We start from the raw sequence: 144,179 nt of genomic DNA on the forward strand, positions 1-144,179 counted from the left end.
TCAGTTTTAATATTAAAGAACTTTTCATTGACACTTCCAGCACAATGTATACCCACTAGAAATTTATTATGTGCCTGGACAGAAAGCCCAATGCAAATTCTAAAGGCTTATAAATATATTTGGTTGTGGCTATATGAAATTATTACAGGTGAACTACGCTGCAGCTCATCCCTCCCCTCCAGAATTGCAATCACTGCAAGTGAAGTTTACAATGCTGCATGACAACATGTTCTAGGAAAAGATCCTTTCATGTGAATGTGACATACAGATATTAAGACAGGACAGCAGACTTTTTTTTTCCCCTTCCCACTGGGTGTTTTATTTTATAGCATTTGCATTAGGTAATCAACTGAAACACTTCAACAACAGAAAGCTGGCAGCATAATAACGAAAAATGGAGATTATTTCTCAAACAGCTGTGACAAAATGGTTTCAAGTTGGAATAGTATTGCACAAACGAATCAATTTACTGAGGGTGAGAGGGAGCAAACATCTTCAACATGGATTGTGAGGAAAAAAGGCACTAGTTAGCTGTGTGTATTTAAAAAGAAAAAAGTCATGAAGCACAATCCATGTTTTTCAAAATTACATTCAGTACTACTTTAGAAATGCTCACAAACCTGTCTTTTTTACAGAAGCTACAGAAACCTGCTGATGTAAATATAAGACAGTACAAGTGTATAAACATTTATAATTATACTCCAGAAAAGTCTTCTTGAAAAGGGCTCTTTCTATAAATACTGCTGTAAAGGTTATGTAGTTGCATAGGCTTACTGTAAAGGATGCTTCCATGCAACTCCGTAGCCCTACAGTTTCCTTACATCTAATCTCTAGTAGTCATAAAATATGCTCTAATTTTGAAGAGCTACATTGGCAGTGCACTTGAATCAGGTTTTTCCACTGACTGCTTAAGCAGCACAGTTCAGACAGCGTCATCACATAGCTTTCGTCATATACATACTTAGCAACACCAGGTAAGCTTAATGGAAAATGTTAACAGAATTATAACAGAATTATAACAGAATTCTTCCTGATATCAAAATAGGACTGAGATCATAAACAAGGAAATGCGTATTCCTGGAAAGCAAGAACAGCTAAGTATCTCCAGAAAAGCAAAGTACCCAGAAAAGGCATTTCAAATGACCAGGATGGACTGCTGCTTCCTTTGCCACATTGTAGAGCTACCGATTTTCATGCCTGTTTGAAAATGATGCTATGATCAGCATACCATTAATAGAGACCGTACGAAAATAAACCCAAAGCAAACAGAAATGTACACGTAGGACACTCCACACCCTAGCATTGTGTCTGCCCACAGATGCACTAAGAAAACAGGAGTGAAATTCTTGTTGCATGGATACAGGATCATTATGGGAAGAAGCCGAAAACACTGTTGCTCTCCCATCAACACTGCCCAGTAGATCCCAAGTGCTCCAGACATGCTGGGGTTATGGCTATGTAGTTGCCAGCACAGCTGGTCCTACTGCCATTACTCTGACAATCAGGAGTTTCAACAGGGCTAGAATTTTGCGCAAAATCTGAGCATTAATTTTGTACAAAAAGTACAGAACCACATAACACACCTACACTCAACTACATATATGAGCATTTCAGCACCTTTCAAATGAACTCAGCCCAGCAAAAAGTAAGTCTTACTCCTTTGCAGACTACAGTGACTTCAGTTCAGAGTTCAGTTAAGTGTTCAGGAGGCTGCATAGTAAGTTTTCTGATCATACAACCTGCAACAACAAGAGTCCATGTATTGTCGCTTTTCATTCAAACTCTTTACGGGAAAACGCAAAAGATAAATTCTGTTTATGTACTGTAAAATGTTTTTAATATCAACAGATTGGATTGCTTCCTTTCTGAATAGAAGATGAACACAGCAGGTTATTAAAAAATTTGTAAGTTTCCTTTCCTAAACTCTTTGCTTTTAGGAAATCAAAGATCAATAGTTCTTAAGTCAATGGATTCTAAAAAGTTCACAGCTGGCCAGACAGATGGTAGCACTACATACAAAAGTACACAGTCTCAATTCCTTTCATGTTTCACAGACAGTAACATTTTCAGAGTACATCTACAATGAATTCACCTCTCCGACTGTAGCTAACATTAAAAAAAAAGTCAAACTTTTGTCTCAATCTGGTCAGTTCATAGCAAAGAACAGGAAGTAGATAATGTGTTTACTTATACGAACTATGAAAAAGTATATTGCTCTTAAAAGTAAACAAAAATACAATTTTTTCTACCATTACTGAAGGCTCATATTTCAGAAATCCTTAATTCTGGGGGGGAGGGTGGGGAAGGCATACAACTTTAAGAATTGTTTATGAAATAGAATAGGTTTCTATAGGCTGTACTGAAATCAGTAGCAGCTCTGCTTTTTTTTTTTTTTCTTGTGAATACAGAAGTATTTGCGTACATAACTTTTTTCATTACTAAGGTGAATGTTTTATGTTTTTACTTAGTAAATGCTTCCATTCTCCTAGAGGTGCTCTTCTTAGAATTTTGACTCAAGAAGGTAACTTACCAAATCATACTGAAGGAAAGCAATATAGTCAAAAATATCTGAAATAAAACTATCACCTAGTAGATAGTCTTTACCGGGATTATAAATATTCCACTTATTTCAAAAAGGCTACTGCTTTGTTTTAGAAGTTTTTATATCTCCATTAGTTACTTCTTGTGTACGACTCAGCTCCTTCCTTTAGCAAGAAACTGTCTTCATGTGTGAACACATCTTATTCCCAGGCATGTTGGCATTATTAATGATGTCAGTAGACAAGAACTAGCACAGGAAATCTTATGCATGGTTCACGCTATATAAATGGTAAACTACCAGAAGGAACTTCCCTGATTATTTGGGAAGAACAATGAGGTCTATTTTTAAAATTCAAAGAGAAAATCCAAGAAAACAAAGAAAAGGCAAGATGTACTTGATAGTCTGTCATTATCCTGTCTGTAATTGGACTGTTGCTTTTGGCTGCAGACACCCAGTTCACAGACCATTTTCCATTTCCTTTGTTTTCATTACAAGAACAAGCTGGTTAAAGAAACTCCAGTTGGTAATTTTAAACTAAGCCTTCAGCATCATCCCTTAGGAATTAAAAACTTTACAACCATTTTTTACTTTGTCTCCTCAGTGCCTTCCCCCATCAGACCCTGTGAAAAGCACTTTAAGAAAAGGCAGGTGTAAGATGTGTAAATACTCAGATCTTTACGAAAATTCAATAGGAAACAAATTCTTGTAGTTCTCCACTGCCATTTGCTATAATGCAGTGGCCCCAAACATCTGTTCTCAAGTTTCAATTTACTTGATTTACCAGGTGTTTCACATGGTTAATAATGGCAACTCACAAATTTACAATAGTCACATAAGGCAGTTACATAAATACAATTATGTCAAGCTCACTGCATCTTTCTCAACCAGACTACACATCACATTTTTCTTCTTTTCCTCTTAACATAATAAAGGATGATGACAACATTTCTGTAAAGAGAATCCCTGGACAACATTCTAGTATTAAAGTCATAGAGGTCACTGAAGTGCATTTCTGTAATGTCCAACAGTTAACTCAACCAGGAAGTATATGTGATTTTTGATTATTATTATTATTTTTTTTTTTTTTTACTTCACACAACAGAATGGGTGGAAAGAAAAAAAAAAGAAAAAAGAAAAAAAAAAAAAACCACAAAAAAAAATAAAACCAAAACCACTTTGAACACGTTACTTTAAACCTTTTGGTCCAAATACATAAAATAAGCAGTATTTACAGCATCTTACTCTTTTTGTAAATGCAATGCTTTAAAACACATTATAAAGCACCTTATTAAAAATATTCTACAGGTAAAAGTCTCAAAGTAGTAGGAAAACCCTAACCATACCACAGCTCACTAATGGAGTCATAATATGGATTCACCAATACCTCAGCTTACAATTACTACAAAGAATCCATGGAGAAACTTTATATTGACTTTACTATTTTTATACCACTGTAAGCATCAACTAGAACTGCAGACAATACCAACTTTCTTTGTAGTTTTCCCAACCTCAGTCAGGGGTGGTGTGAATAAAAAAACAAAAGAACCCCTCCCCCCCACTGCTCTGATTCTTTAACTTTTTACAATATTAATTTGAAAATGATGTTGTTTTAACACTAATGATTAGTTGTAATTTTTTAATAAAACCACATATATAAATATGGGCAATTCCAGCAGCAGCATTTCTCAGCAGAACATGATTAACCATCCCAAATAATATCATGTGACATGATTCACAAAAACAAAGCACAGATGTCAACCAGTTATTAACACTACTCATATAGTATACAACCAAAATTTCCATGTTGAAAGCTGGGAAAAATGACTTCCTCTTCACAGAAGTATAAACAAAAATAAATTGCTCTGAAAATTAAAAAGAGCATTAACAGAAGCATTTTTTGTTTATATTTTCAACTAGAACTGCTGTGTGTTAATTGCTCCAAATTAAAGTGTAGATTGCTTCAGGTAAAGGGTATTAACTCCCACTGAATGTATTAGTTAGATAAAAGAAATGAAACTTTTGCTTCTGGATTACCAACATGGTTAGTTGGTATCCAACACCCTGGAGGTGATCCACAGCCCACTTTTCTCAGATCTATAGAGAAATGTCTTGGAGGTCTACAGGCAATCTAGTTTCCATGGCTGAGGACTGTGATGATGATGTGACAAAAGATTTAGGTCCATAAATCTACCAGTATTATGTTCTTAGTTTGATTTAGGGTAAATCTTTTCATAGAAAAAGTTTTGAGCCAGAATATACAATTCTCCATCTTTTTCCCGAACTGCATGTGCTCTGACGAACTGAAATTGCTCCAGTGCAAATTCATAGAACTCATTTTCCATTTTCCAGATTTCAGACTGTTGTAGCTTGGCAATAGTTTCTTTTGTGGGAAGTTTTTTCTCAGTTGTTTTCCTAAGATGAGACTTCTTTCCTAAATGCAAAATGAAAGCAATAGCTTCACTTTAACGTTCACGTGATGAAAAAATGTATACAGTCCTTTTATTTACAGAGTTTTCACACTCTCAGCACGCCGATAGCATTTGAAGTGACACAACTTAATCCAGAATTTATTAACGCAACATGTTGGGCTGGAAAATCGCAGTCTCTCACTAAATGTTAATGAATTTTGCAACAGTTCTTTCAATTCTTTCTTCTTACTCTAATAAAACCAAGGAATGAACATTTCATTTAAGGAACAAGATTACTCCACATAATGTACTTGGAGCACGATTAGTCTTTCAGAATTAATTATTTAGATGTTAATAAGGTATCTAATGTTAAGAGTTTTATAAACTGCAGAGCCAGAGACTTAGGTAATGAGACAAAGATGACCAAAATGCTGAAAATATTTTCCTTAAGAAGTGCTCTCTGCTGTTTTATATTAAATTTGTCAATAGTACTTATCTAGGGCTTGATGCATCAGTTCCATTTCTACCATTTGCAGATAGAAGCCCTACTAAGAAGGATCTCTAAGAAGGATCTTTTCCTCATCATAAGTTGCATGGCCAGCTCACAGAAAGTGATCTACCTGTATAGCAAAAATCTTACTATGACTCCAGAAGTACTTGGACCTTTGTATCCCAAGTAAACCAACAGTTTGTGGAAACAAGATAATCTTGGAGAGGGAACACTTTCATATAGGCAGAAAGAAATAAACTCACAGTGAACCTAAATCTCAAATACTGTGTGAAGGACAGTGGTCTATGTGCTGGAAAAGGTAGAGACAAAGGAAACAAAGCAAATCACAGGTGTAAAACAGTTTCCACAGAAGAAAGAACTCAGGTTAGAATTTTTCAGTCCCACCACCGTAGTAAAATAAAAATAATTAAAAACAAAATAAAAAAAAAATAAGGTGAAAATAATATATATAAGGTGAAAATAATGTGGGCCATAAAACTTGGAAAAGACTGAGTACTACTGTTCTCAGATCCTTCATAAAGGAATGGGGGTCCTCAAATGGAACTACATGATAGGTTCAAAGCACAAGTAGGTTTTGTCATATTAAAAAAACTGTAGGTTTTTTCAGCTTAACTGTTGAACTTCTGTCACTTGTGGCAAGTTTGAGAATTTTTTAAAAGTCAGTTGATGGACTAAAAACTCTCCAAAGAAATAAAAGTTATCCTTCAAAGTGCATTTTACTCATTCTTCGGAACTGAAGATAACCTGTAGCGATGACTATCATTCACTTGTCCTGTTCTTACACACTTTCGCTGACGTTTGCTGATGACCACTGCCAGATACCACACACTGAGCTTTAAGTATCTAATTAGGTATTCACGAGCCGTATGGATCTTCAGTCTGACCAAGAAATCCTATGATACACACTGTGTAACAGGAGTCGGAGTTCTCCAAAAAAAACATCATTACACTCCCTGTTTCTGAATACCATGTGTAGCATTTTTAAGTTAACTTTCCCACAGTTATTGAGATATCATTTTGCTCGCTCTGTCCTGACATTCCTTAATGAACAATTTGCCATATTGGGCCAGAATTTCCAGGTTATCCACAGGAGGTCTTCAAAACTTCTTCTGCATGATCTGTGACTGAGTTTAAGAATGTCTGAACTAAAGAATAATTACTGAAGTTTTTGAAATCACTGTGATAAAAGCAAATTTAAGGAAGCCATCTGAACAAAAAAATGTTTCAATTTTCTTGTTTAAAACTCATTTTTCTTCCCCTTTGTCATTTGAAGATCTAAATTTTGATTTTGAACACAGGTGCAGACAAGATGAGGTTTTTTTTCCTTTTTGTTTTAAAAAGAAAACCCAGTCAAATCATAACTGATTTTACACAGATAATAAGGTTGCATCAAGAACAGAATTTCAGCAGAACTTCTGAGGAAATATAATCTGCTAATACCAACTACTTAATGTAACTGAAGCCCCTGCAAGCCTTTTCAAAAATATTCTGACAAACACCTGCTGCAATTTCCTAAGCATATATTTTGAGCTTTCTGTGATTTGCAAATGTAGCATACCTACACAACTGCCTTTAGCCCAGTCTTCAACATTTACAGTTTGTGTAAGACACTTGGGTAGCCCTCAAAAATTTGTATGGAGAGTTTTCTTGGAAGAGTTTCTCTTTTCTGTAAGGATATCAGTCAACGGAGAGGCAAGCTTGGTAGAGACTCAAAACTATTCATCTGGGTTTAAATAATTCACATAAAAAAGAGTGATAAGAACATGAATGGGATATGGAAATCAACTATTTAAATACCTGTCCGGTACAGTTCTGTGGCACCCCTGAAGAACCGGGGCAAAGCTGCCTCCAATAACATGATGAAGTCTTCAAGCTCTTCAGTAACTCCCACTAGGAAGTATTCATTAATCAGGTTGTACTTGGCTTGTTCCAAAGCCCATCTACTTCCCACATTCCTAAAATGGCAAATAACAATTACAGCAAGCTCTGATGTCAGCCAACAATCCTTGGTCCCTAGGTGGAGATCACTTCAAGGACATTTGTATAGGAAAGGCAAGATTCACTTCAAATTATAACGATTTCTATCTTCATTTCCCTTTCCAGTTTCTCTTACCTGTGTTCATACCTAAAACATCATACCTATCATACCTAAAATTTCACTTCGCTAGTTGTTTTGAATAATAACTTACTATTTAAACAGCATATATATATATATAGTCAGGTTATATATATATATATATATATGGTTCTGGTAAGAACGCACCTTCCCTTTTACATTGTTCAAGCATAATTCTGTATTAGAAAGTCATTGCAGTTAATGGGAGGATTTCCCATTGAACAACAAAGAAAAAATTAAACTAGCATTTTCCTTCTTTCTATAGATCTAGACAGGGTGAAAACATAGGCTCAGATGTATTTTTCTCTGCTTGTTCAGCTGTATGGCCAAGAGGCACTGAAAGAGAAGTTCCCAAGTGACCATTTGCTTTGCTTATGCTTAAATTAATTCCATTTGGATGAACAGTACCTGTGACAAACTAAAATAATTCCCCTTGATTTCACTCAGAATCCATCATATTATTTGTGTGTTTTTGTTTGTTTTAATTTTATTATCATTTTCTCTTTTACATACTACTTGAATGTGATTGTTTTATGTGACTAACCATTTTTCCAAATTTGGTTTTGCTAAACAGTTCTTTAAAGCCTGTGCCATTGTTATAAAACAAGATGCATTGACAGATGGACACTATTTGCATTTGTTTCTACTATATATCATTGACTACTGAAGTCTGATAAACGTTTAAGTAGATAAATTTATCCAGATCTCAAATACTTCATTCTCAAAAAAAAAACAAAAAGCACAACCAAACAACTCCAGGATCTTGAACAAAATACCTCCACTCAGAAGAACATATATTGTAACCTGACATAAAGGAAAAATTTAAAGATCCTAAATCTACAAATAATTTTTTAAAACAAAATTAAGTTTCTCCTCAGAACACTGCTGATACAGTATCCTAACATACTGCTTGTTTAAAGGACTCCAATACTGCTTCAGTAAAAAGCATTTTGAGGCGCCTTCAAAGAAAATATGTAATAAGAAGAATTAGTAAAGTACCTGCTGCTACACTTCATCCAGTCCCACAGCTGTACTACATATTCAAATTCGTTACAATTAAATTTCAGCGATGATATACTTGACTAAGAACTTAAGCCACATTTATCTCCCTACCAGCACTCGGAGCTGTGGCCACAGAAGAACGGAATTTGAAGCCAAAGTTTCTCCGGAGCACAGTCTGAGCCTCCAGCTGCCACACATTCATCGAAGGTCTGAAACAAAGACAAACGGAACTGAGCTTTACAGTTGGGTATGAGTATCACCCATCTCGACCTGCTCAGTTGCTAAATGTAGCGGGGACACAAAATCACAAGATATGATGTGAAAGAATGAAAATAATGTCTTCAAGTCTTGCTATGACAATATTTTATTGGGAGGACCTACTTGTCTAAATCAAACTAGTATTCAGAAAACCTTTTATAAATAGAGGTAATCAACAACTGGGTCCTACTTGTGCCCCCTGACAAAGGTGCTATGTCAAAACTAGCAGAACCAGTCAAGAAGTGTTGGTATTGTCATTTTTCCCCTCACGCGAGAAGTTACTACAGATACAGAGTCAAATGTCATTGGGACTTGTGCAATACTGGAACAGCTGGATCTTTAGAGCACAGAATACCGTGCCTTTTGTGTTTTAGATTGAAATCTGTTCTATTACATTTTAAATATTATGACAAAGAACTGTTGTTTCAGAGGCAATCAGAAGTGAAACAAGTTGTTCACTGGGTAACAGAATATTCCAAACAGCATGGACAGACAGCTGTAGCCACACAGAATTTCAATTACAGCAACAGTTACAATAAAAAATCCATTAGCATTGTAAAGAACGTGCAAGTATTTTACCCAGCCACCATAAAATGAGTAATTATGGTATTTTTAATCAACATATGACCTCCTTACCTAGATTTATTTTGAGGTAAAGATCCTGAGATAACCCGAAAAACTTCATGGTATCAGCCCAACACAGGAATTAACCTGTAGTCTTGTTCTGCATTGCACTTTGTGTTTCAAATAGCTGATACATGTTACACATCACACATGAATGCACAGCTTAACAAGGTAAACATGGACATTGCTTTCCTAGGTATGCTTTCTCTAGAAAAATTTCCAAGGTATGCTTTCTCCAGAGAAATTCTAGTGTGATCTACCATGATTATTTCATAGCATCAACGTCACCTCGAAATTAAATCGTTTAAATGCACCTCCTAACTTATGAATGTATATACTAAGTATGAACTGGCACCTGTCAAAAGAAAGACTTTGCTTATACCTGGAGGTTATTTTATAGTTAAAGTGTGTAAGAAAGGAAATAATTTTTAAATTAAGATGAAATAGGAGAAGTCCCCTTCCCCACTTCCTTTTCCACACATACTTTGACTGCCCCATACAGAAACTTTACCTTAAGAAACATTTTACAGACTCTGTTATTGGAGCTGAACTATAACTTTTGAAGTACAGGGGCACAGAAAGAAAATGAACTCCCCCATGTACATTGTGATCATAACATCATAAACAGAAAATTATTAATGCAATGCATTAATGCATTACATAAATAGGAAAGAATTTCAAATTCTTCCAGTAAGTTAGAAGTTAAAGCACAGTCTAACCAAGCAGTAGTACTGTGCATTTTGGTTTAATGTTTCCCAGTGACTGTTTACCAAGTCTGTCCAGAATATAATTAAAACCTAAAACAACACTTTTAGATTCATTCTTTTTTGTAAATATTAAGTTCTATAAATGGCTTGGACTCAGCAGCATGCTGAGCCTTCTACCCCACTCATCTCTATCAGGAAGAAGTTCCACTGACCAAATTATGCTTTTCATGAAAAGGAACAGAGTAGGTTATCACAGAATCACAGAATTATCTAGGTTGGAAGAGACCTCAAGATCATCGAGTCCAACCTCTGACCTAACACTAAGAGTCCTCCACTAAACCATATTGCTAAGTTCAACATCTAAACATCTTTTAAAGACCTCCAGGGATGGTGACTCCACCACTTCCCTGGGCAGCCCATTCCAATGCCTCACAACCCTCTCAGTAAAGAAGTTCTTCCTAATATCCAACCTAAAACACCCCTAGCGCAACTTTAGCCTGTTTCCCCTCGTCCTGTCACCAGGCACGTGGGAGAATAGACCAACCTCCACCTCGCTACAGCCTCCTTTAATGTACTTATACAGAGCGATAAGGTCGCCCCTGAGCCTCCTTTTCTCCAGGCTGAACAAACCCAGCTCCCTCAGCCGCTCCTCGTAGGACTTGTTCTCCAGACCCCTCACCAGCTTCGTCGCCCTTCTCTGGACTCGCTCAAGCACCTCCATGTCCTTCTTGTAGCGAGGGGCCCAAAACTGAACACAGTACTCGAGGTGCGGCCTCACCAGAGCCGAGTACAGGGGGATGATCACTTCCCTAGACCTGCTGGCCACACTGCTTCTTATGCAAGCCAGGATGCTGTTGGCCTTCTTGGCCACCTGAGCACACTGCTGGCTCATATTCAGCTGACTATCCACCAATACTCCCAGGTCCTTCTCTGCCTGGCAGCTCTCCAACCATTCCTCTCCCAGCCTGTAGCTCTGCTTGGGGTTATTGCGCCCCAGGTGCAGGACCCGGCACTTGGCCTTGTTGAACTTCATGCAGTTGACCTCAGCCCATCGGTGCAGCCTATCCAGATCCTCCTGCAGAACTTTCCTACCCTCAAGCAGATCGACACATGCACCTAACTTGGTGTCATCTGTGAACTTCCTGAGGTTGCATTCGATCCCCTCATCCGGATCATCAATAAAGATATTAAAGAGGACCAGCCCCAGTACCAAGCCCTGGGGAACGCCACTACTGACCGGCCTCCAACTGGACTTGGCTCCATTCACCACAACTCTTTGGGCCCGGCTATCCAGCCAGTTTTTAACCCAAAGAAGCATACGCCAGTCCAGGCCACGAGCAGACAGTTTCTTGAGGAGAATGCTGTGGGAAACGGTGTCAAAAGCCTTGCTGAAGTCAAGGTAGACCACATCCATTGCCTTTCCCTCATCCACCAAGTGCATCACTTTGTCATAGAAGGAGATCAGGTTCGTCAAGCAGGACCTGCCTTTCATAAACCCATGCTGACTGGGCCTGATCACCTGGTTGCCCTTTAAGTGCTGCATGATGACACTCAAGATAATCTGCTCCATGAATTTCCCTGGCACTGAGGTCAAACTGACAGGCCTATAGTTTCCCGGGTCTGCCCTCCGGCCCTTCTTGTAGATGGGTGTCACGTTTGCTAGCTGCCAGTTGACTGGGACCTCCCCCGATAGCCAGGACTGTTGATAAATGATAGAAAGCGGCTTGGCCAGCTCCTCTGCCAGTTCTCTCAGTATCCTTGGGTGGATCCCACCTGGCCCCATCGACTTGCGTACATCCAAGTGCTGTAGCAGGTCGCCAACCATTTCCTCATGGATAGTGAGGGTCACATTCTGCTCCCCATCCCCTTCCACCAGTTCAGGGTACTAGGTACCCAGAGAGTAACTGGTTTTGCCGCTAAAGACTGAGGCAAAGAAGGCACCTCCGCCTTTTCCTCATCTTTCGTAACTAAGTTCCCCCCCGCATCCAGTAAAGGCTGGAGATTCTCCTTTTGCATTAATGTATTTGTAAAAACATTTTTTGTTGTCTTTGACAGCAGTAGCCAGATTGAGATGAGCTTTGGCCTTTCTAATTTTATCCCTGCACTGCCTCGCAACATCCTTATAGTCAGCACAAGTGGCCCGCCCTCTTTTCCAAAGATTGTAAACCCTCTTTTTCCTGCTAAGCTCAAGCCACAACTCTCTGTTGAGCCAGGCTGGTCTTCCTCCCCGCCAGCTCATCTTTGGGCACGTGGGGACAGACCACTCCTGCACCATTAAGATTTCTTTCTTGAAGAGCGCCCAGCCTTCCTGGACTCCTCTGCCCTTCAGAACCGCCTCCCAAGGGACTCTACCAACCAGTGTCCTGAACAGTTCAAAGTCAGCCCTCTGGAAGTCCAATACAGCGGTTTTACTGGTCCCCTTCCTGACTTCTCCAAGAATGGACAACTCTACCATTTCATGGTCACTCTGCCCAAGACAGTTTCCAACCACTGCATCTCCCACCAGTCCTTCTCTGTTTGTGAAGAGAAGGTCTAGTGAGGCACCTCCCCTGGTAGGCTCACTAACCAGCTGTGTCAGGAAGCTATCTTCCACACTCTCCAGAAACCTCCTAGACTGCTTTCTCTGGGCTGTGTTGTGCTTCCAGGATACTTCTGAGAAGTTGAAGTCCCCCACGAGAACAAGTGCTGACTATTTCACAACTTTTGTCAGCTGCCTGTAGAACTCCTCATCAGTCTCCTCATCCTGGTTCAGCGGTCTATAACCCCCACCAGGATACTTGCCTTGTTGGCCTTCCCGCTGATCCTAACCCATAGGGACTCAACCTTATAATTCCCAGCCTCAAGTTCCGCAACATCAAAACTCTCTCTGATACAGAGAGCCACACCACCACCCCTTCCATGCTGCCTGTCCCTTCTGAAGAGCCTATAGCCAGACACTGCAGCACTCCAGTCATGAGAGTGATCCCACCACGTTTCTGTGATAGCAGTCAAGTCGTAGCCTGCCTGCCGGACAATGGCTTCCAGCTCCTCCTGTTTGTTACCCATGCTGCGTGCATTAGTGTAGATGCACTTCAGTCGGGCCATTGCCTTCTCTCCCAGCCTTGCCATTGCTACCCCTGGCACAGCTCCAACAAGCCTTGTTTCAGCCCTGTCCCCCTTCTTACCTAGTTTAAAGCCCTCTCAATGAGCCCCGCCAACTCCTGGCCCAGGATCCATTTTCCCCTTAGAGATAGGGACCCGTCTGCGGCCATCAGGCCGGATGCCGAGTAAAGTGCCCCACAGTCAAAAAAAAACAAAATTTCTGTGTTGGCACCAGCCTCTGAGCCACGTGTTTATCAGGTGGGCTTTCCGTGTCCTCTCTGTACCTCTCCCTGCCACCGTAGGGATGGACAAAAACATCACCTGTACTCCCACTCCATCCACTAACCATCCCTGTCCCCTAAAGTCCCATTTGATGGTCTTCAGGTTTCTCTCTTCAGTGTCATTAAAAGAAGGTAATAGTCAGAGGGGCGAACCAGGTTGGGAAGCTTTCTGGCAATGTCCCTGACCCTGGCCTCAGGGAGGCAGCAGACTTCCCTACGGGTAGGGTCAGGCCAACAAATAGGTCCCTCTGTTCCCCTGAGAAGGGAGTCACCCACAACAATCACCCTTCTTTCTGTCCTGGTGGAGACAGTCCTGAGGTGTGGAGTCGACTTCCTCGCCCTAGGCATCCTTCTGGGTAGACTTTCTACCTGTTCCTCAGCTACCGGTCTTTCAAGCTTCAGGGCCTCAAACCTGTTGCATAAGGGCACCTGGGAAGGTGGGGCCGGTGGGGGAGGGCATCGCCTGCGATGTCGAGCAGGAACCTGTTTCCATTCCTCCTCAACTCCTAGGTCCCCTGCCTCTGCCCGACAGCAACAGGGCAGGGGGTCCACCCCCATTTGGGGTGTCTCACCCTGGTGCCTGTCCTTCAGTTCCACAAGTCTATCTCCCACTCACACTCCCTGATATCCCTCAACCTCTCAACCTCCTCCTTGAGTTCTGCCACCAGGCGGACCAGGTTGTCCTCCTGCTCGCACCTGACGCACACAGTCTCTCTGCCCCCCACAGGTGGTAGCGACAGGCTCAGGCGCTCCCTGCACCCGGAAACCTGAACTGCTGCAGTTTTGAGCGGGCAGTCGGTCTGGGTGTGAACAGACTTCCTAGAGAGCGCACTGTGCCTGGTGTGCACCATTGCAGCTGAGCTAGCGGTAGACCACTGTTGGAGGAGGTGTTCGGATGGATGGGGGGAATCCTCTGCCCTTCCTGCTCGCCATGCCTGCGCAAACTGCCGTGCTAGCTGCTGTGCCACTCCTTTCTGACGCGCCACACCCTGTTTGCCCGTCGTATTAACAGCCGTGCTAACTGCCGCGCCACTCTCTTCTGACGTGCCACGCCCTGTTTGCCCATCCTGTTAACTGCCCCGCCCTCCCTTCTGACGTGCCACGCCCTGTTTGCCCGTCCTGTTAACTGTCATGCTAACTGCCGCGCCACTCCCTTCTCACGCGCCACGCCCTGTTTGGCTGTTCTGTTAACTGCCCCGCCCTCCTATCTGTTGTGCCACGCCCTGTTAACTGCCGCTCCACTCCCTTCTGACGTGCCACACCCTGTTTGCCAGTCCTGGTCGCTCGCGCTCCCTAGGGGCAGCTTTTGAACGGCCGGGGAGGGGGTGCTGCTGGCTCCGCCTACGCCTTGTTCTCGCCTCGTTCACCTCCCTCACGAGGGCTGCCGGGTCCTGGGGGCTCCCTCGAGTGGGCTGGGTGCCGGAGAAATTAGCACGGCCTGTCCAATCCCCCGCTCCGCTGCAGAACGCGTCTGCCCCGGAGACGATCGCCTCGGAAAGTAGTGAGTTATGGTATGGTATGGACTGGATCCTAGGTCTCTTTTTAAAAATGCTTTAACAATACCATAACATCAAATCATCTCCCTAAGTCTTTTAAAACATGATATAGTTTACTGTTCTGCTTGAAGCGTTCCTCCGTCTGTGCTGTAGGATGCCTGGACAAACTGAAATGCAGTAGCAGAAGATGGCGCCAAAACCTCAGTAACAGAGGAAGGTAAGTGATGTGTAACAAGATCAGTGCTAGAAGAGTAATTAGCAGCAGAAAAATAAATAAATAAATAAAATAAAAAAGAAGAATGGTCCCTACCCAGGATTTAAAAAAAAAAACAAAAACAGCATTTGCTTGGGGTAGTGTAGAAAGTATGCAAAATGATTAGTTACATTTTCTGGTGGTTATGGTGTTCATAGACATATGCACTAAGATGTAACCAACGTGATTTTTCCTTAGCTCATTATAAAAAAAAAAAAAGCCTCATTTAAAAACTATTGCCATTGAAAGCTTAAAAATGGTTTGGCCCTGTAAAGTATAATCCATGTCCACCCCACCCCCCACATTAAAAAAAAAAAAAAAAAGCTGTAGTCTTATAAACTATATTAATCTATTTATTAATCTATTTAATACCTTATTTTCCTTCCTGATTTGAAGAAAGTCCAAAGCAAAAGCAACACGCTCTGATGAATGTCTTACTGTAAACCATTATAGTGGATGTACAGATTTTTTTTCTGAATAACCTTATGAGCCCTAAATGAGGTTATAGTTCTGAGGCTGTAATAGCAACCAAGATTTGAATGAGCTTACCTGAACTACTCTCATAGCCTTCTAAGACAGATGGAAGAAGTAGAGAAATATGATTCATACTCCACAGCTTTCAAGAAGACTCTATATATTTTCATTGTAATATTTACATTAAAATAATACATGAATTGAGTTTCTAGTGATAAATAAGATAAATGTGAAGGCCAAGTCATCAGCAGTTCCACAGCTTTTGGTGGAAAATGTATCTAGCTTAATTTTCAACAAGAAGAGTATACTTAGTGTGATGCTTGCAACACTAAAAACAATAATTTAATTTTAAACAGATTGCAACATAAAGCTAACTTATAGGGTTACAAAGAACACAGTCAATGTTACATTCTGGTCCAGTACTTACACCAACGGGAGATTATAACTTACAAAGCCACCACCATCACTAATGACTATACAAGAACTTGTATTCAGCTTTTATCAGTACATATTTCTTAAATTGTTTTCATATTAACTTTGGTAAGAACAACACATAGAGCAAAGTGTACTTTACCTTCTTATCTCCCTGTTTTCGCCTTCGTAGGCCTGGTCTGTAATCATCTCCAAAGCGCAGAAAGTAATAATAAGAAACTAGTCGTTCTATAGGATCTCTTATGACATTTATGTAAATTGGTTTCTTTTTAACACCAAATCTAAAGTAAAAGAGGAAAAAAATGTCTTTTAAAGGTGAATCAAAGTTTCTCATCTAACACCTAAAAGCCTCTATCTATAAATACCTGTCTCTACTGAAGAAACATACAACTGAAATCTATATACAGCGAAGATGAGAGGAAGTTTAATGATTCAACTCACCCCTATACCCAGTGCATGACATGGATGTGCAAGTCAGTTCAATTTCAGTTTTCTTAGTACAGTGGTTGATTATTTATTTAACAAAACAAACTAAACTAAAATATTCTCACACACCAGATACTACAAGTGTTTATACAATTACCCTGACTCTAGAAATGTCTCAATTATTCTAGCAGCTGCATATATATTAATAATAAGCAGACAGGGCACTCAATATTGAATTCCTGTCTCCTACTACCACTGCCCTCCTAACCCACCCTGTACAGTGAGCACAGAGTTCTCCTCGCAGGGCTCCACTTATCAGCGACAAACGCTGACAAACAGAAGACAAAACTCTGAGCCCATCCATTACCTGGGCTGATTACTTGGATGTATGGCTCTGCTTATTAAATAGGAGCCTAAGATAGTATCTGTTACCATACTGATTTCTCTATCACAGACAGAAAAATGTTTCCTCACACATCTACCTAAGCTAATTTTTACTTACTGTGATACAAGCTGGAAGCTTGATGAAATGAGTTCATGAGCTCATGGGACACATGAAGAAGATTTAAACCACCAAACCTGTTTTGTACAAATGCCATCTTTCAATAAAAACCACAAATATGAAACAATAAGCTGTTGTGGAAAAAAATTAATTGTTTGGATGAAAGGACAGCAATGTACACAAGGATAATGCAGTCCCAGAGGGAAGATGCAGATGAAGAAAATCTGTGAAACTGCTTAGATGCTTTCTAGGTATAAAATAATTATTTTAAAGACTTCTGGTATCTGAAAAAGTTTTCAGCTTCATGAAGTGAACAGGGTATAAAATGACATTCATTTTTGATTCATCTTTGCTGTTCCAGAAAGCTGTTATTCCAATAGGTGTTCAGTTCAGTGGTTTATTCATGTTTAACTTTTAAAGGCAGAAGGGAAGCTAATGAAATTTGATGCATTTTATTTTATTGGTAGATTTACCATTAAGACTTCTTGCCTAGTACTTTTTGTAAACTTCAAGCTTTTACTTGGTGCCATTGGTAATTTCCAGTCACTACTGTAGCTTTTAGCATTTTCTATTATCTAACCTACTGTACTGGGAAACCATGAAACTCTCACTTCCCCTTTTCATTCTCTATAATAAAAAGCTAGAATTAAAAGTTAGTGTATATAACAGAATGAAACATTGAAAGCAATGACTAAAAATTTTCTACATGAAAAAAGAAAGTCTTTTAATTAAATTAAATTTTCTAGCACACAGAAATATATCATTACTCAGGACTGACCAGCAGCAAGAAGTAAAGGTGCTATTGTTTGTGCAGCAGCAGAATACGCTCAGATCTAAAAAATCCATTTTCAATTTTAAGCCTTTTTCCTCATACTACAAGTCTGGGATGAAGCACTGCTAAGCAAAATTGAATTGCCAGTTGAAGGGGAGGTTTCACAAGACAAAGTTACTCAGGATCACAGCTTTAGATCCAGAAGCAAAAATAAGACAAGAATATGTGAGCAAGAATATAGATATGATCCTTCAACCTTTGAAGTCACCAGGAGGTGATTTATTTTAAATTAATTTTAGAAGTAGCAGGATTAAACTCCACAAGAATTATTTCTATGCTTTTTACAGCATGTCAGATTACTATAGGCCAGAAAAAAAAATGCTTAAAATATAGCTTAATATCTTGATAAAGTGTAAAGGGATACTCTGAAAGAGAATACCTACATAACTTAAGAAGGATGTGGCATTACTTGATAGGAACATATTTTAGAACAGGTATCTAAAGCTTCTTGGAAAGGGAAGACAATCACTTAGGTAGAACTACCAATGTCCCAGAGAAAAGTGAGAATTTTCAGCAAAACAAACTGACATTCAGCCAAGGAATACTAAACCTAGTATATAAATAGTTTTCAAATAAGATTTATCTATGTGTTATCATGCAAAAAGACAATTGAAAACTGTGAAAATCAAACCAAATACTGCTCCTCCTAGGAATTTCAGCACTTGAATTTAAAAAACAGCAGATATTCATCACTAGAGGGCAGTAATATCCCAGAAGGAGCCAAGCAACTTATTTAAACTACTATGACACTCAACAGATAAATCCATGGGTAACATACTTTGCAAAGTCCAAATAAGATACGTGTCCATGGTAAAATCCTGGTTTCATTTCCTTCCAGGAAGTCACGTTCTTCACAAATCGAACCTGTAAAAGTAGACAGAGTGTTTCAGTACAGCTGGAACACACAAAGCTTTGCCTAACATGGTAGATTTTTTATTTCTGCTTTTGTTCAAGTAAAATCTTACAATGCATTTGAAGTTTTTTTTGAATATTACAAAACAATTTGTGCAAACTAAAGTTACACTTTTTGCAATCATATAGATGACTATTTTTAGATCATCACAATTTAATGATCTGACGCTAACCAAAAGCAGAATACAGCAAGCAGAAGAGAAATCCAACAAAAGCTACCACAACAACATTAACAATGCATACATGTAATTTTTGTTGGTGAATCCTATTTGTAATTTGAAAGGAATCCAGAATTTTCTTGACTTTAAGTAGAAATGCAAGTATACCTTTGATGGAATTGTTTGGCCTGTATTCCATTCTTCAAATAAAAGCATACCAGACTTACAAGCATATTCTTAGACCTATTTTACTGGGATATAAAAAACAAATCCAATGGTTCATTTGGCCCCCCCTCCCAAAATGCAATGCATGAGTAATCCAGAAATTTTGTAAATTTATAAAGTGTAAATTAGATTTACAGTTTATGACCTTGAATGGTTACCATAAGTCTAACATCTCAGTGAAACTTCCAAGTTAAAGCATGAATTAGGCCTTAAACAAAGGCTGAAAAAAGAGGTACCAGCAAACTTCACAGTAACTAGGAACAGTTTTGCATTTCAAAGATAAAAACAAAATAAGATACATGCCCCAAAACAGAAAGTATGATTAAATTAAGTGGGGCATACAAATCCTGATGTAGCTTGCCTTTATTAGGTAAGAAGAATATTTTAACATCAAAGAATTTAGCTCTGAAAATTATTTCAAAACTAGTGAATTGGATAATAAAGAAAAGATGATAAATTTGTACTGCCTGGGTTGTAGTACAATGCTACACCATTTCTGACAGTAAGAATTAGAAGACAGATGAGTATTTCCTGCAAACCTATAGTGTCTTTTTTGTTATACAGTGACATAGATAACCACAAAGATACTCAGTTGAGACGAAAGAGTCACGAAATGAAAGTTTGACAGCTCACAACAACATGCTAACGTTCTCTGTAAGCTGTAACAGTACCTTGAAACATGAAATAAAGCACTGACCAATGAAGATTTTAAGAGGGAAGACTGGCCTGTTACTGCTTCCTCACACTTGGTAATTTACCTTTTTTCCCTCAAACACTGGCTCTTGGACTCAGGTAAAATAAATGGGTATCATTTTTTCCTAACAGGCAGTGCTCATACACAGATTTTTTTTAGTGCACAGATTTCACAGTCTTAGGCATTTTGCAATTTAAACCATATATTGCATAGGAAAATGGTGCAAGTTTATCTGAAAAGCTCCGCTTAATGTTATATAATGGCATTTCATAAATTGCACTGGTTTTCTGCCTCGTTTTGTCTACAGCACAAAGTATAATGTATCTATATGACTTTGAATCCAGTCAGACTACTTATGCTACTACTGAAACAAACCCAACTTCCATTGACTGTACCTTTTTTAAGATAAATGACAAAATATTTTCAGTGGGGAGCCTCAGCTCTGAGTATTTCTTTACCTAGGAAAGAAGTTTCTTAAATGCAGAGTACACATTATCCTCCCTCCCTTCACCCCCAAGCCCCCAAATGCTACAGCTGGTTGATACAACTCTCCAAGATAACCAGCTATGCTACCTATTTTGCATAATCCAGCATGCAAATAAAGCTTAGATTTGAATTACACTTCCATTGGCAAGTTTTCTGATGCACCAGCTAGATTTATGTTTGTACTAGACTAGGCCTAGACACAGGAAAATGTTAACTGCAAATTCCCAAGGGTCAGTTCTGTCAGTCTCTGTCAGACCTCCATACCACCATCTGCCTTCTCACCTGAAATGTGCCAGTAACAGTTTTTTCAGAATAAATAGATAAATAAATAAAAAGGGGGTTGTCTTACAATTACTTTGCTAATAATTTTTTTATGAACACAGGGTTATTATAGAAGAAACTACATTTTATGCTGTATACCAGAGACCCGACTGGATATTCTAGCCTTTTATTAGCTTTAACACTAAAACCAGGGAAGCTAAGAAGGTTTTATACGACATTTACATCTGCCTTAAGATATTGTTCAGCAACACACTGTGCCCATGAGAATACAAGTTTTTAACACCTCTATCTAGCTTGCAGGCAAGAGATTTTTTCTCCCTTTCCCATAATTTGCAGCATTGCAAAAATTAGAAGCATTCCAGGTCCCAGATAACCTAACGAGTCTGGATTCACATATTTTTAGGGCAGAGAAGAATACTCTTTGCTGATTCTTACTGTCAGACATGATCAATTTTATTTTTCTTTTCAGGGCTTAGCAGATACTGGAGCTTTCAAGAGACCAGGCAAGCTTCTCAACTTGAATCCAACTTGAATCCAATGAAAAAAATTTGAGGTTACTTTAAAAGTAACCTCAGATAGAAGTGAATGGAATTCCTGTGAAGTTGTTTCATGGTGCTTTTATATAATCAGCTACAAAGTTGCTCCATAGCCTTTAGTAAGTGAGAAATCAGCTGAGTTTCACTGAATTAAAAAGTCAGATCAAACGTACTCTGGGGGCGTAAGATGTCCTGAAAGGTAAGTTAAATGCATTCAGTTTCTAGGATGATAAGAATTTTAAGCAAGTATCAGTGAGCTGAAAGAAAAAAAAAAAAGAAGGAAAAAAAAAAACAAAAAAAAAAACACCTCAGCATATACTTGGTCTGAGGAACACGTCCAGAGGAATCTATGCATGCAAACCAGTATTCTGGTCATTATCCCATGGCCCGGCATCACGTGGATGTTTGCACACTGAATTCCCCAGCTTTTACATCTTTTTATAGATCTATCAATTGCTAAATAACTGAATGGATATTACAAGTAGATGGGGGTATGATTACCAGAAGCCTGAGAATTTTCCATTTGACCTGGAAGAAGAAAGCTCTCAAGGGAGACTGCACACCAACACAGTGTCACCATTACAAGAAACACCTGATTCAGATTTCAAGACCTTTCATAGGGAGGCACTGGTAGCTTAGCTATCTAAGTTGTCATACAGGCTGATAACTTGCAGCTACGTCCAGATTAGAGGACCAGGACCGCTGGAAACCAGCTAGCAGCACAGGTTTGGCTGAATGTCATGAGAAACAACAAGCAAGCTCAAGGCAAGGGCAGCTGAGAAGCAAGTTTGTGAGATGAAGAGATGGGAGTTCACCAATCCAGCCACGGTAAAGCCAGTATACCTGCCTGGCATGAGCAGCTCTTCCTCAGAAGAAAAAAATAGAAGAAAATACAAAGAAAATAGAAGGAAATGGCCCATGCGCAGTAGTGGGCATTAGTATGCACTTGGCCATCTAACTTGGAGAGAAAAGTTCCTAAATGTTCAGCACCAGATGATGACACTGTCCCTGCTATCTGACTCACTGCAACCTTTCTGTTGTTCCACTTCTGATGGTTGTTGAAACCACCACCAGTAGAGGAAATACATATTACTAAAGTCAGTATGAGACTGGTATCCTCTGAGAGGTCACTGTTTTAGAATACATTAGGAAGAAAGATTATATGCTTTCAGCTGTCTTTTTTTTGAGGAAAATGGGGAGAGAAACTGCAGGAGATATAAGAACAAACTACAAACAGCAAGTTGAGGTAGTGAAATGTGGGATAATCATACCACATTTTCTGTATGTTCACAACAAAAATACAAAATATGTACTCATACCCTCTTTTTTCTAATACTATATCAAGAATACATGCTGAAAGATAGCAATTTAGTTTTAGATATGTTAGATGACACTTCCTCCATGTAACAAAAAAAGCTAAAGTCTGTGTGGCTGGTATGCCATCCAGTTAGGCATAACAAAGGCATACTTGTATGGGCAAAACACATCAGTACTGAAACATGCAAGCAACAAATTCCAATCAAATGTTTTCTCCATTTTAATGAAGGCAAGAGTTTTTGTTACAGACCACAGAGGTCTGAAATGCAACATGGTAAACGTGGCACTGAGCTCACTACAAATAAAAGGCCCAACCTGTGGAAAGAGGGGCAGTTCCCAGGATCCTGCTTTCAGGCAAGCTGCAAAAGAGAGCAGGGCAGCTGGGAAAAAATCCATCTGAAACTAAAATGGATGTGTTAGGGACTCTTATGGGATTATCTCAAAGCAGCTACAGTTTATATTTGGAGTGGATTTTAAGTAGCTTTTTTTCCCAGATTGCGTTCAAGAAGTAAAGGTTTCACAGATGGACAGAGAACTTAAAATCTGTAACAGAATTAGAATAGTTTGGAAAAAGTACAGCAGAAATAGTATATACCAGAGGGCTTACTATTTTACTGATTTATTTATGTCAGCCTAAGACAACCTTCACCTTGCTCAGGGAGGTGTTTTTTTTTTTTTAACAGAAAGTATCGCTGATAAGGACAAATTTGCCTTTGTGATGTGTTCATGTATATTGCTGGTGGTATATATACAGCTAATGCACTCAACTCAGTGGGACTGGTGAAGGCAGCATGTGAATATGTCATGCATATCCAAGCCCACAAGGAGCAAGCACACATCAGCTACTACTCAGCACCTTTGACATCTCCAGAATTGTGTGTTATGTCTTGCAATGGGAAGTTGTTAATCATATACACAACATATTTCAATATGCTAAGGAAATGTTTTTTCTTTGAAGAACTATGTAATATATAAAGCTTTTCATTGTTAGCATCTCCCAGTTAATAACCACTGAAGAAGAGGAGTATCAACTGTCTAATTAAACAACATGAATCATCACCACTTTGGACAATAGCACAGTATCAAATTAATTTAGAACTGCCAGTACTGTATACATGCCCAGCATTGAATGGATTTAATTATTCACAGAAACAGAAACTGCAGTTGAAAGTGCAATGCTAAGTGTGATTGACTTGAGCAGGAATTTTCAATTAAAAGATACAGGCTTGTTAAATCTTTTGGAATTCTCCCTGCTCTTGGTGCACAGAACTTCAGTATTTGTTCTGTGCAGTGGACAAGACTACAGGGATGACTACCAGGTTTACTCTTAATCTCAGTAATCATGTATCACAGTACCACCTGCGTATTTTAGGACATATTTCACAACAGCAAGAACCCAACAGTGACATGACCTCGCTTCCACGAAACAGGTCTCCAGTCCCACCCCAAGCACACTCTATGTCCTGGATGCTGAGATTCTGACCTCAATCTTTCTCCCACATACAGAACTGAGACTGAAGGGCCCAATACCATCTGCTTCCTCCTCCTCCAGACTACAGCAGCTGCGCTGAGCTGCTCCTGCCTGTAGGCATGCACTTAAAGGAGCTGGAAGCCTCCGTGTTGATATGCTGCAATGCAGAACAGCTCCTGCTGCTGCTGCATATCAGCTTCAGATGATCAGCATACAACCAGTAGTACATACTCAGAGTTTGGCAACATTTATTTTATGGGCAGGGATGAGGACATGATGTTGTTTCAGACCACTGACTTAGGTTCCCTGAATCTGCACTCATTACAAGCAGGAAAATAATTATAAAAAAAAAAAAAAACACACACAAAATAAAACTTCTTTCCCTCCCCCAAAGAAAAAAACAGCAGACTGTCATGAGTTTAGTTAAGAGCTCAAAGTGGATGCAAAACAACCCACTTACAGTGGCTCCTTACAGCCACTTCTTTCTACCTGTTTTTCATCACCTGTGAGCCCTGAGCAAAGACAGACACAGCCCTGAGCACAGCCCTGACAGCACAGCACTTGTACTACACAGAGAGGAGAGCACTTAAGACTGCATTCACTGCAGATGGAGATAATAGGGAAGTATTATTACAAGGCCAAAAGGCAAACCATTGACAATACAATAAACCACTACACACAATTATAACAAAGGTCATTACTGCCTTAGCCATGTCCCTTTTACCTTAGTTTTTCTCCTGAGAAGAGGTACTTACCACCTCCAGTAGCACAGCAAAAACCTAAACCTATTATCTAATAAATATTATTTTCAACAAAGAAAATATAAACATATTAAAATTCATTTATACGGGAAAATGCAACACAGAAGCCAACTCTTTCAGATGATAAATGGGTATAACAGCAAAAAAAGTTTTCTGCGCTCTCTTCTTGTTTAATAAAAACATCCCAAATGCAGCATCTTACCTGATCTTGCAGAGACATAACAGGATTATTTTTGGTTGTATTGATATGTAAAACGTGATATTTGTTCTTTGCACAAAGATCATAGGCAATATTTGTGAAGGATGTGCTGGCAGTCTTAGGTACTCTGTTGTAAATAATCACCACATCATCTTCTTCATCCAGTGTCACATCTTGTCGGGAGCCATCTGCTGTATGACGTTGCTCTATTTCTCTGACTTCATGTCTTGCAATAGCCCTTTCTGTTAAGGATGACAAATACAAGATTTCAGTGTAAAGACTGCCAATTTTGAAGTTCAAACCTTGGAATACAAATAACCTGGTGAAGAGCAATACTGCCTCAGCAATAAACACTTGCTGTTATACATATTTCTGACTTATAAAGCAAAAAAGACTATAAAATGTACAAATGATAAAAGGTGACTTAGTCTGACAAAGACTAGAAAACAGTATGCTTGGGGAACATATACCATATTCTATGACTCATGTAAATGCTACTGAACATTTCCTTTAAGGAAAAGTATCTATTATGTGCTATGAAAATGGTGACATTTTGTCACAATGGTGAAGAAGTATCTCAAATAATTTCTATAAAATATTTACTATTTAAAAACTATAATAAAAGAAATAACTCAAGCAACCTGGAGAATATGGATTTTCCCAAACCAGTAGAATTACTAACACTACAGATTTAGTCAATTAACTCTATAGAGGCACTGGAATTCAGATGAAGCCAACATTTTTGATAGACTAGTTAACACAAGACCCAAGTGCAAAGCATTACAATCAAATAACCGATTTTGCAAAAATTCCATTGGATTTATTGATTTCAAGTTCAACAAGAATATAAGTGATAGATGCTTACAAAACAGTGAACATGAAAGAGAAAAGTGATCTCTCAAGTACTGAAATTCATTCAATACATAAAACAGAAGAGACGTGGAAAAAACAAGCTATGGACAACATTTTGGCAAGGTGAGTACATGACAAACCATTTTTCCTTTTATACAAAGGGCAACACTGACTAACTGAACGCTGCTTCAAGTGCTAACGGCCTATTTGTAAAATGAGTATCAGACTATTATGGCGTTTTTTCTGCTACTGAATATTAAATGCTTTTTACTGATTCAGACATAGATTTGTTCTGTCCTAGATAAGTATATACTTTAATACAATTTGTTATACACATATCAAAGCATCTTTTCTTATTCACTTACTGTGATACTGTCTTTAATAATATATTCAAGTAAATCTTTGATGGCCAACAGCGCACACTGAAGTCAATACTACAAGAGTAACCTGTAATTCTCTGTATTATGTTCTTACGCAGGATGATACTTAGCAGCAAAGCTGTTGGCCTCTACCTCCCTTGCTTCCAATAACTCAGTTCCTTGTATTTTCTTTCACCACATCTCTTTAATTATAACATAAAATCACTTTAAAACAGAATCATTAAGCTGTGAACACCACTAGCCTGTAATTCCACATAAGTTGTCTTCAACCACAAACTTCCATCTGTCTGAAACGTTTCAAAGCTTAAACTTTCTCTCTCATATGCTCACATCTCACACCCCATAACTAAGTTACATCAGTACGAAAATGTTTGTAGAAAATGCTTATTGAGTGTATCTCAATTTTCCACATGACATCTGCTGCTCCCCACTACATCAGTCACAGTTTTTACTCCTTCCTTTCTCATTTGATACCTCTCTCATCACTGCTGGCAAACCTCTGATTTCGGAAAGATGAGGCAACAGAATCAGGTTTCATCTAACTGAAGGTGGCTACAAGAAGAAGTGACTGGCAACTCTTCTTCCTGCCAGTAACTGAGCAGAGGAAGCATTTGGTATGGGACACCCATGGCTGCATGGCTGCTCAAGGCTACACAGATACTAAATGCCACCTAGAGAGGCTGAAATGGAACATTTCATTTGCATTTCTACACCAGAGTCGTACATCTCAGCTAGATTTGAATGATGATTGCACAGAACTGCACGTGGCTGCACGGTACCACAAGGAACTTCCAATTTATATGCAGTAAGCTTTATGTATATAAAAGTAAAAAGGCACAAGAAATGGACAGGATTTTCAAAAAGAGTGATGAGAAATATTCTTCTATTGAGATATTTGAAACCATGATGATTCAAGAATTAGTGTGAGAAGTGAACTGTAAAGGCTATGTGTAGGATACAAAAGACATGATTAAATGCAAGCAGCAGAAAGGCTGCTGCATACAATCATCTTAAAGCTGGTATGGTGTGAGGGGAAAACAAGAACCTATGCAAGAACTTCCATAAATACAAAGTACACAGTGCTTTGTATTTATGGAAGTGCTTTGTATTTTTATCAAAGAATAAGTAAGATTTAAGCTTCAAACTAACATGAAAAATATTTTTTATGACAACGAATTGAAATCAGTATGTTTTAACAATTTTTTACATGTGAAAAACAAAGAGTAAGAATCATAGAATATCCTGAGTTGGAAGGGACCCTTAAGGATCATCTGGAGGAAGATGCTAGCTATTTATTGAATATACTTGACTTTACTAGAAATCTCTTTAGATGACAATCATGGAAATTTAATTTTCATTTTGAGAACTTTTCTACACAGGATTGGACTGATTTCACTGAAATCAGTTTAAAAAGTCAGGTTTTTATTTCATATCAGAAACCCCATGGACAAAATGATGTTCTACAGACTCACTGTTTTCATTGCATTCTATTTAAACCTGATTTTATAAGAAAAGAAGAAAAGTGGTTTGCAAAATTATTAAGAGATGTCTAAACTGGCTTAAGACTGTTCACACTAAGCAGCACTTAAGCAAGAGGTATTTTGAATACAAGAGAGATTTTCATGGTAATATAATGCATGATAATTTAAAGTTAGAAAATATTGTCTCACTTTTTTTTTTTTTTTTTTTTTTTTTTTAATTACTGCCCCTTTAGGTTCATTGATTAATATCATTTTTATACAGTGTGGAAAAATGTTGCTCTGTCATGTGTTGTCTTGCATGCAAACTTTCATCAATTTCTAAGTCAGTTTGCACACGGGCAGTACCATACATGAGCAGAAAAGAGGAAATACCACAGCCAACAGTAAGTTAGTTTGCCAGTCAGATGCTACCAGAAAGTAGCGTACAATGGGTGAGTTCTGTCTTCTCCTTTACCAGAAGTACTACTAACAGCATTCAATCTGTGCATCACCACCAGCTATGGAAAAATTTGAAATAATTTCTCTTCAAGATCTCTGCCCTTTCAAGTCAACAGTTTGTCAACAGGTTTTAAAATTATTAACACAGGGAGAGATATGGACAGACCAAGTTTGATTGCTTAGGCCTGTTTTCTTAGGATCTTGTCTAATAAAAATCACATGTGAAAATGCACTAAAAATATATTGAAATGAACAATGTTGAAATAATTACAGAAATATATCACTGATTATAAGCCGTTTGTAAATATATAATATTAATATAATATAATACCTTGCATATTAAAACAGACAAATGCCTTTGAACAAGTTTATTAGCATTTACTGCAAATCCAAGTGCTAACTGCATAAAAAATTACATCTTCCCAAACAAAACAGAGTAGCACAGATCCTATCAACTTAAATGTTAACAAAACTAAACACTTCAAACTTGTCACATTTTTCACTAAAACTCCAGAACCTCTTAGGCATTTCTTAACAAGAAAATTTGAAAGTAACAGAAACTTTTCTTTCCTCTATGTCTTAGCCCGTATCACTTTTGATCAAGAATACATTTTGAGCCTTGCTGACGATCAAAGTGAAGTTAACCAAGTATCTGGAAGAATAATTCAAAGCACACCACCCAATGCTCTTTGTCCTTTGCATCTACTTTCCTTCTGCACATGTCCATGGATATTATGTAGGTTCTCCTTTTGGTATCTCTTGTGTGCATGCCATACTTCCTTGTGAAACCTCCTACTCAGATGAGGAAAGGCTCAGTCTTGAAATAGTTTTGAGTTCAGCAACCTTCCAGTGTTGCCCAATGGAATAAAAAGATATGGATTATACCTCAACACCGACTTGTTGCAGAGGAACCGGACAGCTAGATGTGGCAAGTGTGCTGGCACCATCTCTGAGCAAACAGTTGCTGTGTATCTGTGGCACTGGATGCCACTTCAAACCAATAAGCAGCTTTCTTCCAGTTGGGAACAATATTGAAGCCAGCTGACCTGGTGTCTCAGCTTTGTTTCCACCCAGCTCCCAGGCCGATTAGGCAAGCAGCTGGTAGCCTGAGGCACCGTGCAGCTCTCAAGCTGTTTCACTGCCCAAAAGCTGCACTGAGCACTTCATTGGCCTGAATACTGAACCAGAGCACGACCAAAAACCTACTCAATATTGACGCCATTCTCCTCCAATGAAGGATGAAAACTAAATAGCAGCTTAAAAATTATCCATAATTACTTAGCAAACTTCACGTCCTGATTCACTTTTCAAATTATATACACAAACCATACACACAGACCTCATCCTCTGCTGAAATGTGGCTGCCTGTGGGAGCTGTTCAGCAGCACACCACTTCGACAAACCAGAGCACTGCTGCTGTACGTGAATATGAATACTTGGAGGATGGAGAGGAAGAAAAAGAATCAATAGTGCTATGACAATTTGTGGCCATGAAGGATTTGTGTCACTACAGCCAATTAAAACTACAGGAAAAATATACACTGAATTAATATAAAAACCCTAAAGTTAAATTTGTTGAAGGTATCAGTAATAACATACCACCTCTTCCAAAGACCTGTAAGAATACTAACTCCGTTCTGCTCTAATGTTAAGTCTTACAAACAGCAGAACCATTGCATTGGTTCTTCAGCAACTTCATGACTTAACTACCAACGTCAAATCAAAGGCTTGCCCCAAATACTTCTACTTTCCATTCCTCTGTAGAAGCACTACTCCATGAGGCCTGCTGATGGATGACACTTCCCTGCTTCTAAAGGCAGCTGTGGGGGAAGCATGGGGGGCATGAGGACAGAGCTGGGACACCTTCCTGCCTGCTCCAGGAGTGGCAGCGCGCTGACACCGCTCCAGGGCACTCCAGCTTCTCTCAGGTTAGAGCAACTCCTTGCAGCTATCACTAAGTGATCATCTTTAAAATTGTAATTAAGATTCTGACCCCCATTAACATATGTTAATAAAGGTTTTAGAACCAACATTAAGCAAGGATAGCAAAACACTTGCAATCTGATAGAAATACAAGCTGCTAGCCAATTCAACACAAGAGCGAAGCAACACAGAGGTACACTAACCTCCACCGTGCCAAGTTTTAATTAAGAAAACAAAAAAAAAAATGCTTACAAAACAGCAATTTCAGTCACCAGTGGTATCTGACCCAGTGACAGCCCAACTCAAGCACACTGCCATCCTTGCACAGAGGCTTGCTGGTACTGCTGAGCTCCTCACGCACACACTGCCACCAACCACTTCAGATCCTCACAAATTTTGCTTAAAGATATCATCTGGGAACCTGTGTACCACACTTACAGAAATCACTGCTAATGCCACGTCCCATAGCCCATAATTTATTCTAGTTAAAGATCAACATGAGCATTTTGCTTTCTTCTTTTCCTAGATATTTTTCTGTGCAGGTTATGACTTGCCTAATTAGGTAAGTTTTAACCCTTAACACAACTTAGCTAAACACACTTCAGTCAAAGAGACCATTGGCCTTATTTGCAAATCTTACTATTTTTAATCAGCCTAAGAGATAGCCACTAAAAACTTTAATGTTTATTTTAACAATGACTCAGATCCCATGAGAGGCTCAGCACACATGCTCTGGGACCAGTTCTTACCTACAGAAAGTAAAGACCACGTGCAGAGCACATGCAAGGACAGAAACAGAGCATAAAAATTAAAATAACTTCTCTGGTACTACTTTAACTACTTTAGGTCAGGTTAAGAAGACCCACCTTTTCCTACTCCTTTTGATAACTCAGTTGCCTTTGTATGGAGAGATTCTAATAACTAATTTTATAAATTGCATTCCAGCTTGTTTTCTCCAGTAAGGCAAACAGAAAGGAACAGGTATAAAAACTTCTGCTATAAGAAGCAGTAATTTAGCGAACAATTACAACTCGCTAACATTACCGATCTTTTTCTTTAATAGCAGTTAATGCATCTTGAGAACAGAAGGAAAAAGAATAGTCCATACAGAGAAGAATTGCTTTCAGACTCCAAAAAAGGCACATGGCACTTCACTGAGCTGGTTAAAGACAAAACAACAACAAAATGGAGCAGCAAGGAAGCAACTCCAACAAGGCAATGAAATCATTAACTAAAATCTAATGCAGCAGCTGTCTGAAAATTACAAGTAGCAATTCTGAAAAACTTGCTATGGCTCCATTAGCGTTTGATACTCATTTATTTTCAAGATAGCATTTTTGTCAGGGCTTTATTTTTAACACATAAATTGAAACATATTGAGTAGCATGTGACATTGTCCAGGGTCTGATACTAAACTAAACAAACAAGCAAACAAACGAAAAAATCTCTATACCATATATACATCCAAGCTGGTTTCAACACCTGAGACTATTTCTCATTTTTTCTGTAAATTTTTGATATCCTTACAAATGCAGTTGATAGACATAGCACTTCTAGATTAAGTTCTAAATATATATTAATATATAAAAAGAAATACACATGTTAGCATATGTATGGCCTTATATGTTTCCTACAGTCTTCTGTTGGGCAGAATAGCCAAAAAATTAAATTTAGATGCTAACCCAAAGTTTTCATTATATAAAACACTGGATGTATTCCCATTGCAAGTTTGGGGGTCTCTATAAAGAAGATCAGGCAATCCGTTTATTGCACTCATTCAAAAGAATCGGAGTGATTTCAGTAATCTCAAATGACATGAGTGATTTTCATTACCTTGCACACTCTTTACAGCAACACAGAACTGAATAATTTACAGTGGAAAAGACTTCTGAGGTTGGCCCTCACCACTGTTGGCAGATTGTTGACTCAAATTCAACTTGTCTACTTTCCTGCAAAGCACATCCAGCCTGTACTGTTCCACAGGCCACTTCTATACCAGGTGTGAGGTTTTATGCTTTATTTTACTTCCATGAGGCTCCAGTCAGCCCCACTCTCCAGCCTGAGTGCCCTCTGAGAGCAAGCAGCCCTGCACTCAGAATGCTAACCATTCCTTACATCTCAAGTTGCCTCAGGAAGAGAAAAACTAAACAGAAAGCCCATGCAAAGCCACAGAATAAATTAATTTCATTTACAGATCAAAGCTGAGATATCCCACGAAGCCTGACTATTTCCAGAAAAAGTATGCCTTCTTAGCAGATTTTCTTGTGTAATAACATTGAATACTACAGAAAAAAGGAGGCTTTACTCCCCCAAACACGAGATTTTCAAAACTTTACTAGAGCTTAAAAAGAAAAGTTGCATACCAGCTGTAAATACAGCAGCACCACTGCTGGTCTGGAACACTGCAAATAATATTAGTTAAAAAGTCACATAAAAAATACAGAAACTTTTTAGGCAACATGGTGCAGCAGTAAGATTTAAAAATAATCAGATATCAAATAACTCCATTAACTCTGCAGCTTCAGACTGTTTTGTTTGACACCAACGTTGAATTCAAGTTCATTAATTAGTATGACAGCAAACAACAGAATCATAGAATTTCTGAATTGGAAGAGACCCACAAGGATCAAGTCCAACTCCTGGCTACCCAAAGGACCACCTCCCTCCAAAAAATAGACACCATTCAGCTTTTTTCCTCACAGTCACCTGCAATTTCAGGTTTCTTGAGGCTGAAACAGCCTGATTAACAGATAAATATAAAGATGTAACCACGTAAGGAAAAGGTTTGTGGCTTTTCAAAATGCCAGGAGTGTTGAACGGTTAAGAAGCACTGTGGCTACAATAAATGCAGCTAAAAATACTTGCATATCAGGGAGTTGTTTTCTAAATACAAACCACGGTTTAGTACATAATGGAAGGGCCTGCTCTTACCTAGTGTCTTAATATCGTAATGCAGGCCCTTCGGAGTTAGCATGAAAACCTAATGGAGCTGCTTTATACATGGCTACGGCTGTCAGAAGTGTTCTGCTACACAAACGTGCATGTCACTCCTGCAAGCAAAATCCAATTCAAAAAAAAAGAAAGCAAGATCAATATAGATCATCTGACTCCATATAGCAAGAAAGGCTGGAGACAATTTATTTTATACAAGCTTTCTCCAGACAAAATTATTTACTTTTCCTGAAAGGGTATTGTGCAGCATAAAAGGAAAAAGGATCATTAAATTGTCTGTTAAAATCATTTAGGGACCTATATGTATGGACAACGCTGTATAACAGTAATTCACCATCACGCTCAATAAACCTAATTGGAAAGATATACTGTTATTTCCAGCATATTATACTTATATCCCTGCTTGTCTTTGCACTTCTTGGCTAAACTAACCTGATCCAGAAAATAAAATATTGCCAGTTGGTCTAACAGCCCTGAAAAAAAATAGCGAATAGCAAACAGCATTGCTTTCCGATCAGAATTGCTGATGTAAACATTTTATTCAGAATCTTACTAAGTTAAAGTGCCAAGAATAAGCTCATGATAATTCTATTTGATAACAACTGATACACCAGGATATGTACTTAAATAACACCAGATGCATACAGACTGAACATTTACAATGATAAACATAATTGCTGACCTTAACATAGGTATAGAATTGTGCAAATCCTTTGGAAAAAAACAAACAAACAAACAACAGAAATAAGTCTGCATGCTGAATGAAGCCCAATGTTGTTAAGTCATAAGAGAATTAATTTTAATTACATTTTTAAAGGCTGACTAGATAAGCTTTTGATTATATTCTTTGTTTTCTTTGTGAAAACCACTTGCTCCTGTTAATTTCATTTTAAGAACTTCAATTTCATTCTGTACCCTGGTTGCTTTATATACAAATGAAAAGTACCTTTTATTTTCCTCTAAACTTTGCAGAGATTTACTAGCCCATATAGCCTAAATATCAATATAGTAACAAATACAGACAGCAACAGCCTTATCTTTTATTTTAATCTCATACTGCCAGCCTGAACACTTCATCTCACACGGCGATGAAAAAGATAAGCATGAATAAAAGTAAGTCTAACAACACATAGACCCCACATTTCAGAAGCCTCAATCAAAGCCATTTTAAATAAATCCAGGTACGAGAAAAACACTCTTTGAATTAAATGCTGAAACTGCAGTGAACACTGAATTAATTAGTTCCTCAACTACCTCTGAAAATCTCTCCTTGCTATGTCTGATGCCTCTGTCAAAGACCTGAGGGTCCAAGCCAAACTCAGGCAGAACTAGGAAACTGGTTCTTTTCTGAAAAAATAATCACCTGATTAAAAATAGTCCTTCACCTCTGACTTTCCGAGGATTAAAAGGAGCAGTGGCTCAGTGAACTGAAGGAGTTGGTAGAGGGACTTTCACAAAGAAAATCTTGCAAGCCCCCACAACACGCCCCTCCCTGGACCTACCTGGGAAGTTTAGTTGGCCTCTCATGATGGAAGCCTACATGAAATCCCCAGGATTACTTATAAATGATGCATGAGGGAACACTTGTGACATCTAGGCAGCTAATGTAAACCTCCCATGCTCGTTCTCTCCATGCTAAGGCAGCGGCAGTCACACTCAGTTCGAATGTACACAAAGAGAAACAGCGCTACCATAGAAGCTCTTTGTGGAAGACATTGATTAGGAAAAGCAAAATTACACGAACGGGCTTTATCTAGTACCACCCCACAGCGATAAGGAGCCCCCCGTCCTTGATAAAAACAGGAACAGTCCAGAGCTGGTGAGGTGTGTGGTGAAGTGGTTTTGTACAAAAAAAAAAAAAAAAAAAAAAAAAAAAAAAGCTTCCCAATACTAGGAGAGCCAGCTGCTCATTGAAAGCCTCTGGGTGTTAATCCTGATTTACACTGGATTAAGCTCTGCAATTAAAAAATAATTATTTTCCTACACATGAGAAATATTTTCTTCTCCACCAAATTGTTTCCTTTGTGTACAAGGGTGATTATTTGATGAAAATTTGACTAGAATAGAGGGGCCAGCAATTCGCTTGCTGAATCTTAGTTGTTGCAAAAAGGTAAAAACAGTTCCAGTCTCTTGCTCAAACCTTTGGTCCCACATCAGTGAGGGACACAATAGGTAGATTTGAATCCATCAATCTCTAACCACCCATCCTGACGTTAATACACTGTAATTAGTCATTATCCGAAGGTACATCAGCACAAAGCTGACTAAAAATCATAACTGTAGGAAGTCAGACTGGGTAATGGAGTGCCACTGAAACAGAAGTTAAAATTTGCTCAAGGTATCCTCCCAGTAAGAGCAGAAAAAAAGACATCAAGATTCTCTTTTCAGTATTCCAATTGAAATACTCTTTTTATGAAGGCCTCTGGAACAATCAAAAAGCTAATCTAGCTTTACGTATTGTTTTGTTGGCATTTTGTGCAGATTTTCCATAGCAATTACACACAGCATATAAATGGCTGAGTGATCTTGGCAGAATTAAAAAAAAAAAAAAAAAAAAAGAAAAAAAAGAAAAAAGGAAACATCCACATATTTGGTCAGATTATCTTCTGCAGATATTAAGACTTCAAATTGTCAGATTTTATTTTATAACAGCAAAGTAATCCGCTTCTAACAATAGTCAATAGCCTAAAATCTAGCATTAACCCATTTCTAACATGGCTGAAACTTGTAGGACTCTATGAGGGAATAATCCATTTGCTGAGAAATACAGGGAAAGTGTTTTGAATTGTCAATACTGAGCCACTTAAAATAGTTTTACTTGATTTGAAATAATATACTAGATGGTGAGCACAGGCAGGAGCAGCAGTGCTATAACTATTCTTTGAAAAACAGATTTGACGAAACTTCATATTACTACAAGAATAACACCCGGCCCACATTCCCAAAGAAACAAGGTCTGTGACCTGCAGAACCAGGCCTTCTCTCCAGAGGTACGGGTATAGTTCTCAGGTCAGCTTTCCCCCAAAAAGGTGTGCAGATGTAACACTGCCTCTCTGTGCCGGCAGTACAGCTACCGAGGAATCATGGAAAACAAGCTCTTGGCCTTTTTTCTTCACATCTCCAAACATGAACCCCAAATTGCCTGAGTTTCTTTTGGTTTAAGTCTCCAGGAACTCCAGAAGGTTTCCATATGGAAAATTTGAATTTGCCATGCTGTTGTATTAAGTCATGATCCTTGAATTCAATTAATCTCAACTACCTATTTTTGTGTCTATGAATAGAAAAGTTGAGAAGTGCATTTTTATATTAACAAGCTGTAACCATGTAAGGATTTATTTATTTATTTATTTGTTTTAAGTATTTGTTGGTAATTTAAATAAAGCATACGTTAAAAAAACATGTAAGCTTTCCTTTTTGTTATATGAAATGGAAGTTACTACTCTGAAGTGCTAAATCAGAAAGATCTTTTAATCCAAACTATATAGGGGTTGTAATATTATCAACTTCTGTGGAAAGATACCAACTGATAGTTTTTTGTATTATATCTTATTTATTTGGGATACTTCAAAGCACGAAATACCACTGGTCAATTTTGTTTCCAGGGAGATGGCACACTGCTTTCCAAAAACATGTCACTGTAGTTATTCTTCAGAGCAAAACATGAAAATGACTTTTTGGACATAACACAGACTCTCTGGCAACACTGTTGTATAAGGAATAAAATAAACGATAAAACTAAAATAAATCAATTCACCATCCTCAGCATTTATTTTTTATTCTTATTTTTAGCTGTGGGTAGAGAGGGAATTACCCATATACTAATTACCAAGTGCTGCTTTCACGCTCATGTGTTGGCCCTGCGCTGCAGAGCTGCCAGCCAATGCCATCTGACATTAAACCAATGCCACCTCTTCAGTTGCCTCTTCCACAGGCCTGGTAACATCCCACAGAAGCAGCAGCACACATTTCTCTTACTACTGCAGGGAGTTTGATAACTATGTTGAAACAGAGCTCTAAAGACACCATTTCATGTTACTAACAGTTGAGACACAAGGCTAAGCAGAAAAGCGGGGCAGAAGCTGAGAGGCATTATTTGCTTATAATACCACTTGGTTCAAGGGAAGCCCCAGGAAAAGTCATGAAAATGCTCCTAACCCCCCTTCACTTCCCCAAAGTCACTGTTCTAGGTCCACCCCAAATACAACTCGTGTCAAGCGTTTAAGGTTATTCTCATCTCTTCATGCCTGTCTCCCTTCACTGGACTTTTCTTCAAGGAAGAAACAACATTGTCCCTTCTAAATAGGCAATACAAGGGAGCCAAGCAGCAGTGTATGGGGAAAAAGAACACAGGCTTAGTAAATCGGTGCTCAGAAATGTAACTGACAAATTCAAACAGTTTTGTAACAAATAACTCAGCATTACTCTATGGCTGTTACAGAATAGCACCTGCCTACCGGTCTCCTTCAATAAAGCCATTGCTTTATCTCATGTCTTCCTACATCTATTAGTGCTTTGCCACATCACCTTCCCCTCAACCTTTCAGATAGCTGTAGCCCTTCTCATTCACTCACGGCACCTTGCTAATCATCACGCAGCTCCTCTCAGTTTGCCAGGAGTCATTTAGACTTACAGTGACCTGTCTGGATACATTTCTGCTGCCTTCTCCCAGACCATGACATCTACAAATGCCTTTTAAAGACATACAAAAGCCACATTGCTACTGCACATTTTTCAAGTGCAAAGTCACTTGGCCTTTTGATTCAGGTTTTTTTTTTTCTTTTTTTTTTTCTTTTCCTTCAATACACAGCTTTATCTTTCAAAAGGAAGCCAGACTTGGGCTACATGTTAAGTTGCAAAAATTCACCTCCCTTGTTCATACAAAAATAATTTCTGAAGTCTTTATTATTTCCAGTTCCCAGATAAAAGTAACTTCTCTTAGTTTCTGCACAGCCTCATCAAAACGTTTTCACACCTCCTTTGACACCTAGTTCATATCACGCTATCTTCTTTCTTCTCAGGAAGGAGAGGATATCATGGGCTGACAGCAACTTGCAGCATTAAAATTGACATAGGGTAAAAATTCTCACTGTTTCAAACATCACCATATAAATGTGAAAATGGGTCACTTCAAAACAAAATTCTGTATCAAAATTGTTACAGATCAGGACTTCGCATCCCTGTACACTGCTAGCCCATGGCTAGTTGGGAAGATAGGAAAAGCCTTGCAAGACCTAGGTGCATCAAAAATACTTAAATACTTCCTATCATATAGCAGAGCAGTTTTCCAAACAATATGAAGCTTCCATTAATTACTTGAAAGAAACCCATGTACTTTTAGACATCGGCTCTTTGCAAGTACTTTGCATTCCTGCCGGATTAAATGATAAACACCAGAAATACTCCTGAAAGTATTTCTGTTCATACTGTCTTTGAAATCTGAACACCAAACAAATACAAGTCTTGGGCCAAATAATACTTTATTTTTAGTTGGAGATTCTCAAAGAACTTAAATGTTCATGAAGTAAGAAAAAAATTGAAGACAGGACCCTCAACATCTAATAAATGGAGAAATACAAGAACAAACAATACGTATCACAAGAACACATTGCAGAGACATGAAGGAAAAAAAAATAAATCCCTTTTTTACTAGTATACACTTGTTGGCATTCTCCCCCTTGCCCCCCCCAACTTTTCTTCCAGTGCTTATAGAAAAGGTTCCCTTCTGTGGTCAATGTTACAAGACTGCAAATTCAACAGGTAGCAGAAATGTACCTTGATGTTGTATGTGCCACTTTAAAATAACCTACTGAAGTTCCAGATATTTTTCATGCCCCATAAGCTGTTTTTAACTTGTTCAACTGTGGTACAATTTCTGCAACATATTAGCTTCTAAAAAATATATTTACAAATATAACAAAAAACATATTTTAAAATATAACACATTTCCAAACTGACGATTCCTCTTGAACAAAAAGCAGAGCTGCCACTGTTCTGTTGTGCTTTTGCCTCTTCCAGCAGCTTAGAGGTGGAAAAAAGTTGTTTTAAGCATTGTGGGGGCGGTGTTGTTATTATTTCAGGGATGCTTCCCTCTCTCCTTTGCTGCAAAGGAGTTTCACACTGCTTCTCTCTAAGGAGGCAAGCAGGGCTGTGCAGCAGAAGAACACAGCAGACTATCTCCGTGCATCAGAGGAACGATGTCACAAGAAGCTCTGCTGTGACTGGCAGTGGTGGAATTGACAGAAGCTTAATGGGGCTGTCTCGCCCCAACAGAGCTGTGGGAGTCAGACTAGCTGTCTCTGCACATCTGTTGTGGATATAAGCATTTGAGAACAATCACTGCTTTCAGCCCAGATACTAACTCATTCAATATCATCATCAAAGCAGTTGAGTCCAATGGCTTTCATTTTACAAAATGATAGACCAGTGCTCCCTCATGACTGCATACATGAATAGTTCCAACTTCAGAGCTGAAGATGGATTACTGCCTTGTTCGCTGCACAGGTTCACCCTGTGCAAAGCAGACAGACACAGGAAACAAACCAGAGGAAGTTATCTATCTATCTACACATATTTTTAGCTGGATTGTTAACGACTGAGTTGCAAACCTTACAAAGAATCGTATTTATGCCATTAAAGTGTTTGCAACAGACTGTCTTGGTGAAAGGAAATTCAACTTAGATAAATAGTAAGTTTCTTTTTACGGAGTAGAGCTCTAACAAGTATTAGTTAGGGTATTATAAAGCTAATCCCCACTAGAGGGAGCAGAGTTATCTACTCAGAGGTACCTGCAAGTCCAATCCTGAAGTCCCAGCAGCCTGGCTCATTTAACACGCAAGGCAGTAGTCTGTAAGTTAGTCCCGAGCAGATAAGTAGTAAAACTTTCTTGTTAATTATTCAGAGTATCATTTAAATGTGAAAGATGTAAACTCACAGGAAGTAAAGATATTTAAAGACAACTTGATTGTAAAACAATAAATTTACCATTTATCATAGCACTGCCCATCCTAAGTCTTTAAAGTTGTACATACAGTCTGTTGTACAAAAATCAGGACTGACAAGTGATGAAAAGCATGAAAATCAAGGGTCGTCCCCCCCCCCCCTTTTTTTAATTTGCCTTCTTATTTTCCCACTATATGGATATATGTGGTTCCCATTACCAAGCCTTTCTTCCCAACTGTGTAAGATGGCAAGTTTCATTAAAAAAATACGCTGACATCTTTAAAGAGATAGTGCTTAACATATTCATCAATTACTCTTCATACTTGAGGAAATCACCTGAGTTATCAAAATTAAAATGGTTTTGGCTACCCTAAATACTCTTTAACGTAGTCCACACTAGTTGAGTAACACACTGCAGAGATCACAGAAGTTAGCTACAAAGAGATTTTAGCAACAGTTTTCTATTTCTACTGCATACTTTTTCCTTCACTCTGAATTTAAGAATGCATTTTATTTTCTTACTCTGCCATGGTAGTACAGCTATTCAAACCATTTTTTTGGAGACATAAGGCACTATTTTAGTTAATTAATGCAAACTTTTGCATCAAGGAAGTTGTATTTAAAATGAGCTAGTTAATTTAAAAATTAAATGAATCACTCATTTAAAAAATAATTATGCACAACAATCACTTTAAAGCCTATCTCCTGCTATCAGACATTTCTATTGGGCAGCAATCTGGACTGCATTATAAAACACCATTATATGCGAACAGATGGAAATCATAAAATGATATTTAGCTACAGATTTCCTGTCAGAAACTTATATAAAAAGAAGGGGCGGGGGAAGATAGGCTCAACATTTTCCATTAGCCAACATCAAACCACTGAAAAAAATCAGAGGAATCCATGTAATGCCTATGACACAAAACCTATTTTTAATCCATACTTTTTTCATATCACTTGTATGTAGACTAGGCATAAATAAGACTGGTTTCACCTTTAAGTACACAATATATGACCAAAACCACCCACCAAAGAACACACCTGAAAATGCATTTCAGTTGCATTTAAAGATGAAGACTTCACAGGTCAAATCTCACTTCTGTCTGAAGCACAGCAGAAATCAGTGAAGCTCTGCACAGCTTCAGGTTGCCGTAAGAGCTGAATATAAGCTCACAGCCCAGAAACGTACTGAACTTCTCCATTATCAGCTGTAATAAACTGTCCTGGATGGAGTAGGAAACTCATTGTTTATTTCATTCAGATATGAAAGTTACTCAAGTTGCAAGCAAAGATCAAGATGTCTAACTAACTTAGCGTGAAAATAAACCTCTCCCTTAATTTAAGGGCAAAGCACTATCAGCTCTTGTAATCAATAAGACTGTTTTGAAATAGTCTTGTCTTGAACTCCATTTAATCAGAACCCTTTGCTTTATTGCCAGGACTTTAAAAAGTAAATATCAATGCTATGGAGGTATAACAGAGAGATCATATAGAAAGGCTGTAGTAAAAATCTAAGTGTCAGAATAACAGCTGATGAACATGTCATCCAAGAGGAATGTGGGGGTAAGGGAGGTAAGGTAGAGATGTGAAGGGTGAAGCACTCCTTGGAATACTTAACATACCTTATCAAATAGATTACATGCTATTTGTTGTGAGATACAACTCTGATGACTGATTTGTATCGAGCAACTGATAAGTAGATATATAAAGCTACCTGAAAATTATCAAACCTCCAAAATATCACTCCATCAAGACTTCAGAATATGTTAGGTACTATAGGAATGTTTCCTTTAGCACATAAGTCAATATCAACAGAAGTATTTTGGTCTGTACACTGAATTCACTATTTTCTTCCAAGACTCACCAACGAAAGCTTTTATGTTGTTTTTTTCATACTTTCACCTTCTATAATTTCAGTTCTCTTTCTGCACAAACACAATGTTTCAATAATCTTAAATACAAACCAACCTTCAAAATCGCTGATGAGCTCCAAAAGGCTTTAAACAAGACAGGGCTTTACTATTAATTACACCAAGCTCACAGGGCTTCAAGCTCATCCAAAACAACATTCTTAATTTCCCAATCAATGTGGTGAATACAGGAAGCCAAAGCACTTTAAGTAGTTTGACCATGGGGAGAAAGGAAAGGAATTTGAGAGAAAGATAGTGTAAAAGTTGGCTACGAATTAGAATATGCTGCATTACTCCACACTCCCTTAAAAGATCAACTTCCTATTCTGAATTTTTCACTTGTACATACAGACGCATACCACAGCATAAAAGTATGAGGTCTAGGTTATTTTGATGAAAGATGGGAATACAGAAAGTAAACCTGGCAGCCTACAGATATCTCAAGTTTACCCTTGGGAAGGGCATCAGCATTCTCTAATATATGTTTGGACACAGTTAATAAGGCCAGTCATTTATAATTAACAATGTTCTCTTTATTTTATATTATGAAGCTGAATAACAACCCTTATCCCAAACCAGAAAGAATGAGTCCTAGGCTTTACTGAAAAACACCATTAAAAATAAAACCATAGTTCTAGCAAGTGAAGATAGAGGAAAAAAACCAGCCAGCAAACCACTGGGGGGAAAAAAAAAAAAAAAAAAGGAAATCATCTCAAAAGGAGAAATATACACATCAGTAACCTGCTGAGATGCTAGTACAATGAAGGCAGACCAGATGCCTTCCCTGAGGTCTAACCAGGTGCACCAGAGTTAATGAAATAGTGCTCCATCAAAAAAAAAAAAAAAAAAAAAAAAAAAAAAAAAAAAAAAGCAGTAGTCTCAGAAGCTTTTAAAGTTTTTTAGATAGCTTTTAATAGACTCAAATGAATACAGTAAATACAGTACACAGTCAGAGGCCCAAGAATCCCATCTTTCAACCATCAGTCTTATGCAATCAACTGCCTCAGCCTTTTTTCTGTGGTTGTTTCAAAGAACAAGCGCAAATGCTTGCTTATTAAGCCTCAGGAATCTGAGGGGGAACAGACATTTGCTTCTCTCTATACAGAAGAATGATAGTCTTCATCTATCTTTTTATATAAGGCAGTTGAGATAACATTAGGTCTTGTCTTAATGGATTTTGTTTTAGTATCTTCCAACTCAGAAGTAATACGGCTTGACATACAAAAGGCTCGTGAGCAGGCTGAAAACACTGGGGACATCGCTTTAGCTCCCCTTAAAATCCCTGCCATTGCAAACATCTGCTCTACAGAATGTACCTATTTCTATAAAAATAATCAAGACGTCGGTTTGCCTATATATTAGAGACTGAAAAAAGAAGCAAGTATAGAAAACCACTGCTCTGTTCAGAGAGACTACCCTGGCATTTGCAATATATCAAAGCAAGGAACTAGAGGATCTTTCAATACACTTGGTATTTGCGCTGCCAGACCAAAATAAATAAGCTTTTTGATTGCAGACCCCCAAATTAAAGGGGGAAAATATATCATCCAACTCCTTTCTCCTCATAGCTCTATCACTAGGAAGGCAGAACAGTTACTTCTTTATAGAAATCTGGAAGGCTGTAAGTCACAGACCTTGGTCTGCCACCTTATTCTGCTATTAAAAGTAATGGAGCAAACATCCCTCAGAAACTGATGAATATGAAGGGTGAATTTACATGAAATCACATGGTAATTTTTTGCAGCTTAACTCAGGTCTTCTATTATTTCACCTTTTTTTTTGTTGTTGGGAAAAAAAATAATCTAGTGCTCAATTATAGTTCCTCCAAAAACAACAACAACAACAAAAAAACAAGCAAAATATTTCCATGCCACCAACATCAAAGACTGCTTAGCAGTAGGTATACCATTAGATCAAGTACTTTGTCATACAGTCTACAACCACATTTTTCCAGCTACCAGGGCCCTGTTGCATTCTGTTCACAGCTATTGGTGTCTTCTCTAGCACACCTTGCCACACTTCACCGACTTCATTGTAAGCACGCAGCCTTCACCTCTTCAGCTTCCAGCGTCAAATCTTCCTTGTATTCCCCTCGCTCTCTGCTCCTCACTGAGCATGCTGAAGCTCCTGCTCCTCTGGCTTAAACACCCTCAAATGTGAAGGAGCCTGAAACTAAGTCACTGTTGCCTAGTTGCCATTTAGACTTAAAAACAAAACAACAGGAATAAAGAAACTAACCTCTTATGGATGGAAATGTTCTTATTCACTAATATAATTCTGTACCTATCTTTGCTGAAGCTGTCTGCAGATTAAGATAATGGCAGTTGCAAGAAATTTCCCCAAGGACAAAAACACCTACAGAAAATAAACAAAAAAATACATATTTCTGCAGCTGAGAACAGCTTCGTTCCAATTCACATTTGAGAGATTCTATCCTGTTGCCAACATTTGCCACCTCATCATTAATTTTCAAATGTTTTGTTATTGTTCTTTTTGTTGTTTTGATAATATATGGATGCTTTCTGGAAAGATTCACTCTGAAGAAGCTGTGAGTACTATTCAAACAAAAATCACGCAAGTTCTTATTCTTAAGCTCTCTTATGTATGTCAAGATCTGGATAATCACTATACTGACAAATGTTGGTTTGTTTCAGTTGTATTTGATTTTTGCTTCATGTATTTTTACCCAAATATTTTGGTTAAAAATTAAAAGGAATGCAAAACTCTTGCATTATAATACAGGATAAAACACTGATGTTGTAAAGTATGTGTAAAGGAAAAAGACAGATAACATACAGACTAGATGTTTGAAACTGGTACTTCAATCATAGCTTTTCTATTCCACTATTCCACAAAATGTAACCAACACCTTGACAGATAAAAATACAAAAATGTCAGATTAAAAGAATTTTTCACGTTCTAGACATGCAATATTCAGCTGCTCGAATTGGTGGTCTGTAATTATACAGTACACATATAGCATACTTATGCAAATGAAACTTATGCTAAGTGATCAATTTTTTCATCCTTCAAGTGCAGAGACCCAGCGGAATATTTAATGACACCAAAATCAGAACTTCCTCCGAGTGGAAACAATTTTGCCAGTAAAAAAAAAATAGATAGTGCTCATGTATATTTGAAATAATGAGTTAGAAGACACTAGGCTTTGCTTTCAAAGTGAGACTGCTCAATCACGCTGCTGCCTTTCTTCCTGAGAAAAGCCTGTTCTTTAGATCTGTTTAGAAGCTATTACGTATCTGCTTGTGATGCTCTTCCCAGCAGTGAGTTAACTTAGAGACTTCTCAGAGCCTTCGAAGGTTCACCACAGTGAGCTGGTAATTCATTTCAGAGGGAACCTGGAACATGAAAACATTGCAGTTCCTCCTTGAAACAAGTACTCTGCCTTATAAACCATCATATTCTCGTTATACAGCTTCACTATATACACATCATCATACAGTCACACACTGTAAAATCAAAACCGGTAGTGGCCTTTACAAGGGTACTCATTAAATTCACATTTAATTCACCAGAGTGTCTGCTCCTATCAAAGCATTTGTAGCAAAGGTGCTGGCAGAAGTTCAGTGCCTTTGTTTGGCTTCCTACGATTCCCAATGTCAGCAATGTTTGCCAGCTCCTTTGGCCTCTGAGTTGCTGTACACACCAGCTCTGATATGGCAGAGTGCTGAGGGAAGCTGACGATAGGTACACTTTTCCAGCAGCCACATCAGAATACAGCAAAATTCACCTACCATGACCAAAGAATCATTCTTAACTCAATCCTATGATTTTTGCCCTGTCTGGGCAGCAGCACTGGAGGTGAAGAAGTTCTGAGAGAAGGGTATTTTCCTTACGCAGGCAGCTTTGGCAAATGGCAAAGAAAAAGTCTGGGATAACAAAAGCCAGATTATTTATGTTGCATAAAGAGAATCGAGGGAAAATTTAAAGTTTTCTCAGTAAATCCACAGGCTCTAGTCAAACAAGTCACAAAGCTAAACTTACCATATATGGATTAATATTAGCAAGAGAAATAAATTGTCTTTGCTTTGCTACTAATCAGTATTAGTTCCTCTTTTTTCCTGCTGATGTCTTATACTCATTCTCACAGATACACAATTTTTTCCAAAAGAAAATAACTTGTGTGAGCTTACCACTGAGTAAAAGGTACAGCCTAAGGCTACATGTTTTAACACTGATAACAGATGATTTATCTCCGTGAGAAGCCGATAGAAAATGGTGGCTTCTACCTGTGAGAATAAACATCAAGGACTGTGTTTCTTCATACAGTCTGCTTGTGATTTTTATGACAATTAAGAACTGGGAGACAGTTGGACTCCTACATTAAATGAGACCTGATTCCAGTCATATTGGAACTACGATGACATTTCAAAGCAGGTCTAGAAGAATCATTCCAGACACAATTATTGCTAACAAATTATGTTACAGAAGCTCTGACAACACGAGACTGTGTTTCAAATGACTTGCTAAACACCATCTAGGAATCCCTTGCATAAAGTGCAACAGATGATACAGTGCATTTGTACTTCTGCTTATTTCCCTCATAAGCTGATCGTCGATACACCTGAAGACATATGTCAAGTCTTTGCAGTTTTACTGTTTGCCACTGTAAAATGAGAAAAGCATATTTTACCTATTTCTCTTCCTTCCCCCAACACAAGCTTCTTTTCCCCCCAGTTCTAGAAAAGTAATCTCTAACTTCTGTAGCATCAATTAATAAAGCACTGAAACATACCAAGCTCTTGAAGTAGAAAGCAAAAAAAAACAATTACAAAGCTACGTACATATACACATGTATAGATTATATATTACATAACCAAAACAGACTGCCTATGACTGCTTTTATCTTTATTGACTGAAGCACTACAATATTTTCCTGTGCTTCTTTTCATCCTCTTGAATACAAAATAATATAGCCAGAAATAGAAAAAGAAAAAAAAAAAATCAGGCAATACCATTGACGAAAAATAATTGTTTGTAACCATTTTTGTTTCTTTACACTCTAAGAAAAAATCTTTAAAGATGTTTTTAAGCACTTGTTATTCTCTACTCCCAAAGATGAAGTAGCACCGAACAAGGAAAAAAAAAAAAAAAAAGAATTATTGTTTCATAAATAGCTAAAAATGAAAAGTGATCATTGAAATTAAAAAGGTTGAGAAAGATTAGGGAAAGTTCAGGTATGATTTATATCTGGAGAGGAAGCAATAGGAATGAGTTGTAAAATATCAATCTATAAAACATCCTAAAAGAACATTTAATATAGAGCTTGTAGAAGGGATAGTTAATATCGGTTTTCACTGTGACAGCAACTTGTAGTTTAAACTAGTTGTTAAATTTGTGTTAGATATATGCATGCACTAAAAATTAAATTTAAGTCCTGCCCTTTTGCAAATGCTAAGAACAAGTGCTTGATTAACATTATGTAAATGCATTCCCATTTTGATCATGACCAAGCAGAAAATGTTCATTAAGATGCAAACACAATATGCTGAGAAAGTGTCAGTCCACTTCTTTTGCAAATTATTCATTAGGAGTCAGGCACTACATTAACACAATTAAATTTCTGCAACAATAAATACACATAGATTGGAAGCTTAACGCAGGATGAAATGACGAGAACACTCACATTTTAAGACCAACTTTAATATACTGCTACATAAAATTTCATGACTGGTGATGGTCTGATTTACATTTTGTGAAACAGCATATTAGAAGGCATTTTTTGGCTCTTCCCCAGGAGTGCTATTCATTTAGTCAGGTTTGCAAAACATCTCCTAAGAACTGCTGCGTATTTATTGTTTGTCTAAAAAATGTACAACAACAACTGCTACAGTTAGCTTGTTTTAGTCTGGCATCGATACTGCACTGGAAAAGAGAAATCAAAACTAGTAAATATACTAGCAGCTCCACAATGATGGCATTAAGTTCTCATATTTGCAGAGCCTCAGCACTGACTGAACATAGAGAACCAGCTCCTTCCCCACTCTTTCTTTCAGCCGCCCTCCCGATTCTATGGCTGGGAGAGGAGCTGGGTGAATGCACTTGGCAAATTTACTCCTTGCAAACTTAATTCCCATCTCAGTTTCTGATAGCTTGATTGCCCAATTCTGTTTGTAAAAATTTATCTCCAGATCTACAATGATTGTTTTTCCCTCTTTGGATCACCACAAAGGGCTGGATGCTGAAATGGTGCTGCTTTTTCCTCCCTAGAATCTGCTCTGGTTTCTTCTCTTCTGGTGAGAGGGAAATATCCCAGCACAGCATAATTACCAAACTTCAAATGAGTACAACTATATATTAAGTAAGTATTGTCCTCAAAGCTTTGATTTCTAGCAAGGATGTTTTTAATGTTGAGCAGGGCCTGCTTCATAGAAGTAGTGAGAAAGAATAAGATAACTGATGCCAGGAAAGCTTCATGGCATTTATCTAGTTACTTGCTTCCAAGCTGGTGCACTCCTAAAATGAAGGATTTTCTCTGTGTGTGTGTGTGTGTATATATTTAAATGTAGAGAGGGGAAAAAAGGATTTTTTTTTTTTTAAATAAATAACTAGTATACAGTGGTCCTTAATTTGACTGTTGTGTCCAGAGCACGTAGGGTACTGCTTTCCTGTACCTTAAGAATTTCTGGAAGGACCATGACAGCCACACATCTGCCAAGAACCCTGCATGACTCCAGAATTTATGGACATAATCTCCCAAAATTCTTTGGAGACAGGAAGATGTTTCTTTCTGTTTTATAAACAGTGTTACACAGAGAAAGAAACCATTTATGTGCACAACGGACAGAACTTTAAACTAGACTGCATCAGTCCCTGAGCTCAGACTTTAATCATGGTATCAGTTTGACTCGTTGTAGTTCTTGTAGCCCTGAGTGATCCAAAAGAACAGCTGATATTTCAAGAAGGGCCTCCTGAAATCCCATTCAAGTTAGTTTCTCAGGATAAAAACCTCAGTTGTACAACAGAAAGCACATTTTATTTTCTGTTTCTTCCCCAGAAGTATATTCTCAAATAGCTAAACAGGACTGGTTTCACAGCAGTATCACCTCATGTCCTATTTCGCTACCAATACAGTTCTCAGATACACATAAAATTATGTGTTTGGGTACTTGACACTGAAGCAGCTAGATTAAAAGGACACACTGTGCTAGGTCTTAAACTTCCATACTGCAGACAATCAAGAGTGATGAAGCTGAGACTCAGAGCAGATAATTCAATTATGTTATTACATGAAGTGCAATATCTGATCAAAATCAGTTAAGTCACTGAAGCCCATCCACTGAGGATGACAACAGACATATGACTCTCAGAAAAAAAAAAAAAAAAAAAAAAAGACAAAAAAAAGGCATCATCAAAAGTTTACCTTTCCCCACTAATTTCTCTGGTGTAATTCATGTTAGACCAAATGATATACCTGCCAGAAAAAAAGCAACAGGTGGGCAAGTGTTCAGTCCCTGAAGCATTAGGTCTGACAAGAAACACTGTCCAAAACAATTACACTTCTATAGTTAAACTTAGCTATACTAATTAGGTATCTTGAGACAAAAAGGGTGGCTGGCTTTCAAAGAGATTATTAGCATGGGAGCAAGTTGCTAGCACCCACAGAGACAAAAAGATTGCCACATAATTTAGTGAAGGGTTGGCAGGAAAAAAAAAAAAAAAAAAGCAATAAAAATCAGTGCCTTTATCAAGTACAAGGTTTACGGTATTCAAATGGATTTTCAGTTTTAGTTACCAGACTTATCTTACCCAGACGTCTTGTAGTTTTCCTTGAGTATAAAGCCCAAGATATCAGCGATACGGTTTCACATTGCAATTGTATGTTCATGTATCAAGTATTTGGGAATTCATCATAGTATTTTAGTCTCATCAACATGGATTCCAGGTGGACAAACAGAATATTAGATTAAACAAGATAGACAGTTATGACTGCACATACACAACATTCATGTGCTTTGATGTACTTTTCTGAGCAACCCCTGAGACCTGCAAGCTTTACACGTACTGCTCATGTGATGTCTGGTACCACCTGATGTGTGCTGCTCTCTATCAGCAATGATTTAGTAGAATTGTCAACATGTTTGAAAGCTAGGTGAACTAGGTGAAAGAAGTTTTGGCATATTCATTCAAGATGCATGTTTCCCCTCCCCATACAAGAAGCACTTTTTTTTCTTTAAGAGATATTTATTGGTGAGTATGTGACTATCAGGTATGTATATACGTAAAAAGGGCTTCCTTCTCCCCGACAGTAAATTTCTACACAATATTTATTTAGCTTGTTAAAAGACCAAGCTTTATTTCAATGAAAATAAGTCTTTGTTAAAAGGAAATCAAGCCAAAATTGCAAAAGGAGAATGTCAGCAGCATTATCCTCAAAACTAGATGCAGCAGTACCTGAGAACATGGCTCTATTCCTCAGCTTGTTTTGTGGAAGAGGTAGCTTTATAGTAGCAGGTGTGCAGACCTTTGTAAACATCCCACGTTTTAGACTCACCTCATTACTGCTTTGTTTTTCCACTTTGATATTCAATGCTAAAATTGATCTTAAAAGCTTTCAGTCACTTTTTTTGTGCTTCTGGAAGTGAAAACAAATCTTTGTATCTTGCAGTTTCTATGCCAGTATTATCTGTCATTCTATCGCATACACATTGTGATTTTCTTCTTGGTGGCACTATGTAGACTCACACTCTGAACACTAAGCATTAGACTCGTTTAAAAAAATATACATACCATCTTTATGTTCACTTTCACAAAATTAAAAACCTTAATTAAGCATTTTAATAAAAAAAATAAAACATACTATCCACAGTTTATTATGAATCAGTAGGTTTATTTGCTGGCTAGAATAAGAAACCATTAATCCATAATATAGTCTATTCGGTAAAAAAAATAATTATATAATTACCTAATCAGTTTTACAAAATGAAATCATAGAAGTCTAAGGTTCTGGAAACACATGCTGTCTCTCAAACCACATTATTTAATCATTTAAGATACTGGAAAGTCTAGTGCTGTAACTGAGGAAGATGACCCACTCCACCTGCTCACAGATTCCATGTTGGCTTCAATGCCTACAGGGATGGATAGCTCTTACTGCTCTGCAGAGCCATCACTGTTCTAACTTGATCATCTAAATTAGTGTTTGAAATCAAATGCCTCAAAGTAGTTTTTTTCCCCTAGTGTCCTGCTGTTTAGAGGAATGTAGAAGCATATGACAGCTCTCCAGACTGTTAGGTTTTCCTACAATCCTGTTAAGAAATTTACAAATAGTAATCAATAGTCCCAGCGCAGACCCAATCAATGAGATCAAGAACTGTAATCTATCTAATTGAGAATTGCATTACCTATAACTGGCAGTCTGCATGTAATTACCCCTTTGTTGTTTAAAACAAATGCAACCTTGCTGTAGTGGCTGCCATCATAGAGCATAGTGCCTCTGTCTACGCTAATCAACCCCAGTTGACTTTAAATACTACAGAGACATTATTTACATTAATGTTCTTTAATTGGGGGGTTGATGGCATTTATAATGCACAACACCAATAAACCAGCACAAAAACATGAAGTTGGAAGTCGTGCTATAAACTGTACTGATTTTTTCTGGCAGCAAAAAGAAGCAGAGCCAGTAACGTCAATGTAAAAAACAGGCCTTAATTCACCACTATTCTCATGAGTAAACACTGTTACGACTAGTTTGCTGTACGTTTTAAAGTAATGGAAGGTACCTCAAGGAAAACAGCAAGCATTATAGTGCAGCTCTATTGATGTACCAAAGATGCATGACAATATATTCTGAAATTTTATTAAAATTTATAGCAAAACAGGTCTTTCTTCACATCTCATTTTGTGCAAGAAATATAGCAACCTAACTTAACTTTAAATTTTTAGTAGAGTTTTGGATTATAAGTGTTACGATATGCAAAATATGATCTGAATGTTCTTATTTATCTCTTCTTCCCTGACATGAATGGAAACATGGGCAAATATTTCTATTTATACTCTAATACATTTTTAAAAGAATAAATAAATAAACAAATAACTTTTCCTGGGCAAATCAATTGTGAACGTGTCAGCAGAAAAAGCTGACTAACTCTTAAATGGAAATGAATTCTAGTTTATAAAGTAAAAAAAAAAAAAAAAAAAAAAAAAAAAAAAAAAAAAAAAAAAAAAAAAAAAGTTGCCATAGGAGGCAGGGATAATAGGCTACTCATGTATTTGCAGCAAATATCCAGAACATCTGTTTCATAAATATGTTCAAACCCAAGCACTTAGTCACTGACCGAGCAGTTCCCTATCATGCTGTTCACCATTTCTATGAAATGGTATCTATAACCATAAATTGTAGTTGTTTCTCTCTTCCTTATTTTCCATTATGTTTTTTTTTTTTTTTTCCAGAGATAACATCAATGATTTTTCAATAGTTTTTTTTGTTGTTCCCTTGTGTCATCTTTGTTTGTTTTATACCAGCAGACTAACCTCCAATATATGCATTTGGATGTTCCTGTGTTACAAGAGGGGGTAGGAGAGATTGATCCATACCAGTTGGTCAGAGAACTGCTGTGGCTGCAAATACAAGACAACTGTAGTCCAGCTAGACTAGAACAAGGATGCCCAATGTTGTTAGCTACCAGTACTGCAGCCCACAGGACTGCATAGGATTTATCACAACCAGGTAATGTTTTGAAGCTACAGCTTTCCTTGTCTGAATGGAAAATCTGTCCAGAACTCTGAGATGACATAGTGCTTTAAAATAAATAAATAAAAATAAAATCACAAATATCTCTCAGAGTCCCCAAGTAGTACAGGCACGTCTTGAAGAAACAACCTGTGCAGTTGGCTTAAGGATTAATTTGTTTTAATCGTCTGGTTTCAATGAACTATTTTAGTGGGTGTTTGAAAAATGTTCTCTTCCAAAAACAAAACATTGTAAGAAATCTCGAGTCTGCCTAAAACCCTTCTACTGACATAAACAAAATCTTACAGAATGAACCAAATCCATTGTTTTCATAGGGTTTTGTTTTGTTTTGTTTTGTTTTTAAAATACCTATGGGTAACTTAAAGGTAAAACACATTAATTAATTCTTGATAAATGGATTGCTAGTCACCATCCTTGGAGGTCTTTAAAAGACGTTTAGATGCAGAGCTTAGTGATATGGTTTAGTGGAGGACTGGTTAGTATTAGGTCAGAGGTTGGACTAGGTGATCTTGGAGGTCTCTTCCAACCTAGATGATTCTGTGATTCTATTTGCAATGAAAATCAGTAGCAAAGCAACTTCCCAATGTGAAGGGTAACAACATTTTAATTAAGAGGAGGAAGAAATGAAGATAGAAAACGATGGCAAATCCGAAGTGAGTAGTGAGTACAATGCAGTAATGTTTTAGGAAAGCCAACAGGTGAACCCTGTTTCTACAGCTGAAAAACATGTGGTGCCTTATTAATCAGACAGTATATACACGTACATCAGTCTATATCCAGCTTTTTTAAAAATTTTTATTCTTGTAACTGAATGCCAAGGGACATTCTTTGCTATTGTTACACAAAAGCGGATGAAAAGAAGCCAAATAACATTTGTTTGTAAGTACTGAGGAAAACCCAAGTTCTTTCAGTAAATCATGCATTAGAACATCTTCAGGATCACTAGCACCATAAATGAATAACAAAATACATTTCCTATTCAGATGAACATACAGCACTCAGTCTTACGCTTTTACAGGTCAATGGGTTTTCTATAGAGCTAGTGCCGAGAAATATTTCTGAAGTACCTTCTCAAATACGCCTGTCTAAGTCTTTATGTCCAACTGCACAAGCAAGCTGTCAGGCCATAAATAAAGCAGACTATTTGGCAAGCTATTTATTTCCTGAGACGTTGTTTATAATGTTGCATTTCCCTACGTAGTAACCTGAAATACCTTTACAGATGTAGGACTTAAAAAGGAAGGACTATGCAAAGTATCAACAGGTAAATCAAGTGTTTTCTGCTTTTAATGGGTGTTACAGCATCCATAGACATTATAAAGTTTTACACCCTGAAAAAAGACTCATGTATGGTTTGAGGGTCTTTTCTTAGTGAGAGTGGGTATCAAGTGTGCATAAAGACCACAAAGACCACTTTCAACAGCTGCAAATTCCAGATACAATCCCTATAGTCCTCTATTTTTACTGCTGTCAATTGAAGCCTTATTTATTAAGACGTACAGAACTTCAAACATTCTCAGAGGCTTAAAAATAGTACAATTCTAATCATAAGTAACTGCAAGAGACACTACCAGGTGCACAATGCAAAAAAAAAAAAAAATCTGTTCAAGCTTGAAAAATGTAACATGGGATGGACCTCAGTAAGCAAGGATAAAAATATTGCTAATCCCCACAGCTCAGTCAATATATCAAGCCATGGAAATTGCAAGATTCAGACTCAAGGAAACCAGAATGGTCTTAATTGAGCAAGATACTACTTGCTCCTACAAATTCAAAGTAATTGCTAAAGCAGTTGGGAATTGTCATGATGAGGTGTGTCCAAAACATAAAAAGTCAGTCCTCGGGTATATGAAGTGTTAGATACTCAAATACTAAGCAGTTGTAAATAATGCAAAATAGACTGCATTAGGCTAGCAAGCGCAATTACAAGCAGTTTTGCTTGGAAATGCTGATTAGAGCAAAATGTCAGGCACAAAGCACATGAAGAAAATGTGTGCTATAGTAATCAAGTCTATAGATGACAAAGATGGATGCCTGCAGTTCTGTTCAAATCCTCAAAGAAAAGCTGCAATCACTTGGCCAGCTGGAGACAAATATATTTTCCTGGCTACCCAGGCTATCCAAAGAACAAGCAGTAAATCTCTTCCAACTCAGCCTGCAGTTCACCTTCACAACTGAAGGCCTTATGCCTTTCAAATCAAATTGCATTTACCAATCCAGCTAATTTCTTCAGCTACTGCATCTTCTGCCAAAAGGTGACATTGTCTTTACTGAAACACGTCAGCTAGCTTTCTGGCTCCCTTTTTTAGGTATTGGGTAGACAAAGAATGTTCAATAAGTAGGTGTAGACTGTTAGTACAGCATCTCTGCTGACCTCTCAAGCAACAATTACCATGATAGATACAGATATCCACGATAATACACAGAAGTGTGTGTACACTTTTTGATCCCCTTACTGCTCCCCTTGCTGTGAGATGAACTTCTTCGTAATTTCCTGTCCTGATTTCTGGCAGTGTTACCAGAAGCTAGCTTCACTCTATATCAAAGTATCTGTGTTCTGAGAAATAAAGGCAGGGGAAGGAGGGGGGAAGATGACACAGGACAGGACACAACAATAACATACAATAGCACAAATATTTAAATACTACCCACATTCTCCACTGGTCTCTTCTGTCCTCATGCCTCCCAATACCATTTTTGCTACACAGTGAAAGAAGCCTCTGGTTTGGTTTACCTCTGTACTGTACCAAGACATTGCACAGAGGCTGTAACAAGCAGTAACAAGGAGGAGCTGGATATGCCTAAGTCAGCATTGCTGCCAAAAATAATATATGTCAAAGTACATCACCAAGACATCTAGAACACCGAGGACTGAATAAATAATACGTCTGGATTCTAGACTGCTGTTCAGAAAAGCAACATTATTCTCAAAGCTTGTTCATCCTCAGTGAAATGTGAAAGCCAACTTACATAATACCTGAAAACAGAACGTAACAGTTAACATGTCTTAGAACAGCTAATAAAAATAATGATTTTCCAGTAAGATCTACATTTCAGGTTTCCTGTGACATGACTCTGCATTCGGTGAAAAGCCTTACTAAAAACTAACAACGATTTCATGACATGAGCGACAAACCTTTTAATGGGAAAGTAAGCAAATTTTTGTATTTCAAGATGCCTGTAGCAGTACTTCCTAAAATTAGAAGTTCTAAACCAGTACCATATAGTGAAAGCAATTTTGCAAGCTACATTTACTTCTAATAGAAAAAAAAACAGCTCTTCTCAGTGTTTCAGAAAGGGAGGAGGACCCATATTCACCAACTATGTGCCCCAGGAGTTTAATTCCTTCTTGAGCTTGTGTATCTGTTTGCCAGTGAGATAAACATCTAATCCTGTACTGTCTGAAGATACTGCTAATAAGTCAGTTTCTAGTTCAACATGATAATTCAGCACGAGTAGTTACACTCATTTGTACACGACTATCATAAATCTTCGGTTTCTGGGACATTCTTTTTCACTTGTTTTGAGGATGCAATTATTTTTTTCCCCATGCTTTCTTGTAGAACTGCAAGGGTCACATCTTGTCCATTAAAGAAGTGTTCTTAAAAACTACAAAGTGTTCTAGGACATATGAATACACCATAAAATAGTTATAGAAAAACACTTTGTTTGTAAAAATCAGTGCCAATTCTGTCCATCACTGCCAAAGCAGAGATGCTTGGTGTGCTTGTAAAAAACAAAGCCTTCGATTTGGTGTCATAAGTATTGCTATGTAAACAGCAAGGCCAAAATTCACAAGTACAAAACCCAGAAGTGCCATGCACTTCTCTGTTCTTAAACCTGTAGACCAGCACCTACTGACTCACTGAAGTTAAAGGATGCCTGATCACAGAACAAATCCTACCTAATTAAGGAAATCATCAAGTTCTATCTGCACAAACCTAATACACAAGCAATCACTTATTTCTATCAGAATTTCTTAGGGTTGCTTCCTTCAAATTACAGACCAATGTCAACCGTACAAAAAAAAAAAAAAGAAAAAATGTTCCTTACACTTCTAGGCTCTGACCTCTACCAGCGGTTCCTTACTTCTTTTCCTCTGGAAAAAACCCTCACGTTTGAGGTTCACGTGAGCTCTTTCAGAACAACCTCTGCAAGACCAGGCGAGCCGGCTGATATCAAAGCAGACTGGGAAATGTAGACACACGTGACAGCAAATGGGCAAGGTGACAACCTCCATCTGGGCAACGGCGACATCTGTAAGCACAGCAAGATGCAGGGAAGGAGCTCTGCCCAGGCCCAAGGCCTCTCCTGCACTAGCTAATTTTGCACCTAAAACTGTTGTTTCACAGTGTAAAAATTCTGGCTGGAAGCCTCAGTAATGATAAACACAAAAGCTTGAAACTCTGTCAAAATGCATGTGGGAATCAATGGTACTGTGTCCTTGCTTAAGAAGAATGCATCTTTTAAGTACTCATGCACTCCTTCTGAGTGCTGCTGAAGGTGCATATTTAGGCACTGCCTTCTCTCAGAGCTGAAAGGAAAAAGAGTCCCCTTCTCCTGAATCACAGCTGTGAAGGTGTCTTGTAATTTACTCCATATTCCTGCAGACTTTGTACCCTACTTTTAATTGTAGAGCTTCTCACTGACACCAGTTGACACACACAAAGCCCTGCATCTGGTTAATTTATATGCATAAAGTACCTGTGAGGACCACACACCTATATACCTCCTGTTGCTTTATCTCCCCCCCACACACATCATTACACCTCATTGAAATAGGAAAACCACTTTCATGGCAGGGTTCTGGCTCTTGACTAGCTGCCCATCTCTCTGTTTCAGTAACTGCAGCTAGAATATATGCCCTTTTCTATACAAACACAACACAAAGTCTCAAATACAATAGGATGCGTACAAATCAACGTTAGCAGTCAGCAACACTCCACGTGTTGCTTACCATTGAGTCGTATCATGGACATTTAAGAAAATTATGCTAAGCTTTAAGCTAGACTTACAAAATCTACATGAGAAGTGTCTTTGTTATGCTAACGTATCCAATATTAAAGACTTTTTCTTTTATTTATCCTTTATTAACTAGCAAATAGTTTCTCCTTCACAAACTTCCAGATCTCAAACATTTTTTTTCTGCTCACAAAAACTAGCTACGTTCATTGCTACTGCAAATGAGTGTGTTTGATTATTCAGCATCTATAATATCATTATAAATAAAATTTTCCATTAAGGAATTGCTGTCCATGTTATTCCAGTTTGGATCTAATTATACAGAACCTAGATACCTAAGCCAAGAAAAGCTGATCTGTCCTCCAAGAAACCACCTGTGCAACCTGAAAGGGTCAGCAGGGAAACTCATTTTGAACCTCACTAAGAAGCATTAAGTTAAATTAAGAGCTCTCTAAAGTATGAAAAATACACCAAAAACTAACTGAACAAATAATAGTAAGCAAGGAACTGCTTCATATTCACACAAACTCCTGTTTACTAAATTGCATCAAGGGAGAAAATATAATCACAGTGAATTGATTACGCAATTATGATATGATTATGTTGCGTTTTCCCTCTTGGTACAATTTAGTAAGTGTATGTTTATGCAAATGTTAAGCACTACTCCACAGGTAATGCAAGTTACACTTTTTTATTTATATATCTTTAGTGGAAGTATCACCAAAAAACAGGAGTCATGAGTGCACATTTAATGCCTTACTGTAGCACACTATTTCAAATACATGTGATTATAAGGAGGCATAAACCCTCCAGAGCGTTACTATTACATGTTAACAAATTTGTGCTTGCTTTAAGCGTATGGTATATATATTTTAAAAATCAGAAATTCACAAGTTTGCCAGAAATGTAGTAGCAAAGAAAGACCACAAAATTGTAGCTGAAAGGATGAATGATGTATTTTAAACTACTAAGAAGTTTACAGGATGTTTTCTGTTAATAAGTCTGTCTGGTCTTGATTCTACCCATTTTGGTGAGACTTCACTAACACAAGAAAAATATGGATTGTGAACTGTAAAACAACTCCTAGTAACAGCCTGACTGACAATACACAAGGTTTAACAGCCATCCTCAGTTATATTCTCCTCCAGGCAAAAATCATTCTTCAGGAAATACCTTCAAGCCACTGCAATTGAACACTGGAGTCAACAGCTGCATTTATATAATTAAAATATTATTAATAGGAGAAAGATATGAAAACCTTTGAGGTACAAAGGGGAGTAGGATGCACAAAGAAAAAAATTGTCAGGAGAGAAATGTGCTATGCCAGAATAGCAGTATGTTATAACAGAACTTGGAAAAGGAAAAATGCTGCATGTACAGAGCTTTGGGGATAGAAGGTTCAACCCAGTACAGTAACTCAAGCCCATCTGTGCTTTCAGAACTCAAATATAATGCTAACAGTCTTGTCAGTGGTAATTACTTGTCTCTCTTGAACCCTCCCTACTTGTGAATTACGTTGAGTGAGACAGGATTTGTCTCTTGTTAATCACTATTTAACCATTTTAACAAACGCACACAAACTCTGTTTAAATGCTACTTCCGGATGAAGTTTATCAATTATATATGCATTGTTCAAACAGAGCAAAACAGAACAAGATCAAAACAGAACAAAATGGATCAGAAACTATCCTCAAAAGACATTTTGATCTACAATATGGAGCCTGGAAATCTAGTCATGAAAAGTCCATTTTGAAATCTAGCAAAATGCAATCTTTTTTTTTTTTTTTTTTTCCCCAATTTTTGCCATTAAATGAAAATAAATAAACAAACAAAGCAGAAAAAAAGAAAAAGAAAGATGCTTTTATATAAAAATACTTGTAGAATTGTGACAGATGACAGAGCTTGCAAAATCTAAAATCCCTACATTGCTCAGAAAATACACAATTTTGCTTTGATACAATCTAACGCCTATGGAAATTGAGGAAGGTCACCTGGACTTGGCATAAAGAAAAATTGAAACGAAAGGTAATATCTTCCAGTGTATTGATTCCAAAAATAATATTTAAGAATTCTATTTCTGTGACATCTATGTTCACATTGTGATACATCTGTAGTACTTAAGGAACCAGGAGAAAAAATTCACTTGGTTGGCACTTTTTCCAAGAATGCTATTTACAAATTAAATTTCAAAACCTGATTCATGAGTTAAGACTTCAATGACAAAACTTAAAGCATACTCAGTTACCTCAAGCAGTAACTACAAATTTAACTGTAAAACCATTTCTCAGGAAATACAGCTACATTTCTAAACAAATCAATGTCACGTAAAAAGCTAACTTAAAATTTCTATTGCAATCTCCATCTATAACTTGTTAAAGAGGATGCTGTCACTGGTAACATAAGGCACTGATCTAAAGAGAATGGAGATAACTGGCATTGACCACAAAGCTTTTCCAAATCACAGAAAACAGGAGAGAATCTGTTGCTAGGCATTTGCTAACATTTTAATGCTTTCCCTGCTATTTATTAATAGGGTTTTAATCATTAATTCATTTTGCAAATTTCTGACTGGAAAATCTAACCAGGCACTTCACATGCCCACACTCTGACTGTGAAGCCTTTCTCTACCCTCACTCCTTAATCCCTCAAATACGCAGTTAGTGATAAAATTGCCTGAATGCATTTGAACTTTCCACCACCAAGCACTCAATCCAAAGCTCAGCGTGCGTGTACCTTGCTATTCCTTCAGCCAAGAGATTGCTCCTGGTCTTGCCTTGAGTTCCCTGTCAAGCCTTGAGGGATATCAGTTAAATAGGTCCACAAGCCAAGCCATGACCAAACAGGTGCAAAGCTCCTACCATCTCTACCTCATCTACTTCATCCACCTCATCTCTACGATCTCTACTCATCTACCATCTCTACCTTTGGCAGATGGAAGGTCAGGCAAGAGGGGCAGAGAACCACTTAAACCAAGGCAGCACAACCCATCTGGGACTGAGTCAGAGCCCTTTTTTGAAGGAGGGCCAACAGATTTCTAACCACATGGCTTCTATCTCCTATGCTATATTGATTGCCAATCACCACCAGCTCAGCTCTCATGTGGATTTATAACAGTTGGAAAGGCTAACTCATATCACCAGGGAATTAAATTTTCTTGAATTAGTATTCCAGAAATATGATGATTAAACTCTGTTACTGCCACTGAGATACTTTAATATAAAGGAGTCAGAGCAGCAAAAAAGGAATAATTTTTTTATTATACAGGCTGTCCTAGAAGAAAAGATTTGCAAATCAAAGTAGTGTCAACCAGTTACAGTAATGGGGTTATTGAAAGTTCAATTACATTTTAAGATTTTTCATGAATTCTTAATTGTGAAAAAGGACAGTTCTTTATTGTTTTTTGTTTGTTTGTTTGTTTTGTTTTATAGTAATAGTTCTTTCGTTCACCATAAGTAAGGTTAGTAGATTACCCACTTAATTTTAAACTAAAGATGCTTAAATGAGACTGGAGACTAGCAAGAAAATATGACTTGAAACATTTGCATCAGTTGAATAAAATAAAGCTTCTCTGCTAGGTAGCCTGCATGAAGGAAAATGACTTCCAGATGGATTTGGTTAATCCACCCTTGATTTATCTCTATGTCTGGGTACTCAAAAAAGCATAAACAGTAAATAATCTTATCAATTTTCTGTTCCAGTATCAGTCTAAAATCCAAATTAAACTGGAGTTAAGTGCAATAAGCCCACTGTTACAACCCTAGAGTTACACAGAGCTGGCCATCCTTAGGATAATGGCTCACTTGCTTCACTATCTTGACCAACCACAGCCAAAACTCACTTTCCCTATTTTGTGAAGACATGCGCAACTAGCATCAGTTCAGAGGGCAGGAAAATCAAATTTCCATGACTCAAGTGTAGTGCTACTATAATAATTCAGCTTAGTAAAACCTGCAAATCAGAGCTCTCATCATCCCACACCCCCAAACCCAAAAATAGAAATGCTCTTATTTTCCATGTAAACCTCCTCTTTGCCAACATGGCATTAATTCTTAGTTTGATGTTGCCATCTGCAACATGTCAGGCATATCAATTAGATGTCATAAAGCACTCTACTACCATCAGTGTGTTTTGTAGGAAAGTAGCTGGGAACAAGCGACACAAGAAGTTACAAGCAGATACAAACATAAATAGCACCTCCCTGGGGATCTATATGTGGACCTCAAACCATCCTAGGAATCGGGTTCCCAGACTCTGAACTTTAGCTGTGCATGGGTGCTGTCTTTATGAGAACTCTTTGGCTCAGCGACAGTTGTCATGGAAACAGCAACTTTGATTTTTAGATCTCTGGTCTGTGTGGTATTTCAGCCATATGTTGCATGCATTCAACTTCTCTGCATATTCCTCCTCTTTAAAACCAAGGGAATTAACAAAAAGTGATTCCAACATTCAGGTAAATGCACGCAATGTACTGTACTTCTTAACATGGAGAAACATACTTGCCATCTAGAATAATAAAAAAAATATTAAATTAAGGTATCATGAACATTCTTGATCATCAATCCTGTTTTTCTTTCTCTCCCCCAAACAGTTCCATTTGTGACAAATCTGCATTTGAAAAATTAAGTCTCTATTTTCCTGATAACATCAATGAGACGGGCTAAAGCTTGCTTTCTAATACAGCAAATTGCTTGTTGTCCATTACTACACCATTAAATGTCTGAGAGGTTCCAGCAGCGATGACCCAAGGGGTGCAGCTGGGCAGAAAGCAAGCTCTCCAATCCCCCGGTCAACCTATGCATATACAGTCCGGCACTTTGCAGCACCCTGGGAGGCACAGCAGGTACGGTCTTGGACCGAAGGCACTCTGATGCTACAGGGAACATCACATGCACAAACCCTTCTAAAAATACCCCCTATATCCAGTGACGTACAAGATTGAGCTATGGTCTTCATTCCAGAAAAACAAATAGTAAAGATAGCAAAATAGCTATCTTTTAGCTATTTCTTTAACTGCCTAGCTTTTAAAAACAAATACATAGAACAGCACAATTACTCACGTACTTGGCAAAACTTTCAAGATTGCCTACATTGCCATATTTTCCGCTAAAAAAAAAAAAAAAAGAACAGAGCTATTAGAGCCACTCTGTTCCTTCATCACCCACAAAATCCAGACAAGCAACCAGAGACAAAGAGCACCCACACTTCTGCCAGGCAGGGTGCTCAGTACCAAGTACCAACCTCAGCCTGAGCAAAGGGCACTGTAACAGTATTTCTTCACAAAACAGAGATTACTTTCTAACAAGCTGGCAATCATTTTCTCTGCTATAATCAAACTCTTCATGTAGAAGGCATCAGAAGGCATACCTAAGCAATGATTCTAAAGGTTTCCATGCAAAGAAATAGTAATTCATTCAGAATAAGTGAGAATCAAGCAAACCTTAATGGTCGGTATAGGTAAGATCTATTGCAGCTGTTGATATGAAAACTACTGCAGGTAGCTCACAGCTTCCTAGATTAAACACAAATCCCACTGTCACAATGTACGTATTTGGACTTTGAAGAGATGCCCTTGTTTTACTTAGCACATTTTCATTGAAGAGGCTCTTTCTAATTAAAGCTACATAAATAAACCAGACCCAGAGGACTTTGGTCTTTTGAACTCCAATGCTATTAGGAAGCATTCAGCATACTCCTAAATGAAGGCTTCTTCACTCTAGATTTCTTCCTCCCCACTCCTGGGGATAAGTAAGCAAATGGATCAATCAATGGTGAAGAAAAAGACAAGACAGCAAGTCACTTTGCCATGAGAAAAAGTCTTAAAATTCAGAATAGATCACTTTCTCCTATTTAAATATAAATGCAGTGTAAAGCAGCTGCTACAATGAATGACATGTTCTCAGTGTAGAACTACTACCATGAGGGTTTCCAGCCTCTACTGTGTGACAGTATCAGCTACAGAACAGAAATATGAGCCTCACACCGCTGTATCCCAGCTTACGCACGAGACAAACAGAAGTCAGAACACAGGCCCGAAAGAAATCGTTGCTCTTTTCTCAAAGCAAGGTGATGGAATTTCAAACATGTAAGGTAGTCAAACAGCATGAGTATTACTTGTCAGTTATCAAATCTGAAAAACCTAACTACCTACTCAAGGAAAGCCAAGGAAAACAGATCTCCTTAAGGAAATATAAACAAAAAATACCTAACAGATAAAAGTTTAAGTGAGCGTCTTTCTCTTTCACTGTACTACTATAAGAATAAAGAAGAAGAAGATTATCTTGAGATTTGTTATTTATTCCACCGACACACACAGAATGTATTCCATCATTCATCCCCAAATGTGCTCAGTAATACTGCAGTCATAACAAGGAAAATCCATGCAGTGTTTCAAATAAATACTAAATTCACACACATTGGAACACCAATTTCCAATTTGGATTGGAAAATCCAAATGCTTCTGGGACATTCAAAATTAGGATTTATTTTTTTTCCCCAGTTTGCTTTTTATGAAGAGATCATACAGAATCTCTAAGTATCGTGTGGACAACCTCAAAGCAATGCAGTTGCACAAACACAGCTCCATGCAAGCTCAACGACACCGGCTTTGGACTGGAACCAGAAACTCCATAGTAAATATATTCACAGTACTTGATAGATGGCAGATGATAGATTTTCCTACTAGTAAAATAAATCAGTAAACACTGCAAACATCAGCACTTCAGAGGAGTTTGGAGGAAGTTTAAGATATACTTTCATTTCCATACTACAAAACTGCATTTCGATTTACACACTAAGTTGCCAATATCTAGCAAATAAATTGAAATGGGGTATTTTGGGGCATTTTTAGTTCAGAGATAACGTGATAAATTCTCAGTTTTCAATTTCATATAATGCTACTGTTATCACAGGCCTATCTGCCATCTGATTTCAGTCAAAATTGAAAAACGTAGGGGCACAGCACCTGGCTGACACAAGCCACCGCTTCAGTCAGATCTGCAGCTGCACAATGCTGCCGGCCAGCCATAGACCCAGGTAGCCCGAGGATGTGTCAGGAGGCAGAGCTGGGGAACACGTCAGGAGGCAGAGCTGGGAAAAACAATGCAGCATGGAGCAGGAAGGAGGTGCTGCATCTGCAGTACTGCTCAGTATTTCTGTCTGCATTCTGAAGTGGATGGCGAAAAGCTATAGAGAGGATGCAGAAGTACTGTAAAAATGATTCAGAAAGCTACCTTACGATGAGAGGCTCAGAGAATTTTCTGTGTTAAGTTTTTCAGGGATTGAGAGGTGATATGATTACAGAATATACATACTTCTACAGGGAGAAACACCGCAGGGCATGAGGAGAGGAGTGCAGAGAATCTCTGAGACAGAAGAGCAAACCAAGATCCAGTAGCTGCAATGTGAGACCAACCACAGCCAAATTTGAAAAATAAAAAATAAAAATGAGGCTTTATTTTGAAGCTGTGAAAGCCTCCAAAGGTCATTCATAAAGGAGCAAGGGAAATGCTCCATTTCATGAGGATATGTTCAAGTCAGGATTGGATTCTTTTCTGGAAGAAATGGATCAGCAGGACTTTCTAAGGTACCGCTTGATACTTGAGTGACCGATGACAAACAGGTCAGGCTAAGCAAGTCATTAGTTGTCTTTTGAAGAGAAAGCCATGAATCCCTACAACACTGAAGAACTGCCAGGCAAGTCCTTAGCATGAATGGGACACCTAAAGGGACAAGTGGGATTTAAGAAAAGTGGCCTGGGGCATACATCACTTTATGGGCCTTAGTGGTTCAGCCTAAGGCTCCATCTAGCCCAGTGCCCTGTTTCTGACAAAGGCCAACGGATTTCCAGAAAGGACAAAAAGTAGGACAAGGTCATAACTTCCCAATGTATTTACTGTTATCCACCTACTTTCAACTTCATAGATCAATGAAGTTTTAGATTAACAAGTTTGTCTAACTCTTTTCTACACTGTGATATTGTATCCTACAGTCCACCACTTTTGAAGCCAGCAAGCAATAGGGTTGTGGGTTTTTTTAATCATTTCTTGCACTTGTATGGTAACCATTGCTTGCTCACTTTTTCCATACCACTCGTGATTTTACAGGCTTCTACATTTCAATCCCCAACATATTTTCCAAAGTCTGACGAACCTTAATCTACTCAGTCATTCCTCTTACGGGAGATGATTATCCCCAGCATTCAAATATCTTTTCCAACTCTGCTATAACCTTTTCCAAGATGAGGGCAAGAGAGGACATCACAGAAGAACTGACTTTTGCTATTGGATACAACATTCTCATTTGGTTCTGCATTTGTTTTTGAACAGCTTTCAGCATTCTACACATTTTTGGCAGAGTATTGTTCTAATGTTTTCACGGAGCTACCTTCTGTAACTCCGAGACCTCCTTCTTCAGCAAGTACAGCTAATTCAGAATCTAACGTATGTAAATTTAGGATTGTTTTTCTCCAGCTATATTTAGATAAAACAAAATTGAGCTGTAATAATCACCCAGTCACCTAGCATTGAGTGATTCTTCCCCTGAATACTTATTATTGTCAACAAACTGTAATTTCACAATGCACAATAAGCTCTAAAACAAACAGAAAAGTGCCTATCACAAATTCAAACCATGAATTAATGCTACTTTCAAAAAGTTAAGTACCAGTTCTAATCAGAGTCCTCAAAGGATTCAGACTATTTTTTCCCAGCTAGTTAAGTAGACAGAAAGGCTTTAAAAATATCACAAATGTCATTCTTCTTTCTACCATTCATCCCTTTCTCAGAAACATGAGAAGGAGTAGGAATCAGATGGAAAGGAGACACCTGCAGAGATCACATCATGTGGGCTTCTCTTAAAAGCCCACACAGACCCCAACACCCAGTAACTTTAACTACCCTACTGCAAAATGTTAAAGCAGTTTCCAAGTGACTTTTTTTTGTTTTGCCTTCAAAGACTTCTTCAGAATTTCAGTTTAAAGACACATATGCGTGTACACAAACTGCAGAAGCATTCCCTATGTAATACCCTATCCAGTGTGACCGTATCAGAAACTTAAGAAAACTAATTGCAGAAGAAAATTGATTAGTCTCATTCAGACCAATCAATTTTAGTGTTAATAACTGTCTACTCCTCAGAAGACTCCAAACCCCCCAGACAAACTAACCCTGCTATGTGGCATTAAAGACAGACAAGGCAAGCAGATTTTTTATGATCAAAATTTCAGCTTCAAAAACTGTTGTTATTTAATATGCAAAACAATTTTACTTGACTATATACACACTCTGCAATCAAACAGTGCTGAGACTGCGCTAGTTCAGTTAGCTCAGAGGTAACGTTGTCCTCCCTAAGTGAAAGTGGTGCAAAAACATACAACAATTTCTCCTGCGATGAACAGGAGAACAGCACAACGGCAGTAGCAAAGGGGAGGGGGAGGAATAGCAAATTCACTAACTCCTATCTCACTTCAGTAAATCCGTGCCTAACATGTCCTTACATTCTGCACAACAATACATCTGCGTTGTGCTTTATGGCTCCTTGATAACACCACTTTCTGCAAGAGTTTATATTTCACCGGAGTACATCATCGCGAATTCATTTCGTTTCCATCCATTTGTGACATTATTAGCCAACTGTTTTTTCTGTGCATTGGGTAATATAACACATGTTGGACACCTAAAGTTTTCAAAGCCTCAAACCATCTGCTTTATAACTTAAAACTTAAGCCCTTTTCCTGGTTTAAATTTCACTACAGCAGAATTTATAAAATATGGTTTATGCAGACATTTCTACAGTTATTTGTTAATTTAATGTTAAATTTATATTGTGTCATTTCCAAAATAGAAAAATCTGTTCAGAGACTGCAAATTTAACAGGCTGTTTAAATTACTTAGTCCTAAATTCCTATTCCTCCCTAAAGCCAAGTGTGTACCAGCTCAGAACATACTTCAGTAGTCTACCTATCATCACCCCACAAATAGTTACCTTTAAAAAAAAAAAAAAGTGATTATACTATTGTATATCCAGTGCTGTAACTATGACCGACTAGGCTAAATTAGCTTAAGAAGATATTTGTTACTAAATCTTGTGTAACTCATCTTTAGATCCACTGACAGATTATGAACACATTGCCATGTTCTGAAGCAACAGTCTTATGACATTGGAGGAAAGCAACATGTGATGCTGAAAAGCTGAAAATTCTATTTCTGTGTAGTAAAAAGTGTCTGTTTATTCTGACTTTCTATACTTCCTTTGTTTCCTGTACAAGACTTAAAAGTCTTTCTTTCTAACATTTTTTTCTCCTTTTTTTGAGAGAGGGGGAAGCTCTCTCAATAGTAAGTCTTTTTTTTTATATAAAAAAACTTTCCACATATTTAGGGTAACAACAAGGCCTTGTAAAAACAGCTAGCATAGTTATCATGAGGAATAATTAATACACAAAAGCTTTTAAATTCATCATCTGGCAGAGAGAGAAGGAGAAATTGTCCCTTCTCTGGGGGAGATGGAAATAAATACAAGAAAACTTAAGAAAACTAAAGTTGAACTAACAAGAAGCATGTTGATTAGTTGGCCTGTGATAAATGGAACATCAGGATAAAAAGGGAACAAGTCTGTGTTCGTGTAGGGGTTACTCGATGTCTCCTCTCTCCCATTACTCTATTCTGGAGCAAGGTGGTGGTATGCTTCCAAGCAGCATGACTAAGGAATCACGGCTGCAGAGGTGTGCTAGCCATTCATACAGAAGTCAGTGGAGTTTTCCATTTCCAGCATCTTATAGGGGATATTTAGAAGTCCCTCACTGACTGTTGCAGAAGTTCCAGTAACAGAAATACTGCAGCAAGTTTTCCACTTAAATAGTAGGGCCATACATTGTCATTAGAGAAGGAACACTTAAAATATGACCAATTTCAGCTCTGTGGTTCCAGATCAATATAGCAAGTTTTCAAGGAAGGAATAAGACTCCTTGAAAGACTACATTTCATCTTTGCAGACAGGGGAAAAAAATAAGAAAAAAAAATCAATACATGAGAGGTTGCTTTTCCAGAATGTTATGAAATGTTATCATCTTACGAGCAATTTTACACATCTTTTCTGTTACCGGCATCATTTATAGTATGCTGCTCTCCTTAGCTGATTGTATTTAACGTACTGCTGAGTAAGTAGTATTCGAGCTGCTCACAGGAAGAACCCATGGAAGTGTCAAAGCAGGTTATATTCTTCATATGGCCAGCGAGCTCCCAAGACTGACAGAGTGCTACTTCTTTAAGGAATAGGATAATAAGCATTTACACAATTTTCCGTGTACACGTTCAACCTAGGAGTCTTTAATAGTATGATTTTATAATGAGGTACTGTGTAGAAGTTATATACTGTCCCTGAAACATAGTCGTCTGTCTGGTGATATATATGCTGCATCCTTTGAAACATTAGTTTAACAAGCTTAATTCTAATTAATCTAAAAAGTATATAACTAACTCTATGAAGGTTTTATTTCAATGCCTACTGAATATAGCTTTAAATAATTAGCAAACCACATGTACTAATGACCAAAAGTATTTCAGGAAATCATTTAACCCCAACAACAAAGATTCTCTCAGCACTATGATGGGTGCAGCATTCCATGTGAAGAAATTGCTTTATATTCTGTGTGATGTACAAAGGAACAAACAGTACAGAAAGATTCATATGCCTCTCTCAAAGTCTGAAAAGTTGTTTATTCAAGCTAGCAACTCCTCCCAACATCCCACAAAAGCCTGTGTATTACCACATACAAACAGGCTGGACAACAATTAAGATAATTATTTAAATGGAAGAGTTTCCCTGTTTTAGAGGGAAATAGATTGGAAGTACAAAAGGATAGAAAAAAAGGATGCCAAATGTCCTATTAACATAATGTAATTACACCAAATGATATATTGAAATTATCAAAGACCAAATATTAGGTCTTCTTATGAGATCAAATATCCAATAGATATTAGGAAATGCATTAAACACATCAATTTTACTTTATAATGTGAAGTTATAAAAAATATAAATAAATGTAATATAAATAATAATAAAATAAAATAATATAAAAATAAGACATAAATAAAATAATAAAATAATGTTAAATAAATACAAAAATACAAAAACTAAAAATACAAAAAATATAAATAAAATGAAAAAAACAAACCATAAAAAACAGAAACAGTTACAATTTTGTCTAGCAAGGTACATGATGCTATTTACAATGACAAACTGTCATTAGGTACATTTACAGAAAACGAGAGCAACAGAAGACAAAACTTCCAGCTTGCTGATGTGGCTTGGGAGGTTCAGGCATTTTGTGCTAACTTCAGCCATCATCACGTCATGACCAGACCAATGCTTAAATCTGCTATAAACATAGCACTTCAGAAATATGCAGGTGTGGAACAAATATCCAGGCAGAAATCAGCTAGGAGAACCCAAGTTCATATCTTCGAGGGAGACTGCAGAGGGCTGAGTAAGCATATCAGCTCGTTCAAGCCTAACTCTGGTGCCTTTAGTAGGGAGACTGAGCAGTTCTGTGTCAACTGACACAAGGATACCAGTATGGTTTTCTATTCACAGCAGTATTTATTACATCTGGATGAAGAAACAAGTTTAGCCTTGAATACAAAGAGTGTTGTTGGGTTTTGTTTTTTTTTTTGTACAAGTTTATAATGTGACATGCCTACAATATATGTATAAAGGACACAGATCAAGCAGATTGACTATGTCATTTCTGTACTATGGTGGACCCCAAAGATATTTTTTTACAAATGACTTTCCACCTGAAACATGAAGACTATTTCCATGTTTCTTTCCCCCCCATACAAACCAACCAAGCACATCCCCGAGACTCTGTAGATTTGGGGAACAGAGGCAAAAGTTCCACAGACCAGTTCCGTGCTCAATGACCACCAGCGACCCACACCGTTGGCACCAACCTTTTCCCGTCCTGTCATCCCTTGCTTTGCTATGAATCATCTCAAGACACTACAGCACCTGTTTTTAGTACAGACTGTGTAAAAGATGTGGGAAAACTACTTTCCCCAACAGACTGTTTTATTTGACTGTTACTCCGTGTTACAAGGCTGCACTTTATAGTCTGTAAAAGTTGTTCTGTTCAGTCAGTGGTTCACAAATTAACCTGTAAAATGGCAAAAAGCCCAGTAAAAGGGTTCTTCATTCTCACATCATAGCCAAGATTCACAGAGCATAAAAAGGGAAAACCTCCACACAAAACTCAAACAAGGAAAGCCACATGCACTTTGTTGATCCACTGCATAGACCACTAGAGGCAAAAAGATCTTAAATTTTCATTAGAAAATGCCACTCCAGCAGATGGCACTAATCAACTTATTGTATGTTCACTTCAAGAACAACAAAAAACAAACAAACCCAGCAATTACCTCTCTGCCAAAACAAAGGTTAGCTCTTTCGCAACCAATTATGAAAGACAGCATCACCATACAGTGTTATTCCAACTATTATAAAATTGAAAGAAAAAAAAAAAAAGCTATTCAAGACTGCCACACAAATTATCAATCTGTGAGTCTGCCACAAAGTTCTCAGGCACCAGTGACATCTAAATTTTCCAATCAATGCAATCACGTTTGTAAAAAAATAAATATCAAAAGCACAGTAAATTCACCTGATGTAAGTCTGCAGTTAAAAATCATATTTAGACTAAGCATTTAGCCAGTGCTATAACTATTGCTGTACACAAAATCATGTGTTGCCCCATAACAATAGTTCTAGTTTGAAAAAACATCTGCTTCACTGAGCATCGTGTGAGAGTGCTGGAGGTTAGGACTTATTAATAGTTCTGCAACAGTAAAGTGCAATTTGGGTAGATTTATTTAGATCAGACTGCATCTTTTGTTCAAAAAGAATCAAAACATAACTAGTTTTTACATTCACAAAAACAGTACTGCTGTCAGTGCAGCAGAGCACAATGAAACAGTTGCACCAAAACATGTAATTATTGCAAGACCAGCCACTATTTGGCCAAGTGCAAATTGTTATTTGTTTTCTAAAGAAAACGTTAGAGAAACAAATAGCCGCAACTATCCAAGAACACTTCTGGCAACTAATTAATATGCTCCGACATATATACAAAGAGTTCTTGAACAGCGCACCTCCAGAAAAGCTTTGTGTCTGGTAACAATTTAAGTGGTATATATTCCAAGGATCTGGGAGTATTTTAGCTAATTTTCACCTTGCACTTTGGTAAAACAGGAAGATGCAATAAACTTAAGAAGTAATTACCCTCAAACCATCAAATTCTGTCTGCCTAGAAATGGCCTAAAACCAGGAATTCTTTGCTCTTATGCGAAACAAAACAATTAAAACCCACGTGAGTGCCTCCAAGGAACAAGACCACGACATAGCACAGCCCATCTGCACGCACTACGTGCCCACAGTCAATCCTCAACACCATGCAGTTGCTGAAAATCTTGTCACCACAAAATACCCTTTGTTAAATGCAGCAAGAAAAATACAAAGGCTGGCTACTTAAGTTACAAGGCAACAGCAAGTTTAGTCAAGTTTGAGACAATCATATTTCCAGTCCTTTACCATTACACTGTTTTGAGCTCCTCAAATACCTTGTAGCAAAGGTTTTGAACAACTGAAAAAGAATGATCCATTTTTATGGTTTTATGTCTGTACTCAGTTAACCCTTATCAGCTGGGCAAGCTTTAAACTGCCTGGTAGTTCTGCCTGGTATGGTTTTGTGACATCTAGACATTTTTCTACAGAGAGAAGCCAAATATTCGTGTCTGTTCAGCACACTATCTAATTGGGAAATCTGACACAGCAAAGGTTGAGGAATTAATGGCATTTGCAGAGAGTCTGGACATTGTTGGAATCCATCAAGGGCAGACAACTCTTCCAAACCAATTCCTGGATATATGAGAGGGTTTCCAGATAGGTTCCCTTCCCATACTAGTTATCTCCAGAGGGCAATCTCATCTTTATGTTCACATGCACATCCCAAATATTTATTAAGTAAAACAAATGTAGGAACAACTACTGTATTGCACTTTCCTGCTGCTATACATGTATTTAACAGACTTACCTATCAAGTCAGATATGTAGTATGTTATTGTCACACTCAAAAATATATGATGTGCTATTTTTATTCTGACAATTTTGAGTTGATGAAACAATGACAGGAGTTTATCCTCTCTTTTCCAACATTCATTTCTGATAACTAAGACTGCAATCTCATTTAACATTTAAAACCTTTTCCCATTAACTCCAGCAATACAAATATTTTGTACTTAAAGTTTATAGCATCAGCTTAAGAAATATGTTGACTACATCCTGTTACTTACCACAAAAGAGTACATGCTTTTAATTGCACTTTTAACAATGACAAAAGCTTCCATCGGCCAAAGAGTGCATATATGTAAAACCTGTAGATAACCACATCTAATGTCTTTGGAAAATATAGAAACTACATTCAGTTTCTTAGGGCTTCCCCCCTCTCCATGGCTTAGAATGAGAAAATAATAATAATAATAATAAAAAGATCAGTATCTACATTCTTCCTTCACACTTATTTTATTTTTTACATTTGATAAATTATTCACATATCAAGTATTTCTCTTTCCCAACTCTTACCCTAAGAATACCTTGCACCTGCACTATGCAATCACACATAAATAGGCACATAAAACACACAGAAACAATGCTTTGGATTGCTCCAGTGACCACAAATGTTTACAAAAGTGCTCACGTGAAGATATTAGCAAGGCCATGTTTTCAGAGTACGGTTTGGAAGCCACACACAGGAAAACCAGAAGAGGATACACACAAGCATTTTACTGTTTGATTTATCTTTCTTCTTGTTAAACCATTACCCCAGTTTTATGTTGGCTTTTCAAATCAGCAAGGACAGGAGGGTTTAATAGTATGGTGGAGGGCATTGTCAGAGGAATCAGAAACAAGTACAGTTTCTAACTGTTAAGCTAGGCAAAAGCTGGACTTGAAAGTAAGCCTATTCCCCAGCACCGCGGGCCTTTTTGTTGGGATCAGACAGGCTGCAGACAGCTTGCACACGCAGAAGTTGCACCGATCCTCACACACACAACCTTTCTACTACTGCTCATTTCCCCTCTTCAAAAGTTCATCTTTAATACTCTCTTCAAAGCCTAACCACACGCTCACAAGACACATTTGCCCTTAGGCCAAGTGCATTTACCGTGCCTTATGAATAACTAGGAAACCTTACAATCATCCTCTCCCACTTTCCTCTGGATTGGATGATGGGGTTATTTATCATCCTTTCCTATCCAGAAGCAAATATATGCCGTCTCTTCAGCTGCTACAGCTCCGAGCATGCAGCATTACAGTGGAATGAAACCAAGAGGGCTCCAGGTTCGTGCCCGATGCCCTAGTGCCCGCTGGCCGAGGAGCTGGGCCTGCTGCTGCGCCCAGCCTGGCTGGCAGTCGGGCACCAGCCTCCCACCGGCGCTGGGAACAACAGCTGAAGTTCCCACTGCTAACTTTGACAGCTCGTCTGCCAGATTTCTAAACATCCTGCCAGGAGCTGCGACTTGAGAAGTCCTCTTACGCATCTCCATGACTGACAGCGATTTTAGTGCATTAACCACTCCAGAACCTCTCCTCAAATCTCAAAACTTTGGAATGAAAATGGTTCCACCTGAACTCCACGGGACGCTTTTTAACCCTATTAACTTTGACCGCTGAATAGTTGCAAAGATAAAATTCAAGTGTGTACTAGAAATAACAAGTTATGAACACTGCAAGATTTATATAGGAGCTCAGACAGGTTTTTCTGGTCATTCAGCCTTTACTTTTGGCTCAGAAAGCATGTTTGTGAGTAGAATAAATATCACTAGCCAACAAGAAAGAAGAACTAGCGTTCTTGTACTTGTCATAGCAGAAAATACCTGGACTGCTGCATACATAAACACACTGAGCCCTGACTTAGAAGTATGAATCAAGCACTGTGCCAGAATTTTTGAAAAAAAATAAAATATATATATATATATATAAGAACCCGATTAAATAAAAACATGAAGTACACTCCTGCTGAAGAGAATTTGAAGCCTCAAATAGGTCCAATTAAAAAAGAAGAGATGCTGAGAGTTTCAGCTTTGCTCAAGCTAGCAGCAGCTGCACAAGTGGCATGTCTGTATGAACAACTTAGAGGGGAAAATGGGGAGAAGCCCAGAGGCATACATAAAATAAGACATGTTTTAATAGAAGTAGGAAGATAGTCAAAACATAAAACATTCAGATCCTACCAAATGAAAATACTCCAAAAAGCTATTTTGTAGGCGAGACCATTCTCCAAAAAGCAAATATACATTTACTCTTGAAATGCTATTTTCATAAATGGTATGAAGTTAAAAATATTCAGTCCAATTCTACTTCACACACTTTGAAGTAATCAAATTGGACAGCAAGATCTAATCTCTACCTCATAAGAGAGCAAACTATTTTTTAGGCACTTAATCTTCAAAAGATTGCCTTGTTGGCAGCATCAAAGGTAATACAAAATAGTTAAATTATCTGAAAACCCATTAAAAACAGACTAAATTATTTTCAAATAAGAAAGAACTCAAACAAGGAATTGTAATTTTCTTCTGACTTTTTTTTCTTAAAGTAAGTGAAAAAATAAGCGGGGCAAACTACAACTACAAGACGTTCAATATTCCCAAGGGCAGTAACTTGATTAAGGAAAACCATTTAGTGCCATGGTCATCTCAGCACAGTTCATACAATAATGTATCAAGAATAGTATGCAATTATAGCTATCCTGCCAGGAAAATACCTTTTAAGAGCACACAGTGTTGAAGGCTTACTGACAAATCAGATGCTGAAAAATCTTGGCTGCAAAGTTGTCAATGTGAGTGCAATTGAAATAGGAGTCTATCTATGAAACACTTCATTCAATGCCAGGATACAAAAGAAGCTGTAATTTTGACTGTTTCTAAAAACACAGTTTTTTTGTGTACCATTATCAAAACTAATCTTCAGAGAGCAATCAAAAATCTGTCTAAAAATATAGCAGTGTTTTGGTCAACAGACAAGGTGCAGTATTTTTGTCTTTATGCTTCAGCATGGGAATACAGCCCTGTGAGTTACTACTTTTACCACAGACAACAGAAGGATGTGACTGTCCTCAGCTTTTGTAAAAATTCTCTGTTTTTCCGAAGGAATCTAAATCTTGAAAATCTTGCAAAAAGTTATTTTCTGCTCCTCAATTTAAACCTGCCATTCAAACTCTAAAGGAGTCAAATCCAAGACTGCTTTTGTTTCGTTCTGGTGACACAATTTGGTCTAAGCAATACGTCAGAATATGATTGTCATTTTCACATCATACTTTGGCTTCATTCTCTTTTGCTCTAAATTTTTAAATCCTTCTCAGAAGTACACGAATTATTTGCCCCTGGTCATAACCAATTCCAGTCCACTACAATCAATTGATGGTTAATGTTTTCTATATTACAACACATTGCAAATACCACATACTGCAGAAACAGACTTCTACTATTGCAAAGTCTCCTTCAAAGCACCCACAGAATCCATGTACAGAAACACAAATATTTCAAAGTAAAAGCAGATATGCTATTTTTGCAATCTTTCTGAATATGTTCAACAACAGCGTATCCAGAAAAGAAGATAATAGAAACACTGAAAATGCAATGATACCCAGGTACAAGGTTCAGGAGAAAAAAAAAAATTACAATTCCATTAGCTGTATTTCCCTGTCCTCTTTTCAGAAGATCACAGCAACAAGCATCACCTCTGTTCAGTTGTTCATACCTCCAAGTTTCTTTATGCTCTCACCCTTTTTGGAGCTTTTCAACATGAAGTGAAATAGTACTGACTTTCAATCTGTTGTCTTCTAAAGATCAGTCCGATACCACGACATGAGACAATAAATACGTATTTCTTAGGCAGTGTATATGTATTTATTGTAATTAATATATATATTCCTTACTCTCACTTGTTTGTGTTACATATATCTACACATACCTCTCTGTGTAGATATATAAAGTAGAAAAAATGAAATATTTTGAGAGAAAAAATACTAGAGAAGTAAATGGGGAAGACATGCATTTTAATTTAAGGAACCTAAGATCCGATCCCCACACTCTTTACAGTTTTACAGCAATTATGCACAAGGTTTGCATAAACACTTCAAAATCATCAAAAGCTGTTTTATCAAAACAGCACTTAAGTTTTACATATGTTTCAACACAAATTAGTATGCAGAATTAAACAGCAAGTTGACAAAAAATTGGATGTCAGCTGTCTGTCATTTTCAACTCCAACCACATACACAGAGAGAATGGACTTAGAGGAGGCAGATAAAGACTGGGCCCAAGTGATAAATAGCTTCTTTGCAAATACTTTTTGTAATTTAATTATCTTATTAATTCTCTGACTGCCCTAAACTCCCAGCTACTCATGATGAATTTTATCACTATGAGAATGCTTGAATAATAATTATAGCAGTAACGTTACTGGAGCCACAATGACACAGGGATATTGTGAAGTAAGGACAATGCTAATTCACGGAACACCAGAGACAATAAAAAAAAGACACAAATGTAGTTCAGCTTCCTGCAGACACATCTGTAAACAATACCTCTCTGGCAATAACATGCTCTTAATTTATAGCCATAAGATAAAGCGTAGCAATTAAGGCACTCCTGGGGAACACACAGATACCAAATGCGAAGCCAGACTCTGACACTCAAGGGCACGACCTGCAGTGACACCGATGTCCTGACAGCACGCTCCTGGCACAGAAACACACGTGTACGTCCCACCTGAATGCTTCAGCAAACACTGAGAATTTCTACCTTTAGCAGAGTGCCTGGGCATGCCAACTGCAACCTGCACTGGCAGCATTTTTAGTCGAGGCAGCTACTGCCCGGAATGCCAAACGGGGCACCACAGCTCTCTGCAACTACCCAGGTAGAGCAGAGGAGTCGAGGCTGCAGGGAGAACTGAGCAACCCAGTCCCAGGGAGGGAGCAGGCTGGCCTCTCTGCCCGAGGAGACCCAAGGTTGCTCTCAATGCCGCCTTTCTCAAGCTCCTTCTCCCCAAACCCACAGATTTTAGGGGAGTGGTTGGGTTGAACCCAACAGATTTGGCTGGCTTGAGCCTCACGCAAAGCTGGGTTTGAATGAGATACTGCCCGCCCGCCACCCAGCCAGCCACCAGGACAGACTGCACTTAAGTCTGTACGTATTTACAAAAGGTTGCAGCCAGCTGGCCACGTTTCAGATGCCTCTCAACATTGACTCCTTTCACTAAGGCTTATCTTTTATGTCTGGTTGAAAAAAAAAAATAATGCAAATACACGCAGCAGTTCAGCTATTTTTCTATATAGCTCTTTCATCATGCTTGCTAGGTCTGTATTTAAAATGTATAAGCAGACAAATGGCATCACATTTCAAACAAAGCACCACTATTTTAATACTGCTTTGAAAAGGTTTAAATACACTTCAGATAAATGACAGCTATAGATTGCACACCATTCCATAAAAAGGCGGTATTTTGACCCAATTAAATACTCCATATGCAAAAGCCATCTATTTTCTGAAGAGAAGCAAGAATTTCAGGAAAGCCATTCATTCCTAGAACACGGGGTAAGTCTGGACAGAATAGCTAACATGAGTGGTGACTCACGGCCGCCAGTGTGTAGGTATGGAAATGATTTGTTCATGAGCATCTCAAACATCCCTAACTGCAACAGCCAGGGGCTATACAAAGCTGTGCAGGGAAAAAAAAAAAAAAAAAAAAAAGGAATAATCCATCTGCAAATATGTCACTTTTCTGAATTAAGGAAGAAAAAGAAATCCTAAGACTTCACTTCAGATGTACATGATAAACTGGAGAGGACGGTTTAACCTGTTATGCTAATTCACGAGTTTAAGTAATTTAAGAAGAGATGTTTGGGGTGTATTTTTTGTTAACATACATACATGCATATATATATATATATATGTCTGCACATTTGTGTAAATATACATACATACAAGATATATGATGAGTCGATTTTAATTTAGTGAAGTACTTGGGGTTTTGTTTCTCTGGTATTTGTTTGGGTTTTGCTTTGCTTTAAGACAGTTCATTTAATGATAAGCTCCAGCCAGAACTAAAATAATAAGAAAGAGTTCCTTCCAATCATGCAATTACAAAGGTACGTTGCAGATATGAAAATTTTAGCTACTTCCTCCATGATCAGAAGTAGAAAATGGACAATAAAAACAAAAGCAGCACTGACATAGCATTATACCATAATACCATTCTTTTAGGTGCTTTATCACAGAGTAAATACAGTCATTAAAAATGACTTTTTCTGATTTCCAGTAGTTGCTACCACTTTTACATGCCCAGTGCCAAGCACACCGCTGAAACCAGCAAGGTACATCAAACAACCCAATCTCCCTTTCTACATGGGAAAACAATCACGTGGAAGAGCAGGATTTAAAATCCTTTAAAGACTCTTTCTTGAGTTTCTTAGCCTTTAACCAATTCCCTACTTCGCAGCTGCTGTTACCGAATCCACAGCACTGTGTTAACTCAAAGAGCACAGTGCTTGCACTTCTTTGGCTGTCCAACGAGCCCTTTCTATCCCAGGCTGTAGTCATAGCTCTTTCCCAGGATTTCCTTTGAAGATGGTATTACGGGTCTTTTTGCTCTTCTACAGCTTGGTACATTAAGAAGTAGCTTACACAGACATGTACTGGCCCAAATCTGACCCTTTCCAATGGAGAGCCTAGAAAGAGGCCGTGCCTTATCTGGTGATTGCCTCATCCCCTGCGCTACGTGGCAGGAGTGACCAGAGCTGCGTGTTTTATCTCGTTTCTCAGGCCCACTTAATTTCTCAGAACTGCCCTCAAAATATCTTTAACAGAACTATTCCCTGGACAGACAGCAGGTGCTGTTGCAAAGAGTTATTAGAAGCAAAGACAGCTCTCATCACATCACTAACTCCTTTTCCTCTAAAAGTATGAGGCCTGCAAACCAAGTGCAACAATATGAAAGTTCCTCGTGTGCAGCTCGACAGGAAAGGAGAAAGAAAAAAAGAAAACCCAACTGTGCCTCTCTTATTTTCTCTGCCAGAAACAGGGATATCAGAGTGCCAGCAGAAAGGGGTGAGATCAAGCCTCAAAGCCTATTAGCAAGTCTGAACCGTCTTGGTACGTGCTGGAGAACATGCGCTGAATTAGTCAGAATTCAGACATCACCCATCTCACAGAAAAAGAACAGCAGCAGCTGCAATACTCGTTCCCAGTAAAATAAGGAAATATAAAATAGCATACAAATAACAAACAAAATAAATACAACATTTATACAATTTCTTTTCTACACTTCTTTCAACAGGGTGTACAAGCATAGCATGGGAGTGGGGTAAGACATTCTGGAAATGTCTGAATGAAAGGGGGAATGGTGAAGGGGAACAGCAAGGGGGCAAACGCAAAAGGATGAGGACACTGGCAAGGCAAGGTGCAAGAACCTTTCGCTGCCTGGAGAAAGCAGCATTAACACTCTTATTTCTGGAAATACTACACATGAAAACAGCTTCTGAAAGAGTGCCTCAGGCTACTCAGAATAAAACAATAACTATTGGGCAACAGATCTATATTTAAAAGAAATGCTAGGAAACTATTTGCATAGCTGTGCATAGCCAAAACTACCAACAATCATTAACAACTTCTAAAAATGAGGTTCAAGTATAAACAATACACTAACAAGCACACATGCTATATTATAAGGGACAATTTACGAAATTTTCCAGGTGATTTTCCAAGCACACACAACTGGCAAGCATACTGACAGTACATTTTTTCCAAATTAAGTGAAAAAAGCCCATTATTTCAACATCCCAAAACAGTACACGCTCTTATATTGCTAGAAAGCATAAGATTTAACTGCTGAGAAGTTAAACCATTTAACTGCAAAGGAACAGTGGTTCATTACGTACCTGCACAGTGCTCAGAACAATACTACCCAGTAGAGCCACAGGTGCTAAGTAATGGATGAAAGAAAAAACTAATGCAACCTGGCAATCAATTAATCACCAATTACATTTATTTCCCTTGGCTTAGAGAAAGAGCCTTAGCCTTTCAAATTATTCATGCACTTACAAGAAGAACAAGAAATTAATCCCAAATTAGTACAAAATTTCCTCCAAATGACAGACTTAGATATACTGAATGCAAGGTGTTAAATTATCAGATGTGATGAGCCTGAAGTTTGTTTAGCACCTAGCAGAAGAAATACTCCCAACTGTACAGCTGACCAGCATTTCAGCATGGTCTGAAGGAATAATCTGAAACATAATAGTCAATCAATCCGTATGTTGCTCAGACCAAGTCTGTTCTTTAAATCCAATACATAAGTATAACTAAACAGCTAGAAGACAGCAGTATTATTTCATTTCCATTGCACAGCGGTCACCCTCTGTGGTCAGCTATGCTCGCCTTGGCTGAGCAGCCCTACAGACAGTCCCTCAAGAAGGCACTCTCTTCCCCCAACCCTCATTCCAACACCAAAACACTTCCAGTACCTGCCATTGTGGAATACACCGTGTTTAATAGAACTGGGACAGGCACCAACTTCCCTCTTTGATTCCTTCTCCCCTCTGCCACATCAGAGGCTCTTGGGCAGGGAAGAGAGGAGATGGCTGGGTCGCTTTTATGATTCAACTCGCCACAAACACTAATGGCAACACAGGAGACAGCCCGGCACGTGTTCAATACTAGATCCATGGGTATACATAGGTGTAGCTGCCCCTGCCAGGCTTTCAAAAACCAAAGGGTATGGTTACACAACACCCCGGTTCCATGAATGGTCGTGCAATCCTCAACATCTGCCTTCCACGTGCGATGTTCCCTGTTAGGGCTACGTGGTTGTATAGCTAATGGGCAAGTCTATACACTAGGCTTAAACAAAACCACTGCAGTTCTGACGGCTTGGTCTGCAGCAGCTGCCAGTTTAGCTGCCCTTAATGTGTAAACTTGAAAACAAAATGAAATGAAAGATTTATAGCCTTAGGTACAAATCTCACCAAATATATACCTGGAATAGGGTTGTGACAGGGCTGTGTTTGTGATCTCACCACTGCAGGCTACTTGTAAAGAGCTTAAGAAGTCCAAAAGCTGCAGAGCTAATGAATATTTTGATATTCTTCATTTCTGATAGTTACCATTCATATGATGAAGAAGCACATGGGTTTTACAAATACGTTTTAAAACAGTATTAGGATCACAATTTTATTGGAGAGATAAATGCAACATAAGCATTTGTGATAGTCATTTGCTTCTCTCTCTTAAACTTCCCAACTTAAAAAGAAAAAATTCCCAGGGTGACTGAATTCTCTCTATATAAAGGAATCGCACTTACGGGAAGAAAGAGGTTCCCTTACTTTCTTCCCCCGAAACACACTCAATTTCTTGTTGCAGGCAGGATACCAACATGGTGCACAGATACCAACTCTGTGCACCAGTACAGAACCAGGAGTCACCCTTTTGTGAAGACATTGGAAAAAACTCTTTCTATCAGAACATACGACTGAATGCTTACTACTAGAACTACTGACAAATTGCAGAATTAGTTTATCTGCTATAAAATCTGAAATAACTCTGCTCTCCTACTCGCAGCATAGTAAGTACTCCTTACTTCTTTCTGGGATGACAGCTTATCACCTGACATTAATACATGCATGTAGCATACGAAGAGCCCGCTGACACACAGCCCAGAGGCCAGAGCCCCTCTGTTCCATCGCCATGCCCTTGTGCTTCTCACATGGCTGCAATCGCTCCTTAGGCGGGCAGGGGGAAGGACAGCAGCACAGGCCCCTCGGGCCAGCCACGAGCTTGGCTCAGAGGAAGCCATTCGCCATACTACAGCTCTGTGGTAATGTCACAGACACAGTCAAGTGATTTCTACAGTGAAACACTAGCATTTGCTAGTCTTAAAATATACACCAGATAAAAAAGGGAGACATTCAGCCAACCAGACACTCTTTAACAAAGCATACACTCAAGTTCAGAAACAGAACCAAAATTCAAAGCTGCTGCTGAAAGCCCTTTTTGCCCCCCTTAGGTTTTAGAGGATCACTGGTAAGTTGCTCACAAAGCAAATCTTTCCATCGTACTTTTAATGGATACTTTACAATAGTTTTCCCTTTTCCTCACAAAATGAAATCAGCAGAACACAGTAATTAGATGCTTGCACCACCATAGCCCAAGCTCTGTCTTTTTAATCCTCTAGATATGTAACTTACATCCATTGCATGTATGTTAAGGAGGAAGTCTCTCCAGCAAAAAGCTCTATTCTCAGGTTGCATTATGTTGATCCCTTCAACGCCAGGCGCTGGATTCTCCTAAAGTACCACACGCTGCCAGTAATGGAGGCTCTGAAGTTGCGGGCGCCAACGCGCTTAAAGCGGGTGGGTACCAAACACCCCTGAACCCTGAGCACCTCCACCTGCTTGAAACTGCCTGCTGATTTCTTCCACTCTCCAAATTTTCGTTTACAATTACCGGGGTTACGCCTCGGTGACAATCGCTACGCGATTTCGGGTGGCAGACGCGCACAGCACGAGCACCCGGAGCTCAGGCAGGTCAGCCGGTGCCGCTGGCAGGGTCCGTGCCAGCCCCTAACACCCCACTGCTGCTCAGGCCGGGCAGGGCAGGCTGAGAGGCGGCAGCCCGGCGGCACTCGCCCCCATCTGACGCTCGGTTCCGCGGGCCGGCCGTGCGAGGGGCCGGGTGTTAGGGGCCGCACGGTGCCCAGACCCGCTCCCGGCTGGAACCGCCGCTTCCCTCGGGGCGCTGGCAGTGCGGGTGCCTCAGAGGAGCCCGGCCGGGGGGCACACCGGGCTGCCGCTGCCCCGCGCCTCCAGCGGCTGCGTGCCCGCACCGCGGGACCCTCCGGGGCGCAGCGACCCCGTGCCGGCGGCCCCGGCCTCACCCCGCGCCCTCAGCGGCGGCTCAGCGCCCGCGGGGCCCCGGGGCCCCAGGGAAAGGCCGGGGCCTCCCCGCCCGCCGTGCCGGTGCCGTCCCGGTGCCGCTCACCCAGCTTTCCGCGGGACTCCTCCAGCTTCTGGATCTGGTTCTCCAGGAAGAGCACGGCCACGCCGAAGGCCAGCACGGCCAGCAGCTGCAGCTTGGGCGGCACCATGATCCTGAGCAGCCCCATCGGCGGCCCCGGCGGCGGCGGCGCCGCAACCCGGGCTCACGACATAACGCGGGGCCCGGCCCGCGGCGGCGGCAGGCAGCGGCCGAGAGGCGCTGGCGGAGGCGGGGGACGCGCACCGGGCCCGCCGCCCGCTCACATCGCCCCGGCCCCGGCGCGCGGCGCCCCCGGCCCCTCCCCCGCCTGCGCGCGCTGCTCAGCAACCGAACGCCCGCCGCCCGCCCGCCGAGCCCCCGCGCCGCGCCCCGCCCCTCGCCCTCCGCCATTGGGCGGGGCAGCGCCCGCCCCGCCCCTCGCCCCGCCGGATTGGTCCCGCTCGGCTGAGGCCACGCCCTCCGGGCAGAGGGTGGCCCCGCCCCCTCCGCACGCCCGGCTCAGCGCGGCCCCGCCCGCACGCGGGGCTTCGCGGTTGGGAGGGGTCTCGTGGGGTCCCGCCCTCCTGCTCGGTGCGCATTGGGCGGGGGTACAGCAGTGCTCCGGGAACGAACAATGCTATTGGACGGACCGCTGTCAATCACCGCTGCCAGGGGCCTGTGCACCGGTCGGCTGCAGCGTTCCGGAAGGAGAAAAGACCCGGCTCTAGGGCTGCCCGCATAGTGCCGGTCTGAGGAGGGGAAGATCGCCTCGTGTACCCCGCGGGGAGCGCGGCTCTGAGCACAGCGAGCTGGCCGGGACAGCGCAAAGCCCCGGCTGAGCCGCTCCTCCCCGCTGTGCCAGCGGTGTGAAGGTAGCCCCCTCCTCCTTTCCCCTATCAGGCAACTATCCGGGCACCCGCACCGGCTGGGGTCCTCCGGCGGGCCCCCGGCGACGCTGGCAGGAGCGGGCGGGGCCCAAGATGGCGGCGGCGGCGGCGGAACGCGGCTGGCTCGGGCTGCTGCTGGGGCTGCAGGCGGTGAGCGGGGCTGGGGCCGCTCCGCCTCGGGGCTTCCGCCGCTTCGGTGCTCCAGGGGCCCTCAGGGCGCTCCCCGCCTCGGCCCCCGGGGTGGGAGACGGGGCGCGGCCCGTTGGCGGGTTGGGCTCGCAGAGCTCGGGGCAGTTTGTGGCGGTTGTTCTCTGGCCCCGAGAGGCTTCCGTTACAGTTAGCGGTGTTGCTGTAACGCAGTGCGGGAATTGGGGTGCTAAAATATAAAGAAGAATAGCGGGGACACCCAGCTGCTTCCTTCTCGTGCAGTACAGCTGGGTCCCGTTGTTGCTTTCCTCCTGTTATGTGCGCAAAGGAATTTGTCAGCGTTCTGTGGGAAAAAGTGCTTTTTGCCTGTCAGAATAAAATAATAATTTCAAGGTCTTTTTCTATATTTTATGCATTTCCATACGTGCTTTATTTCTTTCCTCTTTTTTTTTTTTTTTTTTTTTTTTTTTTTTTAGCAAATACAGAAACAGTAATGCAGTACCTGTATATTTTCCATCAATTCCTAATGTTTAAAATTTGTTGTCACATCAGTGCCACATCCTTTATTTGGCCCTGGGATGGCAGCTTGAGGGAGGAAAGTGCTTTTTCTCTCTACCTTAGCTTTGGCACGTTGTATGTATGTTACATTATGGGTGAATGTGAAGTCCAATTTGCTGAATGAGGGAATTTAAGTTTTCTTCTATAATTTTCTATTGGGCCAGCGTAATTCTTTTGACTCTTGCTCTATTATCATCCACCCCTGTTTGTTGATGTCCTCTTACTCCTCTGAACACAGAGATGCCTGCAGATCCTTTTGCTGGAGTTTGATCCGTTGTTTTTTTGCCCAAAATCATTCACCCAGACAGAAGTGCCTGGGAAGCTCATCTCTCTCAGTTCCTTCCCTCCCTTTTTCTCTTCCCAGTGTGCAGCTGGAAGGAAAGGCTTTAAGCAAGGCTGTGATATTTCCCTGGGTAGGGAAATAAGAATGTGAAAGCAAAAACCAAATATATTACTGAAGTGCTGGGATAGTTGGTAAAGGTGTTTTGGCTGCTCACTAAAAACAGAACTGGTGTCCTACACAGAAAACGTGTAATTGATTTTCCTGTAACAATGCACAAATGAAATTAAAACCCTACTTGTGTGCGTTGTTGAGTTCTTTGGTCCACTTCCTCACTCCCTGCTTGAGCTTTTCCCAAGCTTGGCTGTTATAATTACTTTCTGAGTGTGTTTTCAGTGATAGGAAATCAACTGAGATTGTTTTCCAAAACACATATTAGAGAAGCGTACCCATGTGGATTTCAGCTGATTCCCCGTTTTTTTCTGTTGCCCTTTCTTTGGAGCTAGCAATGGAAAGACACTGGAGTTGTAGAAGTACACGTGAAAGCAGCAGGTCTGATACTTTGGAACATACACATTGTGAGTGATGTCTAGAGGTCACTATTAGTTTTAAGACCATTTCTCAAAATAAGGTGGTGGTTTGCACTTATGAGCAGACCATGAGGTAGTGTCATAAAATGGTCACCAGAGATTAATTGTTCTTTCTACTTGTTAAAGAACTTAAAAGCTTCCTCTTTAAAACAATTAATTTAATACTAAAATATAACGTTGTATTGATTTGCAGGTATATGTATATGGAGCACAGTTGTCATCAGAAGCTTGCAGAGAACTGGGTTTCTCCAGTAACTTGCTCTGCAGTTCTTGCAACCTTCTCGGGCAGTTCAATCTGAATCAGCTGGATCCATTCTGCAGGCAGTGCTGCCAAGAAGAAGCTCAGCTGGAAACCAGAAAGGTGGGTTCTAGACTAAATCCTTTATAGAATAATTTAATGCAGAAATTATTATTTTTTACCTCTAAATATGCGAGAATCTGGATTATAATCTGAAGAGGAAAATGCAATATATGTATGGTCTAGATTTGCAGACTTGCCCTACTGCCCTACAGGAATGTCCCGGTCTGAGCAGAGGAACCTTTGGTTCTCTTGACAGCCTTTTTCTATTGCAAAGTGACTACTGGTAGCTGCGTCCAGCTGCTTTGAATTGAAAGATGTATGGGATTTGAAGAGGGCAAAAATAGAGGAGAAGGAGACTGGAACAGCTGATCACAGTTATTGGTTGGTCTCTGACCCATATGCAGTGTGATGGTCAGGACTGTTCAGTCCCCAGGCACAAGAGGCTGCTGCGGCCGTCAGGTGAACTCCTGCACGGGCAGGAACGTGACAGAAACAAGACTGCTGAGCTCCTACACTGTTAGAACAGAAAGATTGGGATGAATGCTCAAGAGTCTGTGCTGTACTTCAATCAGAAAGGCTAAAGCAAGACCTCTATTTTAACTGGGGTATGTAAATAGTTATCTTACCTAAGGTGTTGAACAAGAATGAATTTTTACAGAACTCGTGAAAAGAATGCATGCTTTTAGATACGCTTTAATTTAAGGGTGCTCTAGAATGCATAGAACAGTCAGCAGGACTGTAGAGATCTCGGGGGAGAAGAGATGGTGAAATTATTTGTAATGACTAGGAGATAGTTAAATAACCGACAAAATGGAATTAATCTAGCAGGCTTTTGCTGTCAGTTAAATTCGACATATTACTAAAAAATAAATCTGTGCCTATGAGTTTTTAACAAAATCACTTATTACTGTGTTTAGATGCATTAAATACCAAGAAGCAAGTCTTTTGAGATCTGAGACAAGTTTAATTTCTGGAGAATGCTTCTGTTCTTATAAATACGTATGTATGTATCTATGCATGCACACATACAAAAGCTGAAAACTCTGCAAATAAAATTTTAATGAAACGTACTAAAAGGAATGTAAAAATAGGAAATAGTCTGCAACTGCCCTGTGGTTGTGTGCTGCAGTGAGTAACAGTTGTGGTGGCAGCAGCAAGGCTTCCTGTCCTCACACGAGAAGCAGGTGCTTTTATTTGTTCAGGTAATGTGCCTACAGCTTATGTAAACAGTTGTATAACAGTTCTGTCAGTGTATGTAAAATACATCACAAGAACCTGTGGATCAGGATAATTTGTGTTGTCATTTGTTGGGGAAATAAAGTAGAGGAGGTGTATTGCATTACTGTCAACATAAGTTCTGAGGACAGAAATCTGTCTTAATTTATTAGTAATTCATTCAAATATGTGACTTACTTTGTATTGGAAACATTATTGCATTAAAATCCAAGCTGGATCAAAGAAAGAACAGAATTTAAATTGATAGATATTTTTCTGATTATCCGGAATCAGACCTAGATTTCACACTTTTTGTGGATAATCACACTTTTGTGTAAGACTAATCAAGTGCTTGTTTATGATCAGGGCTTAAATTAAAAATATTTGCAGTCCTAAAACTTTTTCCATTTCAGTCATGCCAAATGTAGTAGAAGAAAAACCTTAGGGCTGGAAGAAATCTCAAGGTTGTTTGAGATATTCCTTCGCAGTGAGCTGGAATCTGTTGTGTATTCACAGGAGCCTAGAGATGGTATAATCTAAGTTTGCTTTTTCTAAGCTGTGTTGGGTTACTCAGTTTCATATTTTTTGCTTGTGCTTTGTTGCAAACATGAGTAATTTCCTGCTGTATTGAAATATTGGATTTTTCTATCATTATTGTCGAGTGCTAAAACACAGCATCTTTTCTAACGTTCTTTTGAACACTGCTTCAGAGTGTGGAATTCTTTGTAAGATTACATTCATGCACAGCCACTGTTTGAAAATCTATGGTTCATATTTACTGCATTTTTGAAACTTGTACAGAGTAAATTCCTGTGAAGACTAGCCAGTAGAAAATTAGTATTGGGAGTTTTGAGCATGAATATTAATATCTAAACAGATTATATACAGAATCATCACATTTTGGATTGACTTGTGGTTTAACATACTGCTGCTTCCTGTAGGTGTCTGCATCTGGGCTTAAGATTTTACTCTTAAATCTTTATTCTACTGAAAATTTGATAGTTAAGAGCGAACAGATGTTAAAAATCTTAAGTGTTTTTCCTTACCTTTCTGCTTGAAGAAATTTTTTAATCTTACACTAAAAAGCTGCATCTAGATGTAAGATATCTGACTGGCTGATTAGCAGCCTTGTATATTGCAGGGCTCCAGAGCTGTGGTGCTCTGGATTTTGTTAGTGCTGTGAGTACATGCTCAAATATCCTCAAAACAGATGAACCTTTTTTCTGAACCACGATTACAGTACATCACCTAGCTTGTTCATTATGTGAGCAGATACTTATTACCATCATGTAGCAGCATGCTGATTATCTGTGTTAAAGACAGACGTGCATGCTATTAGATAGTTCCAGGACAGACTTTGGGGTACACAGTTAGTTCTCCTTAAAAGTATGTAGCAAAGGTTAGAAATGTAAAAAAAAAAAAAAAAAAAAAAAAAAAAAAGTACTACTTCATTGCATGACTTGCACCTGTGTTTTAAGTGAGAATTTAAAATTAAAGGTAAGGGGGAATAGCATGTGTATCTGAGAATCTTTATGCAGCATCACTGCTTTTCAAAAATGACCTGTGAAGTACCTGTGCACAGTCCCAAAATACCTCGTGCTGAGTAGCATCAGGGCAACCCTGTATGAGGTATGTTTGTGGGGTTCAGTTCTTTTATATTCTTGACAGATATTTATTAATCCTCATCTTGTTACTGGTCCAGTATTCTGAGAATTATCAGTGCTGAAAATACCTGCAAGGCACCCCTGTCTCCCACTACGTCTTAAATTCCGCTGCCATCTGTCCAATGAAATATTTTAATTGCTTCATAACTTTACTGTAGGTAAAATGGAAAAATTCTTTTGGTTATTTTCTCCTCTTCTAGAGATTTTGTATTCAGCTGCAGACTAATTCAGAAGCTAGCTTAAACAGTATTGCTTTAGACAGCTGCAAGTTTTAAGCCTCAGTCTGTCAGATGCAGAGTGCTGCTGGTGTGTAAAACACAGAAGGATGAAATGGAGGTGAAGCTAACTGTGCGTGAAATTGTAGTAGCAGGAGAGATTGTCCATATTTTACAGTAGCTGAAAATAGCTGCACTCCATCTGCAGCTTCGCTTGTGCTGTGTGATCATTTCAAATGTAGCTATAAGCATATTCCATTAATTGTAAACTGTTATCTTAGATTTATCTCAAGAATGTGTTAAAATCCAAATGGATTTTAAGAATTAATACTGGGATGAAATCTGCAATCCATTAAATGTCATAGCTGCATTGTGCAGGATTGCAACAAACCTTAAAAATCATTAATATTTGTAAACAAGAGCTTTGAAATATATTTTGCATACTAACACCTTGAACTTAGCATTTTAAATTTCTATTGTTAAGTATTTCTAATAGCATAATGCTGTGCAGTTTGCAGGGTTACATCAGCTGTAAGCAAAAGTTGGACAGGAAGTTTCAGACATTAAAATGTACGGCATAGACAGAAAACTTACTTCAGGTGCACGTTACTATTTCTAGCGTGTGATTCCACTGTAAAACAAGGTACACGTTGATACAGTAGTCCTTGCGCATACCTTTTGAAGTACACACATACTTCTTAATATTATTTTTTGCCCAACTTCTACTAGATATAACAATATACATAACTCAGATATTTCTGAAATGTAAAATGAATTATTCTGCCCAAGAGAAACTTACCTTCTTGTGTTTGGGTCACTTTCATGGAAGGTTCATTTCTTCAGACAAACTAAGATTCAAGTCATCCATCTATCTGTAGCAGGAAAGCCTTACAGCTGGGAGAGCTCTCTATAAATAGACTCAGCAGTGAAAAAGGTGATGTGAGGGAAACAATAAAGGTTAATTTGCTAAATGTGGGTTACAATTGTTAATGTGCACCTGTGCTGAGGAATGGTATAAGTTTAGCTAATTAAGTCTGACCTGCTTCATCTGGGTACACATCTAGATAAAATGATTAACTCCACATTTGTTGAAACAACTTCAAAAAGTGCAGTTTCCAAATAAATTAAATGCACAAAGTCAAGTAAATAGTTGTTGATTTCTGTTCTCGTTGTTTTATTTGCAGCTCTCCTAAGATGCTTTCTGTTCTAATAAAAGCAGAGATTCTCAACAGTAGAAGAGTGATTTAGGGATTTTACTTATAGAAGCAAGTAGATAGTTATGTAGTGAAGTTAAACAGCATATTTCAAAGTTGGAGCTTAAAAACTGTTCTCTGTCTACTTTTTAATGTGACCTATTTACTAGGTTCAAGTAGGCACGTGTATGTAGGAGCCCTTCTTCTGGCACCCTTATTCTCTATTCCACTTTGCCTTTGTGCCTCCACTGTAGTTCTGCAGAGGTCTAAATTTATTTAACTGCTCATTGCTCAACTTCTGCACTTTCTCTCTCACACCTTTGTTTCAGATCTCTTGTTTACCTGACCTTGCACAAGACCATTTCAGAGAGCAAAGTTAACAATCATGATCTGGTCGGAAGAGAAGTTGTTTGTGGGCTTCTGGGTTGTTGGCTGAAAAGTACAGAAATGTTTACACAATACTGCATAGAGGAGCTTGTTTAGCACCAAAGCTGAAAAATTTATTTTCCTACAAATAAACAAGAATTTAGATTCTGCTTCAGAAGAACAGATGTGTTCAGAGGAATATGCCTATACTATATATACTTTATATATAGTGTATATATATATATATACACACACACACATACAGACACAGATGCTGTACTATATACCCCTAGTCACAGGAATAGCAGTAAGTCATATGTAACACTTTTTTGACTATTTGATTCTTTGTTTACAAGCTGTTATTTAGTTAGACATTTCATTCATATGATAATAAGTTGTGAATGAGAGGAGTCTCTGTAGCTAAATTTACCTATGACATCATTTCAAAATGATCTTTGTGTAGCAATGACTTTAATGGATTTCTGCATTACAGAACATTAATTGATAATGCTCCTGGCAGTGAGATTTGCTGGCTGCTGTTCTCTTAACCCACAGATTCTTGTCAATTTTCTGTCTTGAGAGAAGGGGAAGACTAGAATAATTTTGAAAACTAACTGTCCATACAAATATCTTGAGTTCCCTCCCTCACAGAAGTTTAAATACTTCACATGTTGGTGTATATTTCTTTATCTTAACTAATTGAATTTTCTAGTAAAAACAAAAAGAAGTACAATTGAACTGGTAGTTACGAGAGTTTAGGAAAGACCAAAAGAAACTTGCACCAAAGTCTCTCCTGTTTGCTCTCCTGAGAAATGAGGTCACAAACACTAACTATTAATTTATTGTTTCGCTTCTTCTGGAGAATAAAATAAAAATTAACTTGCATGCATTCTAAAATCACATGCCCTATTTTATAACAATACTGTCTTGTATGTACCAAGCAACCGTGGCCAATAGGAATAACAGCAATTATCCCAAGTTTTATTGACTCTAAAGGAAAGTCAAAAATAGCATGAGTTGATATGGGGCAAGGGAGGTAGGTGTCTTTGGCAGATCTGCTTATATAGTAATATGAAATGAAAATATCTGTTAATTTCATAAGAGCAATTTTTTTTTTGCATTCGGAAAGAGATTAATTGTTGGTAAATATTTAGTGGAAGACTGTCTTGAACCTAAGAGAGTAAAAATTCCAGAGTTCTGGCAGTAGTCACATGCTTTTCTTTTTTTTTTTTTCACTGATTGTTCTCTAAGCTTAATTAGTTTGTAAACCCCTTGATATTGGGAGACGAAAATATGCAGATACCAGAATGAATCTAGGTACCGTAAGACAGCTCTTTACCAGTGTCTGGCATTATCTTAACAACCCATTTCATTGCATGTTTAAGACATGACAGTACTAGAATTTTTTAGCTGATCATAAGCAGCAGTACAAATTCAAGTTGAGTGACACTTCATAACCTCTGCAGGGTCAGGCTCAGTCAGTAACTGGAAGAAACTGGTATGGAAAATATAGGGAATAACTTAAGGTATTTTACAAGACTTTGTTGTTACTTACACTGTAACACCATATTATGATGATCAAGGAGCAGTTTCTGTTAAGTACAATTTTTTCAGTTCTATTTGATTTGATTTACTTGGTTGTAAACACCAACAGTTCTATGGCAGCTGCATAGCAGGAACGTAATTTTTCTTTTTTGGAATTTTCAGTCTGAGTAATTGTGGTTATGGTACAGTACCTATTGATAAATGAACCATTGCTGGAACTTTGTCTTGTAGAAATAGCTTCAATTCCCTTCTAAATACCAGGAGAAATGTTACTTTCTTTCACCTAAGTCAAGGTTCCTTGTTGTTAATTGAACACCTATTTTAGTTGGACCACTAATGTTAATGGAACAACTATTTTTACAAAATATTTTTACCTAACACTGTTGTTACATAAGTGGTGTTTTATTATCTTATAATTACCACTCTATTGGGCATGATGGTGTGTTTTTGTGTTTTCCCCCCTCTCAGTAGTGAAGAGCCATCCTTATTACATCAGTTTGAACTATTACAAGCTACTCATGTGCTTACAAAAAAGCTTTTGAATGAAATTTAACTCAAGTTATAGCTTTGTAGAAGATGAGGGAAAAATTCAGTCTTTGTCACAGTAGCCTTCGAAAGCATCCTGTTAGAATGCTTTAAAAAAAGCAAAGATTTTTATAGATACAGACATGAGTCAGCATGGAAATCATAACAGTACTTATTTGAGACACCAAAATGGACACCAGTAATCGTTTAGAGAGTCTTTCTTTCATTGCTTGCAGTACTAAACTCACTTTCATGAACGCTAAAACAAGTGAAGCATTATTTTAAAATGAACCAACTTACAAGTTAAGCATTGTGTAATGAACTGACTCGTCATACTTGTGTGCCTCTGCGCTGAGTGATACATGTCATTCTTGGGAATGCTTGAGCACAGGAAATGCCTTTGCAAGGGAGTTTGGTGGACATCTGCTCTGGCCATGATGGGGTACTAGCAGTAGGAGATGTGAACAAGTATCCTTTTTGTTGTGGGCTTTCTAAGTGATGCAAATAAACCTGCATTTTGTGCAAAAGACACCTTTGTTTAGAGTTACAAATAAAGTCAATTTATTTTACTTTCTTGTCTAGCCATCTAGAGAGCAGCTGTTTGTGCCAGCATGAATCTGAACTTTTTAGTAGCAGCACAGTTGGGCTTCAATTACGGCAGAGTTATAAGCTCAAAATGCAGGCATCACTGCTTGAGCTGCTTTCTTTGCTAAACTTTATTTCTATCAGTTATTGGATAGGAGTTACAAAATGGGAGTATTTTGCAATTACAGTATGTCCTATACATCTTAGATTCCTGCAGTGATCTTGCTTCCATAGAAATCCCTGTTTAAAAGGAAGAAATAAACTGGAAGAATTATTTGCAGTAATGAGAAGTCAAAAATGCTCTATTACCATTTGGTGTACTTATTTTTTTGTACACATATAGAAAATAACTAGTTAACAGCATGTCTTATCTTTTATGTCTATTGCATTTTTCTATCAAGAATTAGCATAAAGTAACTGTCAGTACACAGAACCAGTATCATTGTTCAGGGCCTTAGTGAGCATACAAACTAATATTTGAATCTAAGATTGCTGATATAAATGTTTTTAAAAGAATAATGAATGGAGACAGGCTAAGAGAAATTCAGAATCTCACTGTTCAACATTTTCTCCATCTTTGTAACTCCTCCATCTTCAGACTTTCATGGTTTAAGTCCAGAGGGAGTTAATTATGCAGGTTGGTATCTGAGATTCTAATCAGTTCTTTTTTAAGATGAAAATCTTTATTTTGGGGTGAAAAATAAGCTTCAGAAATGGTATTTTTAATCTCTCAAGTGTTGTTTCATAGCAGTACTAGGTTCTAACAGTCAAATATTTTATCTTAAATCTAACATTTAGTTGAAAAATATGAATGTAGTTGAGGTCCTGGGATACTGTGCTAAACAGATAATGCAACGTAGTATTTTTAGTTCCATTTCCTGTAGAAGTAATGATTAGTGATCTGTTCAGGTCAGGCAAGAAGTCATAATTTCCTTGGAAATGATTGGAGTATTTCATGTTCTAATCATGTGTATTTAGACAAATAATGAGTTGAACCTAAATTCAGAAGATGCGCATTCTGAAATGCAGATGTACTCCTGACCATCCATAGTGCCTGCACAGATGGATGATGAAGTTTTAATAAAATTGTCTTACTTCGAGATTTCAGTTGTCTGCTTTGCTTTTATGATTTGTCACTCCTTTTTCAGAAAGGTGCTCATTACATTTCATAGTGAAAGCTTATTTTCGATTCCATGTATCCACAGTTCATATTTTAAATCAAATATGAATTTTACTTCATTTCAGAACAGTTGTGTTTTTCCATGTCTGAACTTGCACATTTGTTATAAAAGCACCATCTAAAATAAGAGCAGAGGTCTTAATTGTATACGGAATGAAATGAATTGAAGCAAAAAAAAATAAATAAAAAATTAAGCTTTTAACTGTTAGCTCCCCTACAAGCAGTAGGGGCTTCACATGTGATTTGGAAAACAGAATTGACAACCATTTGTATTAAGAATTTACAACCATTCCTATTAAATGCCTAGCTTTACAGAATGAAGTTCTCTTTTAGTAGCAGGAAAAATCTGTTACTAATTTATATTTAAGATGCAGCAAGCTATAGAATGAATTGCATGATGCAGAAAAAAAAAGTTTAAAAATGTAGCAATACACAAGATTAATACATATTTTTTTTTAATTTAGATACTACATTTTAAAGAATTGAAATTAACTCATATTTGGTTTTAATCACATTGATTTTGAATACCTTGCATAGCTGACTCTAGTGATTGCCATCCAAGAGAAGCATCAAGTTTAGTCAAGCCTTATGCTTTCCTCAAAGACAAATAGATTAAATATTTGATATTGATCCTCAAATTGATAAATAAATAAACTAATAATTTGTATTTTTAATGTTACTAATAGCTTTTATATATTCTTACAGCTTTATGCAGGAGCTGTCCTAGAAGTATGTGGATGAAAATTGGGAAGGTTCCCTCAAGTCCAGGGTAAGTAAAGCCAATACTGTTCTTTAAAATATGAAATACTGTCACAGCCAAATGACAAAATGCGCTTTTAAGTGCTTCTACGAGTAGTCATAAATTTCATATATTACATCAGGAAAGTTGCATTGACCTGAGACTCATGAAACTGGTCTCCAGTAATTGATAGATGAAATTATATAGCGTGCTTATGGAACTACTTTCTTTTCACAGATCCTGCGGTATAATTGTTTTGTCAGTGGATAATGATAATCAACTAAAGTGAATAGAATACAGCAGTGTAGAAGGAAAATCAATACCATCAGTGTGGGGGGGGAGGAAGCTGCAGGAAAAACCTCTATGATAAATTTCAACCTGGAATTTTGTTATAAATGGGGAAAGAGCTTAGGTGACAGCAGTGCTTTTTTCAGTAATGAAGTTCCGAATACTGTACTTAATATCAGTTGGACATAAAGAAAAAAAGACTGATCTAGCTTTAGAAATAAAAATGCACAAAAAGCGCATCCCCATCTATCATGGCCAGTACTAATATCACCCCATTTGAAGGCTGATTGATGAACAAGAAATAAAAGAATTTTAAACCAGGTTGCAATTAATCTAAGTTATGCTGCTTTAGATTCTCCTTCTACCGCCTCTACCTACACACAGTTCTGTTACTTGACCACAAGGCTAGAGGAAAGATACTTTTTGTTTCCCACTCTTTAAAACACCAAAACAAGATCAAGTTAAATGGTTTGTACTACTGAAGGGTGTGTAGGGAAACTAAGTGTGTTAGTACAGGTAACCACGTTATCTCCATGTCCATTTGAATGTAGCAAACTTAAAGACATTCCCAACTGTTGTTATGGATGTGAATTTGTAACAGTGCTCTTTGAGCTATAGGTTGGAACGAAAAGGTAAATGTGATAGTCTGACTCCAGCCAACATCGTGTCCTACTGAAATGTTTCTGTATTGAAACATTTTTCCTGTTGTGTTTCCCTTAAAAAGAAATTGCTGCATTATAAATGTTGTACTGTAAAATTAATTCCTATACTATATGTTTTCAAATTGTTCTTTATAAACGAGCTCTTAAGTATTTATCAATCCATCAAAGTAGAGCACTGAAAATAAAAGTGGCAAGATTCATAGATGAAGCAATATCTTATACCAGCTAACACAGAAAATGTAACAGTTTTTGAATGACATGCATAAAGATGAGGCCCTGCAATAGAACACACAATTAGGTGGGCCAGTGATTGACCTAGAGTATTTATTTTAAGTTGACTTTTCAGTGGCAGCGCTGTTCTGTTCACAATGAGATAAGAGATGACAATGTCTAGTTCTTTCCAGAATGTTTAACAAAAACTGTATTAGGCTGGGTGGTTTTCTTTCATTGACCATTTCTTTCACATCTTGGCATGGTCTTTGTTCATCAGGAGAGTAATTCTCACCTCTCACTGTATGACTCCCTTAGTTAGACAATGAATGTGCTCCCAGTAGATGTAACAAAGACCTTCATCCAAAGACCATGCAGTACGCCACCACATTAGATCCTCTCACTTCAGAGATGCAGCAAGCACTCTGTTGTACTGCTCAAGTTCCCCAAGTGTGAGGGGATTCTTTTAGCAAATGACATGCAATGTGTTATGGGGCTGTACTTTCACATAAGGCCACTTATTTCTGGGTTATTTTTCTCTCTAATTCTTAAATATTGGTCAAAGAACTTCAGAAAGGTCCAGTCATCTTAAGTCTTGCATTTTGTAAAAAAAGTTAGTTAAACTCTTGCTAAGAAATGTAGAATGTTGTGGTAGGAGACCTGCATTTTTATCATAATCTCATAATCTTTTGTAAAACAGATGATTACAAACATACAAACTAAATCAATACTTCAGATTTAGAAGTGCCTCTAGCATTGCTACTCTTGTATGTTACATATCTCATGTGTTAGTAGTAGCTTGCTTCAGTTACTCCCTGTAACACATTTACTTTTTTAGTTTTGAACTTTAAAATACTGTGAAGTTGCACAAAGTACCATGCAGTAGCATGGTTTGATTAAAATATTAGTCTTTTGAAAAATAACTCATGTGCTTCCTAGTAGGAATATTTCAATATGTGAAACATGAAAATGCATCATTAAAAGACTTGTAACATTTTTCTTATTTATTGTTGACACGATGCTGAAGATTTGGCTAGTTATGACTTGTGCTTTCCTAGCACTAAAATCTGAAACTGATGTGATAGGGACAGTAAGTTTTTTAAATCTCCCCCAGGTCTTTCTGATTTGAGGCCATTACGTTTATTCTGATGTGTGTGGAGATAGACAGGGTTAAAAGTGCTCGGCTGTGTGCATAGTTGTTTGAAGACTAGTGTGAGATCTTACTGCTAATGCATATTGACTCTCATTCCAGTATTAACAGATGAGTTTTTAATTTTTTCTCCAATAACATTTTGGATTTTTCCAATTACAGATCAAGCAGATCTTTTCTCCTAAAGCAGGAAACTAAATAATGTGAATTATTCCGTATGTCATCCTTGGTAATCTGGATCATGTCCTTAGAAGTAGATAGTCAACTTTTTTCATAAATTTTAGGACTTATTTATCTAATGCACAGACCTTTAGCTTAGTATGGTGAGATGTGGAGTTGTGTCCCTTTGGGGTCAGGAAGTTTTCTTGCAGTACATCCTATCTCAGAGACAGCAGCACAGGTGTGTGCAGGCATATACATAGATTTGCAGTTTGGGCATGAGCAATACTTCAGTTTTTCAGTAATCTCCATTTAGGATTCTAGGTCTTAATTCCAACAGACTAGTTTTCACAGACTTTCTCAAAACAAGGGGATGTTATAATAATAGCGGTGTTTTTTCTGTTGTAGTGTATTCACAGGCAGACCTTAGGTCTTTACAAGCACAGTTCAATGGTAGGTAGTACCTGTCTTTGCAAAAAGTGTGGTACTGGGTAGGCTTTGAAGTGTTGATACTTATCTGATCCTTTTCTTCCTTTTGTGCATGCACTAGATAGCCTTGGAGAACTTCATAGGCTGTCTTGTGCTCTGAAATGTGACCTTTTAGTTGTAGTTGATTGGATGGCAATCATGTATGCTCTGCAGGCTCACCTCAGGGTTGCCTTCAAACAGAAGGCGTGTGCTTTGGTACTGCATATGTTTTATAACAGCACAAGGTAAAGTGATTTTCTTAACATTATGTGACAGGACAGTTGCAAAGCAGGCAGTAGAACAGCTTTGACTTCTAGTCTGGTGTTTAATTCACCAAAACGTAGTGTCATGGCACCAAGCTCAGAGTTCATCTTACAGAAATCAGTGCAAAATGCCTTTCCTACTCACCCATGTATTAAATACTTTTTTCTCTGCAGCATGTTATTTGTAAAGCTGCTACAGGGAGAGGAAAATTGGAAGATAGCTAGGATTTTAGTATTAAACATCAAACTATTAAATGCTGGTGTAAAGGTGTGTAAGTAGCCCTTAGACACAGGCTCGTAGGAAGCAATAATGTTAATGTCAGGATAGAGGGGGGAAACTGTTGGGGCAGTGCTAGAGGTGGTACATGTGCACTGTTTCACAGGGTAAGCAAGCAGCTGCATGTCACACAGTGTGCACTGTAGCTGCCTCTGACTCAGCATCTGTGTATTCAACCTAGAGCATGATTTTGTGAACGAGAAAAAAAGCATTTGACAGGATAATCAGTATTTTTAATGCACATCAGGATACTAGTTTCTCAATTTAGCTTCCAAAACTGAGAATATAGAAATTAAGTTATTTATATAGTGAGTGTTATTCTTTGTTGCATCATAGAAATTCAAGTGACTAATGCAGAAAATCACTGTGATGAACATTAGAAATAAATATACCATTAACAGAAAATGATTTTGTTCTAGCTGTCTAAAATTTCAGGAAAAACGTTCTGTAGTGCTTCAGCTTTCAGAAGATTTAGACATTTGACATTGATATGAGTGTGCAATAGCTGCTTTTAAAGTGACAAAATGTAATACAGACTACAGAATACTTTCTGCTTCCCCCTAATTCTGTTCACATTTCATGCGAGCTTGTTCTCTCTGACACTGCAGCCAGGGAGTAACCACTCATGTCCAAATGAGCTTTCATCTGTCACTCAATTAACAAGTCCTCACGCCTGCTGAAAGCTTAAAGTGCTGTAACCTGAGTTAACCCCTGAAGGCTATTCTTGAATATAATTGAGTTTCACAGTCCAGATTTGCTTCTGAAACTTTATCGACTTTATGGTGTTATCTTGTCATTTCTCTGTAAGTTGGGCAATTAAATACACTAAATGCTTCTTTAAACCTCCTTTCCATATGAAGTCCTAGACAGTGATGTCAGCTTTAGATTTAAATTGAAAAAACTGGGGAAAAATCCCCATGGAATAGTTCAGTCTGCTGTGGACTTGAGAAACATCTTTGCTTTTTTTTTTTTTTTTTTTTTTGCATTTTACTACTGACAGCCAAGACAACTAACAACTCAAAAGGACGTGAGAAACACTGAAGTTGAAAATGAGTCTGTGAGTTTAAATCAGAGCTGAACTCTGGTGTATGAGCAAGTAGTGGTTATTTAGTGCTATTTGAAATTGTTACATGAGTACAGCATGCAACATGACAGAGTACAGTTCTACAGAAAGAACAGAAGCATTTTTTTCCCCCTTTGGGCATCAACTGTAGCTAGGAGCTTATTGCACCTTTAAAAAAAAAAAAGTTGATGCCGTGTAGTGGTTGGTGCAGCAGGCAGAGTATATGGTTTTGATCTATACCAGGAGCACAGGGGAAGAGGGAAGAAAATAAATGTCACTGTATATACATACTGAGGAAATGTTAAGGTAACTGTCTTCAGTAATACAAAGAGAGGTATAAAGGTGTCAGGGAACATCTTTACAATTATTGAGGAAAGTACTGCATTTCACAAGGCAGCATGCAACTTCAGTCCTGAGGACTGAACTTCAGTCATCTTCACACACCAGCTGGATGCCCTGCAATTCACGAGAGATTCATTGCTGCCTAACCTTGAAAAAGCAACTTAACATGCAGCCAGCACCTCTGCAAGAGTCAATCCATACTGACAGTGTGCATGCTTGGGGAGACGCTGCTGAGATACCATGGGAGCATCCTGGCTCTACTTGATGTCAGTACAGATACTACATTCAGCCTGGAGCATAACTGGAGTGTAAGAAGGAGAAATAAAGACTAAAATTTGAAATACTTTTAGAACTGAGATATTCATTAGGCTAAAGTGTTTGGAAGTAGAGGAGTATGCTCACACTTTGCCCTGAAATAAGTCATATTGTGAATATTATTTTTAAAGTTAACGTTACCACAAGGACAGTGTTGTGCCATAGGGATATGGGAACTGTGCTGCTATCAGCACTTGCTGTTTGTTGACAAGCCCTGCAAGCGAAGAGTTTGTCCATCAGCAGCATAGTTCAAACCTGAACTTCTCTCTGTGTAGCTACATGACAGGCCATAGAGTCCCTCTTGAAATCCCTAAAGGCAGTCAGCTTTAAGAGCAGAGGAGTTACCAACTTCTCATTTCCTATTCTTGATTTCCTGCTGTTTTTTGACATGCAATCTTGGAGATCTCTAAGACAAAATCATTCTTGGGTGCAAGAATAACACCTCTGCCCACAGTTTCCTCTGTGCCCTTTCACCCACACTGCTGCAACTTGTGTGCAGTCTGCTGATGGTGTTTGTTTCATATTTAGCCTCCCTCACAAAGCTTCAGCCAGATTTTGATAACACTAACAGCTTCCCTCTCATCTGCGTATACACAGGCTGGGCTTGTGAAGACTAGTCAGTTGTACACGCAGATAGATTTTTTTTTTAATGTTTGCACTAATGTTCAATGAAATCTCAAGCAAATAAGAAGCTAGTTTGGAATACTAGCCAAATTAGGGTTTTCCTTACGTATAGTATTAGTATTACTAGTTTTTTGAGGATATTGAGAATTTTACTGTTAGAAACTACTTTCTAAAGCCTCATTCCAAAAGAAATAATTAAGGGAATACTAGCTTGAATATAAACTTACTCCATGCAGGTGGAAAAGTTTTGATTCTCTTTCTTTTCTCCAAACTCTAGCTTTTGTCAGGAGTGATAAGCCAAAACTCTTCAGGGGACTGCAAATCAAAGTGAGTAGTAACCTAAGTTTTTTAGTTTTTGAGGGTGTGGGGAGGAGGGATATATACTAAGAAGAATTAAATGTAGTAGAAACAGACCTTTTGTAGATTGTTCCTTATTTGCTGATCAAATCATCCTTCAGGAGGGGATGTATATTTGTTTTGCCAGTATAAATCTTTACAAGTTTCTGCTGCTAGCACTAATTGGCTTATTGCTAAATAAATGGTATCAATTATTTGTTGTCAATGGGGCTTTTTCAGGTTTGTTTGTTGTTTAAATCCAAGAAAAAGTATATTGGAACCCTTAAGTAAAAACAGATGTTAAAAGAATGTGAGGAATGCTTGTGTTCTGACCTGACTGTTGATATCTTGCGTTTAGTTGATTTGTTCTGCCATACTTTCGGTAACCTTTTTTCCTCATTCTGTTCTTCCCTCATCTTCTGATGGAGCTGCCATTTCCATACATTCAGAGATTTTTATTTTTTTCTCTCCTTTCTCTCAGATCTTCCTCAGTATATCTTAGATTATTTTTTTAGTCTTCAAACATCCAGCTTTAGACAACTGAGTATGCTGAGTGATGTTTCTTATGACTGGTGCATAGGCAACATCACATAAGCTGTACTGCCTTAAGCTCAAGCAATTTTTGATTTGAGGATCTAGTGTAAAACTTCCTCTTGAAATCCTACATGAACTTCCAGCATGCTTCACAGATACACATCTCGATTCTCACATCCTTGTGCTCCCATCTCTCTTCACCAAATGGCACCATCTGGAGTCGCTTCATACTTATGCATGGCTGCAATAAGTGATTTGTCTTCTCAGCAGCAGATTACATCTAAAACAGATTTTCTCTGTCTGTCTCATGTATTCATGTCTGTGTGCCCTCCAATTTCTTTCAAAAGCATTCATTCTCTCCTTCTGCATGTATGAATGTTTCATTTTTATTTTAAACTGTAGCTGTATTGAACATCAAAGCAGCCTAGCCTACAATTGGTATGGAGCACTACCAGGAAAAAATGTGCAAGTGGGTCTGGTATTTATTTTACAAGAAATTCAGAAAAACAATTAGAGGAGCTGCTAGCTTCATTAAGTGAAACCAACTAAGGTTAGGTCAGTAAAAGGGTAGAGTAAAATACTCCTAGTGAACTCCTGTTTTCTATAAACTTAAATGGCTAGATCCTTCCAGTGCTCTTAAAAGCTTTTATTTGCATTACGTATTTGGGGGCTCAGTTTTCACAAGTATTATGTTACTAGCTAAGCCTATAGGCAGACTCTGCACTGTTAAATTGGCCAGAAAATTCTAAAGTGGATAAAAAAAAAATCTATTTATTAAAGAATCATTTAGCTGCTTGATTCAAAAATCAAGATTTAGTAACTTAAAACAGTTGAAGTATGATACCTTCGTTCAACACAAGGTGTATGGCATTATCTCACTGCACGTGTGAGTTTGTGTGGTGGGCCAAGGAGAACAAGTAGGTATTTCTGACAGAAACATGCATCTCTTTTTGACTTGCTTTTCCTCCATCCTCTCCTTAACATTAAATGTTAAAAAGCTGCTTTTTACCCATTTCATTTAGGGCAAGTAACTCTACTCCAGATCTTAAAGGAAACATTTACTGCTCTTAAACTAATGGTGTCACTCATTCAGACTTTTTTTCTATTCTTGATTTGATGTCTTAAACTGATTTAAATAAACTGGGGAGGGATTTAAAATGGAGAATACATTTCCCAACCCAAAGTAACTGGCTTATTTCTTTCTTCAGTACGTGCGTGGTTCTGACCCTGTACTAAAGCTGCTGGACGACAGTGGGAACATTGCAGAAGAACTGAGCATCCTCAAGTGGAATACAGATAGCGTGGAAGAGTTTCTAAGTGAAAAATTAGAACGTCTATAAATCACTGCTTTTGTTCCTGTTCTCTTTTCATGTCTTCTCATGGTAATCATCTCAGATGAAGTGAGCTACAATTGAAAAAACATTCCAGCTTCTATGTTAATTTTAAAATATCTATTGTGCTGTACTTATAATTAGAAGGGGAAGCTTCAGCACACATCTGACAAGTTGACAAACAGAATAGCTTGTCTTAATATATTTCAGTTCTTAGTGCATTTATCACCAACGAAAGGATTTGTTTCAAACTTAATTATGCAAATATCACTGATATAATTAGACCTGTTTTTACAAATGCTCTAAAAAATTAAAGAGCTTCAAATAATTGAAATGGTTACCATGCTTTTTGTGTGCTGCTCTTTGTAAACATGTCAGAACCAAATGCAGTGTAATGTCTCCCAAAGAAACTTGACTGCTACTGCCCTCTTCTTTTTGTATTTGAAATGCCCTTTTTACAGAAGCATTGTTTACAATGACTATCTAGTTCACAGGTTTTGAAGCTGATGGAGGAACTCATGCTCTGGTACAGTGAAACATTTAGTAAGCACACTTTAGTGAAGACTACATAGAAAACCCCTGAGGTGTATGCAAGTCAGATGTTCAGGTGTGCTTTACATTAAGTGTTTTGCTTCAGAAAACATGAGAAAGAAGGAAAGCTTTTTCCAGGCTTGCAGCTTTCACAAGTTTATTCTATCAAATGAATTTATAAACTGTTCTTTTAAAAGATTTTTCTTTCTCATTTGAAATTTATGTAAGCAAGGAATATAGATAGCACGTATGTTAGTAAGTCAAATCTATTATGACTTGTCAAGATTTTTCTCACAGTGAATAAACATGGCGAACAAGAATGTGGCTTTTCTGAAGTTTAATTATCAAACAAGTATTTCCTTTAACTACTTCAGGCTCACCAATTTTTGGCTGGATGGGTGTTATGCTATACCTTGAATGGGTACTCAGTTTTTCACTTTTGAATTTTCTATCTCAAGAGATTTATTTTCTTTACAGTCTACCACTTTTATTCCTAACTTGAGAAGAAATCATCAGCTTCATAGCAGAACCAGAACAATTACTTTAAGACTAAGAACACACTAAATATCAGAGCTTCTAAGAGGGATTCTTTAGACCTCACCTTCTGAGTTTTTGTTCCATGAAATATTTTTATAAACTTTCAGAAGGTGCATACAGCTTGATCATGACGCTATATGCATTTTTATCTTTTTTTTTTTTTTATCTCTGCCTTTCACTCCTATCCTTATAAAACACGCTGCTCATCTCCCACATGACTCAGTGTGGGACAGCTACAGCAGTGGTCACTGCTGTCTCAGCAAAAAACAATGACACAAAAAGCACAAATCTTTGCAGCTGGTACTAGTTTATCAGTCATAACATGGATTAATTCTTGGGACATGTGGTGTTCTAGTCAGCATATGGGCTGCAGCCAAAGCATATGGCATGACAACCCCCTATTTTGGTAGTAAAAATATGCTGCCATCCACTGGTCTTTTAATATATTGACTGTATCCCACGCTTATTCCAACATTTGCCAACAAGGAATTTTGGTTTCTGCAGTGATGAATTACCACGTTATTTTAGCAGAGTATTTTAACTATGTCCTTGCCAACCTCAGAGCTTCTCTACCACTCACCAGAGGGATTATTCACTTGGTTTGATATTTACCAAGTATTTCTCTCAGCTTCTCTCCATAATTCCTATCTCACTGTGACTGCCCGGGAGTTTCTGAGTTTTAACCTACCTCTTCTTTTGATATCTGCCTGCTGCTAGCCCAGTATATTCCTAAACAAACTTCCTCTTCCAGCACCAATCTTTCATTCCTGCACTTGCTTGTCATCCAGTGGAGCAAGGAACTCACTCCTGTAGCAGGCAATTACTAGCCTGTAGTAGAAGAGAATGGCAGACTAAAGAAATTCTCCTCCAGCATAACTACGTCTCATGCCTGCAGCCCCAGCTGCCTTCCTACTGTTTCTGTAGCCTCTTGTGTTTTCCTGCACCACTTCTCACTTCAAGGGACCAGAAATGAATTTTTCTTCAATTTTTCTTCCTACATTCTCTACTTGGTGAGTCTTATTTCACATACTAATCTTACCTCATAATTCAGATATTTATTGTCTTAACTTAAATGCATGCACAAAGAATAACCCTGTTTCCCTGTATATTGGGAACATATGTAGAGGTTTTCCATTATTCTCTTACTGTTGAGCTGTTGAACCCTGAACCTATTAAATCTGCCAGCCTCTAGCAAGAGCTTAATCACCAGAGCTTCTTGACCTGCTGACTGTTCTGCATGTTTTTGAAGGATCATCTTCATGTTCATGCTGTCCTTGTGTTATCCTTTCTCCTTCTATCCTTTAGATGTTAACACCAGTACCCTGGCTCTACAGATAAGTGCTAAGAACATCTAATATTGTGGCAAAATGAGCCAGACTTTGTGTCAAAAGAGGAAGTTGGAATGGGGAATCATTTATTTTGGAAATTCTCAAGTTTCTATTTATCAGTGTGGGTTGTTTCATCCAGTCAGCAGCTGTTAAAATTTAAGAAGCTCAAAAGGTTATTTTGGCTTGTGGCAATTAACTACATAAAATACAAGGTTTAAATCTCCCGTTTAAAAAGGAAGTGATTCATTTTTACTTATAAGCACCCAGTACTTCATAAAAGACGTTTACTCAGATTTATGTAAGAACAATTTAGTCTTATATAACGCTCTTATTGTGCCAAATCTTGAGAGAATTAATGAAAGAATAAAAGCAGTAAGTATGCATGACTAAGATGAAACAAAGTGTCCATCTACCCCTCCTATCTTTAGAAGGAAGCAAGACAACTGATCTTGCAGGAGATAGCATCGCTTAGAAAAAGTGTACAATCCATTTTGTGCAGAGATACGGTAACGTACATGAATGTGAAGCTTAGCATACAAGGTTCTTGAAGGGATTTCCTGGGTATCTGCTTCTTGTAGCTTTGTCATAGGTTGATGCAATGTGAACATGAACAGCAGACCAAAATTGTTTTCAGTTCTAAGGGAAACATTCCAACAGATACTAAAACCATGGAAAGCAAATAAGTTTTCAACTCGTTCTGTTTTACTGTTTCATCATACAGATAGAAAAAGAATGCATAGCCAACCTGATGAAGAAACAAAAATATGTTTGCTTAAACTCGCCCCCCCCCCTTGAGAATGTCACTTTTTCCTGAACCTGAGCTTTCAGAAGCAAAGTACACGTTCTATTTCCTTCAACAAGGGAGATTAGACCAAAACTACAACAAAATTTTGCCTGTCGCTATGCTTCACTAGCATGGAAGTTGGAATTTTAGAGATGAATCTACCTCTGCCTGTTTTGGAGATGAATCTACTCCACCTGTTAAGGCTAACAGGCTCCAGTCCAGCTTCAAAGAGTTTCAAGACCGTACAGAAAGCAACAAGCTACATTCACTTGTTCTTACAGTAAGTATAAGGGAGTTTAGACACATTACAAAATTTTCATTTGATAGTGGTGCTTTGAACACTTGACAAAAGAAGTGGACTTAAAAATTTGTCAAATGTGCCTGAGAAGGGTCCATCACATGCTAAGATACAGAACACTTCTTAGAAGATAGTTATATCAAAAGCTGCTAAAGACAACACTGTTTTCTGAATTTGTGTTTTTCCTTGAGCTGTTAACTGTTAAGATACATCTCAATTATCTTGAACTAAATTTGCTGTCATTTCTAAGAACAGCCTACAGGACAAGATAGTCAAGGAGACAAAGAACAGACAGCCCCGCTGGTACGGTACGGTATTGAACAGCTGTGGTTCTCAATAGCAGCTTCCCTCCCAAGTGCACTTATAAAAAGTCAACACAGTTGATAGCTGGAGAATATTCACAGTATTTTTTTTTCCTTATCACTTGTCGTGAAGGATGTACAGAAGGAAATAAGTGATGAAATTACTCACCTAGTGAGCTTAGGCAGGAGACCAACTACAGGAGCAGAGCCTTTTGAATTTGTTGATTTAAACGGCAACCTTGGCACTAGGCGAACGCGGACTGGGTCAAGGAGTTCCTGGGTACCTCAGTTATGTTTTGAATGGATTCCTGATGCTGAAAGAGACCTATCAGCTTTGTTGCTGTCCAAGAAGCAAGGTATTCAGCTACATATTTAGTTGCACCTTTGTACACTGAAAACCTTAACTAAAGCAGCACCTGTGTCCACTAACAGATTAAACAAGACTTCTAAAGACTGAGAAATGGAATACACATTTCCCACTACTAAGGCAACCAAGAACAAGAGTTGACTGATTTCCAATGCATCAACCAGGTACTTCTAATGAGTCATAGTTCATTTTACCTGCTATCATGCTATGCTGTCAAACACTTTTCTTTCAGAGCACTTGCAGCAATGCACACTGGTCCCAGATGACCTAGACAGCCTAATGCATAAGCTCCGAGAAGGCAGTAGCAACATGCCCTCGTGTATTCCTACCCATAATTTTCCCATAAATTTCCACCTATTTTCCTTGAGAATACATACCATGCACCACATCTACCAGTCCAAAGTGGTATTAATGACATATTAATTGTGCTTCTTTTGAGGTTTCCAGTAATAGTATCTTATCCTGGCAGTCTTCAGAGGTTGTATGTTCCTAATGTAGTTTAATTGTTCTGTAGAAAGGGAATTAAGCCTGGTGCATAGGAGTTCACAGAGCTGCTGGGATGAGCACTTCGGTGAAAGTGTCAAGTTTGAATAGGTCTTTACAGCACGTGAAAGACAGGTTAAGGCACATGTAATTGTGCTTCAGGATGTTTTAGTCTGACTCACTCTAAACAAATGAAGCAAGGGAAGAACTGCTGGTTTCAGCATCATTACAAACCATGAATACTACAAAGGAATCTTAAATAACATGGGAGGTGCCAGGCCCATACGATGCAGGTGTAAACCACATCTTTGCTAACACTGCAGTTGTGCTTTCAGAGCTGCGTTTTTGCCTCTCTGAGTGTCACCTGCTCACTGCTTGAGACTGAGATTATAATCAGGTCACTTGACTAGATAAAATTATGTCCTTATCCATTTTTGGAATGCAAAGACACTGTTTGCTCTGAACATCTCCCAAAAGTGACAAAAAAGACAAGAACATTTTATGTTAGAAATGGGGAGGAGGGATAAATAATTTCATAGCAACATCTAATAGTCACTGTTTCATATTTAGGAGAAACAAGGACGTTAACTGAGGCAGTGTGACAGTAATAACTGTGCAGGAATTTGAAGAAGAATGAAGCTTTTAAATAAAAATCAATGGATACTGCTTATGAAACTTCATTGTCTTTTCTCATAACTCAGGATTTCTATTTCTTTAGTTACCCTAAAGAAAAGGGGGCTAAAACCAAGCTAGTAGAATCAAACCACAGAGACTAAGTACTTCTGCTTTGTCGTCATTTTAAGTGCCTGGTTTACTCAGCAGCAGCAGGGAAGTAATAACTCTAGCGAGTCAACAGAGTACACTCTGAGAGATTCTTAGTATACTCTGAGAGTTTTAGTTCTCAGTATTCTTCCCAAGAATGTGAAATATATTGGGTTTTCTAATGAAAACCCAATATAAATCATGCTGGATGGAATGGGAAGGAGTAAATCAATCTTACAGTAAAGCCACAAATTCATCTAAGAATATATTTGCTAGTTTCTGTATAATGGAAACCCTCAGGAGAGGCTGTGCTAGCATTTGATATATAGGAATAACTAGATAATGGATTTCCAGCGCGGAAGCCTTAACATTTCCAAAATAATTCACTAGAACAGCTTCAAGTTTTTCCTTAACTGTACTTCTAGATGCATCCCTCAGTAAGTTTAATAAAGTTTAATACTATTATTTGCAAGCTTTCAACCCTGAAAAGACACTGGAAGATATTCTCTTGATAACAACCTTTTAAGGTTGGATTTAATTTGGTTAGGTAGAAGCCTGGCTCCCACACTGAATTTAAAGTGAGACTTTCAGCACAGCATATCATTTAGTATTTGAGACCAGGGTGCAGCCAGGTGGTTAAGAGATCATGATGTTTTTCCACACTTGGGGCCAGGCTATGGTTAGGAGGACAATCTGTGTTTTGGTATAGCCTTTTTTTTTTTTTTAAACCCATTATTAACTTTATGTAATTTCAGTGGAATGATGGCCCAAACCACTGACTAAAGCATTCAGCCCTGAAATATGGGCAGAGAAAAATTTCCACGTTTTGCTGTCGTAGAATTTATGTAATTTCAAGGCCAAGCATTTATCATAGCTGTTGCTAGGCTGCAGTCCTTGACTAGGCTATAAATCCCATGGACAAATGCACATTTTTGGGGCAGAAGGATCAAGGCAGAACAAGACAGTTAATATAACTTTTTACTCTGCCTTCCTCAGCATGCAATGACTTGGTTTCTCCAGTACTCACGTTAGCGTACCCAACCCAGTTTCTAGAAAGCACTGATCTTCATCGAGGAGAGGCCTTGAGAACAGACATCTTTAACCAGCAGCTCTTCAGTGCTGTTAGGACCCCCTCTGCAGACTGTGTGACTTGTAATGCTGCCAGCTTGCTTTCCCCCTCCTCAGGCTGGCAGAGCACAGCTGTAACACACTGTGACAAACCCTACAATCCCAGCAGTAAGGAATCTGTCACACTCACCTACTCCACCATGACTCAGTCATACACGTCCCAGCATAAGCAGCCACATCCCCAGAGCAGAGCCTTGCCTAGCCAATGCTTTCACCAGATTATCCACACCAGTCTAAGTATCCAGGTTTATGACTTCTGAACCCTGCTGCTCCCCACACCACACACTTGCTCTGAAGCCTGGCCATGCTCTGCCCCTGAGGAGAGTCCCTGCCCGCCACAAGGGCCTGGGCACAGCCAGCGCCACCCAGGTCTGTGCCAAAGGCCACTGAGGGGGCTGTAACAAAGACCCACAGTCTGAATTTCAGTGTGGAGTGGGACAGGCAGATGGGTGCCACTGGCTGTGAGACCTGCAGCAGCCCTTTCCAGCAGGCCCATGCTTGCACCTGTGCCAGCTACACCTGGGGCCAGGGCCTGTCTGAGCAGCAAGTCCCTACCTACAGAAAGCACAAACCAAAGCAGGGGGGTTAATTCTTAGTCCTGAGTGCAAAGATTTGGCATTTCCCAAAGGAAAGTACATCCCTGGAATAGATCAGCCTGTGCCAAGAAATAAAACTCACAGCTTATTTTTGCATCACCAAAATAAAAGGCAGACCCTGCCATCAGGCCAAGCAGGTATTGCTGTGAAACAAGCAGCAGAGGACATCTGACAGTCACAAAACCCAGGTGAGTGTACACACAAACAGATCAACTTCAGCCCACAGGTGTCTCCACACCCTTCCAAGGGCCTTCTCTGGAGCCACCAGGTGGTGGCTGCCTGTATGACTGACCACCATCACCACCAGTCTCCAAGGCACCACACAGAGCAATTAATGCCAAGCTGGAGCTAAGGCATTTTCCTTCAGTGACCTGAGAGGCAGGATCGTGTGAGGAAATGGGTGTAAGACTTGGCTTTCCATGCCTTTTCATATTTAAAAAAACACAGCAACAAAGCAAGACTAAAGTGATGTTCTGTTTGCTTGCCCCAAGCTTCAGAGCTCTGTATGACTGCAGCCATCTACAGCCTCCCTGTGCCCAACCTTTTATGAGTTTACTGACAGATTCCTCACCACTTAATTATTTTATTCATCATAATTTACCATTGTAACAGCTGGGGATTGCCATAAATTACTTCTGTGAAAGCGGAACTCACCCTATAACCTAACACAGGCATTGCTGTTGTTCAGCATCCGTGTGTGTACAAGCACTGGATAACCACAAAGTTTAATAATATTAGAAGCATTTGTTCCCCCATTTCTTGCCTTTTCTGAGACTTGGTAACCACAGGGTCCTGCTCAGGATGGCAGCATGGTGACCAGAACTGGCTCTGCCACCCACGGCTTGTCATACATAGGCAGTACCGTGATTCTGGTAGTGCCCTTCTCACAGATTTTGTGAGCCTGGGTTTGTTTGGTTTTAAATTAAGATACAGGTAATCATATTCCTCCTTTTTAGCAGGTAATTATTCCTTTCAAGTGTACTCAAAAGGAAAATCTCTTCACACACTGTGAATCAGTATTCAATGAGAAATTTCACCTCAGTTTCATTTTATATCTTATAAAATCAGACTGACAGTGTCATTTCATCCTTAATTCATCTCAAGCTGGGAGCACTGACAGCGTTAACCAGGGATGGAGAAAAGGGCCTTTTGGGCCATGAAGATCACACACGCATGGCAGATACCATGTCTGCACTGGAGCTGCCTTACTCTTTAATAGCTTACTTGTCATAATGACAGGCTTAGTGTACAAACTCTGTATTGAAGCAATCTACAAAAACAGACACTGAAAAACTCTCCAGATACTATGGCAGGGTTTTCACGTGAATCATCACGTGACCTGAAGTTCACCAGCCAGGTAAGAATTTCTGTCATTAGCACAAAGCACATCAACGTTAGCTGTGTTTGACCACTCAAGGTGTAAGAGGAATTTTTCTGTAAAATTTTAAGCCTGATGAACACTCAGCCCAGGAGCCACTGCAGAGCTGCTAGATGTATTCTATACATAGAAATGTACACGTACAGGTGGCCCCGCAGTAAAGCATCTGAGAGACAAACCACCTCCTACCAACCTCCACTTGGTCAGGCACTGAACAACACCCAAAAACCTCACCCTTAAGGAGGGAAAGCCTTCCCAAGAGCAGAGACTGTCAGCATCATCTCCAACAGGTCTTCTATTACAGGAATACAGAATGAAGATGCTGGCACTTTAAGTGGTTTTTAAAGTGTGTTAGTTATGGTAATTGCCTGTCTCTGAGGAGAGTGGAGGCTGTTTGCCCATGTGTTAAATTCCAATACTTGTGAGACGTGCAAAAGTTGTCTTACTTAAAGCAGTATCATTTCAAGAATAATTTGAAAACTCGGGTAAAAGCCTTCAGCCAAGCTCAGAGAGTTGTCAGACTTTCTGAAGAGTTTTCACTGCTCTTTGGTGCCACTCACCACCTCTATCTGTATCAGCAGAGCAAGGATCTGTACAGCCCAAATCTGCTCTTCTTATGAGCACAGTCATTTGACAAAGAACAGTGATCAAACCCCAGAGATAAAACACTTAAGGGTGAACCCTCCCCCGTCACCAGTGTTTATAAACCTTTGTGGTTTTTGAAGTTACAGTTAGCACATTTGTCACACTGATTTTTACTGTAGAATTATTATGATGCAAACAACTACAGTAATCGTCATTGAGACAGAATCAGCATTTGGCAGCAGTGCCACAGAGTGGTCTAATATAATAAACAGTTCACTTTTTTTTATCAAGTGGTTATACAGGAAAGCTGCTAGCATCTGATTCCATCCAGCACAGACCTTACAAATACACATAATCTAAATGTACAAACAAGCCCACTCATATAAACGTATTTAAGAGCTTTCGTGGGTTCAGATTCCTAAGTATTCAAGTGCAAAGAACAGAAATATCAGCATTTTTTGAAAACTAGAGCAAATAATGGTTTGATTCAAAATATGCAGAATTTTTCATAAGCTGACAGCAGTTCAGTGGAGCAGAGAAGCTGGCTCTGGCCTTCTACAGCCAGGGAAGTAGTAGCCAAGAGGGGCTGTTGGAACAGAAAGAGCATCTGGAAATGTCCAGCTCAGAAGAGCTTCCATCTATGAGTCTCATGTACATAGCGATCAAGTTCTCTGGGAAAATTACATGAAACTACTTGCCCATCTGCTCAACATTCAGCTGGCACCAAAGGTTAAATACTTTTCTGGTCAAACTTCACAATACTTAAAAAACATTGAGCTACCAGTATATACCATCACACCATATCCAGGAGGTCACAGTGGGCCAGACTCCCCTCAATTCAAAGTTTAACCAATTTCCTTATTTATTCCATAAGACATTTCAAGCCAAATTTAACTCAGCCCTATTTATCTTTCAGCACATCTTAAATAAAAAGTAATTTAAAGAAAAATATGCTTTCCATAGACGTTTTGATAGGATAACAGTTATTAAACAGACAAACGTTCTTCCCTTCAAGCCTCTCTAACATATCGGCAAACATTTGCTACCTAACAACTCAGGCTGGAATGAGGACTGGAACCACAGCATTTCTGCTATCACGTGTGGCTTGGGCTTTGGTTTTTCAATCATTCATTTCTCATAAGGCATAGCCCTCAAACTTCTTACCTTCTTTCAGTGTTTGAGCCTGTCTGGTAACATAAAAGGAGGAAGAATCCACACTTCTAAGAAGCCACTTCCTGTGGCAAACAGAGCGGAGAAACTTCAGGCTCCAGCAGAGGCAAAACAAGTCTGGTGGAAGCAGAACCCGCCCTTTGGTTCCTGTTGATCACAGCAAGTGCTACCAGCTGTGTGAGCTCAGCCAGTGCAACTTGGAAACGCCTTAGGGTAGCCATGGTAACTTGTAGGTCTTCACCTGGTGCACTAAAGTCACTGAATACAGCTTTTAAGAGCAATACTCCTGTCTCTAGAAGCATCTTAATATCTGCAGATCTAAAAAGGTTAGAAAACTTTGTATGATTAAACTAATTAGGGAAAAACACACACACACACCACACCAAGCCTTAGGTTGACACCAGCAGTTCAGCACAGGGCAAATATGCCTGCTGTGACCCATCTTGGACCTCGTCTACTACCGTGTTCCTCAAGCGGCTGCCAGACCTCCTCACAGCTGGTCCTGAACAGGTTTATTTTAACAGGCTGTCCAAGAACCAAAGCAACAGAGCAAAAGGAAAGTTTGAGTTCATTTGCACTTATTGTCTTTAAAGGAGACGACGGTGTTACTTGTGCACTTCCTCAACCTGAAGTATTTTTTTCCCCTTTATCTATTCATACTAAACATGAGCACAGCCCTTGAAATCTCATCTCTGAGCCAACTTTTACAGGAATAAGGCACAAGGTATTAAGAAACAGTAGGCTCAGTGACCACACCATTAAGACAATCTGGATGAATCACTCCCCACGTATGTTTCCGTGCGGCAGTTCCTCTCAGGTAAACAAATGCAATGTCACTCACCTTTGTAAAGGAAGTTTATGACCAATGGTATGGAGGCATTAGACTGTAAATCATGAAGAGTTTCTCTGCAAAAGGAACTGGGTTAGAAATCTAGAAACTCTCCTGGATGCTCAGCATTCTTAGTGCAGATACCAATGATATTTCCACTGGAGAACGTGTAAAAGATAATGTGGCAAATGTGAAACGAAGTGTCAGTGGCACTGGGATTTTCCTTTTCCAAAGGTGAATAAAATATAACTCCCTAAAATCTCCAAAAAGATTTCAACACTTCAAAAACTTACATAAAAAGCCCTATTTGTGGGATTTCTGATGTATGCCAGCATTGAGTATCAAGACTTAAAGTCAATTTATGTCAAAGAAATAAAACTGGAAGACTTTTTTTTTTTTTTCTTCTGGAAAGGCAGTTGTCAAATGTTTCTCCTTTCATATAAGCAATTTCCTAGCTCATTATTCCAATTCTAGTACTTCTGCTTCTGCCTATAAATGTGTAGAGGCGTTTTAAAGCTTTAATTCATTTTGCAATTCTAAATAGCTTGCCTTAATCGTTCACGTCAAACACCTATTTCACATTTTTTAAAAATTTATAAAACAATTCCGAGTTGTCATGAGGAGGAAATTTCTTAGCATCGAGATTATTAACTGGATGCAAACACCCCATGCTAATATGTTTGCTATCATTCACTTGTGGCAGGAAGCTATTTATAAGAGGCATTACATTCACACAGCAATTTAGTGTTTGCATTCACGGTACATTTTCTTGCCATTCGCTCAGCTAAGATCCAGAATTCATCAAGCTACCCAATTTGTTTGGAGGGGTTTCTTACTGCCAGATGCCGCCCTGAATGCTCCATGTCACTGAACAATGGCAAGGGCACTAGCATAGAGGATGACTGAGGTCGCGTCCGTCAACTTGACGGATGTCTTTGCATTTTCACCAAACACAAATCCGCATAGCTAAGTGAAACTAACAAGCTTGCAATGTACTGCCTTGTACTTCCATTAATAGTTGTCTAATTAAATGGGTTGCAGCCCATTATACTGGAACATACCCAATAAGGAATTCTACTTAGAAAGGAAATAGGTCAGGATTGGGCTGTAAGCCAAGTTTAGCAAGCATTTTCTGCACCTCATAAATTCTCTAGGTGAATGAAATGGAGCAAGAAAATAAAAAGGTTTCAAGTAGGTCTGGGATATGGGGGTTCAACTCCAGTCTCCCAAGACTCAGGAAAGCCTGACACTAAATAAATACATACACTTGGTAGTCCATGGAAAATAAGGAAGCCTAATTCTGCAGTCCTTGTTTAGACACCACTTGTAACCATAGAACCAGAACGACAATGACTAACTTTCCATCGCCTCATACAGGGAGGAACGTCGTCTACTAGCTCCCATGGGAGTTTTTGTTGCACAAGATTCCAGGATTGAGCCTTTTCCCAGAAGTATTTATTTGAGACCAGATGACCACCTGACCATGTAAACCATTTGGTTGAGCTGGGATAAGAGAAGCCATAAAATGTAGCATCATCAATTACTGATGAGGCATTAAATCCTTTTGTTCTAAGTTGAAGTTGCATGGCTAGGTAGAAACATTACAGAAAATCTGAAAGATGGATTAAAACGTACCAGGTTGTACTGCAGAGTTTCACAAGGTTTCAGCATCTTCCACTGACAGTTTCAGTCTCCATTTTTGGGGGAACTGAAACTCTGTTTCGCTTTATGATAGAGTATTTTGTGCTTCCACGTGGAAGTAACAAAAGTTACTAATGGCACTCCTGACAGAAATATGATGTTTTTTAAATGGAACAGAACATTTGTTTCATAAGCCTCTCATATTTGTGGGCAGTCATGAGTGCTTTTCTGTGTACAACACTGAAATGGCAAATTCTTGTTTTTTTTAAAGTGAAAAACAAAGGACAAAAATGTTTGTTGCTGTTCCCAAACAATCCCACGGTATTGCAGTACCTGGCTTAAACCCCAGCCCAAGATCTATTTCCCAGGACCAGTTTTTAAGCCCTCCTAGCTTTCAATATAGGATGAAGTGAGTTCTGCTTTTCTAATTGTCTGATGCTATTATGTGGACAGCAGTACTAAAAGGTTTCACAGTGAATAATAGTTCTGATTTTGAAAACCCAATGTGCTTCCACAGTAAAGATACAGCCAGCATGAGTCCTAACAAGTTTTGCATTTGTTTTTTTATTTTCTGAATTGTAATATATTCTCAGTATGTTCTACCATTCAGAAAGCCCACGCCAGCTCCTTGTAAATTTGAAGGCCCCCCCATCTTTACTGTACAAAATGGAGGCAAGACCAGTCATACCTAATTAGCGTTTATGTCATCATGTATAAATCCCTACGATGCTACCTGCATGAGCACAGTTCAGGCCTACTGCAGTTAGACTACAAGTCAGCTACTAGACCAGTTCAGTCTAGACCAAAGCTGACACAAGTCCTTCAAAGTACAGCAAAATGACCCCTAAATACAGTTTTCCTCTCGGTTTGACTTAGAGATCAGTATGCACGTAGTAGAGTATACCTTATGCTATAGGAACTGGACTGTACACTATGGGGAGGAAATTCACTTATCTTGCAGATTGGTGCACGTGCCCCCTTGTTCTTCACTGCTCTTTAAAAAATAAAAAAAAATAAAATCCACAACAGATGTGCTCAAGCTTTCTTCCAATACTGCAGTTTTTAGGAATTAGCAATTTCTGCCCTCTTGAGCTGCTTATTTACTTCCACAAATTTGAGTTTCTTTTGGGGAGAGTTTTCTGAAAGCCTTGTTGGTCAGTCTCATACCAAGAATCAGAGCTGGGAGTAAACTAAGAAAGGAAGACAAAATATTTTAAATTCAAGGCATTTCCATATTTAGTACCACCAAACATAAAGAAAAAACAGGAAAATAATTCTATGACAAATCATATACTGCAATCTGACAGATTTCTAGAAACCCAGACTTGGGTACCACTAATCTAAAATATACCACTAATTTGGTTCTGTTCAATGTATTTATTGTCTTTACACCTTTCTTGAAGTGATTACTGGTATTATGCTGCAAAATTTCTATACAAAGGAGACTTCTTGTCATATTAAATCTTAGGCTTTAATAGGGACATCTTAATTTTTAAAAATATAATGACCTCTGAAAAAAGAGCAGAACCATTATGAAGCAACCCATATCCCCACAGGATTTAGCCAGGGTACCTTGCATGGTACTTTGTATTTAAAAGTGTTGTGTAATCAGCAGTATCTGTTGAAGTCAGCATATACTCTCAAATGTCTGCACTGTTGCCAAGTCTAAAAGCCAGATGGACAGACTGCTGATGGCAGAAACTAGTTGCTGGAACCAAGCAATCATGACCATGCTTTTCTGGCAAAAGCAGCCAGATATATCATACTTCTGGTGCTTGTTCTATGTCATGACTGACACAGGAGTAAAGAGCATTGTAGTAGGATGCTAAAATGACAATTGGTGTTAAAAGTGCTTCTGCAGATGCTTCGCTCTTATCAGTACAATTATTTAGAAAGGGCAGAAAACATTTGTCAAATTCACAGAATGAACTTTGAATGAAGCTGCTTAGTAGAAAGCATTTGAGAGGAGACTGGATGAGCCAGATATAATACAGGAAAAGCCATATTCCTTACAGATGCATTTAAGTTGCATATGTGGACTTCTGCCAGCTTCCTTTCTCAATGGTACAACAGAGAACCTCATGATGAGATAAGACAACAATAGCACCTTTCTTTACTTAGAAGAAAAGTACTTTTGGTTTAAAGAGAAGCAGGGGAATTAAGGATACAGAGTTGCAGTTTACATAAATGTGGTGGTTTTACCGTGCTGGGCAGCTAAACCCCACAACCGCTCTCTCACTCCCCCTCCTTTAGATAAGGAGGGGGAGAAGTAAAGCAAAGAACAACTCACGGGTTGAGATAAGGATAATTTAATTAAAGGGAAATAATTATAATAACTAAATAAAGACTACCATGAACTAAACAATTTAACTAAGGGGAAATAAAAGGGAAAGGGGAAAAAGGGAGGAAAACAAACAAACAAAATAAATGAAAGCTATATGGAAGTGCAGAGGAAAGAAATTACTCTCTACTTCCCACAAATGAGCGATGATTGACCACGTCCTTGAAGCAAGGCCTCAACGCACGCAGCCGGTGTTCGAGAGGAGGACCGACGTCTTCTCAACGAGAGCCCACCCCTCCCCTCTTCTTCCTGTTTCCACCTTTTATTGCTGAGTGTGACACCACATGGTATGGAATATCCCTTTGATTGGTTTAGGTCAGCTGCCCTAGTGATGTTTCTCTCCTCACTTTTTTGCCCACCCCCTAGGAGGGTTAGAGAAAGGCCCAATGCTGTGCCACTGCTGCTCAGCAGTAGACACAACACTGGTGTGATAACACTGCTGTTCCAGCTACAAGTACAGAGTACGGCACTGAATGGGCTGCTGCCGGGAAAGTTAACATTCCAGCCAGACCCAGTACAATAAACTAAAGTGTCTCTTGCACTTTTTTTTCAAACATAGATCAAGCTACTGATACATAACAGTAAGTAGTTTTTACTGCCAAATGTTGCCTTCATGTGGCTTCATTACTTGTATTTCCCTAAAACATGATAACTTCACAAAACACTGCTCTATAACATGTTACTGCATTTAAACAGGAAGTTAGGATGGTCCAGCTTAGCATAGTCAATTCATTATATTTCTGAAGTAGGTGACATTATTCTTGAAGATTCTATAAATTAAGTGAAATGAATACTGATTTGAATTTAAACACATTTGATGGGAGTTAGCATAGAACTATAGAAGACTAGAGAATGGTTCGTCACAGTCAATTTTTGGATTTTTTGTTTTTTCCTTGTAAACTCTAGAACTACAGCATCCTATTCCTCTTATTTAATGAATCATGAATTATTGATGGTGAATTATAACTTATCAGGAATTATTACTGTTGACTTCTCTAATCTTCACATTTAACAGACCAAATAAACCTCAGATTTTCTTGGTTCCTGCCCTGCTTTGTGCTTTAATGCAACCTCCGCACTTCAAAACTGAAGGAGACTACTGGAAGTATAATTCAAAATAGAAAACACCTTTTAATTAAACCAACACATGACCTAAAAAAAAACAACAAATTTCATCCCACTGAAGTAATTTGTTTTGTTGAAAGTTTCATCAATACTTGCTTGCACTGAATTTTAAAGTTGCTGATCAGAAGCATTCAACTAAGCACCTAGTACCAGCGTCTGCTGAGAGTTAAAGTTGACTTCCACAAATGTTACATCTTCCTGCAACAGAAGGAATTTCCTTCCACTGGAAAGTAAGTTATGCTCCTCATGCAACCAGTCCAATTCGATGAATTAAATCTACGGCTACTTCAGAAAAGATTGAGAGCAATCTATCCTTTTAACATTTTACAGCCTGAAAAAACTATTTATGAAAGAGTAAGGGGCATTTTTACCTCCTGCATACTTAAAGGAGGTCCTCTTGCAAAGCAGAAGCATAATATTACTTCAACCCAATCAGGACATGACAATAAACTGTGGCATAGGAAGTGTGAATATAGATTACTTTTACTCAGATTATAGTTTTTAATAAAAATGTAAATGTATGCTCATGAGAGATTAAATGAGTAGATACTTGGTTAGCAAAAATGTTGTGCTTGATTTAACATAAAGGCAGATTTGCACTTGAAAGAATCTTGATAGTTACTCAGAGTGAATTAGCCTCTTTTCTGGAAAGCAATTAAAGGATATGAATACAAAGCGAGATTAAAGTGTCAGAATGTGTGTCATTAACTTGTGTCAATACACCTATGTGCAGTTTAAAACCTCAACATACTAGCATTTTGCCTTACGTTTTCAACAGAGAGGACATCTGTTTTCATTTTTCAGCGGTGATTAAATGCACAAGTTACTCAGTGGATAGCCATACATTTGTACATTTGTACTCCACACGTGTTGGGAACAAACCCATATGGATTTATTTAAGGCTTACGTTTCATGTTTGTTTTGGATTATTCAAATAACGTGCATTACACCTGCATCAGTTCACAATAAGTTTATTTTATGTGAAGAAAAGCTTTGCCATTAATGAAAAAATTCAGTAGAAAACAGTACCTCCTGCTTTCAATCTAGGTTACTCAAAAGTAGAAGCTGGTATTAGTGAAAACTTCAGTAGAAACAAATCTGTAGGAAACATGTTCTTGGCACATGAAGTAAAAGCTTTAAACACATTAAGTTTGAATAGAGTATTTACCATGCAACCATGCTGGCAGAAAAGCCAGTTTGTAATGGCTGGTATTTGTCCCTCAAGAAAGAAACATGGAAGACACTTAAACCTGCTTACATAACATTAATTGTATATAAATATGGTGTCACCATAATTGACAGTCTTTACTCAGGCCAGCCATTTAGTTTAGCAGTTCTAAATAAGTAATAGGCACTTTGCCTTTCTGATTTCCCCTTTCACCCATCAGCCAGTCTGAATCCATGCCCGGGATACTATACACTGTTATCACCTAAAAAACAGAAACACATCATTATAATCTAATAATTGCCTAGGAAAAAAAGTCTTTAGTCTTTACAAGGTCTTAGAAACAGGATTAACCAAGGTAAACTAACCATCTGAGTATCTACAGAAAAAAAATCTAGTGCTCATAAAAATTATTTCATTGGTCCATGGAAAAGAAGTAAATATGGTAGCATATTTCAAATATTTCACCTTTTTTATGAAGTTTTTATTAATTACTGTTACTCTTTTTAGTTAGTTAGTTTGTTTGTTTTTTTAAATCCATGTATCTTGTATATTTTCCATCAACAGGCAACCTAAAAGCAAGTTCCCTGGATCTTCAAGTACATGACAGAAAGACAGGTGATGTTGATGGGCTACACCTTAACAGAAAATCTGAGGCCATGGCTTCCATCTAAGTCACTGTCTACGTAAGACAAAAGTCAAATAAAAATATGTAAGTAATGCACACATGAAAAAGTTATAACATTTTTTGCGGACGTTATTCTTCACTCAGCTACAGTCACATAAGTAGGTGACTTTATTTTATATCTTTGCCTGCTTTCTGTAGGCTTTCTGACTTTCAAGTATTAAGAATTCAATTAGAAGAGGATTAAGCACAGCACTACCACCACACCACCAAAACCAGAAGTGATTTTACTTCCATATTCTTCTCAAAATGCAACATCTCATGTTTGAAAGACTAATTATATTGATAACAGTGTTAGAGGTATGTTAAAAGGAAGACTGAACAGTTGAACCTTGATTATCTAGAAAATTCTTCTTGCAAGCTGAGCAGGTGTAACAGATGTTAACTCTCAGTATAGAACATCAGGGTATACAGGTACTGGACGCTAGCTTCTCAGAGTGCTATTGAAGTTTAATTAAAAAGAAAATCAACTACACAGATTTCTTCACGTAGCACATCTTCACTAGATAGTCACAAGCATTCTGAGTATATTCTTAAGTGACCGAGATACTTAGAAAACTTACCTCATCTGCAAGTAGTGATAACTCACTGCTGTTTGCAGCATCATAATCATAGAGAACTCTAGCTTTCCTGCTGCCACTTGATGACTTCAGTTCACTGATGCCTGAAGTAACTATTGAATTGCTTACTGAAGGCAATGAAGCAGAAGCTGAGGCCAAAACTGAGGGAGTAGAAATGCTTTGCACAGGAGTCGAGGAAGACTGATTATTGTTAGAGAGAAAAGTAGATGGAAAGCTGTAGGGAAAAACAAAACAAAACGACTTCTGGGTGAATCGGTTCTACATGCCTTCACACCTAAATCAGTATTCTTGCCTTCATCAGTTATGGATTAGACAGCAGCAGACAGCAGCAATTGGAAAGCACTGATATTTGTACAAACCTAAATGAAGATTTGTTCCTAATGCATAGTATAAACCAAACCAATATACTTTAAAATAAACATTGCCACTTAAAAAAAAATAGGCAAGTATTATTGGTCAGACTTAATTCACACTTCATTTTAATAAACATTTATTTTGGCAGCTCTGCCAGTAAGAGTAACCTTCACCCCCTCCTGCTAATTCCTTAGTTATATGGCTACACAAAGGTTTGTGTTAGTGAACCAGATCAGGGAAATAATATAGGTTAAAAACACAGCCCTCCTCTGAAAGAATAAAAAAAAAAAAAAAAAGACAGCTGTTTTTGTAGTCTAAATCGGTTTGTTGATCCAGCTAGCTGCGTGTTATAAAGCAAAAATATTTTTAACAGTAAGGATGAACTTAAATCAACTCAGGGCCCTCCTTTCTAGATCAGATTACTGCTTGTTCTTTGCCAGCTGTAGTGCTTGCCAGACACTTCCATAAAGTCAATTCCACTCATTAACCTGACTGAAAGCTAAGCCAGTAAATACATATACATATATATGAACTGATGGCAAAAAAGTGTTGCAACACAGAGGTGATACAACAGAAAGGACAGAACAACTTGTCTAAAAAGTGGAAGGAGCAGAAAGAAGAGCAAGAGAGCAACATATTTTGGGGTGGGGGATAAAGGGGATAGAGTTGCATGGTTGTGAATGATGAACTGTAAGACTGTGTTACCATCTTATTTCACTTTGCCCTGCATCCTGCGATACGGTTCCATGGCAGACAAAACTCATTTAGTAGTTGATGCAGTCATTCCTCACTGCCTGACTTTGTTCCAACACTCATCTGATTATACCCTAAGAGCAGGCCAGTGACGGTTTTGAAAAACGGCAGAGCTGACACACAGAAAAAGGTGAGGGTCAGCAAGGAGAATTAGTCCAAGTCAGGATGATGTGGGCCTGTAGCTCTATTTCCTTCCACGCTTCTTCTGACCAGTCTATGCATCAACTAGTCAATCAATTCCACACAACTTTCCTCATCAGTCCTTCTGCATAGATGCTTTTTCTTTACAATCCAGCATATGGACACGTTACCCCCCCACACTTTTTTTAATAAGCAAATCAAATCAGCAAAACAGAAGGAGAAAAATCAACACCACAGCATTTTCATAGGGATAACTCAGATGTGCCTTGTGACATATTTATTATTATCATAGTTGGCATTCAAAATTTAAAGGGATAATCAACTGCTTTTGAATATCACTAAATAACTGTTTAATATACTGTTAAACCTATTCTCCGTTAACACAGTAATTACTTGTGGATCATTCCGCTCAGTTTGAAAGGTCACTGGTTTGTACAGCTAGTGGAGAAGAAAACTAAAGACTTTCTAACCACCTGGTCAATCAGTAAAGCATTAAGTCTCACTTTTTGCAAAGCTCTATGGAGGTACATTACTGTAATTCTTCAGCTGTATAGAGATTGTCTGAGATTTAATTTTTTTTAAAGCACTTTAGTAGGAGTTTCACAGCGTGTGGAATAGTAAAGGGTAAGATGGAAGACTAAATGCTGCCAAAACTTAGGCTTGACTGTCAGGGAAGCTGAGAAAATTCAGAGCAAAAGCAGTTGTCAGAAAGAAAAAAAAGCCAGAGTACTAGGATATTTGAAATAGATTTGTTTAGTTAAATACAGGGAATAAACAAAAAAAAAAAAAATACTGATTTTAACCTGGGAGATTTGATTCTTTAAGCAGCCACTCAGAAGAAAAATGCAGTAGAGGGATAAGTAGCTGGCACTGCATTGAAGAAAAACATCCATAAAACTATGTCTACTTACTTAAAGAGAACTGAGTGAAAGTTTTCTTCTCACCCTGCCCACAACTGACTCTGGAGAGTACATCTGCAAAATCAGTGGTCAGCCTTGGAACTTGAATAGTCTCAATGTGAACTGGGTTAGGGTTTATGCCCTAGATTCTGTGCCAGATAAAACATTTAATATGCATCTACTCTGGGAACCAAGTTTTTGTTTCAAGTAACTATCCCACTTAGAGCTGGCACACCTTTGGTTCACTAAAGATCTCGAAACAAAAATAGCTCCTCACAGCTCTTGGCTTTCATGTGAGGATATGGCACAGCGTTGTTCTGAGATGTGTGAAAAGAGCACACGTAACCCAGCACTTCACATCCCTTTTTAACTGAGAGAGTGCTTGCAAATACAACCAAAACCTAACTGAGCTGCCTAGGCTATTTATTTTGTGGCTATATCTGCCTGTGTGTAACATGAGACGAACATCTCACATACCCTGTTCACCTACTTAATCCAATAGCTACCACAAATACTACCCACCACGTACTTATAAAATGAGAAACTCTTCCAAAGCAAGGAGTGCAACTTGAGAACCTGTCTGTTTTAATCCACATAAGCAAATAAACTTAAGTGGTCTGACTGAGGAACCTGGGATTTTTAAAAGCTTCCAAGCTTTTGGTCTTCTAGCAGTCATAATTTTATCTAAAATACTAATAAGATCATAGCAACATAAAGATATATCCTTCTGTTTTCCTAGAGGCAGTATTTTCTTCAAATATACTATTTTTATACCTCGTAGCAGTTTACATACATTTTAAACAAAGACAGCTGTTCTAAATATGCTATACATCCTAAAGCAAGAGATTTTAATGACAAATATGTTCTTTAGGTTAAACCTATCATGCTTAAAACTTTCTGTTAGGCAAGTAAACTAGGATAAGAGTACAAATTTTAAAAACAACTTCTCAAAATATTTGTGTAAATATACTTCACCTACTCTTTAATATAAGAGGCACTTGTCCTTATTTCAGTGAATGTTTATTCTCAAGCTTCAGTTCTAAAACTCGCATTCATGTGCTACCAAATTTTAAGATTGCATACTTCTTTCAGTGCAATGTAGCTTTAAAGACGTAGCTTCTTTAAAAAACAGATTAAAGATTTTTTGGAAAAGTCTTTAAACTATCTATTTAAACAAACTGAGGAAAGGACATCAAATGCCACAGGAAGTAGCAAGTCAGGAAAAGGACAAGAATTAAAAACACTTTTGTTTTTACTTCCTCTCCATGAAAAACAAAAGCAAAGATACTTTAGAGACAGTTCTTTAAAACAGCCACTACAGTAAACTTTGAAGTACAGACAACCCTTCAGTGCATATGCTCACCTAAATAATATGGTTTGGAATAGCCCTAAGACAGACTGGCTGGTAAAGAAAAATTTGAATGGAGAAACTGTATAAGAAGTTTTCTGAAGTTTTTACAGCATTACTACCTTCCAAGTTGTTTCTGGAGATCCAACATATATTGGTAACATTGTGCATAGTAGGTCATCTGAGCTTCAACAAAATCATTCAGACAGCGAAGATGATGTGCCTATAACACAGCAAGGAATTCAAGTTCTTAGCCTGCAAGAACTTCAGATTGCATCAGAAAGACTAGCCTACTTATCACATTGGTAAGGCCAACGTTGGGACAAAGGATTTACTCCACATAGGCACTGTGCAGGTGCCTATTTAGCAGGTAACTACAATAAAACATCACAAATCAGCTTAATCAAGCACAAAAAAATAGGTTCTGTCCAACAATCACGCCATTTACCTAATATTGTTTCCACAACAGGATATTTTAGCATGTTTTTTTTTTTTTTTTTTTATCTGATCTGGTAAATGGAAAGCTAAATTGAAAGGATAAAAATGAAAACACCTGAGTTCAAGGTAAACAGAAAATTAAGAATAAATTCACTGGATACTAAGGTATAATACAAAAAAAAAGTGTCTGTGGGATACTTTTTAAGGCAGTAAAGCAAAACCTAGTAGCCCACTGTTCCCAAGTAGTTTAAAACAACAACAAAAACCTACAGTAAAAGGAAGTGCCTGGATTTTAACTGTATTTCCCCCCTTTTGTGTACTCACATGTGTGCTGCTGATTCCTTCCAGCAGAAGTCTGGTAATCTCTGCTTGACGGTCAAATTCGCTCTGAGTAATTCGTACTTCCTGTTCAGACTAAAAGCAAGTATGCATATTAGGTACTTGCACAATGCACTCTATTACACTTTTCAACCACAACAGTCCAATTTTATTCAGAGCTACTCATACAAATGCATTTAATCACATGTTTAGGTGTTTGAATCCTGTGCTTTTTCTTTGCAGATCTTCACCACACAAAAATAAATAATTGCTTTCTAGGTTCAGAACCATCAAGACACTACCTATGTGACAAACACCTTTAACATCCGATACCTACCACATAGATCCAACATATGCAAAAGGAGGGCATTTTTCTGCCAGCAGTATTACCCCACCTCTCCCAATAACAAACCAAGTATTCATCAGCACAACAGTGTCTAAACCACAGGTTCTGCTAGCACAGCAGTGGCAGTCAAGGAGAGCGTGATTTTTTTCCATATTTCAAGTTGACATGGCTCTACTCCGATATTTAGGGTAAACCTGACATCATTTTGCCAGACAACCACACAACAATCAGCCAGACGTAATTCTGTGTCAGGATTAACAGGATATATCATATATTAATGTTGCATACTAACCACCAATCTACTAAAACTATTTCTGGAGTTTGGAATTGAGGTGTCTTAAAAAAAAAAATGTATCTGGACTATATCAAATGTTCTAATCCTAAATAGAGTAGAATTTCTATTAAGATGATTGGATTCAATTTTGATACTTAAATCCTTTTTTTTTTTTCCTCGTTACCTATCAAGGATTTTTAACTGGATCAAACAGCATCATAGTAGTTTTAAAGGACTTAATCTAGCACAAACCAAATTACTTCACAGTATTTTGGAAAAAAAAGAACAGTACTCAAAAGACACAAATACAGAGAAATCTATGTTGTAATATTTAAGACTTACTATTCCAAGACAGAATGTCCTCAGTCCTGGAATCTTTATTACCCTGCCTCAGTGCTTATATGCATTTAGTTCCTTCTGTTATTCTCCAGAAAGAAACCCAAGGGGGAAATCTGCATTAAATCCAAGATAGAGCAGTTACTCTTCTTAACACAATGAAGTAGGGAAATATATTTTCATGAAGCTATTTTTTTCCAGTTTCCTGAGGTTTTTATGTGGTTGCAAACATTTTGTTCTTGCATGGCATTAATGCTAATCAAAATGGAAAGCCATGTGGAAGGATCTTAATCTCAGAAATAAGCACAGAAGAATAACAGTTACTCAAGAAAACATTTTTCATCTAAGTCACCGCAGCTGTGAAGGCTTACACATTAATCAAGCACAGTGAGAAAGCAGCTATAGGGTACTGTGTGTTTCCTACTTAAAACTGAGAGATCATGTGTATCAAGTTACAAACTAATTACATTTTCCAAGTTTTCTGAGGCAAGAAACTTTGCTTGGAATTTTCCTATTAAATCTTTGTATTGATATCAGTGAAATCCATCTGGAAGTCCCCAAGAGAAACGAAAGAACAAGCAGTGGAGAACAGCAATTCTGATAGCCAAGAGGGGAAGAAAAGCATTCCCTTCTGTATAACCAATATCTTAATTTCCTCTACAAAAACAACAAAGTAATATGTAAACTATTTGGAGATAAAAAGGCTAGCCTTCCAGTTCTCCTAAAAAAGTTACTAACATTTTCTTTCTTCCTGCCAGGTAAGTAAACACATGAGAACAGGAAGCTGTAAGAGGACGAAACGTCCATGAGAGTAACTGACCAGCTGCCTTTAGGAACCTGTCCAGGTTTCTTCAGTGTGATGTGTGGGGTATAGTTTGTTCTGAATAGTACCTGCTTTCTATATGGTTAAAAAAAATGTACATAATTCATGACATGATTTAAAGCTTTCAGTCTCCCTTATGTTATAGAGAAGCTGAAGAACCACCCTTCAGCCCAGTTATTTTTCAGATGTGCCTACTTCCTAATTTCAATTGCTTAAGCTAAGCACTGCATTCTCTTGTGACAATATGGAGAAGGGCTGTAACAAAAAACAACAACATCACATGGGTTTATTGACATTTCTGGCACACACTCCAGCATTTTGTGTACTGCTTTATGTTCTGAGTAAAAGCTGATGGTCAGCATTTTTCAGGACAGGTTAGATTACTATACCCTTACCTTTCTGAAAATTTTCAAAAAAAAGCTTAAGGGTTCATTGTTAACAGGACACCTTGTCAATAACTTTTAAGAGACAGGTCTTGTAGTTCTTTTTCTAGTCTGTCTTGTCACATGACAGTCATATGGTAGTAAGCCGTTTCTGGCTAACTATTGCTTAGAATAAGACACGCTACAGACTTTGTATTGCCATTGGAATTTGGAAGTCCCTAGAGGGAACCAGAGTATTCTGATGAAATGCAACAGCATTAGACCAAAATCAACAACATGCAATATCCTTTATTACATTATACTAGCACAAGTTATTGTTTCAGAATTCTGCCATTTCTAAATTGTTTACTTACTTTTGTCACTTCCTCAGCCCATATCTAGTCAGCATTAAAAGTGTGGGGAAAAAATAAAAAAAAGAAAAAAACTTAGAGATTGGTGGTACTTTATTAGCAGATGCAACTCTATGCTGTCTTAATTATTTTCCTGTCCTCAGAACTCCACAGGGATTTGAGAGGCTCTATGAAAAAGTTAATTGCCTAAAGCCCTTCATATACAATGAAGCTAAATTAAGTACAGATAGCACTTAATCTCTGCAATATATTCATAAATAAGTTTATACACTGAAAAATACATGACATGTAGAACTTGATTGCTTTAAATATATACTTGTAACATTATTACAGTTAAAGATTTAAGATTAGGAAGTGATATGAATAAAACTAAGACACTATATGGATGAAGTTTGGTTATCTTGGTATGTTAGAATACTGCAAATTATGGAAAGCTATTCTCTGTTTAACACCACTCTAGATAAAGACCGAAACAGACAAATTAATGATTTCTCTTGCTAATACCATTACCAGTTTCTTATTTCACAAGAATTCCATTGAAACTAAGATTATTAAAATACTCTCAAACTGAGAATTCACAGAGAATTCAATAGGAGCACATAGCACAGTAGTCATAGAACTGCAAGGAATTTACTCTAGAACTTAATTACTTCAGCTTGCTATCCCAAACCCCTCTTGCAGTGCAGCTGTCCTTTAACCTCACTATTTCTGCAGTTCTAAGAAGATGACACAATCAGGACTTTGGTAGGAAGAAATGTCCATAAAAGCTGCAGAAGCAAGTTGAGACAAACAAACTTCTGTGCTCCTTTACCTGATCACAACTGAGAAATCTGTAACACTTACTGCAATGAGAACCACTATGCTGTGCAGATCCCAGATCCGAACTATGTCAGGACAAACTGTCGTACATTACTAATGCCCTCCTCCCCCACTTTAAGTACAGTTTTAGCACCATAATTGTGAATCTAAGTCCTCCACATATGTGACATTACCCAGTTCCAGATATTCATAAAACACAGCTTGAAGAAAATGAATAATTTCTGTGTATTCCTGGCTGTTTCACATCACTTATTCCTACCCCTATGATAACAACATGAAAATAAAATAATTCCTTTCCCTTCAATGGGTAAAACTAATTTCACAAGGGATAAAAAAATCAATTCCTTTGCAGCTTAGATTTACACTAATAAACGCATATGAATGCGAACACAGTATTGCATACTTTCAGATCATCGGAAGTATTTCTGATGAAAACATCTAATGCTATACATCAGAAGTGTATTTAGTATCCTTACATATAAAGTTAACTACAGACCCTGTTTGGAATGGAAAACGTCTGAAACAAAGCCAAATTAGCAGGATAGCAAGAGGAACCATTTGACAGAAAATGAATGAACACAGGAGGCCAACAAACCTTCAGCCATTTTACATGCAGCAAGTTGAGCACGTAAGAGACATTTACCATAATGTTATTCTCTTCAGGCTGAGAGGTGTTTAGTTGCTTAAGTACATAGATAAAAGACAAAAGCAAGTTACAACAGTGAATATAACAGGTGAACAGATTATTGGCACCAAACACTGCAAATATAAGCTAAGCAAGATTATGAACTGAATATTGAAATCCAAACAGTTTTATTTAGCTCTTCTAAATACTGATCTAAGCTACTTCAGTTGTACAATAAGCATGGTAAAAATAACTTCAAATACATCTACAACAGGAAAAAATGTTTAAAAGTAGATCCTAATTTAACACTTTATTCCATCCTGACAAAGTAGTGAAACAAATATTTCATTCAATACATATTGCTAGCCTATCAGGTTCAGCAGTGTTTGTCAGACATCTTCCTTCAAAAAGAAGTGAACCAGCAAAAGGCAAACCATTTCATTGCACCTATACCCATGTTAGCCTCCCTTTCTATATTGCAGCAGATAAAAGTATAGATGCAATTTTTTCACTTCTCTGGGAACTCTGAAATCCAATGCTTCTCAGACAGGCATACTGCTGTTAAAATGTAATTAAAGTTGAAGTATAGGCAAGGTAGTGATGTAAGAAGCCTCAAGTTTCATGCTCTACCACCACAAAATTACTTGTGAGTAAAACTGAATTACTTGCTATAAGAATATTTAAGACTGGTTAAGTAGCAACAGCAGCAACTGTCAATAGTTTTGTCCAAGCATGCAGATCTGGATGATTACACTGTTGATGGAACTAATAAACTCAATATAGAACCTTCCTTTTAATAGTAAACTAAGCAGGAACAATTTCCTCACAGTATTTCTATTTAAGAAGTACAGAATATACCTGCTACCATGATAATACGCAAAACTTTTTTTTTCTTGAGGGAGGTTTTGGGGAACAGGGAACTTTGGAAAAATCCAAGTAAAGGAATAGTTTATTATCCATTGCTTCTCTATTCAATGCAAGATGACTAATAACCTGCTCTGCACTCCATTGGTAATCTTACTAATTACAGAAAGCTTGACGAGCAGAAAATTAACTTTTTGCATAAAATTAACATAACACAGGGGAAAATGTGTACACGGATCTAAAAACCTATCAACAGTTTAAATACATAGGGATAGCATGCATGACACGGAGGATTGACAGAGGCAGAACTGTAAGGCAGATGTATTTGTTCTTTTTTTTTTTTTTTTTTTTTTTAAAAAAGAAGTGATTACCACCCCAAAGATGTGAGGTGCTTTATCTGTGCAGCTTAGTCACACCAATGATGCTGAGGTCTTTAGGACAGTGATCTATTCACCAGCAAAGTCTGAGAGTCCCACTTCTGCCTCTTCATGCTACACACCACACACATTATTCCTGGGCATTTAAACTATCTTTATTTCTTCAGAATCTAAGTGCGTAAAACCTACTACACTAAATGCCCTAACCCCTAAGGCAGAGGGTTGTGGGGTGGTGGAAATCACGTCAGTATCCATCGTTTCTTTAACTAACAGTTGCAATTTCAGTCAATAGATAGTTGTGAAAATACTTCAAGCACATGCTGCTGAAATTGCATACATTTGATTAACTAGTCTGCATTACTTAAAATACTGAATTTATAGATATCTCAGCTTTTTAGTTAAGGCAGTGACAATGGTTAAGAGATGCAAGTTTGAGTCTTGTTATGTGAAGCAAGAAAATACAAAATTTTGATATAGTGACGTTAAGTCTAGATGAGTATGTAAATTGGGATTGTATGTATGCTTCAACACTTGCAAAGATTCAAATAAATAAAATCTAAATCCTGGTATTTATTTTAGTTTTATTACATGACAAAGGTGTTTCATCACAGATTTCCTAAAGACGCGATGTGATTTATACTTTCAAATGTCTGGCAGATAGTAGCAAGTTATTTTTGGCACTACAGGCTCATCTAGTAGTGAACAAAGGTAGAATATTTACTTGGATCAACTAAATTCAACTGAACGGAAACCTAAAAATAAAAGACTAATATCTTGATCAGCAATTCACTTCCATTTCCTTGTGACACATTTCTAGTAAATTATCTCGTCTAGAAAAAAAAAAAAAGGGATGGCAAGAAGCTAGTACTGGAAACCTAACCAAGAAGTCAGACTTATTTATAACAAGTGTGAAAGTTATGGACAGGTTTAAAATACTACTTACTGCGGCTCGAGCTTCTGCAACTTTTGCCTTCTTCAATCTGGTTTTTGCTGCATCCAAATCCAGTCTTTTATTTTGTAATAGTTTACGTTCTTTCTGAAAGCAAGTTAGGTTAGTTCATGAGATAAAGTACATATCCAAAAGCAAAATCCTGTCTATTTGAATCCCTTCTCCCCACCCCAGTATCACATACAAAAAGCGTTCTCCAGCTGAACAAAGAAGCAGAATTAGCTCCTAACTATTCTCACACAGTTTATACTCAAGGTATGTACCTTTGAAGTACAATAGTTATAAAAAGCAAGACTTCAGAATTTTGATGGGTCAAAAGGAAGGAAAATACAAGGGCACAATTTTATCTGACCTTTTCTAAATTAGTTTGAGGAAACCAATAGTGCACAGTTATCTACCACTTCAGAGATTTACACTTCCAGTCATTTTGAAACGCTGAAGAACACACGCTTCAACTTACAGTAATAGTTTTGTAGTCTCCTTCAATGAAGTTTTTTAGGGGAGTAAGAAAGTTTATAGCAGAAGTCTGAATTAGTTCTCTGTCTGCTGTTCCAATTCGCTTTTGTGTCTCTCCACATTTAATGAGTGCATTTCCTGTAAATGAGAAAATATGATAGTTTCATAGCAATTCAGGCAGGTGGTTATCAAAACAAGTTACTATGGGAACAAGAATCAAAGCCAACAGTTTGAAAGACAATCCAACACCATAGTAGATACTTTCAAAATACATTAGAATCACCTAATAATGCTAATTCTTCTTGTTTTATATTAATATCAATCACAGGAGAAGGCCAGATTTCAATACATATAGATACAGCATTGTAGAAGGTGCATTAGATATGGAAATGCCATTGTGCACACCTATGTTAGGATTGGATATTGTAATCTCTATATTAATCTAACAACTTCCTTCCCTTGTACCACAGTAATTAGACGAGTACTTGATAGCAAGGAAAACACCTTCTTAGCTACTAGAAAATGCTTCTCTTCTCACTCCCATGATTAACTCCAACTTCATGCATGTAGCTTTTGTACATTAACTGAACAATACTTGGAAGTTTTGCTGTAAGTTAAGTAAGGAAGCTCAAGTTAGTACATTAGGAATACAGTTCTCATTAGTATGTTTCAACAAAGCCTCAAGACTGAGTTCTCAGACAACACTTTTGTAACAAAAAGGTAACTTCCTAGAGGAAGATGAGAAATATAATTTTACATTGTTTAGGAAAGAGGAGATCTGTGCATTTTCCCCCCTCTCCCCTTCATTTGCTGCTTTCACTTACCATAGGCTGTTCCTGGGCCAAATTCATTACCAGCATCGATCATATACTGGCCTAATAACTCTGGATTATTCATACGACTTGGTGCTTTCCGGTCCAGTTTCTCATACACAAATTCTTCTATCCTGGCATCTAAAAAAAGAAAGTGTTCTTAAAATACTGTCACTCAAAACACAACTTACAAGTAGAAAAGAAAACAAATGAAAAGGAAAAAGAATGCAGAATTTCTAAACCCAGACATTCAAACTCAACATTAAGCAAACAATGTGAAGTTGAATATACTGTTCTTGGAGACTACCTATATTCCACATTTATCACGCTTGCTTCAAGAGTTTCTTAGTCTTCCATGAAAGTAAAAAGTTATACTTTTTGTTTCCCTCCTGTAATGGGGTTTTAAAAATTTGGCCAGAAATCTTCACTCTACCTTAAACACTTCTCCTTAAATACAAACCAAAAGAAGTACCACACACAGAAAACCACAAAGCTGGGGAAGTCTAGATGCTACGGAAGACCCAGCATCTAGAGAACATAGGTATTTAGTAAAGGAATTGTTAGAGACGGACATTTCAGTTCATCTTGCCTGCTTCAAGATGATTTGTATTATGCAGGAAGCTTAATATAATGAAATAGAGCAATGAAATTCCTTGAGCCACTGCATCTGCATGAAAAACTTTAGAGTTCTTACAGACTTTAGAGTTCTTACAGTTCTTATAGAAGAACAGGAAGAAAGCAATTGGTACAGCACCTCCTATTCCCAGTAGCTCTTCAAGATGTGCCCCTCTGTAACTGCAGCCTTTAAAACTGCTGTAGTTAGTCATAATTTAGGCAATACCTATGCCAGTAAACATTGACACTGACAAGGCTATGAATTCAAAAGTTGAAAAAAAAAAAAAAAAAAAAAAAAGGACTCCTTACTTGGATTTGGCTGCAATAACACTTCTGTTTGTTTCATTATTTTCTCTGTCCACAGCTTAGTGCATTCTGCTTTGCTGAGGAGGTTCTCCAGGTGAGCATCCAGTTCAGTCTTCTCTGCTTGACCAAGCTTTTCTTCTGTGAACTATGGTTAGTCAAACAGGTTGAAAACAGTTAATTCATAGAAATAGTTTCCCAGTGCAAGTTTAAGACAGTAACTATTCATTCTCATAATTTGCACATCACGTTATTCAGACCACTGAAAATCTAAGGATAGATTTGAAAGTTAAGTTCAACAATGCACCATTACTATCAGCAAAAAAAAAAAAGGGGGGGGGGGGGCTTTTTACTCACACTGAGAAGAGGAGGGTAATTTACAACATTATGAAGAAATCTGCTCTACCTCCTCTTCTTGCTACCAAGAGTTCTCACTTGAAGCATTTTGTCCAACTTTGCACAGTGCTCATGAAAATAAGAGCCAAGAGAGTCCAGAGGTAACAGAGGCAGCTACGAGATTACTTCAGCCTTGTAATTAAGGCTGTTCCTTCTCCCATGGGGAAAGCTGAAGACGTGACAGATTCTCACTGCAGATACCTTCACTGTATTTAAAGAGTGCTATCCTGTCTACAGCAAACAGGGCAAGAAGCAGTGGGTTCAAAATTCAGTATGATGATTCAAATCAGCCACGAGAGAAAGCTTTCAAGGCAAGGACTGAATTTTAAAATAAGACTGTCCTGGGAAGTTGTGGAATATACACTGGGGGGGAGAGGTGGGAAACACACGACACATTTTAGAATAAGTCAGACAAATGCTTTAGCAACTGTTTAGATAAAACTGATCCTGTTAAGCTTTACAGAAACAGTACATTGACCTCCCGAGTTCTCTTCCAATCTGTATTTTCAATGAAATCCAACGCAACTTCATTTAGCTAAATAAATACAGCAGATGATTCATTTCAGTTGATATTAAATTCATGTAGAGTCTTATTACTTCACAACCAGTTCATACCTCAATCCCAGTTCTCTGGGAGAGAAGGAGAAGGAAGACATGTTTCATGTCATGGAACAAAACAAAACCGGAACTAAGGGCTTGGCCTGACTTTCCTCGGATCGGTGGTTCCGCATGATGATGATCTCATCACTTGACAGCCTGTTCAAAGGCAGGCATTTTCAGAAGAACCTGGTTTAGAATTAAATCCTTAACAGTCTTTCCAGTTAAGAAAGCAATACTAGAAGCACTCCAACTGTTAAACATGATTCTTAGTAAGCTCTTAGGTGGAATAAACTCCCAGTAAAACACGAGAACATAATACAAATAAAACCGCGTTGTCCAAGTTTGTTTTAATTTCCACTTCACTTAGAACAAAACCAGCTTTGATAGTACGCACATCTGAAGTCTAGAGGCATGCTGCAACATTTCGGGTTGTACATAAAAGTAAGCTGCCTTAGTAAGAAAGTTCACCTGCAGTATAGGGAAGGAATAGAATTTAGGTACGGACCTGCTACTACTACTGTTTAAAAGGCTCCTTAAAGCAACATCAAGCACTGTAAGCAGTTCTCAAAAAGGTTTTACAGATTCATTAGAATACAATATAAAATGGCTTTGAATTTGATTAACTACAAAGAATTGTATTTGTTTACAAAATGGCCTTTTACACTTAGTATTTTCAGAACTCTACTTTGCAGTGAGGGCTTCCATGTTAGACTTCCTGTACCCATTTAAAGAAAAAAAAAAAAAAAAAAAAAAGCAATACAGACCATATGGAAAATAGAAGTGTGACAGTATGGATTCCAGAACGGCCTTCTGTAGCAAGTCACATCAGCAAGATACCTATCAAGCTATCACTATTAAATTCCAAATATACACACAGGTTGCCTGAAGGTGACCAGCTTACAGAGAAGGAAAGTGTACTGTTCTGCAAACAACTGGGTTACTGTGGCCCCAATGGCATTTTGGGGTTGCACTGCAAAATTCCTAGAAGTTACATCAAGAGAGCCTCTAACTTCAGGTAGAAGTCACGGACAATAAAAGCATTCCTACTACTAAAGAGGAAAAGCCCAACTCATTCCCATCTGCTATACACGCAGCTTGTCAATTACAGAGCCTGGCAAGAGGAACAACACATTCCTACTACTACACTCTGTAGCATTATTTATTTTACCTCAAATACTACACTCATTTTCTGCTTTGCTCCACAAATTGGAACTGCTGCAAGATTCACTGAGAACAAGTCATTCAAAGCATTTGCTACTCGATGGAAGAAAGGAACTTCGCCATAGATAAGGAATGTAGAAATGAATATAGCAGCCTGAATATGGAATATTCACAGATAAAAAGGTTTTCTGGAACATAAGCATCAGGTGCTCGTTAGTCCCAATCCCCGTTGAACAGAAAAGCCTGTGAAACACTAACAAGGTGTTCACTGTCTTTTAAGATGGCTGAAGTAAGTTGAAATGGAAGTCAAGTGGTTTTTTTACATACCCTTTTATGCTGCTGAACTGTTTCATTCGTTTGTTTGTTTCTAGTATCAAAGCAACTACTGTCAGATTACACCATGTTATCCAATGATAACTGAACATAAAAAAGCGAATCCACAAACAGGCTGCCTCTCAATCTCATCTGTAGGCCTCCCATAGCCAGTGTCCCCCCCCCCCCCCACACACACACACACACACGAGAGGAGCAGCAGTAGCGCACCCAGCATTAGCGACTCAGACTGCAATAACGTGTGAAGGATTCACTCCTCCCCCTCAGGGGCTTCATTACGCATCTCATTTTAGGAGAAAGTGACAAAAATCGCAAGGTCCCATCACAGGCTCTTGCAACAAGGGGTGAACTTCACGTCCCTTTTTCCCTTGGCCAGCAAAAAAAGCTAAAGGGGCGGAGGCTGGAAAGGAAGACAGGCTGGGAAGCCGTGACAGAAGCCGGGGAGGGGGGTGGGCATGGAAAGAGCTCCATCACAAAGGAAAGCCACAACTACTACTTGAAGTTAATTTCAATCTAAGTAACAGTGTTTCCTGATGAGTTCGTATTTTCAGCGCTCTGCTGTGCTGCTGATTGCCGGTTCTGCTCGAACACGGAGATTTAAGCCAATACACCAGCCTGATCACACCAGATAACCGCTTTAATCCCGTGCCAAACCTGACCGTGACCCACGGAAAAAACCACGAGAAACCACAGCGAATTACTGCGCTCTGCTCGGACCTCCACCTCCCCACAGGAAATCTGCTCAGGTTTGATTACGTAAAGAAAGAGGCTTACGGCTCAAGGCAGCGGCGAAGGAACAAAAGCCAATTACAGTACCCTCAGCGCGAGGAAAGGGGAAAACCGACTCAGAAACAATAGGCTGCCCAACGAGCCCCGAACCAGCCCAGCCCAGCCCAGCTCGGCAGCCAGCAGCCCCGGCGCGTCCCGTCGGAGCCCCGGTTCCCCCGACGGAGCCGCAGGAGCACGGGGCTGTCCCCAGGCCAACGCCTCGCGACGGCCTCACGGAGCCCAGTCACGGCGGTGCCCCCTCCGCCCCACCCCGCGAGGCGGCCCTACCTGCACGGCGCGGCTCAGGAAGGTGCCCGCGTCGGCCGCCAGCTTCTTCACGTTGAAGTCCATGATGTTCATCTTGCGGCGGCGGCCGCCGGAGCTGAGTCAGCGCCGCGCCGCCGCCGCTCCCGGCCCGGCCCGGCCCTGTGGGGAGCCGCCGGGGGGAGGGCCCGGGCCCGGCGCCGCCGCCGATTGGGTGCGTCCGTGGCGTCAGGCGCAGGGCCCGGATCGGCCGCGGAAGGGACGACGGCGAGCGCGGCGCCGGGGCGGGGCGGGGCGGGGCGGGGTGGGACCGGGCGGGCGGCGCTTCCCGCCGCTGGGGGCGGCCCTGAGGGGCTGTGCGGGGCCGTGCCTTGCGCGCCGCCCGAGGGGAGCGCCCGCCGTTCCCGACTGCCTCAGGGCGTTCTGTGAGAGCGTGAGCCGGGCACAGCGTGGGAGCGGCCGTCCAGAAACTGTTGGTTTTGTGCAGAGACACAGCTGGAAAGTAGCAGCAGAACGGCACAGGAGGATTTGAAAACGCCTCGAGTATCATAGTGTAACCTAACGCCACCAATAAAGCAAGTTAGAAGAAAATAGCCTCTGGTTTTAATATTTTTTTCCACTGCTTTAACATCCCTCGTTATTAGTTTTGAATGCTCAAGAAGGAAAAAGAAAAGGACCTTTGGCATGGGCTAGCTAGTTTGAAATGTTTACAAGGTGTTATCGTTAGCCATGAATTAATATTCCCTGCTTGAAAGTGAACCTGGTCATTTGGTGAGGTAATTCACCGGCTAATCCCAGTGTAAAGTAACCCCGGGCTAGGTTTGATAAAGTTGGAGGAAATCCTAGGGCACGAACGCAGGAAGTGAATTCCAGAACAAGGAAGTAACTGGAAGAACCAACACAATCTTTCTGAAGGGCTGGTCAGATTCCAGGAATTAAAGCCAAAACAAAAGCCAGGCCGTGTCAAGTTCCCATTGCACCCATAGCACTGCTGCTAAGGAGAGGACCTGAAAGTTATTGTAGGCGTGCGTTTACCTGAGCATGTTCTACCAGTTTCAGCTTTTATCGTGTCACTTTATTATATAATAGACACTTATGTGTGTAACTGTTTATATACAAAAAGTATGTGGCATGTTTGTTTCCATTGCTTAAAGGAGTTCTACAAGCATAATAAGGTCTCAGGAGTCTCTGGTGTTGGAGACAGTGCTGTGCTCTAGGTGGTCGCATAAGAACTGGTTAGTATGTCTTGTGATATAAGCGTGCAATGTGTGAAAAGACAGTACCATCAAAGATTTTACATTTGGAGACACCAGTGTAATTATTTATTTTCATAGCTTTCATTGGTGTTGCCAATAGTTCCCAATGATGTCCCACAACAAGACAGAGATGCCAAACAACTGAGTGCAGGGTTGCCTGACCCTGAGGCAGAAGCATCACCTCAGGAGAGAGGTATCCCAGGAATGCCTGGGACAAGGGGGTGTGTTCAGGCAGGAGTTCACAAAAGCCGACGTGGTCTAGCTCTGGCCAGAACAAAATACTGCTGATTCTTCTCTGAAACTTGCACCCTATTGCTGCCCATGGCATACAGGCCTCACCAATCAGAGAGGAAAGTGCTGCCCTCTATGGCATATTGACAGCCTTGACACTCACCTCTTTTCTTCAGAAAATGGGGAGATACCTCTCCTTTCCTTGGAAGAGGAGGAAGACTGATCTATTAAGCCCCCAAGGGATAGAGCACTCTTGTAGGCTTTGGAATACCTACTTTTAATTGTTTCTTTCCTAGGGAGTGCTAAACACAACAGTCCCACTTCTTAGGGCTGTGACTTAAATAGACAGTACTTCCACCTTTAGCAGATGGGCTGTTTGGCTTATGTGGGGCATTGAATGTTATTTTCATTTCCCCCTTTCAACATCCTTCCTCTTTTCATGGATGTTTAAGCAGTTGGAGTGTGAATGAGAGGGAGAAAATAACTCTTTGGCTAATGGTTACTACACTTATCAAAGAGGAAGATCTGTTTTAGTGAATATTTATATATTTCATATAAGTCAGTCCTAATCTGGATATTTTTCCCCATTTTATCTTACAATAGTATAAGACTAAATTCAGTTATTGGATCACAACATGGAACTCCATGTTGCCTGAATTCCATAGGTTTTTCGTACTCCTGAAAGACACTACTGAGTTATTCCCTTTCTTGAAATTCTCCTTCTCCATACCCCATAAGCCTGTGATCTAGTGTTCAGGACAAAAACTGCTTAAACTAACATGTCTAGTTCAGGCGAGGAGAGCCATACCTTGTGTGCAGACTTTGTTGTGAACTAGATACTGACCTAGAGAGCTCTAAAGGGATATTGAAAGAATGTATGGCATGTAGAGATACACTAGCTAGTTCTGCTAAAATCAGCTGCAAACAGCTGAGGAGTCAGCATGTTTACTTCTTCCACTTGTGCTGGAGGAACAGTATCCCCCTTCAGAAGTGTAGAGTAAACAGCAGGGATGGTCACTTTTAAAAACCCTATGTTCTGACTTTATGGGAGGGTAGTGTTTAAACTTAAGGCTGTGGAGTCAAACATTTAACAAAAATGGCCCCAAAATGCATCCATAGTCAGTTTATATCACAGTGAAAATGCCTTAAAATAAACACATTTTGGTAGTATTTATAATCCCAATAATGTAGAACTCATGCTAGAATTCATATATTCTTAGTTGTACAATATGTTGAGTTACATGGGTCATGTGTGTGTATATGCTATTTCCCTTCCTACTCGTGACTATTCAACTGCAGCATAAATTTGCATAAAAGAGCAATTTTATGAATATTTATGCACATTCATATTTATGTCTTTTTTGAATACAGTTAAACAGTTGGAAATTAAGAGTGAGTACTGGCAGTGTGCTACGAGTCACACCTCCGCAAATCATCAACTAATATTCTGAAGAATAGCAGCAATCCTTGCACCAGACTTGCAAAATATACATGCATGAAAATCTGAAGGTAAATTTAATTTAACATTAATTGATGTAATGTAGTTAAAAGATGAAAATAAATAAATAAATAAAAGGAGTAGATTGTGCCATTTTAAAGAAACATGATGATGTTTTCCCTCTGTTTAAAAGTCAAAGCTTATTTTACTAAGATAGGTAAAAGCATTCTTTTGTGTATGAGTCTACAGCTTCTGTGTCAATATTAACAACTGTGAGATTAGTTTGATAATAACTGGGCAAAGATTATAAAATCAGTAGTGCCAGCTGCCTGGCCCCTGTACAATCAGTCTTTCATGAAAAATCCAGGGACTGGATTCGACAGAACCAGTAAGCGGCTGTTCTCAACACCATGCTTCCATCCAGAAACTGCAGCTATCTGAATGAGAATTAATGCTCCTTTTCATATTAGTGCCCTCTTCCACTGATCCTCATGACAGCTGTTGCTGTGCTTCTCCTGAGCACGTTGACTGGATTGTACTAGAACTGCATACAGCAACTGGCAAAACATTCAGTAGGCCAAGGTCCTAAAATTTCTGGACTGTGTCAATCACGTGTTGTTTTTGTGATCTTTGTCCTCGCAGTTTCATACTTCCTGGAGCCATAGTGGGTTAGTTTGATACTCAGGCAAGATAGTAATTTGGTCCCATCGCCCAATTGTCTATTTTAGAAAAAAAAAAATACTTGGAAGAAGATTGTACGGAGAATTATATAGGCCAGAACTGACCTGTATGGAAATAGAAATTAAAGTGAAAATGTTAGGGTTTCTTCATTTTACTGTGTAATATTAGTCTTATGACAGGATATATATTTGCAGCTCTACCCTTTCCCTGCTGATGCCTGTGGGAAAGTCACTTTAACACTTGGTACTACAGTTTTTCCACATGTGGTAAAGGAATAATTCAAAAAATCTTCTCTGGAAGTCTACTGCTAGAAAAGCTCTGTATAGGAAGCCATTATTTTAAAAGCATTGGGAAGACCATACTTAGGAACAAAGCTGATATGGTTTTGAGTTTAACAATAACATCTTTTCTAGTCTAAACTTGTGTGGCAGTTGCATCAGGGACTGGTACCCCAACTCATGTAGCTTTAGTATATACACACAGTTGGTGTAAATTAATAACTGAAACTAGTAAAAACAATCCTACCCTGTCATTTTGCACTTGCTCGGCAGGAAACATGAAAGAGAAAAATTTGTCTGCCCTTTGCGGAGATGTTCTGGGGTGTGCGGAATCCTCAAATACATGAACAAAGATCTTCAGATATTTCCCTATAAAAGGAAGACCCTAATTCAAATGAATGCTTTTCATGCTCTTCTAGCGGGAGCCAGGCTTAAGTACTAAATTCAACCTTGGGTTAATCATATTTGATTGTACTTTCAAATACGCTTTTATATTAAGGTCATAGTATCCCGGAGAGAGATGCTTTATCTAAACATTTTTGGAACATTTGGGAAAACTGGAAGTGTTGGTGGAGCCCACTAGATGTCAGTGTCACCACAAGTAATGCAGCTCTGCTCACTAAGCAGGTAGGGTTGGGTGTCTTCGGAGTAACGCGTGGGTTGACCTGGATCACCGAGAGTGTATATCTTAGGTCTGTCACATTTTTACATAATGGTAGAAAACAGTTCCAGGAACAGTGCTGCAAACCATTTATTCTGATTGTACGATGTAGTTCTACCAAAAAACTTATACGCAGCTGTCACAGAAATACTTCAGAGAATGAGAAGACACTTGAGAAGAAACCAGAAGGAGAAACATCTGAAAAAGTGGACATTCGGTGACCTAAAAGCTACTAGGGAGAACAGATATCCTCAAATAGGCCTTTGGTTTCTGACTCTCTTCTCCAAAGGAGCCTCCATTCTCTAAGATATGACAGCTATTCCTGTCTCAATGTTAAAAGAAATTGCAACATTTGTTATTTCTTGAGGAAATAGAATTTTAGATCTGAAAATATGTCCAGTAATAAGACTCATTAAGAGACAGTACTACATAGAGTTACAGAAACCCACAAAAAAAAAAAAAAAAAAAGGGGCATCTAGGTAAAGAAAAAGCAGAACTTGTGGAAAGTACAGAAGTAGCAAAGGAAAGGTAGAGAAATCTATTAAAATATTACAAAGTTTGTGCTTTCAAAATGTAAATTGTGTTAATAGATACAATTTAGATAGATAATAGAATCATGCTTGTAGATGAAAATACTCATGTTTGCAAGACATGGTGTGTTGACTGGGTAATGCTGGACTGTGAATTATAATGTGAGTGTTGATTTACTGTTTGTTTTTCATTATTATCAGTACATTTCTCCCAGTAGGCAGAGGTGAAAAAGCACCTGGCAATTAAGAAGCCTGAAGCATTCTCATTTGAGACAGTTATTACTAATTTGCTACTCAGCAACCTGAGAGAGAGTTGTAGAGATCTCCTGTCTCCCTCCCACACCTTCTCTGTTAACAGCTTCTAAGTTACCTCTTGTTATACAATGGTATGTCCTAGCTGCTCCTAAGTTGTAGCTCTGTTTAGTCTCAGAGGAACATTTTCCATGTGCTTCTTTGAATTTACTCTCATTCTGGAAGTACTTATATACTTAACTCTCCTGGGAGGCCTGTAAATATACACTTAACTTTATTTTTTAAATAAACTGCATGGAAATATATATTTTTGTTCTTGCCTCGCTAAACCTAAGTAAAAACTTGTGGATGATACATAGGAAATCTTACTGCACTACTTGAAGATCTTTCCAGCCTCTTTTCCCAACTTGCCTTGACTTATGTGGAACATAAAAATAAGGAACACATTATTTTCCTTTACTTTCTTTCTTTAAGACACAAAACAAAACACCACACACTATATTGTAAAGATCTTGCAAGAGA

At 38.6% G+C, this 144,179-nt stretch overlaps 4 protein-coding genes and 1 long non-coding RNA gene across 17 annotated transcripts in view; 1 reads left to right on the forward strand and 4 right to left on the reverse strand.

The window, feature by feature from the left end:
- Positions 1–4,164: 4,164 nt before the first annotated feature.
- Positions 4,165–83,942, reverse strand: HS2ST1 (heparan sulfate 2-O-sulfotransferase 1). Its single transcript, XM_084527571.1, has 7 exons — positions 83,622–83,942; positions 24,990–25,228; positions 18,724–18,809; positions 16,328–16,466; positions 8,691–8,788; positions 7,259–7,416; positions 4,165–4,973 (listed from the first exon to the last, which is right to left on the reverse strand). Exons 1-7 carry the CDS (start codon positions 83,743–83,745, stop codon positions 4,747–4,749), a joined length of 1,071 nt encoding a protein of 356 aa, XP_084383697.1. The 5' UTR covers positions 83,746–83,942; the 3' UTR covers positions 4,165–4,746.
- Positions 83,943–84,479: 537 nt separating this feature from the next.
- On the forward strand, positions 84,480–104,460 carry SELENOF (selenoprotein F). The gene is made up of 5 exons (XM_084527572.1): positions 84,480–84,634; positions 86,253–86,420; positions 95,554–95,617; positions 101,686–101,735; positions 103,487–104,460. Exons 1-5 carry the CDS (start codon positions 84,578–84,580, stop codon positions 103,616–103,618), a joined length of 471 nt encoding a protein of 156 aa, XP_084383698.1. The 5' UTR covers positions 84,480–84,577; the 3' UTR covers positions 103,619–104,460.
- Positions 85,235–114,497, reverse strand: LOC311440539. Its single transcript, XR_014695459.1, has 3 exons — positions 113,853–114,497; positions 90,254–90,361; positions 85,235–86,874 (listed from the first exon to the last, which is right to left on the reverse strand). It is a non-coding gene; the product is annotated as an uncharacterized lncRNA (long non-coding RNA).
- A 6,252-nt stretch (positions 114,498–120,749) lies between these two features.
- On the reverse strand, positions 120,750–138,551 carry SH3GLB1 (SH3 domain containing GRB2 like, endophilin B1). Of its 6 annotated transcripts, XM_084527574.1 has the most exons (12): positions 138,355–138,497; positions 135,820–135,990; positions 134,815–134,956; positions 133,903–134,031; positions 133,083–133,216; positions 132,617–132,709; positions 130,403–130,489; positions 128,992–129,015; positions 126,483–126,572; positions 125,843–125,943; positions 122,208–122,439; positions 120,750–121,224 (listed from the first exon to the last, which is right to left on the reverse strand). In XM_084527574.1, the coding sequence occupies exons 2-12, from the start codon at positions 135,865–135,867 to the stop codon at positions 121,117–121,119; spliced, it is 1,188 nt and encodes a 395-aa protein (XP_084383700.1). In that variant the 5' UTR covers positions 135,868–135,990; positions 138,355–138,497; the 3' UTR covers positions 120,750–121,116. The 6 variants fall into 6 exon arrangements, with proteins under 6 accessions (XP_084383700.1, XP_084383699.1, XP_084383701.1 ...); XM_084527573.1 differs by lacking the exon at positions 135,820–135,990 and having other exon boundaries at positions 138,355–138,551; XM_084527575.1 differs by lacking the exon at positions 135,820–135,990 and having other exon boundaries at positions 130,451–130,489; positions 138,355–138,550.
- A 5,552-nt stretch (positions 138,552–144,103) lies between these two features.
- The window catches only part of LOC311440542 (calcium-activated chloride channel regulator 1-like), a 14,634-nt gene continuing 14,558 nt past the window's right edge, over positions 144,104–144,179 (reverse strand). For all 8 annotated transcript variants that reach the window (XM_084527587.1, XM_084527586.1, XM_084527583.1 and 5 more), the window contains one exon: positions 144,104–144,179. This exon is cut by the window's right edge. The gene's annotated coding sequence lies outside the window, so the exon portion shown is untranslated.

This window comes from Aythya ferina (assembly GCF_964211825.1).
Source record: "Aythya ferina genome assembly, chromosome: 8".
Taxonomy (NCBI): Eukaryota; Metazoa; Chordata; class Aves; order Anseriformes; family Anatidae; genus Aythya; species Aythya ferina.

Coding starts and splice junctions, on each gene's coding strand:
- SH3GLB1 (XM_084527573.1), bottom strand. CDS start 138,426: ATGAACATCATGGACTTCAACGTGAAGAAGCTGGCGGCCGACGCGGGC. Junction 134,957..138,354: donor TCCTGAGCCGCGCCGTGCAG/GTAGGGCCGCCT, acceptor GACTAACCATAG/TTCACAGAAGAAAAGCTTGG. Junction 133,217..133,902: donor TGGCCCAGGAACAGCCTATG/GTAAGTGAAAGC, acceptor TCTCATTTACAG/GAAATGCACTCATTAAATGT.
- HS2ST1 (XM_084527571.1), bottom strand. CDS start 83,745: ATGGGGCTGCTCAGGATCATGGTGCCGCCCAAGCTGCAGCTGCTGGCC. Junction 18,810..24,989: donor TTATGTCTCTGCAAGATCAG/GTAAGATGCTGC, acceptor CTACTTTTACAG/GTTCGATTTGTGAAGAACGT. Junction 7,417..8,690: donor GGCCACAGCTCCGAGTGCTG/GTAGGGAGATAA, acceptor TTGCCATTTTAG/GAATGTGGGAAGTAGATGGG.